Source organism: Oncorhynchus kisutch, unplaced genomic scaffold (assembly GCF_002021735.2).
Source record: "Oncorhynchus kisutch isolate 150728-3 unplaced genomic scaffold, Okis_V2 scaffold3402, whole genome shotgun sequence".
Classification (NCBI taxonomy): domain Eukaryota; kingdom Metazoa; phylum Chordata; class Actinopteri; order Salmoniformes; family Salmonidae; genus Oncorhynchus; species Oncorhynchus kisutch.
This window is the reverse complement of record NW_022265347.1, coordinates 45,481-189,659: the sequence shown is the minus strand read 5'-3', so window position 1 is coordinate 189,659 and position 144,179 is coordinate 45,481. Positions and strand designations below refer to the sequence as shown.

At 43.4% G+C, this 144,179-nt stretch overlaps 6 protein-coding genes across 13 annotated transcripts; 3 read left to right on the top strand and 3 right to left on the bottom strand.

Moving 5' to 3' along the window:
* Nucleotides 1-14,663: 14,663 nt before the first annotated feature.
* LOC116371600 (uncharacterized) lies at nt 14,664-31,507 on the bottom strand. Its single transcript, XM_031820463.1, has 13 exons — nt 31,324-31,507; nt 26,983-27,200; nt 26,017-26,160; nt 25,618-25,732; nt 24,034-24,235; nt 22,096-22,237; nt 21,683-21,838; nt 21,546-21,601; nt 21,244-21,419; nt 20,590-20,990; nt 19,733-19,829; nt 19,238-19,454; nt 14,664-16,449 (listed from the first exon to the last, which is right to left on the bottom strand). Exons 1-13 carry the CDS (start codon nt 31,456-31,458, stop codon nt 16,283-16,285), a joined length of 2,226 nt encoding a protein of 741 aa, XP_031676323.1. The 5' UTR covers nt 31,459-31,507; the 3' UTR covers nt 14,664-16,282.
* Nucleotides 31,508-33,702: 2,195 nt separating this feature from the next.
* On the top strand, nt 33,703-65,166 carry LOC116371599 (ADP-ribosylation factor GTPase-activating protein 2-like). Of its 2 annotated transcripts, XM_031820458.1 has the most exons (16): nt 33,703-33,829; nt 36,338-36,456; nt 36,616-36,688; nt 36,805-36,936; nt 38,666-38,749; nt 38,888-38,996; nt 39,181-39,243; nt 39,593-39,637; nt 50,002-50,054; nt 50,923-51,059; nt 51,591-51,722; nt 52,841-52,969; nt 53,680-53,956; nt 59,912-60,002; nt 60,628-60,749; nt 63,158-65,166. In XM_031820458.1, the coding sequence occupies exons 1-16, from the start codon at nt 33,758-33,760 to the stop codon at nt 63,176-63,178; spliced, it is 1,659 nt and encodes a 552-aa protein (XP_031676318.1). In that variant the 5' UTR covers nt 33,703-33,757; the 3' UTR covers nt 63,179-65,166. The 2 variants fall into 2 exon arrangements, with proteins under 2 accessions (XP_031676318.1, XP_031676319.1); XM_031820459.1 differs by lacking the exon at nt 39,593-39,637.
* A 2,333-nt stretch (nt 65,167-67,499) lies between these two features.
* Nucleotides 67,500-77,805, bottom strand: LOC109881813 (peroxisomal membrane protein PEX16). 3 transcript variants are annotated; one of them, XM_031820462.1, is made up of 12 exons: nt 77,274-77,453; nt 76,718-76,945; nt 76,568-76,603; nt 76,374-76,450; nt 72,048-72,181; nt 71,333-71,430; nt 70,930-71,010; nt 70,615-70,761; nt 70,208-70,280; nt 69,381-69,500; nt 69,052-69,116; nt 67,500-68,868 (listed from the first exon to the last, which is right to left on the bottom strand). In XM_031820462.1, the coding sequence occupies exons 2-12, from the start codon at nt 76,722-76,724 to the stop codon at nt 68,810-68,812; spliced, it is 897 nt and encodes a 298-aa protein (XP_031676322.1). In that variant the 5' UTR covers nt 76,725-76,945; nt 77,274-77,453; the 3' UTR covers nt 67,500-68,809. The 3 variants fall into 3 exon arrangements, with proteins under 3 accessions (XP_031676322.1, XP_031676320.1, XP_031676321.1); XM_031820460.1 differs by lacking the exon at nt 76,718-76,945 and having other exon boundaries at nt 77,274-77,805; XM_031820461.1 differs by having other exon boundaries at nt 76,568-76,945; nt 77,274-77,472.
* A 7,805-nt stretch (nt 77,806-85,610) lies between these two features.
* On the top strand, nt 85,611-95,038 carry LOC109881814 (solute carrier family 22 member 18). The gene is made up of 11 exons (XM_031820457.1): nt 85,611-85,880; nt 85,981-86,190; nt 88,312-88,409; nt 88,699-88,844; nt 89,951-90,083; nt 90,203-90,315; nt 90,529-90,639; nt 91,189-91,289; nt 92,053-92,154; nt 93,148-93,268; nt 93,504-95,038. The coding sequence occupies exons 2-11, from the start codon at nt 86,050-86,052 to the stop codon at nt 93,689-93,691; spliced, it is 1,254 nt and encodes a 417-aa protein (XP_031676317.1). The 5' UTR covers nt 85,611-85,880; nt 85,981-86,049; the 3' UTR covers nt 93,692-95,038.
* Nucleotides 95,039-95,040: 2 nt separating this feature from the next.
* On the bottom strand, nt 95,041-112,191 carry LOC109881820 (cysteine--tRNA ligase, cytoplasmic). Of its 2 annotated transcripts, XM_031820454.1 has the most exons (21): nt 112,025-112,138; nt 109,479-109,709; nt 107,081-107,172; nt 106,708-106,796; nt 104,785-104,881; nt 104,588-104,686; nt 104,184-104,333; nt 103,688-103,828; nt 103,093-103,181; nt 102,852-102,973; nt 102,521-102,762; nt 102,157-102,286; nt 101,876-101,979; nt 100,261-100,358; nt 99,509-99,698; nt 99,014-99,082; nt 98,036-98,117; nt 97,600-97,680; nt 97,378-97,505; nt 96,940-97,023; nt 95,041-96,838 (listed from the first exon to the last, which is right to left on the bottom strand). In XM_031820454.1, the coding sequence occupies exons 1-21, from the start codon at nt 112,044-112,046 to the stop codon at nt 96,710-96,712; spliced, it is 2,469 nt and encodes an 822-aa protein (XP_031676314.1). In that variant the 5' UTR covers nt 112,047-112,138; the 3' UTR covers nt 95,041-96,709. The 2 variants fall into 2 exon arrangements, with proteins under 2 accessions (XP_031676314.1, XP_031676316.1); XM_031820456.1 differs by lacking the exon at nt 109,479-109,709 and having other exon boundaries at nt 112,025-112,191.
* Nucleotides 112,192-115,317: 3,126 nt separating this feature from the next.
* On the top strand, nt 115,318-141,639 carry LOC116371602 (carnitine O-palmitoyltransferase 1, liver isoform-like). Of its 4 annotated transcripts, none has more exons than XM_031820498.1 (20): nt 115,318-115,591; nt 125,295-125,514; nt 127,754-127,898; nt 128,062-128,204; nt 128,333-128,504; nt 128,731-128,835; nt 129,017-129,154; nt 129,276-129,353; nt 132,178-132,285; nt 133,016-133,100; nt 133,837-134,032; nt 134,599-134,787; nt 135,115-135,220; nt 135,357-135,473; nt 135,912-136,076; nt 138,005-138,136; nt 138,492-138,644; nt 138,791-138,904; nt 139,838-139,930; nt 140,388-141,639. In XM_031820498.1, exons 3-20 carry the CDS (start codon nt 127,758-127,760, stop codon nt 140,472-140,474), a joined length of 2,322 nt encoding a protein of 773 aa, XP_031676358.1. In that variant the 5' UTR covers nt 115,318-115,591; nt 125,295-125,514; nt 127,754-127,757; the 3' UTR covers nt 140,475-141,639. The 4 variants fall into 4 exon arrangements, with proteins under 4 accessions (XP_031676358.1, XP_031676356.1, XP_031676355.1 ...); XM_031820496.1 differs by lacking the exon at nt 133,016-133,100 and adding an exon at nt 132,437-132,524 and having other exon boundaries at nt 115,471-115,591; XM_031820495.1 differs by lacking the exons at nt 115,318-115,591; nt 125,295-125,514; nt 133,016-133,100 and adding exons at nt 126,613-127,077; nt 132,437-132,524.
* Nucleotides 141,640-144,179: the final 2,540 nt, after the last annotated feature.

Sequence of the window (144,179 nt, the reverse complement as noted above, 5' to 3'; positions counted from 1 at the left end):
AGCGCCTCCTGGCATCAACTTAAAGCAGCCAAAGCCAAACTGAATTTGGACTATACTCGGGAGATTTTAAAAAACGTTCTCTTTACTAAACAGAAATACCATGAGTATAGCAATAGGCCCAGTAGATTGCTTGCTTACCAATGAAAAAAGGAGCAGTCAGAGCGTACAATCATGGCTATCCGAACAGCAAAGGACGAGGTCACGTATGACCCAAAAAAGATCAATTGAACTTTTCATGATTTTTACTGCAAACTATATACCTCTGAGAGAAAACACACAGAGGCAGAACTCCACTCTTTCCTAGGGGGAATCTCGCTACCTAAACTATCAGAGACCGACCAAGAAGATCTCAACTCCCCATTCACTCCTGAGGAGATCCTGGAGGCAATTACCTCCATGCCACCCAATAAGTCCCCAGGCCCAGATGGATTCTCCAGAGAGTTCTACAAAGCTTTTTGGCCCCAGCTCAGCCCTATCTTCATGCCAAAGCTGGAGCAAACGGACCAAACTGGATTTATTAGAGACAGATACTCTTCTGATAACATTCGCCGTCTTTTTGATATTATTGATCAAGTAAACGCACAGAAGACCCCTGTTCTGCTGGCTTCACTGGATGCTGAGAAGACGTTTGACAGGATGGAGGGGAGCTTTCTGTTTTCAGTCTTAGAAAAGTTCAATATGGGCCCAAATGTTATTAAATGGATCAAATCACTATACTCACATCCAAATCCCATGGTGACTACTAATGGACTGAACTCTGACAGATTCCCTCTGGAACGGGGCACAAGACAAGGGTGCTCGCTGTCCCCACTGCTCTACTTGTTGGGGGCGGAGCCTCTGGCAGAGCTGATAAGGAGCAATCCAAGTATTATGGGTGGTTCTGCAGGCCTGCAGCACAGGATTTCGCTTTACGCAGATGATGTCTTGCTCTACATATCCAACCCTGAGAAATCCCACCCTCATTTTAGACACAATTGCTCAGTATGGCAAGTTTTCAGGTTATAAGATCAATTTTCACAAATCTACTGTCTGCCCTCTCAATATTACACTCACCAACTCTATGAAGACACTATGTCCTTTCCAATGGAAAACACAGGGGTTTCAATACCTCGGGATCTTCATAACACCAGATCTGAATAGCCTTTTCAAGGAAAATTATCTTCCACTCCTGGATCGAATCAAGAATGATCTCCAAACCTGGATCTCCCTCCCAATTAGCTTAGTATGAAGAATTAATGTAATCCGTATGAACGTCCTCCCTAGACTGAACTATTTATTTCAGATGCTCCCATGCTATCTCCCAGTTGCCTTTTTCAAAACAACTAACCAAAGCATCACCAAATGTATATGGGGCAATAAAAAACCTAGGATCAAGTTTTCCACTCTATCCAAACCTGAATCTAAATGTGGACTTGCCCTTCCCTCCCTTCAATTGTACTACTGGTCTGCCCAAATCCGCAGCATGCTAACATGGATCACAAACATACAAGAGTCAACGTGGACTCAGATAGAAGCCCAATCCTGTGGTTCATTGCCCTTAAGCTCAATTATATTCATTAACAACTTTAGTGAAGTGGGCAACATAGCCAAAACCTTTGTGATTTACAGCACCCTACTAGCGTGGAGGGACTGTCAGAAATACCTGGGCATTTCCTCCCAAATATGTTCTCACTCACCTATAGTTGGCAACCCAGACTTGCCAAAAGCCCTGAGGGATGCCAACTTGAATCTTTGGCATACTCTAGGTATCAGGACCTTTTCAGACCTATTTCATCAGAAAACCACTACACTGAAATCCCTTCAAGAGCTCTGCAGTGAATTCAATGTGCCAAGATCCCTTTGTTTTATATATATCTTCAAATTAGACATGTCATTTCCTCATTTACTTCCAAGAGGAGGTTTAGAACTCAGTTGAATGAAGTTGAAACCCTTCTTGTCACAGCACAATCCATTAAAGCAAAATATATTTCTGAGAAAGGAGGCTCCTCCTTTACGCCTTTGAAAATAATCTGGGAAAAGGACCTTGGTCTGACTATCAGTGATGAGCTATGGGCCGAGGTTTGCAACAGGGTATACTACACCTCTACTAATGTAAAAATGAAAGAATCTAATTACACATTTTTGTATAAATGTTGTTACACTCCTTTGAGACTCCATAGAATGAAAACAGATATGTCTCCTAACTGTAAAAGATGTACCTCTGAAAGTGGAACCTATATGCATGTATTTTGGAGCTGTAGAGAGATTGCCAGATTCTGTACATACTGCTGCACAGAAAATACTAGATGTACAGTTTGATATGACCCCGTGCATCTATCTTCTTAATGCCCAGCAGGACTTTGTTCTTGATCCTGACAGAGAAAATTTGCTTATGACTATTACATACTTTGCTAAGAAATGTATTCTTCTATTGTCGGCCTCTAATACCTCTCCCTCATTTAAAATGTGGATTGACCAGATTGTTGTCTTTCTCCCTCTTGAAAAGCTCACTTATGACCTCCACAAGAGACAGGCCAAGTTTGATAGACTCTTTATTGTCATGCAATAAAATGCAAATGAATTACTTAAAAATCATACAATGTGATTTTCTGGATTTTTGTTTTAGATTCCGTCTCTCACAGTTGAAGTGTACCTATGATAAAATGCTTTGTAAGTAGGAAAACCTGCAAAATCAGCAGTGGATCAAATACCCACTGTATATGTACATTTTGTAACGGTTTTCTAGTGGTGATGAAGGAGAGTCTGACCAAACTGCAGCGTGTCGATTGCGATCCATATTTAATGAAACAAAATAACACGAACTTACACGAACAAAACAATAAACGTAATGAAAACCGAAACAGCCTATCTAGTGCAAACTAACAGAGAGTACAAGTAAGACACTAAGGACAATCACCCACGACAAACTCAAAGAATATGGCTGCCTAAATATGGTTCCCAATCAGAGACAACGATAAGCACCTGCCTCTGATTGAGAATCACTCCAGACAGCCATAGACTTTGCTAGAAAACCCCACTAGCTACAATCCCAAATATATACACACCAAAACCCCAAGACAAAACACACCACAATACAAAAAACTCCATGCCACACCCTGGCCTGACCCAATACATGAAGAAAAAACACAAAATACTTAGACCAGGGCGTGACACATTTGATATTCATCAATGACTGTTATATTATATATCCAATTGTAACGCTTCCAGTTCGGATTTTTATTGCAATCTTCATAAAAATACAGTCTTAAACCTCAAACAGTCTCATCCAACATGGGCTCCTGGTAGATAAAAAAGACGGACCCATCTCCTAGGCCTGGAGGCCCGTATTCGTCAACACACAGGCCGGAGCTCGAAATGGTTCCGTACCTCACCATCTGTTGCTTCATCAACCTCTCCAGAGTCCTGATAAGCAAAACTTTCACACACGGGACCAAACAACATCCGCACAGAACCAAAACACTCATACAGGTGAAAGTTGCCCACAACACAGTGATTATGACATTCTTTCATTTCCCAAACACACTATCAAACCAATTTGTTAGAGCATCATCCACCCCAGAGTTCTCTGCCAATTCCTGAGCTAATGTAGTTAAACCAGCCAGGGCCTTGGTCACTGATCCGTCTGAAGCTGTGTTATCGGGGATGAAGGTACAACATTCTGCTCCGAATATCACACACACCCCACTCTTTTCAGCCAGTAACATATCCAATACGATTCTATTCTGCCACACCATTAGACTCGTAGCCGCGGTTTGCTTTGCTAAACCTTTTATCCCTAGTATAGTTGACGAAACGCTGTCAGGTTATAGTAGATATAATTCATCCAATCCACATTTTTATCGAGAGTCGACCACCAGAAGATGCTTGATTCCAAGCCCATATCTGATTCCTATCTTTGAACTCATCAGGTAACCCCCTGGGAACTCCAATGTTATCAATGTAAACTCTATTGTCAAAAGATCCTGACGGAGCACTCCTTCTCTCTCGTCTACCTGGCTCCAGGTCCTTGTGTTTGATAAGGGTGAAGGGCATGCCTAACTGCACTAGTGCACAACTACTGGTCCAATTGGTAGACAGGTTGGGCCACAGCTTCATACCTCCACACAACCACCAGACATCCGCTCTAGGCCTTTTTATCTTTCCAAAGTCCTCGGAACTCAACCATCCAATCTTGTCAGTTGTTACCTTCTCTGTCCTATTGCATGTTCTTACTTCCCCTACGTCCCATCCATGTGTGATGTATCGAGCCATGCAATAATAATGTCCTCCTGTAACTGTGAAAGGGGGAAGTCTGGATGTAATGGGCACATGGGGATACAGATAATGCAGGTCAATGCAACTGTCATTGTCTGGCTTCCCTGCTTTCATGAACAGCTTTACCATACAGACCATTCCCCTGGGTGTATCAATTCCATCAAATGGGAAGGGAATGGTTGTCAACTGATGTTTTGCTGTGGCGCAGGCATAACATTCTTCTTTCGCTACTGCTCTGGCTGTACACTGAATCCATTCTAACCATAGGTTTCCACCTCAATCACTTCCTTAAGATATATCGTCTGAACTATCCACACCGGCCCTTGGCTCTTGACGACTCCACTGTCGGTATCTGTTTTGTCAGGGTCTCGGCTTGTATTCTGGCCGACTGTAGAGCTATCACCTGCCCTAACCTCTTCTACCCGGAATGGCACTAAGGTATTAACTGAAACCTGATCAAATCCAACATACCATAACCCGAGATCCTCTTCCTTTATGTTTTTAATGGTAATGCGTACCTTTACGCAATATTTCCCCTGCTCAGGATAACAGTCAAAAACCCTCACCTTAACTACACTCCATCTTCTTCCATACTGGGTATGTGGATTTATGTAGCCCTCTCACATGATGTGAGCTATGACCTGTTTCCATGAACTACACGGGGACCTGCACAGATATCTTCTATAATGGCTCATAGTCCTAGACTGCCAAGGAGTCAGAGACCCCATTTTGTCTACATAGAACTCCACTGAGACATCCTTCCCAATCTCCACTCTCACTTCCTGTTTACCCAGATCAAGTGTTCTCTCATGCTTGGTTAATACAAAATCCTCATCGTCTAACCTAAGGGTTAAGTTACCACCTTCTCGGATGGGTCGTGGTGTATTAAGAAGATCGCTCCCACAATAAGACAGCTCAGACCCACCCTTTCCTGGAGAACATATCATTAGCTAGAGGCCAGCCCATACTTTCACTTCTATGAACGCACACAGTGAGGCGGGGTCAGGGAATCTTCGTTAGAGAGGTAACCCCCGAACCCTATTGCATTTGATTCTTCTCCTAACTCTGTGATTGTTCGACAGTGTCAGTGTGTCTTACCCGCCTGCAATGTGTGATATGACCAGGTAGCTCTTTCAGCTCACCGCGAAGGCTGTCACCAGGAGCACCTGGTATGGCCCCTCCCAACGGGGCTGCTTCCCGTCTATTCTCATCAGGGACTGGATTGAGTGAATCACCTTCTCCTGTAATTCACCTGTAGAGCATAAAATCTTGGACATACAGGTTTGGTTCACAAACAGTCTTCTCATTTGTTCTGCTAGTATATCTTCAACTTCTATGCTTGTTAGCTAGAATGTCATCCACTATTTAAAGAAATAGATCCTAGTAAACCAACTCTATCTTGACCTAATATTTTAGCTTATCTATTACAACATTTAATTTTTTGAGTGGTTTATTATCCAATAGGCCACAAAGTGTCCTATCCTAGGCCCCCCTAGGCCCTGTCCTATCCTAGGCCACAACTACCTATCCCCCCTTTGATACCTGGCTCCGCCTAGGTGTTAACATTGCCGCATATCTAAACAATGACTTAGGTAAGATTAGTAAATTCTCCTTATGTCTGCCATTATCTTGTAGGAGCGCCCCTTTCATTCTCTACATGCCCAATTCTCCCCGGGGCGTTCCGTCATGGACCTCATGTAACCATTCTCTGTCAAGTGTCTTATCTACTGTAAGAGTTATCTGTGCAGTTTTTTATGGTCTCAGATGTCTATGTGCTTGTCTATGTAAACAGTAACCTTTCTCTCCTTTCTTATTTCACAGGCACTAGTCAATGCTACTCTACCCATTCTGTTTCACTCCTATCTTGCTGATTTCCCGGCCCCCCTTCCCCACCTTCTCCTCTCTGTTCTCAAACCTTCAAGGTCTCAGCAGTTCGGGGAGGGCTCTGTCTTGTCTTCTATCTGTCTGTCGCTCTTTCTCATAACAGTCAGTATCAAATATGGGTTGTTTGCAAATCTCAACTAAGTGTCTCACTGTTTGGCATTATCTGAACTCATGGATTTGAGAAAAAACATGTCTATGGTGGCAATCTCTAACGGAATCACCACAGGGTCATATATCCCTGTCCTGTTTGGCCTGGATTAGGTTCTAAATACTTAACATAAGTCTAGCATTAATCTAAAGCTATGCCATTTCTTTCTTCTCAGTGGTTGAAATTACAACTATGTCAAAGAACTATAAACTCGTTCATAATTATCAATTACTCAATTTACCTTAAAATCAGAATCACAAATGACCTCAAATTCATCATTCAAATTGCCCTCACATGAGGCTGATCAGACCACAACGGAAAGCCATGAGAGAGGTCAAAGGTCATACCTCCCTTTTACAGTCTTGTTCCATACTATATTAGACAAATTAAAGAAAAACCATCAAACATTTTCTACATGTTGTATCCCTCAAACCTCCTCAAATTCAAAGGCTAAAAACAACCCAAACCTTTCCAGGCCTCTTCAATTTTGGCATAAACATGCCTCTAGCTTCCTCGCTCCCTTCAAGATTACAGCCCCGGAAAACGTTTCCACAGAAATACAAGGAAGCATCTCTTTTCCCAAAAACAACACTTTTCAACATTGAAATTCCATTGTACTCCATCCAATCATTAGTTTTACATTTCCTCAATGGTTCATTATGCTTAATTGAACGTGCGCTCCAAGCTTGCTTTGTCATGGTGCCTCACAATCCCAAGCAAAGTGACCTGGCTCGTTAAAATTATAACATTTCTCATAATCTCGATCTCTGTCCTTCATGGTTCCACATAATGGAAACAGATTATAATGTTAGTATACCTTAACTTCCTGTTCAATTGCACTGTTGTTACCTAAACAATCAAACCAAAAATCAATAACCAGGAACTATTACAAAACTTTTACGATTAAACTATTCAGACCTCCCTCTCTTACAGCCAAATATAGCCCAGTGAGTGCTACCAACTGTCCTCTTCTTACAGCCAAATATAGCCCAGTGAGTGCTACCAACTGTCCTCTTCTTACAGCCAAATATAGCCCAGTGAGTGCTACCAACTGTCCTCTTCTTACAGCCAAATATAGCCCAGTGAGTGCTACCAACTGTCCTCTTCTTACAGCCAAATATAGCCCAGTGAGTGCTACCAACTGTCCTCTTCTTACCAGCCAAATATAGCCCAGTGAGTGCTACCAACTGTCCTCTTCTTACCAGCCAAATATAGCCCAGTGAGTGCTACCAACTGTCCTCTTCTTACCAGCCAAATATAGCCCAGTGAGTGCTACCAACTGTCCTCTTCTTACAGCCAAATATAGCCCAGTGAGTGCTACCAACTGTCCTCTTCTTACCAGCCAAATATAGCCCAGTGAGTGCTACCAACTGTCCTCTACTTACCAGCCAAATATAGCCCAGTGAGTGCTACCAACTGTCCTCTTCTTACCAGCCAAATATAGCCCAGTGAGTGCTACCAACTGTCCTCTTCTTACAGCCAAATATAGCCCAGTGAGTGCTACCAACTGTCCTCTTCTTACCAGCCAAATATAGCCCAGTGAGTGCTACCAACTGTCCTCTTCTTACAGCCAAATATAGCCCAGTGAGTGCTACCAACTGTCCTCTTCTTACCAGTTGACAGAAATATAACCTCTCCTCCAACAACGTTCTGCCTTACGATTAAAACCAAACTTTACAACTGTCCCGTCTATCGGCTTCAACCTTATGAATTGTTCCAGCCTTAAAAGTAATGTGTAAATCGCCAGGAATGTCTTTCCTTCTTAATGCATTTGAGCCAATCAGTTGTGTTGTGACAATGTAGGGGTGGTATACAGAAGATAGGACTATTTGGTAAAAGACCAAGTCCAAGAACAAGAACAGTTCAAATAAGCAAAGAGAAACAACAGTCCATCATTACTTTAAGACATATGAAGGTCAGTCAAGAACTTTGAAACTTTCTTCAAGTTCAGTTGCAAAAACCAGCTATGATGAAACTGGCTCTCACGAGGACTGGCATAGGAAAGGAAGACCCAGACTTACCTCTGCTGCAGAGGATAAGTTCATTAGAATTACCTGCCTCAGAATTTGCAGCCCAAATAAATGCTTCACAGAGTTCAAGTAACAGACACATCTCAACATCAAATGTTCAGAGGAGACTGCATGAATCAGGCCTTCATGGTTGAATTGCTGCAAAAAAAAACACTACTAAATGACACCATTAAGAAGAGACTTGCTTGGGCCAAGAAACACGAGCCATGGACATTAGACCGGTGGTAATCTGTCATTTGGTCTGTCCTGAAATCTGTCCAAATATATGATTTTTGGTTCCAACTGCCATGTCTTTGTGAGACGCAGTGTACTGTAGGTGAACGGATGATCTCTGCATGCGTGGTTCCCACCGTGAAGCATGGAGGAGGAGTTGTCATGGTGTGGGGGTGCTTTGTTGGTGACACTGTCTGTGATTTATTTAGAATTCAAGGCACACGTAAACAGCACGGCTACCACAGCATTCTGCAGCGAGACGCCATCCCATCTAGTTTGTGTTAGTGGGACTCTCGTTTGTTTTACAACAGGGCAATGAACAAAACACACCTCCAGGCTGTGTAAGGGCTATTTGTTGGAAAAGCATTCCAGCTGAATCTGGTTGAGAGAATGCCAAGAGTGTGCAAAGCTGTCATTGTAAGAATATTGGGGCAATATGGGGCAATCACACATCAGCTGATGCAATCCATACATGATGATGTGAAAAACATTTGTTTCCACAAATGCTGATTTGGGAGAGACAAAACTACGGCAACATCATCGACAGGTTGTCACGACTGATCAGGGACATCAATCAACATAATAAACCGACTGTCATCAGTTTTGTGCAGGTTCCGAGCGAAACATTATTCGACCAACAGAGGAGAAACCTGGTGTATGTCATTATTGCGGGATTTCTGATTACTGGCAACGAGAATGTCGGAAAAGAAAACGTGTTCTTACGAGGAATGGCCAGGAGAAGCAGGGTCCGTCTGAGGGAAAATGGAATCAACAAAATAGCCCCAACGACACAATGCTGATGCAGAAATTTAAGAAGCTCTTAAATGATTCGTGTTAATATTTTTTTATACTGTCTATTTCCCCGCCAGTGCATTTTTCAGAACAAATTGGATAAAAATGATTGAAATTTGTCATGCAATATGTAAGAATATTGTGTGAAAAATCACAAAGAATGAGACGAAATCCTGGAGGGATTTACTTGTCATGACAAACATGTATGGTATGGCAAGGAGTGGCAAGGAGTGGAATGTTAGCACAAACAGACTGGACTTTCCAGGATGAAATGTTCTGTTTCAGTGTGAATTGTTGCATGTTATGTTGTCAAGCAACTGATTGTAAAGCATTTAATTGAGTCAACAATACCTGTTCCAGTAAACGCTGTCGAAATACCTTTTCCCGTAAACGATGTCAATAGACTGACATGATGGACAACGCTTACCTGAAAATGGATTTTGACACCTCACTGCAACAGGAACTTCCTTGTGCATCCATGAAGAGAAAAGGTTGTGGATTGTGAATTATTGCGGTCAAGCTATTGGCTATGAGCCGATCGAATCGGAAAAGGACTTTTCAATGAAAGAATCACTCATATGTCTGGAATTTGTAGGCCTACCTGTGTCTAGTTCGTTAGGACACACCACATCTGTCCGTCTCTCTCTGTACCTCTCTCTCTCTGTCCGTCTCTCTCTCTCTCTCTGTCCGTCTCTCTGTCTCTGTCCATCTCTATCTCTCTCTGTCCGTCTCTCTCTCTCTCTCTCTCTCTCTGTCCGTCTCTCTCTTTCTCTGTCCGTCTCTCTCTCTCTGTCCGTCTCTATCTCTCTCTGTCCGTCTTTCTCTCTCTCTCTGTCCGTCTCTCTCTCTCTCTCTCTCTGTCCGTCTCTCTCTCTCTGTCCCTCACTCTCTCTCTGTCCCTCACTCTCTCTCTGTCCCTCACTCTCTCACTCTCTCACTCTCTCTCTCTGTCCCTCACTCTCTCGCTGTCCCTCACTCTCTCGCTGTCCCTCACTCTCTCTGTCTCTCTCTCTCTCTGTCCGTCTCTCTCTTTCTCTGTCTGTCTCTCTCTCTCTCTGTCCCTCACTCTCTCTCTGTCCCTCACTCTCTCTCTGTCCCTCACTCTCTCACTCTCTCGCTGTCCCTCACTCTCTCGCTGTCCCTCACTCTCTCTCTCTGTCCCTCACTCTCTCGCTGTCCCTCACTCTCTCTGTCTCTCACTCTCTCGCTGTCCCTCACTCTCTCACTCTCTCACTCTCTCTCTCTGTCACTCACTCTCTCTCTGTCCCTCACTCTCTCGCTGTCCCTCACTCTCTCGCTGTCCCTCAATCTCTCGCTGTCCCTCACTCTCTCTGTCTCTCTAAAACACTGGTGTTGTTTACCAAAACGATCTTGAATGTTCCTGAGTGGCCTAGGGACAGTCTAAAGTGGCTTGAAAATGTCTGTCTAGCAATGATTAATAACCAACTTGACCCAGCTTCAATCATTTTTTATTGAATAATGTGCAAATATTGTGCAATCCTAGTGTGCAAAGCTCTTAGAGATTTACCCAGAAATACTGTAATCGCTGCCAAAGGTAATTCCAACATGTATTGACTCAGGGGTGTGAATACTTATGTAAATTAGATATTTCTGTATTTCATTTTCTATACTTTAGCAAAGCTTTTCTAAAAACATGTCACTTTGTCATTATGGGGGTATTGTGTGTAAATGGGTGAGAGTGAGAGAAGTATTGAATCCATTTTGAATTCAGGCTGTAATGTGGAATAAGTCAAGGGGTATTGTGATGGACATATTTATGTGTGTGCTTTTCTAATAACCAATTTATGTGTTCATGCAAGTGACTGATTAAACGTGCCTGGGAGAAATCCGCACTGTGATAATTGCAATTTGGCAGTATCCCCAGACCCTTGTTTTGAGAACAATATCTCAGTTTCAAGATCTTCGCTTGGAGAGAAGAAGCCTCGTGAGGTATTGGTCGGTCATATAATTCCGCTAAATCATGCAAATATTACTTCTGTGTAAGTATATAAGAGAACTGCTTATGGTAATGTGTACTTAATGCATTGAGTTGGTTGGAACCTCTCGATCGCACTGATCATAAAGGACGATGCATTTAAATCATGACTTTGAGTGTCCCTGTGTAGAATTGCCACGACAGTATGAATACTTGCTGAAGGCACGGATACTTTCAACAGTCAAGTGGAAGCATTTAAAGTATGCTGTCCTTTTCCTATCTGCCTGCATGTTGTCCTCCTACGATGGTCCATCCTCTAGAGTGAAGGGTAAAATTCCTCTTCAGATCTATTCTAGCATCAAAACTCCCCCCTCAAGGGCTCACATTACTGCAGGTGTCGCTTAACTATGTATTCATGTATCAATTTTTTTTTTACAGTTTTGGTGAATTTGTGTTTATTCCAGTGGCACTTTTAACGTAGTCATTTGAATTAGAATATGTACAGTATTAGCAGACTAGTGGTGGAAAAAAGTACACAACAGTTATACTTGAGTAAAAGTAAAGAAACCTTGAGAAAACGACTCAAGTAAAAGTGAAAGTCACCCAGTAAAATACTATTTGAGTAAAAGTCTAAAAGTATTTGGTTTTAAATCAACTTAAGTATCAAAAAAGTAAATGTAATTGCTCAAATATACATTAAGTATCAAAAGTTACAAAAATAAAAATCTAATTCCTTACATTAAGCGAACAACACAGCACAATTTTCTAGGTTTTATTTATTTCACTGATACCAATTTTCCTGTCCTGCGAAGCATTCAAAATGTAACACGTCTTTTGGGTGTCAGGGGGGAAATGATGGAGTAAAAAGTACATTATTTTCTTTAGGAATGTAGTGAAGTAAAAGTAAACATTGTTAAAAATATGAATAGTGAAGTCAAGTACAGATACCCCCCCCCCCCCCAAAACTACATCAGTTGTACGTTTAAGTATGTTTTACTTCCAATAGAGAGAGTGGCAGGAAGTAGAGGTCATGACCTAAACTAACCAATAGAGAGAGTGGCAGGTAGTAGAGGTCATGACCTAAACAAACCAATAGAGAGAGTGGCAGGTAGTAGAGGTCATGACATAAACTAACCAATAGAGAGAGTGGCAGGTAGTAGAGGTCATGACATAAACTAACCAATAGAGAGAGTGGCAGGTAGTAGAGGTCATGACATAAACTAACCAATAGAGAGAGTGGCAGGTAGTAGAGGTCATGACATAAACTAACCAATAGAGAGAGTGGCAGGTAGTAGAGGTCATGACATAAACTAACCAATAGAGAGAGTTGCAGGTAGTAGAGGTCATGACATAAACTAACCAATAGAGAGAGTGGCAGGTAGTAGAGGTCATGACATAAACTAACCAATAGAGAGAGTGGCAGGTAGTAGAGGTCATGACATAAACTAACCAATAGAGAGAGTGGCAGGTAGTAGAGGTCATGACCTAAACTAACCAATAGAGAGAGTGGCAGGTAGTAGAGGTCATGACATAAACTAACCAATAGAGAGAGTGGCAGGTAGTAGAGGTCATGACATAAACTAACCAATAGAGAGAGTGGCAGGTAGTAGAGGTCATGACATAAACTAACCAATAGAGAGAGTGGCAGGTAGTAGAGGTCATGACCTAAACTAACCAATAGAGAGAGTGGCAGGTAGTAGAGGTCATGACATAAACTAACCAATAGAGAGAGTGGCAGGTAGTAGAGGTCATGACATAAACTAACCAATAGAGAGAGTGGCAGGTAGTAGAGGTCATGACATAAACTAACCAATAGAGAGAGTGGCAGGTAGTAGAGGTCATGACATAAACTAACCAATAGAGAGAGTGGCAGGTAGTAGAGGTCATGACATAAACAAACCAATAGAGAGAGTGGCAGGTAGTAGAGGTCATGACATAAACTAACCAATAGAGAGAGTGGCAGGTAGTAGAGGTCATGACATAAACTAACCAATGGAGAGAGTGGCAGGTAGTAGAGGTCATGACATAAACTAACCAATAGAGAGAGTGGCAGGTAGTAGAGGTCATGACATAAACTAACCAATAGAGAGAGTGGCAGGTAGTAGAGGTCATGACATAAACTAACCAATGGAGAGAGTGGCAGGTAGTAGAGGTCATGACATAAACTAACCAATAGAGAGAGTGGCAGGTAGTAGAGGTCATGACATAAACTAACCAATGGAGAGAGTGGCAGGTAGTAGAGGTCATGACATAAACTAACCAATAGAGAGAGTGGCAGGTAGTAGAGGTCATGACATAAACTAACCAATAGAGAGAGTGGCAGGTAGTAGAGGTCATGACATAAACTAACCAATAGAGAGAGTGGCAGGTAGTAGAGGTCATGACATAAACAAACCAATAGAGAGAGTGGCAGGTAGTAGAGGTCATGACATAAACTAACCAATAGAGAGAGTGGCAGGTAGTAGAGGTCATGACATAAACTAACCAATGGAGAGAGTGGCAGGTAGTAGAGGTCATGACATAAACTAACCAATGGAGAGAGTGGCAGGTAGTAGAGGTCATGACATAAACTAACCAATAGAGAGAGTGGCAGGTAGTAGAGGTCATGACATAAACTAACCAATAGAGAGAGTGGCAGGTAGTAGAGGTCATGACATAAACTAACCAATAGAGAGAGTGGCAGGTAGTAGAGGTCATGACATAAACAAACCAATAGAGAGAGTGGCAGGTAGTAGAGGTCATGACATAAACTAACCAATAGAGAGAGTGGCAGGTAGTAGAGGTCATGACATAAACTAACCAATAGAGAGAGTGGCAGGTAGTAGAGGTCATGACATAAACAAACCAATAGAGAGAGTGGCAGGTAGTAGAGGTCATGACATAAACTAACCAATAGAGAGAGTGGCAGGTAGTAGAGGTCATGACATAAACAAACCAATAGAGAGAGTGGCAGGTAGTAGAGGTCATGACATAAACTAACCAATAGAGAGAGTGGCAGGTAGTAGAGGTCATGACATAAACTAACCAATAGAGAGAGTGGCAGGTAGTAGAGGTCATGACATAAACAAACCAATGGAGAGAGTGGCAGGTAGTAGAGGTCATGACATAAACTAACCAATAGAGAGAGTGGCAGGTAGTAGAGGTCATGACCTAAACAAACACATTTAGAGTTTGGGACCAAAAGGTTCTGTCTGCATAAAGAAGATTCTGAGATAATTGGCTTTACATTTTCCTCATTGATTTGAACGGTGTCAGCTATTTTTATCTTGTATTCTTCTGAACTTAACCTGAATTGGGGTATTTAGAGTAATATATATATATATATAGGTAGAGAACATTGAACAGAACAAGGCTAAATGTCAATAACTCAATTTGGACAAAAATACAGATAGACGCTTAACAAACATTGAAGTAAAACAAGCATATATTTTGGGTTCTGATGGGGGTACAACACTTGAACTAAACTCATGAGGAATTTATAAATATTCAAGAATCAACAAATATCATACATTTATTAGTCATAAAATGATTGCCCCTTTAAAGCAATAAATCATGTTTGAATGAGTGGTGAGGCAGAGAACAGTATAAAAGAGTACTTTTGCCTAAAATGTATTTAATCAATACAGACTTATTTGCATAACAGGATTCTCAACAACAACCCATTTCTTCCACTTTCTTGAGTCAGGAGTATCAAACAGTTGATCCAAATGTCTATATCACAGAAAAGTGAATAAGAATGAACCAACTACATTTGTGTAGTAATGTTACCGTATTCAGTATGTAAACTAGTGTTAATTTGTGTAGTTAATGTTACCGTATTCAGTATGTAAACTAGTGTTCATTTGTGTAGTAATGTTACCGTATTCAGTATGTAAACTAGTGTTAATTTGTGTAGTAATGTTACTGTATTCAGTATGTAAACTAGTGTTAATTTGTGTAGTTAATGTTACTGTATTCAGTATGTAAACTAGTGTTAATTTGTGTAGTTAATGTTAACGTATTCAGTATGTAAACTAGTGTTAATTTGTGTAGTAATGTTACCGTATTCAGTATGTAAACTAGTGTTAATTTGTGTAGTTAATGTTACCGTATTCAGTATGTAAACTAGTGTTAATTTGTGTAGTAATGTTACCGTATTCAGTATGTAAACTAGTGTTAATTTGTGTAGTAATGTTACCGTATTCAGTATGTAAACTAGTGTTAATTTGTGTAGTAATGTTACTGTATTCAGTATGTAAACTAGTGTTAATTTGTGTAGTAATGTTACTGTATTCAGTATGTAAACTAGTGTTAATTTGTGTAGTTAATGTTACCGTATTCAGTATGTAAACTAGTGTTAATTTGTGTAGTAATGTTACCGTATTCAGTATGTAAACTAGTGTTAATTTGTGTAGTAATGTTACTGTATTCAGTATGTAAACTAGTGTTCATTTGTGTAGTTAATGTTACCGTATTCAGTATGTAAACTAGTGTTAATTTGTGTAGTAATGTTACTGTATTCAGTATGTAAACTAGTGTTCATTTGTGTAGTTAATGTTACCGTATTCAGTATGTAAACTAGTGTTAATTTGTGTAGTAATGTTACTGTATTCAGTATGTAAACTAGTGTTCATTTGTGTAGTTAATGTTACCGTATTCAGTATGTAAACTAGTGTTAATTTGTGTAGTTAATGTTACCGTATTCAGTATGTAAACTAGTGTTAATTTGTGTAGTTAATGTTACCGTATTCAGTATGTAAACTAGTGTTAATTTGTGTAGTAATGTTACCGTATTCAGTATGTAAACTAGTGTTAATTTGTGTAGTTAATGTTACTGTATTCAGTATGTAAACTAGTGTTAATTTGTGTAGTTAATGTTACCGTATTCAGTATGTAAACTAGTGTTAATTTGTGTAGTTAATGTTACCGTATTCAGTATGTAAACTAGTGTTAATTTGTTGTTTAAAGTAAAACTAAAAGAAAGGTGTGCTTTACTTTGGGAAACCAGAAGTGACCCTGGTCAGGCACAAATCCAGTTACATTTCTCTAATCATATGCAATGAGAGCCTCGTGTTCTTCAGCTCTGCTCTTCTTCAGAAAATAGACCACGACCACTGTCAGCAGAATCAAGGTCATGATGAACAGCCCGGCGAAGACTATGGTTCCCATGTCCGATCTGAGAAAATATGTAGCTTCCACATCTACAACAGGAGCTGTAATCAACACGGCAGAGTAACCTAGTGGTTAGAGTGTTGGACTAGTAACCGAAAGGTTGCAAGTTCAAATCCCCGAGCTGACAAGGTACAAATCTGTTGTTCTTCCCCTGAACAGGCAGTTAACCCACTGTTCCTAGGCCGTCATTGAAAATAAGAATTTGTTCTTAACTGACTTGCCTGGTTAGATAAAAAAACAGCAAAAACAACCAAGCAATGGAAGTTTATATTTGTTCATTTAGGAAAAAGCAGGCAAGGAAAAGCAGTCATGAAAAAGTCAGTCAGCATGTTCAGGGTTCTGGGTTATGTTTTAGGTCTGGTTAACCCTATAACCTAATCCTAAATGCTTCAACATAATTGTCTGGGACATACTGATGTTTTTCTGGTCTAATCCTGATCAGAATGAATCCTTTACTAAGAGGGTGAACGTTATTTATAATCGCGGTTACATGGAGAAAATCAGACCTCTGAAAGGAAAATGGATGGCCCTGCCTTCAGCAACAGATACACTATGAGGGCAAAAGTATGTGGACACCTGCTCATCGAACATCTCATTCCAAAATCATGGGCATTAATATGGAGTTGGTCCCCCCATTTGCAGCGATAACTGCCTCCACTCTTCTGGGAAGGATTTCCACTAGATGTTGGATCATTGCTGCGGGGACTTACTTTCATTCAGCCACAAGAGCATTAATGAGGTCGGGCACTGATGTTGGGCGATTAGGCCTGGCTCGCAGTCGGCATTCCAATTCATCCCAAAGGTGTTCGATGAGGTTGAGGTCAGGGCTCTGTGCAGGCCAGTCAAGTTTTTCAACACCAATCTTGACAAATAATTTCTGTATGGACCTCACTTCATCATTGTCGTGATGAAACAGGAAAGAGCCTTCCCCAAACTGTGCCACAAAATTGGAAGCACAGAATCGTCTAGAATGTCATTGTATTCTGTAGCGTTAAGATTTCCCTTCACTGGAACTAAGGGGCCAAACCATGAAACCCAGACCATTATTTCTCCTACACCAAACTTTACGCATTCAGGCAGGTAGCGCTCTTCTGGCATTCGCCAAACTCAGAATCAACCGTCGGACTGCCAGATGGTGAAGCGTAATTCATCGCTCCAGAGAACGCGTTTCCACTGTTCCAATGGCGGCGAGCTTTACACCACTGCAGCCGACACTTGGTATTGCACATGGTGATCTTGGGCTTGTATGCGGCTGCTCGGCCATGGAAACACATTTCATGAAGCTCCCAAAAAACAGTTCTTATGCTGACGTTGCTTCCAGAGGCAGTTTGGATCTCGGTTGTGAGTGTTGCAACTGAGGAGAGACGATTTTTACGCATTTCAGCACTCGCTGGTCCGTTCTGTGAGCTTGTTTGGCCTTCCACTTCCCGGCTGAGCCGTTGTTGCTCCTAGGTGTTTCCACTTCACAATAACAGCACCTATAGTTGACCTTTAGCAATGCAGTAACTTGACGGACTGACTTGTTGGAAAGGTGGCGTCCTATGACGGTGCCTCTTCAGTAAGGCCATTCTACTGCCAATGTTTGTCTATGGAGATTGCATGGCTGTGTGCTCAATTGTATACACCTGTCAGCACAGGTGTGTCTGAAATAGCCAAATCCACTCATTTGAAGGGGTGTCCACATACTTTTGAATATATAGTGTATTTTCAACGATTTCAGTCAACTCAGTTTTACCGAGTTACAGTAAATCAGTAAATTTAAATAAATTCATTTCCTCCCTAATCTATGGATTTCACGACTGGACAAGGGCAGAATCTCCTTCTCAAGCTGAACAGAACAGAACATAGGCTTTAGGCTAGTCTGACCGCAAGTTGGTGCATTTGTTGGACTAGGCCTAATCTAACAAAACATTTCAGAGGAAGCCTTTGACTCTCTCCCTGAACTGCCACCATAGGCCTACAGAGCACAGCCATTGGTTAGGATGGGCCTACAGAGCACAGCCATTGGTTAGGCAGAACACCGTTTTTTGGGGGGAAGGGATGGTCAACAAGAACAGAGCAGGCCGGGGCTCAGGGTTGGAATATCCATTGCAGTGTGTAATGCAGCCTAGTTTGATTTACACACTCCCATCAGCGATCTTAGAAATATAACTTTGCTCTGTGCTTCTCCCAGCATGCACTTCGTAGCCTATAGGCTATGGATCATTTGATTGAGACCACTCTAAACAGCCTATAGGCTATGGATCATTTGATTGAGACCACTCTTAACAGCCTATAGGCTATGGGTCATTTGATTGAGACCACTCTTAACAGCCTATAGGCTATGGATCATTTGATTGAGACCACTCTAAACAGCCTATAGGCTATGGATCATTTGATTGAGACCACTCTAAACAGCCTATAGGCTATGGATCATTTGATTGAGACCACTCTTAACAGCCTATAGGCTATGGATCATTTGATTGAGACCACTCTAAACAGCCTATAGGCTATGGATCATTTGATTGAGACCACTCTAAACAGCCTATAGGCTATGGATCATTTGATTGAGACCACTCTTAACAGCCTATAGGCTCACTTGATATTGCGTGTCCAGTGGAGAATCAGAGATGAGGGGTGGCATCGGGCACACATTGATATATAGCCTAATAAGAAACTAATTCAAAAACACTGAGAAATATTTACATTTCATCAATTACATGACCCTCCCCTGGACTAGACCTCAAAAACCTTCCCCTTGACTGAAATAGAAAAAGCATAACCCTCCCCCTTTTCCTGTAGGTACCAATTCTGTAAATTTTGATCCATCCCTAAGAGTGGGGTAATTACCTGCACCGGTCTTTTCACCTGCACCTGTCTTCTGGTCTGCACTGGGCTGGGTCTCTCTGACCACACGGAAAGGACCCTGGGTAATGTAGTGCCTGTCTGTCTCTCCGTTGGGGAGATCTCGCCTGCGCCTCCGCGAGGCTTTGTTCAGGCAGCCCTGGTCACACCTAGAGTTGGGGTTTCCTACCTCACACAGGATGACGGTACAGGTGAGGAACACCTGGAGGAGGGTCATGGGATGTGAAAGGGGAGGTGATCATCCAAGAAGGTGTTCCTAATACTGGATCAACATCCACAATCAACCAGTTGGATTGATATTTGTGGAATAAACATTTAGGTTGAAATCTATGTCTGAATAAGACCAAACCTGTGCGATCTTGATGTCGTCAGGTAAATTCCACATTGATGCAACATGATTATGCCCTAATAAAGTCAGTAAATATAAGAAAGAAAGAAAGAAAGAATGTGAAGTCAAGTCAGTTTGATGTTGGGTTTTACCTGGTCGTAGCTCCCAGTGAATTTGAAGGCCTGGACCTCAAAGTAGAATTGGGTTCGGTTCCCGGGATAAACCTTGACTGTCTCGTCCTTTAGACACCTTCATTGTAAAAGAAAGAAAGAAAGTACATTTTTACTGAGACAGGATGGAGACAAATTCATTCATGATTACGTATGTGTATTCTCTCAGTCCCATTTGAAGCTTGCCAATAGCATTATGTGCTTCTCTTAGTCAATAAAGACTGGTAGACAAATAGCAACTGTGGAAAACAAACAAAATAATTAGGGAAAACAAAACAACATTGTTTACCATTTAGGAATACAACATTATGTTGACTGTTACCTGTTGTTTATCATTTAGGAAGGTGACATTATGTTGACTGTTACCTGTTGTTTATCATTTAGGAATACAACATTATGTTGACTGTTACCTGTTGTTTACCATTTAGGAAGGTGACATTATGTTGACTGTTACCTGTTGTTTATCATTTAGGAAGGTGACATTATGTTGACTGTTACCTGTTGTTTATCATTTAGGAATAGAACATTATGTTGACTGTTACCTGTGGTTCACACATTCTTTACTCTTGCAGGTAAACAAAATAAGATTTGCATTTCAGGCCACATAATGCAACAGGGGTGGTAAACAAGGAAAAATGTTGTGTATTTCCTCTGCTGCCTTGAGTGTGTAATAGTTTGTCATGCAGGGCTCCCTTGTAAAGGAGACCTTGGCCTCACCGGGACTCCACCCTGCCTAAATAAAGGTTCAACATGTCAGAAATACAGCACGATGGCAGATTCCTGCATTTCCACTTTCACAGCTTCAAGCCCACAGCCCTTCTGTGGGACCCCTTCCTCACCCGTCTTCGATGAGGTCGTAGAAGAGACTGCTGCTGGCGCTGTCATCCGGAGTGGCTTTGCAAGACTCCACCAATAGCTGTACCTTGGGCAGATCGGCCTGGGCCTGGATGCCCATGTACAGCCTGTCCATTAGCTTCACCTTCACTGGGTAAGCACTGGGATCCACCTTCTGGGTGAACTTACTGTCCTTGAAGACCTCAAAGGTGTAGCCGAAGCTACCAAAGTTGGACTCTGTGAACATGTAGTTGGAGCTGTGGATCTGGTAATAGTTGGAAATGCTGACGGTCTTGGGATACCGGCAGGAGAAGCCGATGTTGATCCGGTTACGTCGCGTGATGGTCGCGTTGACCGCGTCGAAGGAGTTTATTTCGTTTTTGAACACCATGAAGTCACCTGCATCCTAGATAGAAGCGGAGAGAGAAACCAGATTTAGGAAGATAAGAAACAAAACACAAGAAAGGAGAAAGAGATGGCACACCTCCAAGTATGTGTGTGTGTGTGTGTGTGTGTGTGTGTGTGTGTGTGTGTGTGTGTGTGTGTGTGTGTGTGTGTGTGTGTGTGTGTGTGTGTGTGTGTGTGTGTGTGTGTGTGTGTGTGTGTGTGTGTGTGTGTGTGTGTGTGTGTGTGTGTGTGTGTTCGATTATTTCTCATACCTCCATCTTTGTGCCACAGGTTTTGAGTGACATGGTGCCCATGATGTGTGTTTGGTTGGAGGTTAGGGAGCAGGATGAGTCGGCTAGCCGCAGCCACTTCATGTCCACCCCAGGCAGATAGGCCTTGCTCACGGCGATGCTGATCCTATTCTCTGTGCATGAAACATTCGCCTCACCTGTACACAGAGGATATGACGTGTTATGTGTGTGTCATCACGTTAGGATTGGATCTTACCCTATAACATACATGGAAGTCTATCTAGCAACAGTGCAACGATTGAAGGGGGTGAAAATCAACTAACCTGTAAGTGCGAGGGCTTTGGCCACCACCACAACCACACATCTCATCTCTGACTGGCTGAAATGAAGAACAAATGAGAACAACAATGACCACAGAACGACAACAACAACAATTACTGTAAATGTCCCTTCAACGAACCTCTCCTTTGTCTCGGCAGTGAAACAGATGGGAATGTTTTGTCTCAGGTGTCTTTCCTGCGGGATCCAACCCAGGAAGAGCCTCGTGACCCCAAAGCCCTCATCCCTGATCTTCTTGGTCATGTTGGAAGGACCGCTGACCTGGAAGTCAAATGTCCTTTGAGGAAGCAGAAAGACAGAGAAGTTACAACCCCTTGGACAAGTGCGAGGATGCCAAGGAGTATTTTGGTTATATCAAACTCTATTCATCTCATTCATTTTCAGTTTTCATGTGCTGTTTTCAAGCTGGTTTAAAAAAATGAGCATTGCTAAGTGTTGTGGTCTCTGCAGTCAGTCAGTCCAGAGGTAAAACAACGGGGGAAGTCGATGGAGTTTTGGACAGTAAGGTGATGTAGGTGAGAGAGGTACTCTTACTTGGCATGGGCGGTTTTTACTCGGGCTTCGAGTTGGTACAGGTGACCCACAGCGGCATGATGGACATCCCCATGTGAAGGTGTTGGAGTGAAGAACTGTGGTCGTATGTAGCCAGGGAGACAGTTGGATAGAGCTGGCTGGACTAAAACCACAGAAAGGACAGGTTTTAGATACAGTACCAGTCAAACATTTAGACACACCTACTCATTCAAGGGTTACTTATTTTTACTATTTTCTAAATTGTAGAATAATAGTGAAGACATCAAAACTATGAAATGACACATATGGAATCATGTAGTAACCAAAAAAAAGTGTTAAACAAATCGAAATATATTTTATATTTGAGATTCTTCAAAGTAGCCACCCTTTGCCTTGATGACAGCTTTGCACACTCTTGGCATTCTCTATGTAGCCAGGGAGACAGTTGGACAGAGTTGGCTGGACTAAAACCACAGAAAGGACAGGTTTTAGACATCTAGTGGGTGTGTTAATAAAGGGGCATTCTGGGATTGCTACATCCATTATTATACTATTAAATTCATGATATATAGACATTGATTCTTCAAGACTATAACTTATAGAAATGCCTCAGGAGCTTAGTTCAACTGTCTTAATAAATCACTAGCTAAAATACAAGCTTGTTTTATTTAATCTAATGTTTGTATAGCTTTATAGCATGGTTAAAGCTATCATTTTGATCTGATGGAGAGTCCGTCCTTGTATCCATAGCTATCATTTTGATCTCATGGATGGTTAGTCCTTGTATCCATAGCTATCATTTTGATCTGATGGAGAGTCAGTCCTTGTATCCATAGCTATCATTTTGATCTCATGGATGGTCAGTCCTTGCATCCATAGCTATCATTTTGATCTCATGGATGGTTAGTCCTTGTATCCATAGCTATCATTTTGATCTCATGGATGGTCAGTCCTTGTATCCATAGCTATCATTTTGATCTGATGGATAGTCAGTCCTTGTATCCATTGCTATCATTTAGATTTCATGGATGGTCAGTCCTTGTATCCATAGCTATCATTTTGATCTCATGGATAGTCAGTCCTTGTATCCATAGCTATTATTTTGATCTCATGGATGGTCAGTCCTTGTATCCATAGCTATCATTTTGATCTCATGGATGGTCAGTCCTTGTATCCATAGCTATCATTTTGATCTCATGGATAGTCAGTCCTTGTATGCATAGCCCCATCTATACATTTGAGAGTGGTTGCATTTCTCCAGAATCATCCCTCAGCTGTTTACCAAAAAAAGTGGAATGGTGTCTGCTTTGTCATTGTTGGAATCCCAGATTACCCCTTTAGAGGATCCACAGCGACATACATGTCTGTAAGCAATGACTGACAATGCTTCGGACTAAATTGTTGTCTGATTATTTTATCAGGGGCAGTAGGGTGTTTGTTTTTAGCTAGATTGATAGCATTTTGTGCTGCTCTCAGTAAATAAAGGTAATTAGTAATGTAATTAGGGAGATTAAAACCATTTAGGTTGCCATTTTGTACTGCTCTCAGTAAATAAAGGTAATTAGTCATGTAATTAGGGAGATTAAAACCATTCAGGTTGCCATTTTGTGCTGCTCTCAGTAAATAAAGGTAATTAGTCATGTAATTAGGGAGATTAAAACCATGCAGGTTGCCATTTTGGAACGCACCATCATCTTTACTGTCATTCCACCAGGTGAACATAACATAATTTGCATAAACAAACTACGAGTTCAATTTTGAAACCTACACCACTTTTACCAAAATAAAACTCAAATTCTGTTTTATTTTTTGACAAATGACTATGCGTCACTGATCTATACATATTATACGACTAGACAAAACACTAGACAAATCACTAGACAAATCACATTGAATTACATTGATTGGTTGGTTCACTATGCCAAAAGGAAGCTTTCAACTGTGAGACATGCTACTTACTCTCCACGGCAAACTGCAAGGGCACGCGGCTGAACGGGGTCGGAGTCGGGTTACTGGCATAGGACTCGTTCAGGGCCTTTCTGGTATAATTAGATTTATATCCCGTCATGTTGACGTCTATAGTGGGGTGGTCCTGCAGCAGCACCTCAAATACATGCAGCCCTACAGCCAACAGGCCCGTGGCATGCAGAGTGCACTGGACCTGGAGGGATGAGATGATAGTGAATTAACTGCTGATCTAGGAACAGTTTCTCCCTGTCCACGGAATCCTATTCATTATGATCTGAAAAGGAAAAGCTGATCCCAGATCAGTGGATGTTAATTGTGCTCAATTGGATTGAATGTTTATAATAAATAATAATAAACAAGGGTCTTTCACACTAGACCAGGGATCTTCAACATTATCTTACCCAGGGACCCGTCCCAGGCAAACCAGCAACCCAGGGACCCGTCCCAGGCAAACCAGCAACCCAGGGACCCGTCCCAGGCAAACCAGCAACCCAGGGACCCGTCCCAGGCAAACCAGCAACCCAGGGACCCGTCCCAGGCAAACCAGCAAAAACGTTTTTTTCCTTCACATCAGGTAAATGATAATGGAAAGGAGAAGTAATCAACATTTTAAAATGAAAGTATTTCGTAGATCATTTTCATTATTTTGATCTCCCCACATTATAATAGGAAGAGGAAGTGTAAACTCTAACATATCCTATTAGCTAGAAAGGTCATTACAAACACATTGTTGCTAAGAGCAACTGTTTATCTGGTTAAACAAAGATCAGCCATGTGTTGGCAAAGCATTATGTCCAAGTCAAGAAAGCTTACCAGCAGCCAGTGGCACTGGTAGCCTGTGCCGCATTCACATGCTATCAGAGTTATCGGAAGTGGGAACGACCTTCTAAGTCGGAGTTACAAGTGGGAAGCTTGTTGTTTCCCGAATTGCCATGTAGCGACGTTTCACCACTGACATTTCAGCTTTTCAACCCAAAAATTACAACAAATCCCTTTTTGACAATTACAACATTATCAATGAGGATAATGTAGCTAGTTTGACCATATCGTCAAAGTTAAGCAAGCTAATTTTATAATTAGTAACGTTAGCTAGCTTATCAAGCTAGCTAAAATCGTATTTGTTAAAGAATCGATCTAATTTCAAAGGCATTTGAACACATTCATGTCGGACTTACGACTTCCCACTTCCCAGTTTCCCATTTCCCACGAGCACATGAAGCCACCCCTATTCGTGTGTGCTTTTGAAAATCCTAAATCAGATACTCCAGTGAGTGTCATTGGATACCATGAGTGTAATTTGCTCAATATTCAGAGTTGAGAAATAAAGTTGACATCGTTAGAAATAAGATATTCTCCTCTTGTCTACTGTGGGTATGTAATAATAAATGTGTTTATTCTGTTGTTGCTAGCGATATTCATAAAAACATTGAGAGGGGGAATCCTCTGCAGTACCTCCGCAGGAATTGTTCAAGTGCCTTTGAAGTCGTAATAATACCCCACGCACTAAACCGTTAATAAACGGGCTTGATTTCATCTACATCAATCTGCAGGGAGGGATATTGTTCATTTTATTACCCTGTCAAGTGTAATGTTGGGGTGTGCGACGTTCACAGGGAAGTGGCACCTCACGTCATCTCCATCCGGGTCATAGGCCAAGAGAGGAAGAGTGGAAAAGCAGTTCTGAGGAACTCTACTCATGACATCACAGAGAGAAACCAAAAAAACACTTTCATTAGTAGATAATAATCCCAGATAACAGCGACGCTGTAGTGTTATGTAGATGTAGAATGAAACAGAATTTATTATTTAACCCTTTAGACCACAATAGAATTCTAGAATGCTGCTGTAGATGACTGAGACGGCCCCTATGGGTTCTAAAGGGCTCAGGTTGAAATATGCCACAAAGTTTAGTGTGTGGTTATTTGGCAGAAACTCTTTTTTGGTACATTCAGTTTGCTTCCCTCGTGGTCGTACCGCAGGGTTGGGACAGTTGCTGTGACAGGAGGTGTGTTTTGGGTTGGAGGCCCCGGGCTGACCCGTAACCCCAAATCCACCTCGGTGTGTATTGTCCAGTTGGTCTTTCCATTGACATTGGAGCCCCAACAGCAACCTGAGTCACTACAATGAGAGGTTGAATCAGTGCATTGAAGTGGTAGATCAACAGACACAGCAACAACAGACACAGCAACAGTAACTATACAGGGGGGGTGGGGTGGGGGGGCGGAGCACAACAGACACAGCAACAGTAACTATACAGGGAGGGTGGGGTGGGGGGGGCGGAGCACAACAGACACAGCAACAGTAACTATACAGGGGGGGTGGGGTGGGGGGGGGCGGAGCACAACAGACACAGCAACAGTAACTATACAGGGGGGGTGGGGTGGGGGGGGCGGAGCACAACAGACACAGCAACAGTAACTATACAGGGGGGGTGGGGTGGGGGGGGGCGGAGCACAACAGACACAGCAACAGTAACTATACAGGGGGGGTGGGGTGGGGGGGTGGAGCACAACAGACACAGCAACAGTAACTATACAGGGGGGGGGGGTGTGGGGTGGGGGGGGCGGAGCACAACAGACACAGGAACAGTAACTATACAGGGGGGGTGGGGTGGGGGGGCGGAGCACAACAGACACAGCAACAGTAACTATACAGGGGGGGGGGGGGGGGGGGCGGAGCACAACAGACACAGCAACAGTAACTATACAGGGGGGGTGGGGTGGGGGGGGGCAGAGCACAACAGACACAGCAACAGTAACTATACAGTGTTTGTGTGTGTGTCGGGGGGAGGAGGGGGGGGGGGGGTGTCAAGATGCCTGGATGATGTGCTTATTACTCATCAAAACAGCATTCAACAGATGACTTCCTGTCTCTAACACCCAGAGGCTGACGTCAACCCCCCGCCCCTTCCTCCACCACACCCAGAAAATAGAAGTTTACCTCAGGGTGTAGGATTGGGTTTTCTGGTCCCTAGTGAAGTTTCTAGTGAAGTGTCCCTCCGACTGGCACCAGAGGTTTTGGCCGGACTGGTCCTTGTCGGTGGTCTGCACGACAGGTCCTTGTCGGTTGGCACTGCCATTACAGTAGCCGCTGGTGCACTCCCAGGAGAACTGCTGTTCACACCTGTCCCGGCCATTCTCACGGTAGTGGAATTGTACCTGACAGCACACAGGTTAGGACCCATACTCACAGACAGCCTCAGAGTAGGAGCGCTGATACAGGATCAGTTGTGCCTTTTAGATCATAATGAATAAGAGTATATGGACAGGGGGACCCTGATCCTAGATCAGCACTACCACTCGGAGAAGCTTTTTGAATGTAGGACCCTGCTAGGGGAGATAGGTCGGGTTGCATTAAGAATGTTTAGAAATGGTTGCATCAAGACAGAATGAATAATGGTTACATCAAGATATAAATAATGGTTACATCAAGATAGAAAGAATGGTTACATCAAGATAGAAAGAATGGTTACATCAAGATAGAAAGAATGGTTACATCAAGATAGAAATAAGGGTTACATCAAGATAGAAAGAATGGTTACATCAAGATAGAAAGAATGGTTACATCAAGATAGAAAGAATGGTTACGTCAAGATAGAAAGAATGGTTACATCAAGATAGAAATAAGGGTTACATCAAGATAGAAAGAATGGATGCATCAAGACAGAACTAAAAACGGTTGCACCAAGATAGAACAAATAAGTAATACATGTTTGATATAATATATTAGTTAATAGTGTTGAATAGTTATCAAGAGTGTATTAGATGGTAAATATACTGTAATATTGTCCCATGACTCAAGCTATTTCTCAACTTGAAGATCTTTCCCCCAAATTCTTCCACAGAGTTTACGTAAAGAAACTGCTAAATCAATTTCCTCCATCGCCTAGTTTATGTAGAAAAGCTGCTAAATCAATGTCTTTCTTTCATTGGATGTGGAATTGAGCGTTGTTTTCATTTTTTATAAATTACACTTAAGATTTTCCATTTGCAAATCTACTAACAGGAAATTACTTGGAATTGACCACAAACTACACTGTAAAACACAAGGCATTTTAACTCAAATACTACTAGTAAGTTGAACTCAATGAAAAGTCCTTAGTGCTTTAAATGTTTATGTAGTACTGACTCAAAACTAAATGATAAGTCACATCAACTCCATTTAAAAAAAAAAAAATCTGGGAATTTGGGGAAAGTTACCGGAATTTTGCAAATCTACTCGCAGGCCTTATGTGGCCTGTAAACCATGAGTTTCATGCTAATGTATTAGAGTAAAGCCAGGATTCATAATAAGGCTTTATGAGATATGTAATGTATTGTCATAATGAGTTTTATTATAATGATAACATTCACCTAGAAACTCACTTGGTGAAGGCCACAGGACTGAAAATGAACGAATTCAACAACCATGTCTCTGTCACTAACAAGTACTCTTCACTCTGAAAGGCAAGGTATGCTGGTAAATTATATTGGAGGCGTGGCTTAGTGGGGGCATTAGTCTAAATGTTCAAGTTGATACAACTCAAATCTGGATACAACTCAAATCTATTGTCACAGTGACAATATCACTTTAAGTAACTGTACTGAGATACAGTGGTGTAAAAGGTACTAAATTGTCATACTTAAGTACAAGATACCTTAATAGAAAAGTAATAGTCACCCAGTAAAATAATACTTGTGTAAAAATCTACAAGTATTTGGTTTTAAAAATACTTAAGTAAATGGAATTGCTAAAATGTACTTAAGTATCAAAAGTAAAAGTATAAATCATTTCAAATTCCTTATATTAATCAAACCAGATGACACAATTCTCTTTTCGTTTATAAATGTATGTATAGCCAGGGGGCACACTACAACACTCAGACATCATTAACAAATGAAGCAGTTGTGTTTAGTGAGTCCGCCAGATCAGAGGGAAAAGGGGATGACCAGAGATGTTCTTTTGACAAGTGTGTGAATTGGACAATTCTCCTGTCAAAATTTTATTTCGGAATGTAGTGAAGTAAAAGTAAAAGTTGCCAAAAATATAAATAGTAAAGTAAAGTACAGATACCCCAAAAACTACTTAAGTAGTACTTTAAAGTATTGTTTACTTAAGTACTTTACACCACTGCTCAGATATATTATTAAGCGCAATGAGTTTCCTCACAAGTTTTGAGTAATGACAGCACATCTGGATTTACATTGTACTGTTATCAACCCTAGCTTTATCTCCTTTCTCTATTCATCTTCCCCCCTATCTTATTTTCTCTCTTCCTCCCCCTCTATCTTCCTTTCTCTCTTCCTCCCCCTCTATCTTCCTTTCTCTCTTTCTCCCCCTCTATCTTCCTTTCTCTCTTTCTCCCCCTCTATCTTCCTTTCTCTCTTTCTCCCCCTCTATCTTCCTTTCTCTCTTTCTCCCCCTCCATTTTCCTTTCTCTCTTTCTCCCCCTCCATCTTTCTTTTCCCCCCCTCTATCTTCCTTTCTCTCTTCCTCCCCCTCTATCTTCCTTTCTCTCTTCCTCCCCCTTCTATCTTCCTTTCTCTCTTCCTCCCCCTTCTATCTTCCTTTCTCTCTTCCTCCACCTTCTATCTTCCTTTCTCTCTTCCTCCCCCTTCTATCTTCCTTTCTCTCTTCCTCCCCCTTCTATCTTCCTTTCTCTCTTCCTCCCCCTTCTATCTTCCTTTCTCTCTTCCTCCTCCTCTATCTTCCTTTCTCTCTTCCTCCCCCTTCTATCTTCCTTTCTATCTTCCTCCCCCTTCTATCTTCCTTTCTCTCTTCCTCCCCCTTCGATCTTCCTTTCTTTCTTCCTCCTCCTATATCTTCCTTTCTCTCTTCCTCCTCCTATATCTTCCTTTCTCTCTTCCTCCCCCTCTATCTTCCTTTCTCTCTTCCATCCTCCTTTCTCTCTTCCTCCCCCTTCTATCTTCCTTTCTCTCTTCCTCCCCTTTCTCTCTTCCTCCCCCTTCTATCTTCCTTTCTCTCATCCTCCCCCTTCTCTCCTCCTTTCTCTCTTCCTCCCCCTTCTATCTTCCTTTCTCTCTTCCTCTCCCTTCTATCTTCCTTTCTCTCTTCCTCTCCCTTCTATCTTCCTTTCTCTCTTCCTCCCCCTTCTATCTTCCTTTCTCTCTTCCTCCCCCTTCTATCTTCCTTTCTCTCTTCCTTTCTCTCTTCCTCCTCCTATATCTTTCTTCCTTTATTCTTTTACCTGATACTCCATCAATCGATAAAGATTGGTCAGACATCTGTTTTACATGTCTGAACAGTTTTCTTTAACAGTTGCTAAAGAAAAGGCATGGATGAACACCTTCTGTGTCTTTCAGAATCAGAGCTCGTTTATAGATCAGTGTATTTCTTGGATGTGCATGTCAAACCTGTATGATCACATGATCTCCTGACATTCATTTTCATTTCCATATAAAAAAAATATTTTAAAAATCTTCCCCAAAAGTGATAAATTAGGCTACATCATTTCAACAGTTTTATTCCCGAACATAGAAGCAAGACAGAAATGGTGTGTTTCTTTCACTGCCAGAAATGGTAAATGTACCTTGTGAAATTGGTTATGAGCAGTGGTGTAAAGTAACTAAGCAAAAACAATGTTTTGGTTAAAGGGCAGACAGTCAGCTTGAGTCAGAAAGATGCACAAATATCATGATTCATTCAGGATTATCCGTAATCATGGTAGCATCCACAATAATGTGTTTAGAAACATGTTATATTCTTATTTCAATAAAAGTGACTCCAAAATGACACAATACATTTTTTCCCATTTCCCCTGTAAAAAAAATATGTACATTTTACTCTCTTACATTTTCCTTGACACCCAAAAGCACTCATTTCGAATGCTTTTAGCAGGACAGGAAAAGGGTCGGATCGGGAACAAGCGGTCTTCACTACTGCCTCTGATCAGACGGACTCCCTAGACGCAAATGCTTCGTTTGTAAATGATGTCTGACTGTTGGAGTGTGGCTATGGCTATTCATAAGTTAAACAAAAAATTGTGCTGTGTGGTTTAAAAAGGAATTTGAAATGATACATTGCATTTACTTGTACTTTTGATACTTCAGTATATTTAAAACCACTCCTTTTAGGACTTTTACTGAAGTAGTATTTTACTGGATTACTTCACTTGAGTCGTTTTCTATGTTTACTTTTACTTTAGTACGACACTTGGGTACTTTTCCCACCACTGGTTATGAGTGTTATAGTATTAAAGGCACTGGCAGGTTTGGCATGTACTTTGTAGACTATTTATTGACTATTTATTGCAAATCAAGTTATGCACTCATAGGAACCTACCTCCCCTGTCCATTTCGAGTCTGGGGGCATGTATCCCGGTACTGTACAGCGCACAGTCCCGCCATAATACGTCGACTCCGCGCTGTGGCAGACCGCACTGCTGAGTACCAGCAGGAGCAGCATACCAAGGTCCATGATGTCTTTCTCTTAGCCTATCTGTCTGTCTGTCTGTCTAATCATCTCCTTCAAGTTCCTCGTTCCTATTCATTTATATGTTGGAGGCGTGGAGTAATTCAATGACTGGAATAACCGGGTTTGTGATGCACTTCAAAGTATTTGGAGAAAAAATTATCGCATTGTTTGATCCTGTGTTGCCTCACTTCATAATTAGATTGCTATAATCATTATATATATATATGTTTTTTCCTTTGCAATGAAAGGATTCCAATGAGACTGTAATCTTATTGGTGATTTTGGTAGTTGTTGTTGCAGTGACCTATGAGCTTAGCAGCTACTCTTCCTGACTCACGTGTTTAGACCGGCTGCAAGGCTGGGCTGGTTAGACCAAACCTACACATTTGAAAAGTATCACCATGCATGTTTTTTAAACGCTAAAGACTTGTTTTTAAAATTGTAATTATGGTGAATAATGGCTATGGATATATGATTCGGCTATTGGTATATAGCCTGTACATATGCCTATTCTTGTGACAATTATTATTTCGGCTTGTACATATATTTGATTTGAAGAATTATAAATATGGTCCAATTCTTGAAAAAAAAAACGTACTGCACAAACGCACTCTCTCACCCCAGCCGTTTTCAAAACGAATGCAATCAAGTTTAACCCAGACTAAACTCCTCTCACAGGGTGAACCGGGCGAGCTAAAATGCAACTTCCTCTGAGTTGACTCGTCGTTCAATACGGCGCTGTTGCTCGGTGTCATGATTGGGCCTTCTGTCGCATTTAAGTACTAGTCGGAACTAGGAAACTCGGAACTTTCCGATTTGCTAACTGGTTGTAGTTGCCGCGATCAACCAATTAACAAGTCGGACATGTCCGGGTTTCCTAGCATGTGAAAACGGCTTTAAATTGAAGAGCGGAGTACTCAGTGTTTTCACATTCAAAAGTTTTTGCTCTTATATAAACTTATATAGGCCTATCCCAAGGAAAACTACTTTGAAAATTGTAACATGTGTCACTAATGTTTCTGAATGATTTATCATGCTGTTTTGTTGACATTATGGCCCGGTGATGCTCGATTTGAACTGGGCTTACCTTCCTCACCGCTTTTGCCCGGTGAAGTAACAGGCCAACGCCCGATTGAAACGCTATTAGCGCGCCCACCGCTAACTAGCTAGCCATTTCACATCTGTTACATGAGCTGACAAGTAAAAAATCTGTTGTTCTGCCCCAGAATAAAGCAGTCAAAGAACCCTTTGGGTTTCATTTTTTAACTACACTCCATTTTAATAATATAATGCCTAACAATAACAACAATATTTTAGTTGTCAGTGCTTATTATGATTTTAGTGGCAAAGCAGAATATATATATATTTTTAAATGAGGTAAACTCCCAGCAGAGTCAAGTCTGGGAATTTGTTCTTAAATGACTTGCCTAGTTACATAACATGTAAAAAAAATATTCACCACATAAACCAAGGTATGAATAGTGTCATGTGGATGCTGTACAATTACTCTTTTTGGGATATAACAGGAAACCTGTTCAATCACCATGTACTGCAAAATCATTCTGGCTATGGATACAAAGAACATCAACACATGTACATCAACACACCATTGGACTTGGACTTGACTCTGCTGGGAGTTTACCTCATATTTAGAAAAAATATATATTCTGCTTTGCCACTAAAATCATAAGAAACACTGACAACTAAAATATTGTTATTGTTATTCATTTGATTATTAATAATAACAGGGGAGGGGGGGTGTAGTTAGAAATGAATCCCAAAAGGTTCTTTGAGGGGCTCCCGAGTGGCGCAGCGGTCTAAGGCACTGCGTCTAAGGCACTGTTCGATTCTAGGCTGTATCACAACTGGCCATGAATGGGAGTCCCATAGGGTGGCGCACAAGTGGCCCAGCGGCGTCTGGGTTAGGGTTTGGCTGGGATAGGCCGTCATTGTAAATAAGAATTGTTCTTAACTGACTTGTCTAATTAAATAAAAACATATATTTTTAAATAAATTAAAGGGGTTCTTCAACAGTTTCAATTTGAAGAACCCCTAAGGATAGTCCAAGAACCTTTTCTTTTTAGAGTGCACCAAACATGCCAAAATGCGTCGCCAGTGTGTTGAACTGCGGCCAGGCAAATAGGCATACAAAAAAACTTTAAACAATCAAAGCTCTTACAAAACTGTTTGTTTCCGACTTTACGAGGTGCATATGAACGCAGCATCACCTCTGTTCGAACTTCGCGAACAACCCAGCATTTTTGATCCCCACTGGCACCCGTACCTCTAGAAAGGTAGCAAGATGGCTGCGGAGCCGAACAAGACAGAAATTCTGACCATTTTTAAAAGACTACGGTCTATTCCAACTAACAAGGTAACACGAATAAGTGCTTAGTGTCTATTCACTCGTTTATTGATCCGTTATTGGAGGTGGAACGTAGACCAGAAAAATGATCAGTTCCATCCGTCTACGGTAGCAAGCTGGTCTCTGCCTGGGCCTTACGACGGCCAGCAAGAAGCTGACGTTAGCTCACTAGGCTAGCAGAGCAGCTAACTTTCTTATCTAAATCGGCCACGTATACTATGCTATGTATCGTCAACGCACCCTGCTTTTCTAACCTAGTTAACCAGTCTGGTGACTTGTTTATTTGAGCCAGAACGAGTAGGGACGGGGCCAATGTCTGAGAGAGATTGTCTAACGTTAGCACCAAAGCCAACGCAATTGGATTCCTAACAAACGTTAGCTAGCCATTATGTTATTTTTCTTTCAATCCAGATGTCCAGCTAATAAACTATTACCAAAATGCAAAGTTGCCTAGCTTAAACGTACCAAGCTAAATTCCCGGGGTCGACTAACGTTGCCTCATCCATAGTCGAGAACTACCTTTTGCGACTGATGTTATCTTCTTCCCAGGGGAACTTTAAGAGCCCGGACGCTCCGTATGAACTTGAACACGCATCACTTGCGCTACGGTTTTCGAAATAAGGAACCTATCTTTCATATCAGCGAGAAATAATTTTCAAAAAGGTAAAGTACTATACACCTTTTTATATTCGTCTCCCCACACGGCCATATCTCCATGTTACAGCGTGTGTTGACGGCCTCAACTGCAGACCACCTGTAACCATGCCAGCCCAGGACCTCCACATCTGGCTTCTTCACCTGTGGAGGGAGGTGTTGGGTGCTGAGAAGTATTTCTGTCTGTAATAAAGCCCTTTTGGGTTGGAAAAACTCATTCTGATTGGTTGGGCCGGGCTGCCAAGTTGGTTGGCCTATGCCCTCCCAGGCCCACCCATGGCGGCACCCCTGCCCAGTCGTGAAATACATTGATTAGGGCCTAATGAATTTATTTAAATTGACTGATTTCCTTAAATGAACTGTAACTCAGTAAAATCTTTGAAATTGTGTTTATATTTTTGTTCAGTATATAAGGTCACTCATTGGACCTTAAGGACTAACGGTAGGCTTGCCTACATTCCTTAAGAGTACATTCTTGGGTCGACTGGACCAGAATTGGGCCTTACAGGAGACGTTGATATGGCAAATCTCCTTTAAGCCCAGGAAGCAGGCATTCAGCTTGCCATTATTGACTATTACAACTCCCATATAGCGGCTACCAGAGGTTACAGACATTACCCTGGTTCTATGAGTGAAGCGCAATTTTGTTGTTTCTCTCGTGACCCCATTTTTCAAATCAAGCAACCCCTAGTTTGGGAAACGCTGCATTATGTTGACCAGATGGTCGAGTGGTCGCTCTGTCAGTGGAAATACAGTCGTGAGGAGGTGCGATGAGGTGGGACCATTCTAGCCAATGGGGGTGGCAGGGTAGCCTAGTGGTTGCGAGTTCGAATCCCCAAGCTGACAAGGTCGTTCTGCCCCTGAACAAGGTAGTTAACCCACTAGGCCATCATTGAAAATAAGAATTTGTTCTTAACTGACTTGCCTAGTTAAATAAAGGTAAAAAATAAAATATGAGAGAGGGCAGATGGTCTTTGCTATCTGGGATCATTGGGACTCTGACGTTACTCCATTGAAGTTGACATGAAATAAGGTTAGGGTTTAGGCAGGGATGTCTGGATAGCACTAAACCAAGCAGAACTCCAATATGAAGTGTTTTTTTCCCCTCAAATTTGGCCCGGATGTCACGTGTCAGGTACTTATATCAGTAGCAAGTTAAATATTACAAAACGTCAATTAGATCAATTACGGCTCATGTAGCAAATAAGCCATTACATTTTTTGTTGACCAAATTCAACTCTCATTGACCTTCGACTCTCAACGCCTCGCTTGGTGGGCAAGTTTTTTGTTGAAAATTGCCACCTGATGGAGGAGACAGATTTTTTTTTTGCAGTTTCCCCTCTCGCATCGCCTCTTCCTCTGATGGGTTGCATCTCAATAGTCTAAAATATGTTACTTTTCCTCTCGCGTTGCCTCGTCCTCTGATGGGTTGTATCTCAATAGTCTAAAATATGTTACTTTTCTGTGTAATCTTCCTTAATTAAAACAGCTGATTTAAATAGGATGGAACACTATCAGTCGGACTTCCTCAGCAGTAGAAAGAACAACTTATTGAGATGAACTCACGGCCATTTTTATCTCAGCTATACATTCACTGATAGCCAAGTTTAAAAAGCAGGAAAGCTATTGGACATCCAATCCTTGAGGCGCCGATAATATGTAGGACCTGAGATCTTGTGTAAATAACTCTTGAGTTTAGTCATTGACAATGAACAGGGCTTTATGGTTAATGTACGAGTGTGTCCCATGTCTGTAACTACACAGCTTGTTCTCTTCCCTGTTTAAGACCACATCCAGACATGTCTGCTGTAGGTATGTAGCTAGCTAACTAGGCAGTGTATTGTGTGTTTGTTTCTGTGCAAGGCGTGCTTTGACTGTGCTGCCAAGAACCCCAGCTGGGCCAGTATACCATATGGAGTGTTTCTGTGCATCGACTGCTCTGGCATTCATCGCTCTCTAGGAGTGCACCTCAGCTTTATCAGGTAGCCTGTCTGTCTGTCTCTCTGTCTCTGTCTCTCTGTCTGTCTGTCTGTCTGTCTCTCTCACACACACCATGGCTCGACAATCACAAGTTTTACTGTCATACACTGTCAAGGAGAACATTTGATACAATCCCCATGTTGTTTTGTTCTTCATCTCAGATCCACTGAGCTCGACTCCAACTGGAACTGGTTTCAGCTGAGATGTATGCAGGTCGGAGGCAACGCCAACGCGGTACGTCAACACGATAACATTCCATTATATATAGACGTTGAACAACACACAACTTTAAACGGGGACCTGCTCTGGATCTGACTCTCTCCCTTCTTGTCTGTGTCCTCCTGGTGAAGACGGCCTTCTTCCGCCAGCATGGCTGCTCCACCAACGACACTACCGCCAAGTACAACAGCCGCGCGGCACAGATGTACCGAGAGAAGATCCGACAGCAAGCCAACGCGGCGCTGTCCAAATATGGGTCTGAGGTGAGTGTGGGCTCAGCTTCAACGGTCACCCAAACGTACCATACCTTATGTAGCATGTATGCATGTAACAACTCACCCTTAACCCAGCATTTTAAACCAGGCTCACAGTGATACATCCCTACTCCCAAGTTGTGGTTGTAACCACTATACCACTGAACATTGAGCTTTTGGAATTACACCATGTTTGTTTAAATTCCTACTGATATTATTATGTCTTATGGTTATCTATATAGATCTATATTATTATGTCTTATGGTTACCTATATATTATTATGTCTTATGGTTATCTATATAGGTCTATATATTATTATGTCTTATGGTTACCTATATAGATCTATATATTATTATGTCTTATGGTTATCTATATATTATTATGTCTTATGGTTATCTATATAGATCTATATATTATTATGTCTTATGGTTACCTATATAGATCTATATATTATTATGTCTTATGGTTACCTATATAGATCTATATATTATTATGTCTTATGGTTATCTATATATTATTATGTCTTATGGTTATCTATATAGATCTATATATTATTATGTCTTATGGTTACCTATATAGATCTATATATTATTATGTCTTATGGTTATCTATATATTATTATGTCTTATGGTTATCTATATATTATTATGTCTTATGGTTATCTATATATTATTATGTCTTATGGTTATCTATATAGATCTATATATGATTATTGTTATGTCTTATGGTTATCTATATATTATTATGTCTTATGGTTATCTAAATAGATCTATATATTATTATGTCTTATGGTTATCTATATAGGTCTATATATTCCTACGGTGATATTATTCCTCCACTGAGAAGGCAACGAACTCCCCCTCTCTCGTCCCTCTCACAGCCACCCATATCAGCTACACATGGGCCTGTTGAGTCACCAGCGAGTGGGCAAACTCCACGTGTGATGTCACCGGCAGCATTAATTAATGTCTTGTGGATAGACCACACGATACATAATTACCCACAAACACCATATCTGTTCTTATTGGTGCAGCTGCATGCAGATGCACTTCCAGGTCCTCACAAGGCTTTTGCAGATACCAAATCAGATTTGAATGTGCTGTGAGTGTGTAGAGGTGTTTCATATTTTAACTCGCTAGTTTCAGAATCATCAACTATGGTTTTCGGTTTGGGCCAAACTGTTTAAGCAGGTGTGATAGGGCTGAGCTGTATTTAAAATGGGAAATCAATACGGTCCCTATGACCAGCATATTCCTTTCCCAAATCTAGTGGGTGTAGACTCATGAAGTCTATATCTATAGAGGACAGGGGTTGATTTGGCTCTGGGCCATCTAAATCACATGTATTTATAAAGCCCTTCTTACATCATCAGATGTCATAAAGTGCTATACAGAAACCCAGACTAAAACCCCAAACAGCAAGCAATGCAGATGTAGAAGCACGGTGGCTAGGAAAAACTCCCTAGAAATGCAGGAACCTAGGAAGAAACCTAGAGAGGAACCAGGCTCTGAGGGGAGGCAGGCCAGTCCTCTTCTGGCTGTGCCGGGTGGAGACTATAAGAGTAAATGGCCATTAAGGCCAGATGGTTCTTCAAGATGTTAAAATGTTCATAGATGACCAGCAGGGTCAAATAATAATCACAGTGGTTTCTGGGGGTGCAGCAGGTCAGCACCTCAGGAGTAAATGTCAGTTGTCGGTGTGAATGGCGTCCGTTAACCCTTCCTCTTTCTCTCTCAGCTGTGGATCGACCAATCCAGTGTGAGCAGCCAGCCTGCCGCCCCAGAGAAGAGACAGGCAGACTTCTTTACTGAGCATACTCAGGTAGGCCTGAGGGCTACTGTTCAAATCACACCAATCACACCAGTGTTTTGTGCTTCTGTGTTCATTCTGTGGGTGCAGTAGTGTTGGTTCTGTGTGTATGTGTTGTTATTTGATGTGACTGAATTGGTGTGTTTGCAGCCTTCAAACAGCTGGGACGTGACGGCTCCTTCCCTGACAGAACACAATGGAACCCTCACTCCTCAACTATTGGAGGACACACCCAAAGCCCCCCACACCGCCAGCACTCGTGAGTCTCTCTCTCACACACACACACACACACACACACACACACACACACACACACACACACACACACACACACACACACACACACACAGTCCCCCCTCTCCTATCCTTTTGTCTGGAGCTTTCCCATATGTTTCTGAGGTTGAATTAGACAGTTGATGTGTGATTGTATTTGCCATTCTCAGAGCTGGAGGAAGGACCAAGCATTGAGGGACTGAGCACTGAGCAATCTCCCAAAGTCACTATGGGTAAGTCATCAGCCAACATCCTGTTCCTCCTCTGCCTCCTTTCACATGACAACAGCTCCTCCCCTCACCTCTCAATGATCTTTGCTGACCTTAAAAACAAGGAATAGGTGATGGTTACAACCATTTACAGACCTCAATATCCACAGTAACCCCCCCCCCCCCCCTAATATTCTTGCAAGGATGCTCTTGTTGGCTCTTCCCAGAATTGGAGACCCCCCTTAGACGTTTGGACCAGGCACCAAATTGTCCCGACCCCTCCCATACATAGCCCACCCTGTAATACAGTCACTGGAGGTTTTCCATATGACCGTGGAGCCCTCAGTAACACCTGTGTCTGCTTTGTCCGTAGAGGACTCCATGCGTTTGTCGTCAGATCAACCACAGCTACCCAAAGGTGATTGGAACGCCTTTTTAAAAGCTGCCGTTAGCCCATTGGCTGGCCAGATTTTCAGGAAGCATGGTTGGTTCTGTGCTTGACTGACACCTCACCTGATTGTGACACGCAGGCTTAAGCCCATCCCTCGCAGCTCTGACTAAAATGTACGACTGCCAAGGCTTTCTTCTTTCTTCCAGTCTCCTAACATTAATACAACAGTCAGACAACCCCTATTCAACATGTAGCCTCGGTCACAGACCTAGCAGACTTACAGTGCCTTTCATTCAACATGTTGCCTCGGTCACAGACCTAGCAGGCTTACAGTGCCTTTCATTCAACACGTAGCCTCGGTCACAGACCTAGCAGACTTACAGTGCCTTTCAGTCAACATGTAGCCTCGGTCACAGACCTAGCAGACTTACAGTGCCTTTCATTCAACATGTAGCCTCGGTCACAGACCTAGCAGACTTACAGTGCCTTTCAGTCAACATGTGGCCTCGGTCACAGACCTAGCAGACTTACAGTGCCTTTCATTCAACATGTAGCCTCGGTCACAGACCTAGCAGACTTACAGTGCCTTTCAGTTAACATGTAGCCTCGGTCACAGACCTAGCAGACTTACAGTGCCTTTCAGTCAACATGTAGCCTCGGTCACAGACCTAGCAGACTTACAGTGCCTTTCAGTCAACATGTAGCCTCGGTCACAGACCTAGCAGACTTTGTGTCTTTCAGTCAACATGTAGCCTCGGTCACAGACCTAGCAGACTTACAGTGCCTTTCAGTCAACATGTAGCCTCGGTCACAGACCTAGCAGACTTAGTGTCTTTCAGTCAACATGTAGCCTCGGTCACAGACCTAGCAGACTTAGTGTCTTTCAGTCAACATGTAGCCTCGGTCACAGACCTAGCAGACTTACAGTGCCTTTCAGTCAACATGTAGCCTCGGTCACAGACCTAGCAGACTTACAGTGCCTTTCAGTCAACATGTAGCCTCGGTCACAGACCTAGCAGACTTAGTGTCTTTCAGTCAACATGTAGCCTCGGTCACAGACCTAGCAGACTTACAGTGCCTTTCAGTCAACATGTAGCCTCGGTCACAGACCTAGCAGACTTAGTGTCTTTCAGTCAACATGTAGCCTCGGTCACAGACCTAGCAGACTTAGTGTCTATCAGTCAACATGTAGCCTCGGTCACAGACCTAGCAGACTTACAGTGCCTTTCAGTCAACATGTAGCCTCGGTCACAGACCTAGCAGACTTACAGTGCCTTTCATTCAACATGTAGCCTCGGTCACAGACCTAGCAGACTTACAGTGCCTTTCAGTTAACATGTAGCCTCGGTCACAGACCTAGCAGACTTACAGTGCCTTTCAGTCAACATGTAGCCTCGGTCACAGACCTAGCAGACTTAGTGTCTTTCAGTCAACATGTAGCCTCGGTCACAGACCTAGCAGACTTAGTGTCTATCAGTCAACATGTAGCCTCGGTCACAGACCTAGCAGACTTACAGTGTCTATCAGTCAACATGTAGCCTCGGTCACAGACCCAGCAGACTTAGTGTCTATCAGTCAACATATAGCCTCGGTCACAGACCTAGCAGACTTAGTGTCTATCAGTCAACATGTAGCCTCGGTCACAGACCTAGCAGACTTAGTGTCTATCAGTCAACATGTAGCCTCGGTCACAGACCTAGCAGACTTAGTGTCTATCAGTCAACATGTAGCCTCGGTCACAGACCTAGCAGACTTGGTGTCTATCAGTCAACATGTAGCCTCGGTCACAGACCTTGCAGACTTACAGTGCCTTTCAGTTAACATGTAGCCTCGGTCACAGACCTAACAGACTTACAGTGCCTTTCATTCAACATGTAGCCTCGGTCACAGACCTAGCAGACTTAGTGTCTATCAGTCAACATGTAGCCTCGGTCACAGACCCAGCAGACTTAGTGTCTATCAGTCAACATGTAGCCTCGGTCACAGACCCAGCAGACTTAGTGTCTATCAGTCAACATGTAGCCTCGGTCACAGACCCAGCAGACTTAGTGTCTATCAGTCAACATGTAGCCTCGGTCACAGACCTAGCAGACTTACAGTGCCCCTCAGTCAACATGTAGCCTCGGTCACAGACCTAGCAGACTTAGTGTCTATCAGTCAACATGTAGCCTCGGTCACAGACCTAGCAGACTTACAGTGCCTTTCAGTCAACATGTAGCCTCGGTCACAGACCTAGCAGACTTAGTGTCTTTCAGTCAACATGTAGCCTCGGTCACAGACCTAGCAGACTTACAGTGCCTTTCAGTCAACATGTAGCCTCGGTCACAGACCTAGCAGACTTAGTGTCTTTCAGTCAACATGTAGCCTCGGTCACAGACCTAGCAGACTTAGTGTCTTTCAGTCAACATGTAGCCTCGGTCACAGACCTAGCAGACTTACAGTGCCTTTCAGTCAACATGTAGCCTCGGTCACAGACCTAGCAGACTTAGTGTCTTTCAGTCAACATGTAGCCTCGGTCACAGACCTAGCAGACTTACAGTGCCTTTCAGTCAACATGTAGCCTCGGTCACAGACCTAGCAGACTTAGTGTCTTTCAGTCAACATGTAGCCTCGGTCACAGACCTAGCAGACTTACAGTGCCTTTCAGTCAACATGTAGCCTCGGTCACAGACCTAGCAGACTTAGTGTCTTTCAGTCAACATGTAGCCTCGGTCACAGACCTAGCAGACTTAGTGTCTTTCAGTCAACATGTAGTCTCGGTCACAGACCTAGCAGACTTACAGTGCCTTTCAGTCAACATGTAGCCTCGGTCACAGACCTAGCAGACTTACAGTGCCTTTCAGTCAACATGTAGCCTCGGTCACAGACCCAGCAGACTTAGTGTCTATCAGTCAACATGTAGCCTCGGTCACAGACCTAGCAGACTTAGTGTCTATCAGTCAACATGTAGCCTCGGTCACAGACCTAGCAGACTTGGTGTCTATCAGTCAACATGTAGCCTCGGTCACAGACCTAGCAGACTTAGTGTCTATCAGTCAACATGTAGCCTCGGTCACAGACCCAGCAGACTTAGTGTCTATCAGTCAACATGTAGCCTCGGTCACAGACCTAGCAGACTTAGTGTCTTTCAGTCAACATGTAGCCTCGGTCACAGACCTAGCAGACTTACAGTGCCTTTCAGTCAACATGTAGCCTCGGTCACAGACCTAGCAGACTTAGTGTCTTTCAGTCAACATGTAGCCTCGGTCACAGACCTAGCAGACTTACAGTGCCTTTCAGTCAACATGTAGCCTCGGTCACAGACCTAGCAGACTTAGTGTCTTTCAGTCAACATGTAGCCTCGGTCACAGACCTAGCAGACTTAGTGTTTTTCAGTCAACATGTAGTCTCGGTCACAGACCTAGCAGACTTACAGTGCCTTTCAGTCAACATGTAGCCTCGGTCACAGACCTAGCAGACTTACAGTGCCTTTCAGTCAACATGTAGCCTCGGTCACAGACCTAGCAGACTTAGTGTCTCTCAGTCAACATGTAGCCTCGGTCACAGACCTAGCAGACTTACAGTGCCTTTCAGTCAACATGTAGCCTCGGTCACAGACCTAGCAGACTTACAGTGCCTTTCATTCAACATGTAGCCTCGGTCACAGACCTAGCAGACTTACAGTGCCTTTCAGTCAACATGTAGTCTCGGTCACAGACCTAGCAGACTTACAGTGCCTTTCAGTCAACATGTAGCCTCGGTCACAGACCTAGCAGACTTAGTGTCTATCAGTCAACATGTAGCCTCGGTCACAGACCCAGCAGACTTAGTGTCTATCAGTCAACATGTAGCCTCGGTCACAGACTTAGCAGACTTACAGTGTCTATCAGTCAACATGTAGCCTCGGTCACAGACCCAGCAGACTTAGTGTCTATCAGTCAACATATAGCCTCGGTCACAGACCTAGCAGACTTAGTGTCTATCAGTCAACATGTAGCCTCGGTCACAGACCTAGCAGACTTAGTGTCTATCAGTCAACATGTAGCCTCGGTCACAGACCTAGCAGACTTAGTGTCTATCAGTCAACATGTAGCCTCGGTCACAGACCCAGCAGACTTAGTGTCTATCAGTCAACATGTAGCCTCGGTCACAGACCCAGCAGACTTAGTGTCTATCAGTCAACATGTAGCCTCGGTCACAGACCTAGCAGACTTAGTGTCTATCAGTCAACATGTAGCCTCGGTCACAGACCTTGCAGACTTACAGTGCCTTTCAGTTAACATGTAGCCTCGGTCACAGACCTAGCAGACTTACAGTGCCTTTCAGTCAACATGTAGCCTCGGTCACAGACCTAGCAGACTTAGTGTCTTTCAGACAACATGTAGCCTCGGTCACAGACCTAGCAGACTTAGTGTCTCTCAGTCAACATGTAGCCTCGGTCACAGACCTAGCAGACTTACAGTGCCTTTCAGTCAACATGTAGCCTCGGTCACAGACCTAGCAGACTTAGTGTCTTTCAGTCAACATGTAGCCTCGGTCACAGACCCAGCAGACTTAGTGTCTATCAGTCAACATGTAGCCTCGGTCACAGACCCAGCAGACTTAGTGTCTATCAGTTAACATGTAGCCTCGGTCACAGACCCAGCAGACTTAGTGTCTATCAGTTAACATGTAGCCTCGGTCACAGACCCAGCAGACTTAGTGTCTATCAGTCAACATGTAGCCTCGGTCACAGACCCAGCAGACTTAGTGTCTATCAGTCAACATGTAGCCTCGGTCACAGACCTAGCAGACTTACAGTGCCTTTCAGTCAACATGTAGCCTCGGTCACAGACCTAGCAGACTTAGTGTCTTTCAGTCAACATGTAGCCTCGGTCACAGACCCAGCAGACTTAGTGTCTATCAGTCAACATGTAGCCTCGGTCACAGACCCAGCAGACTTAGTGTCTATCAGTTAACATGTAGCCTCGGTCACAGACCCAGCAGACTTAGTGTCTATCAGTTAACATGTAGCCTCGGTCACAGACCCAGCAGACTTAGTGTCTATCAGTCAACATGTAGCCTCGGTCACAGACCTTGCAGACTTACAGTGCCTTTCAGTTAACATGTAGCCTCGGTCACAGACCTAGCAGACTTACAGTGCCTTTCAGTCAACATGTAGCCTCGGTCACAGACCTAGCAGACTTAGTGTCTTTCAGTCAACATGTAGCCTCGGTCACAGACCTAGCAGACTTAGTGTCTCTCAGTCAACATGTAGCCTCGGTCACAGACCTAGCAGACTTACAGTGCCTTTCAGTCAACATGTAGCCTCGGTCACAGACCTAGCAGACTTAGTGTCTATCAGTCAACATGTAGCCTCGGTCACAGACCCAGCAGACTTAGTGTCTATCAGTTAACATGTAGCCTCGGTCACAGACCCAGCAGACTTAGTGTCTATCAGTTAACATGTAGCCTCGGTCACAGACCCAGCAGACTTAGTGTCTATCAGTCAACATGTAGCCTCGGTCACAGACCTAGCAGACTTAGTGTCTATCAGTCAACATGTAGCCTCGGTCACAGACCCAGCAGACTTAGTGTCTATCAGTCAACATGTAGCCTCGGTCACAGACATAGCAGACTTACAGTGCCATTCAGTCAACATGTAGCCTCGGTCACAGACCTAGCAGACTTACAGTGCCTTTCAGTCAACATGTAGCCTCGGTCACAGACCTAGCAGACTTAGTGTCTATCAGTCAACATGTAGCCTCGGTCACAGACCCAGCAGACTTAGTGTCTATCAGTCAACATGTAGCCTCGGTCACAGACCTAGCAGACTTAGTGTCTATCAGTCAACATGTAGCCTCGGTCACAGACCTAGCAGACTTACAGTGCCTTTCAGTCAACATGTAGCCTCGGTCACAGACCTAGCAGACTTAGTGTCTATCAGTCAACATGTAGCCTCGGTCACAGACCTAGCAGACTTAGTGTCTATCAGTCAACATGTAGCCTCGGTCACAGACCTTGCAGACTTACAGTGCCTTTCAGTTAACATGTAGCCTCGGTCACAGACCTAGCAGACTTACAGTGCCTTTCATTCAACATGTAGCCTCGGTCACAGACCTAGCAGACTTAGTGTCTATCAGTCAACATGTAGCCTCGGTCACAGACCCAGCAGACTTAGTGTCTATCAGTCAACATGTAGCCTCGGTCACAGACCCAGCAGACTTAGTGTCTATCAGTCAACATGTAGCCTCGGTCACAGACCCAGCAGACTTAGTGTCTATCAGTCAACATGTAGCCTCGGTCACAGACCTAGCAGACTTACAGTGTCTATCAGTCAACATGTAGCCTCGGTCACAGACCCAGCAGACTTAGTGTCTATCAGTCAACATATAGCCTCGGTCACAGACCTAGCAGACTTAGTGTCTATCAGTCAACATGTAGCCTCGGTCACAGACCTAGCAGACTTAGTGTCTATCAGTCAACATGTAGCCTCGGTCACAGACCTAGCAGACTTACAGTGCCTTTCAGTCAACATGTAGCCTCGGTCACAGACCTAGCAGACTTAGTGTCTTTCAGTCAACATGTAGCCTCGGTCACAGACCTAGCAGACTTACAGTGCCTTTCAGTCAACATGTAGCCTCGGTCACAGACCTAGCAGACTTAGTGTCTTTCAGTCAACATGTAGCCTCGGTCACAGACCTAGCAGACTTACAGTGCCTTTCAGTCAACATGTAGCCTCGGTCACAGACCTAGCAGACTTAGTGTCTTTCAGTCAACATGTAGCCTCGGTCACAGACCTAGCAGACTTAGTGTTTTTCAGTCAACATGTAGTCTCGGTCACAGACCTAGCAGACTTACAGTGCCTTTCAGTCAACATGTAGCCTCGGTCACAGACCTAGCAGACTTACAGTGCCTTTCAGTCAACATGTAGCCTCGGTCACAGACCTAGCAGACTTAGTGTCTTTCAGTCAACATGTAGCCTCGGTCACAGACCTAGCAGACTTACAGTGCCTTTCAGTCAACATGTAGCCTCGGTCACAGACCTAGCAGACTTACAGTGCCTTTCATTCAACATGTAGCCTCGGTCACAGACCTAGCAGACTTACAGTGCCTTTCAGTCAACATGTAGCCTCGGTCACAGACCTAGCAGACTTACAGTGCCTTTCAGTCAACATGTAGCCTCGGTCACAGACCTAGCAGACTTAGTGTCTATCAGTCAACATGTAGCCTCGGTCACAGACCCAGCAGACTTAGTGTCTATCAGTCAACATGTAGCCTCGGTCACAGACCTAGCAGACTTACAGTGTCTATCAGTCAACATGTAGCCTCGGTCACAGACCCAGCAGACTTAGTGTCTATCAGTCAACATATAGCCTCGGTCACAGACCTAGCAGACTTAGTGTCTATCAGTCAACATGTAGCCTCGGTCACAGACCTAGCAGACTTAGTGTCTATCAGTCAACATGTAGCCTCGGTCACAGACCTAGCAGACTTAGTGTCTATCAGTCAACATGTAGCCTCGGTCACAGACCCAGCAGACTTAGTGTCTATCAGTCAACATGTAGCCTCGGTCACAGACCCAGCAGACTTAGTGTCTATCAGTCAACATGTAGCCTCGGTCACAGACCTAGCAGACTTAGTGTCTATCAGTCAACATGTAGCCTCGGTCACAGACCTTGCAGACTTACAGTGCCTTTCAGTTAACATGTAGCCTCGGTCACAGACCTAGCAGACTTACAGTGCCTTTCAGTCAACATGTAGCCTCGGTCACAGACCTAGCAGACTTAGTGTCTTTCAGTCAACATGTAGCCTCGGTCACAGACCTAGCAGACTTAGTGTCTCTCAGTCAACATGTAGCCTCGGTCACAGACCTAGCAGACTTACAGTGCCTTTCAGTCAACATGTAGCCTCGGTCACAGACCTAGCAGACTTAGTGTCTTTCAGTCAACATGTAGCCTCGGTCACAGACCCAGCAGACTTAGTGTCTATCAGTCAACATGTAGCCTCGGTCACAGACCCAGCAGACTTAGTGTCTATCAGTTAACATGTAGCCTCGGTCACAGACCCAGCAGACTTAGTGTCTATCAGTCAACATGTAGCCTCGGTCACAGACCTAGCAGACTTAGTGTCTATCAGTCAACATGTAGCCTCGGTCACAGACATAGCAGACTTACAGTGCCTTTCAGTCAACATGTAGCCTCGGTCACAGACCTAGCAGACTTACAGTGCCTTTCAGTCAACATGTAGCCTCGGTCACAGACCTAGCAGACTTAGTGTCTATCAGTCAACATGTAGCCTCGGTCACAGACCCAGCAGACTTAGTGTCTATCAGTCAACATGTAGCCTCGGTCACAGACCTAGCAGACTTAGTGTCTATCAGTCAATATGTAGCCTCGGTCACAGACCTAGCAGACTTAGTGTCTATCAGTCAACATGTAGCCTCGGTCACAGACCTAGCAGACTTAGTGTCTATCAGTCAACATGTAGCCTCGGTCACAGACCTAGCAGACTTAGTGTCTATCAGTCAACATGTAGCCTCGGTCACAGACCCAGCAGACTTAGTGTCTATCAGTCAACATGTAGCCTCGGTCACAGACCTAGCAGACTTAGTGTCTATCAGTCAACATGTAGCCTCGGTCACAGACCCAGCAGACTTAGTGTCTATCAGTCAACATGTAGCCTCGGTCACAGACCCAGCAGACTTAGTGTCTATCAGTCAACATGTAGCCTCGGTCACAGACCTAGCAGACTTAGTGTCTATCAGTCAACATGTAGCCTCGGTCACAGACCTTGCAGACTTACAGTGCCTTTCAGTTAACATGTAGCCTCGGTCACAGACCTAGCAGACTTACAGTGCCTTTCATTCAACATGTAGCCTCGGTCACAGACCTAGCAGACTTAGTGTCTATCAGTCAACATGTAGCCTCGGTCACAGACCCAGCAGACTTAGTGTCTATCAGTCAACATGTAGCCTCGGTCACAGACCCAGCAGACTTAGTTTCTATCAGTCAACATGTAGCCTCGGTCACAGACCCAGCAGACTTAGTGTCTATCAGTCAACATGTAGCCTCGGTCACAGACCTAGCAGACTTAGTGTCTTTCAGTCAACATGTAGCCTCGGTCACAGACCTAGCAGACTTAGTGTCTATCAGTCAACATGTAGCCTCGGTCACAGACCTAGCAGACTTAGTGTCTATCAGTCAACATGTAGCCTCGGTCACAGACCTAGCAGACTTAGTGTCTATCAGTCAACATGTAGCCTCGGTCACAGACCTAGCAGACTTAGTGTCTATCATAGGTTTTCACTCCCGTTGGACTTCTTCATGTTTTATTGTGTTACAAATTGGGGTTAAAATGTATTTAAATGTAATTTTTTCATTGCTGATCTACACAAAATAGTCTCATGTCAAAGTGAGGGATAAAATACTGTACAGACTTCCTTCTTTTGACTGTCATTTAGATCAGTATTGTGGAGTGACTACAATGTGGTTGAGCCATCCTTAGTTATGTCCCATCATCGCCGTTAAACCCTGGAGCTGTTTTAAAGTCACAGTAGGACTCATGATGACATCACTGCACGGTTTCCTTCCCGTCCGGCAGCTCAGTTAGGAAGGACGTCTGTATCTTTGTGTATCTAGTCAGTTGTACAACTGAAATGTGTCTGACCTTACAGAGGTTGAATGTTTGTGGTACCAAGAAAGGGTCATTCAACTCATGTTGACCCCTATTATTTCACACACGGAGGCCATGCAACTTATTGTGTGATTTGCTACACACATGTTTTCTGCTCAACTCATTTAGGCTTGCCTATATCTATACAATGAAGATATTTGAGATATTCATTATTCTTCATTTGTGAACATATAGATCATTTTATTTTCAGTTTGACATGGAGTATTTGGTATGGATCAATGATTTGGTGCTTATCATTTCAGTTCTACTTCGTATCAAAATGTGAAAGTCCAATGGGGTGAATACTTATTATAGTAACTGTGTGTCCCATAACTTTAGAATAACGTAAACTAATGAAACTATTTCTGTCAGGTGTATGACAATGGTGCTGTCCCTCAGCTGCAGTGATATAACACTGCTGGCTGTAGCACATGGCTTGTCTTCAAACGGCTCTGACTGGATAAAAGGACCGTTGGGATGCTATTTCTCAATCTGACTGTGTTGACGTGTTCTTCGTGTCGCGTCTGCTAAGGATACTGAATGTTTGCACCTTTTAACAAGTGGGGAACGTACAGCGGTTTGTGCGTTCACATGTATGGGGGGGTCACGTCTATGCATTTGTAGGGGTAAACATTGGTGTGTGTGTGTGTGTGTAGAACTCGCATTCCTTTTTCAAAGTTATGCAGAGCGATTACAACTCGGGAGTCCCTGGCCTGTCGCTGTCCACCAGTGTTCTAATGATGAGCTTTGTGTTACAGATGTGAAGCAATCCATCATTGGGAAAAAGAAGCCCAGCACTACTAAGAAAGGGGTAGGTTACACCCCCTTCAGCACTCAGACAGGGGGCTCTGCGTGAGGAGCAGGGTTTTGGCTGGTCACGTGATCTGATTAGGAAACACATGGAGCACTAGATCTGGCATGTAGTTAGGGCTCGGTGGTGTTCCTGGATAAGTCACGTTGACCACAAAAACAAATGTCCCAAATCAGAATCACCAAACCTGGCTAATGAATCACCAAACCTGGCTAATGAATCACCAAACCTGGCTAATGAATCACCAAACCTGGCTAATGAATCACCAAACCTGGCTAATGAATCACCAAACCTGGCTAATGAATCACCAAACCTGGCTAATGAATCACCAAACCTGGCTAATGAATCACCAAACCTGGCTAATGAATCACCAAACCTGGCTAATGAATCACCAAACCTGGCTAATGAATCACCAAACCTGGCTAATGAATCACCAAACCTGGCTAATGAATCACCAAACCTGGCTAATGAATCACCAAACCTGGCTAATGAATCACCAAACCTGGCTAATGAATCACCAAACCTGGCTAATGAATCACCAAACCTGGCTAATGAATCACCAAACCTGGCTAATGAATCACCAAACCTGGCTAATGAATCACCAAACCTGGCTAATGAATCACCAAACCTGGCTAATGAATCACCAAACCTGGCTAATGAATCACCAAACCTGGCTAATGAATCACCAAACCTGGCTAATGAATCACCAAACCTGGCTAATGAATCACCAAACCTGGCTAATGAATCAAGAGTGCGTTGATCAAACCATGAATGTAATACTACAACTTGTCCACTGGGGGGCAGTCATTTCCTCTATCTGTCCACAGCTGTGTGTAACCATCTCCTCTGTGCTCCTCTCTCCCTCCAGCTGGGTGCTAAGAAGGGCCTGGGGGCCCAGAAGGTGAGCAGTAAGAGCTTCTCGGAGGTGGAGAAACAGGCCCAGGTAGCCGAGAAGCAGAGAGAGGAGCAAGCAGCTGATGCTAAGAAACAGGCAGAGGAGTCCATGTGAGTGAACCACACAGTTTGACAGTCAGAGAGCATGGAAACGCCTCCGCACCAGATTCTGCTCTTCCTGCTGTTTGTGTTTACACTAAATTAATATTTGCTGTCTTCTCATGGCCAGACTGTTCAGAGGTTGGATAAATAATGCAGCCTACTTCTGCGTACAGAAAGTGAATGGAAGGAATCCTTTAGGACAGCAAGTAGTGACATCCGCTGGCTCAATAATCATATTATCGTGTAACTGACAATTATGGACCATAACCGTGGGGAAAAAGGATCATTATTGTCTTAATACATTTTACACACCGTGTGGAGTCCACGGCCTGACGAATTGAGGCTGTTCTAAGGACAAAGGGGATTGCAACTCGATATTAGATGGTGTTCCTAATGTTTTGTACACTCGGTGCCAAAGAATTATTAATGTTATAATCATTTTACGAGGAGAACAACATGGTCGGGAGGAGAATTTCCTAAAATTCAAAAATTGTTGCAAATGAATGTAGAACAATTGACAAATGTGTCTCTTTTTTGCAGTGTGGCCTCCATGCGCCTGGCCTACAAGGAGCTGGAGATTGACAGGAAGATGGACAACAAGAAGATGCAGAACATGGAGGGTAAGAAGAGAGAGCAGGCTGAGAGACTGGGCATGGGCTTCGGCAACCGCAGGTAATCAAGTTATCAGTGTTCAAACCATGTTTTCAAAGAACAGTAATGTTTCTCTCATGGAATAAGCGTTCCTTGAGCACTACAAATAGCAAATGAGTGCTGCCTGTTAGCATGTGCTACTGTAGGCTATAGCATTCCTGCTTAAACAATACTTTGGGATTTTGACAATGAGGCCCTTTTATCTACTTCCCCAGTCGTCAGATCAACACCTTTATCTACTTCCCCAGAGTCAGATGGACTCGTGGACACCATTTTTATAGTCCGAGTCAAGTTTGAAGGAAGTTAGAGAGAGTTTTGTGAGGCAATGCTAACTAGCGTTAGCGCAATGACTGGAAGTGTATGGGTATCTGCTAGCAGAGGTGTCAAACTGCACGCAGAGACATAAAAATGGTATCCAGGGGTTGATCTGACTCTGGGGAAGTAGATAAAGGTGTTGATCTGACTCTGGGGAAGTAGATAAAGGTGTTGATCTGACTCTGGGCAAGTAGATAAAGGTGTTGTTCTGACTCTGGGCAAGTAGAGAAAGGTGTTGTTCTGACTCTGGGCAAGTAGATAAAGGAGTTGATCTGACGACTCTGGGCAAGTAGATAAAAGAGTTGATCTGACGACTCTGGGGAAGTAGATAAAGGAGTTGATCTGACGACTCTGGGGAAGTAGATACAGGTGTTGATCCGACGACTCTGGGGAAGTAGATAAAGGAGTTGATCTGACGACTCTGGGGAAGTAGATAAAGGAGTTGATCTGACGACTCTGGGGAAGTAGATAAAGGAGTTGATCTGACGACTCTGGGGAAGTAGATAAAGGAGTTGATCTGACGACTCTTGGGAAGTAGATACAGGTGTTGATTTGACTCTGGGGTAGTAGATCAAGGAGTTGATCTGACGACTCTGGGGTAGTAGATCAAGGAGTTGATCTGACGACTCTGGGGAAGTAGATCAAGGAGTTGATCTGACGACTCTGGGGAAGTAGATACAGGTGTTGATCAGACTCTGGGGAAGTATGGCTTTAACTTCAGTGGTGTTTATGTGTTTACGGTGTCTGTGTGTGTGTAGATTGTGTTGCAGTACATTATTGTGTGCGGACATGACTTAAGTGTGTGTGTATTCTGCGTATTCCAGCACCATATCTCACTCCGTGATGTCAGAGATGCAGGTGATTGAGCAGGAGACGCCCTTGGGGGCCAAGTCCTCGCCTCGCTCCAAACTGGACATGTTGGATGAACCGGGCTTCTCCTCCGGACCCCCTAAGTACGTCACACCCCAAACAGATCGGAATGTCTTCTCCTATGGAGTAGTAGTGAAAAAATGTGTTTCTGTCCAATTCCAAATGGACTTCCAACCCCAAGCTAGCTACCGCCCAGGCACGGGGTTGTTGTATACAGCTGAAAGGATTGGATTGGTATTAACAATATGGTAATGGATCCAACTTGCCTTCTGATAGGCTTGATATACCTGTCTTCATCTTGCTAAGACACCTATCCAATCCTTTCATAATTATCTAAGAGCCTTGGGTCTATGGGTTAGGGGTAGAGCCTTGGGTCTGTGGGTTAGGGGTAGAGCCTTGGGTCTATGGGTTAGGGTTAGAGCCTTGGGTCTATGGGTTAGGGGTAGAGCCTTGGGTCTGTGGGTTAGGGGTAGAGCCTTGGTTCTATGGGTTAGGGGTAGAGCCTTGGTTCTATGGGTTAGGGGTAGAGCCTTGGTTCTATGGGTTAGGGGTAGAGCCTTGGTTCTATGGGTTAGGGGTAGAGCCTTGGGTCTATGGGTTAGGGGTAGAGCCTTGGGTCTATGGGTTAGGGGTAGAGCCTTGGTTCTATGGGTTAGGGGTAGAGCCTTGGGTCTGTGTAATATATCCCTTCATCTACCTCTGTTTCCTCAGATCTAATCCATTATGAATGTGTCCTTGTATCCCTACCTGACCAACATCTATCCCTGCCTCTGTGTGTGTTTTGTTGGGACAGGTACAAGGACAACCCGTTCACGGCGGGCGACGGCTTCGGGTCGCGGTGGGACTCTGATGGGGGAGTGGCCTCCTTCACCTCCTCCTGGGCCCTGGAGAATGAGGAGCCTAAAGAGGAGGTGACAATCTCCAGCATCCAGCCTATCGGAGAACGGCCCAGTCGGCGGAAGGCGGAGACGGCGGCGCCCCTGTCCGAGTCGAGCGAGGCCCGGCAGAAGTTTGCCAACGCCAAGGCCATCTCTTCCGACATGTTCTTTGGCCGCGAGAGCTATGCCGAGGTAAAGTTACACCACTGTATTACCAACAAATACCAAGCCACCTGTCAACTGAACGGAAACTTAAAAAGCAAAGCGTGCCGCATTTAAATTAGCTGGCTATTAAAGCCAGACGGCTAACGTTAGCAAGCTGACATTACAACATCAGGTGAGCTAACATTAGTAACCTAACCAATTCGCTATAGTACTTCTTCAGGCTAGGGTCCTTTTTTCTCAATTTCCGCCTGACTGACGTGCCCAAAGTAAACTGCCTGTTGCTCAGGCCCTGAAGCCAGGAGATGCATATAATTGGTACCATTGGAAAGAAAACACTTTGAAGTTTGTAGAAATGTTAAAATAATGTATGAGACTATAACACAATAGACATGGTAGGAGAAAATCCAAAGAAAAACCAACCAGATTTTTTTTTGAGAGCCCGTGCTGTTACAATGGAAAGTATAGGGGCATACTAAATTTCAGCTCCCATATTGCAATTCCTGTGGCTTCCACTGGGTGTCAGTAGTCTTTGTTCAAGGTTTCAGGCTTATTTCTTCCAAAACGAGTAAGAATAATGAGTTTTTACTACAGGGACACAGACTTGGAAATTCGTGTATATGCGCGCGATGAAAAGGACACGCACTTGCAAATATCATTTTTCTATTGAACATACTTCTTTCTGTATGAAATATTATAGTTTAATTACATTTTAGGGAATCTGAGGATTAAAATGAAACGTATTTTGACTTGTTGAAACAAAGTTTAGGGGTAGATTTTCAGATTCCCATCTTGGCATGTTGAACGAGTGGATTACTCAAATCGATGGCGCCAACTAAACTGACCTTTTGGGATATAAAGAAGGATTTTATCTAACAAAACTACACCGCATGTTATAGCTGGGACCCTTTGGATGATAAATCAGAGGAAAAAGTTCAAAAAGTAAGTGAATATTTAATCGCTATTTGTGAATTTATGAAACCTGTGCCGGTGTAAAAATATTTTGATGTGGGGTGCCGTCCTCAAACAATCGCATGGCATGCGTTCGCTGTAAAGCCTACTGTAAATCGGACAGTGCCGTTTAGATGAACAAGAATTTAAGCTTTCAACCGATATAAGACACTTGTATGGACCTCAATGTTTAATATCCGATATAAGACACTTGTATGAACCTAAATGTTTAATATCCGATATAAGACACTTGTATGGACCTAAATGTTTAATATCCATCATTTTTATGATGATTTATTTGAATTACGCGCCCTCCAGTTTCACCGGAAGTTGTGCCGTTCCTCAAGTTATAACACTTTCGTTGCTTACTGGACTCTGGCAATCTGTGTGAAATGTTTTTTATTACATTTTTTTATTTTACCTTTTATTTAACTAGGCAAGTCAGTTAAGAACAAATTCTTATTTTCAATGACGGCCTAGGAACAGTGGGTTAACTGCCTGTTCAGGGGCAGAACGACAGATTTGTCAGCTCGGGGATTCGAACTTGCAACCTTTCGGTTACTAGTCCAACACTCTAACCACTAGCCGCCCCGGCAGCTAACGAACTAACTGCTAATGTTTTCCCTCTACAATATGTGGTTCATTTTAATTTTCAATTAGGTGACAATTAGGCGTTGCTTGTTAAACAAGTGTATTCAGGGATCAAGTGTAGCTGGAGCTGGGCCTGGTTTAAGCTGGATGCCACTATAGAGGTGAAAGGAACACACCCCCCCCCTTCTCACTTTTTCAATACAGTTGATATAAAGGGGTAGGCCAGGTGTTCTCTCTGCCTGAAAGAGATCAATTATGCCAACAAAGGGTCTCATGCTCTGCTGGAACATTGTAGAACAGATATCCACAGGCAGATAGTGTACAATGCAGTAATGTGTAGCCCACAGATATGGCTAGGTTGTGTTGAACTTGACAGTAACACTTGTGTGTGAATGAGGGGAAATTATTATATTTTTTTACTCGGTGAATGTTAGTTTTGCACACATGTAGCCTTGTGCACTTGATCGATTTCTACTATAGTGGCCACTATAATAGCGCAAAAATATAATGCCTGTTTGTTTCATTCTATTTCTACTTTTAAGACGAGATGGTGTTGTTGTTGTGTCTTTGGCATTATTAAAACTGAAGACCTATTTATCAAATAACTCTCTAATTATTATTACGTGATTAAACTGATTAGTCATGTAACTGTAATTAACTAGGAAGTCGGGGCACCAAGGAAAATATTCAGATTACAAAGTTATAATTTTCCTAATATAACTTTTCAGATATTTTCATATCTGATCAATAGTCTTCTGATTAATGAATTCTTCTTTACCTCGTTAGTCTCATTCCAAACGTCGTAAATTGTTGGTTATCTGCACAAACCCAGTCTTCACTATGAGTCATCCATACATCAATTGTCTTAAAATCATTTATTTACTAACTAAGTAATTCACAGAAATGCATAAACAAACAGTAGATAGTTACAAGGAAATGATAGTAGAGTTTCCCTAGTGGGATAAACCGGCATCGCTGCTTGGTGTACAAAAGGGAAGTGGGGGTCAACTGAGATGAGACACTACAAAGTTGATAATTATAACAATTGAAATGCTAATCCTTTGCACATGAATGCTCACTCATTCGGGAACAATTGCAATCAATCAATATATTTACGCTCAGTGTGTTGTCGGGATCTCTGTTGAAAAGTTTGTTTCTGTTGGAGTGGGTCTTCTCTCTCTCTATCATGGTTAGAATAGATAGTTCCGAGTGACATTCATTCATGTCTTTGTAGAATAGATGTTTCAGCGGTTGTCGGTATTTGCGTTCAATGATACCGAATTCCTAGCTGCAGACTAGTAATTAATATCAAAGACTTGTTCTTATTCTGTCGGTATCGATAGTCTAAGAGTTTAACCACATGGTATGGTTAAAAGATTCAGTAGTCTGGTCTCAAACCTTGGCCCTCTCGTTATCGAGGTAAGCTGGTCTGCAACCTTTGTCCTCTCGTAATTGAGAGAAACATGGTCCGTTGAGAAATTCTCACGGTGGGGGTTTTATTCGGAAGAGCAGAAAAGGGCTGTCTCATGACGCCAAGTAATTTGCATACCGCCCAAACAGATCCACAGATGATGCAATCTCCATTGCACTCCACACTGCCCTTTCCCACCTGGACAAAAGGAACACCTATGTGAGAATGCTATTCATTGACTACAGCTCAGCGTTCACCATAGTACCATCAAAGCTAAGGAACCTGGGACTAAACACCTCCCTTTGCAACTGGATCCTGGACTTCCTGACGGGCTGCCCCCAGGTGGTGAGGGTAGGTAGCAACACATCTACCACGCTGATCCTCAACACTGGAGCTCCCCAAGGGTGTTGTGCTCAGTCCCCTCCTGTACTCCCTGTTCACCCACGACTGCATGGCGAGGCACGACTCCAACACCATCATTAAGTTTGCTGACAACACAACATTGGTAGGCCTGATCACCGACAACGATGGGAAAGCCTTTAGGGAGGAGGTCAGAGACCTGGTCGGATGGTGCCAGAATAACAACCTATCCCTCAACGTAACCAAGACCAAGGAAATTATTGTGGACTACAGGAAAAGGAGCACCTAGCACTTCCCCATTCTCATCGACGGGGCTGTAGTGGAGCAGGTTGAGAGCTTCAAATTCCTTGGTGTCCACATCAACAACAAACTAGAATGGTCCAAACACACCAAGACAGTCATTAAGAGGGCACGACAAAGCCTATTCCCCCTCAGGAAAAAAGAAAAAATCTAAAAAGATTTGGCATGGGTCCTGAGATCCTCAAAAGGTTCCACAGCTGCAACATCTGACCGGTTGCATCACTGCCTGGTACAGCATTTGTTTGGCCTCCGACCGCAAGGCACTTCAGAGGGTAGTGCGTACGGCCCAGTACATCACTGGGGCAAAGCTGCCTGCCGTCCAGGACCTCTACACCAGGCAGTGTCAGAGGAAGGCCCTGAAAATTGTCAAAGACCCTAGCCACCCCAGTCATAGACTGTTCTCTCTACTACTGCATGGCAAGCGGTACCGGAGTGCCAAGTCTAGGACAAAAAGGCTTCTCAACAGTTTTTACCCCCAAGCCATAAGACTCCTGAACAGGTGTTGACTAGTCTAATGAGATGGTGTTGTCTAGTCTAATGAGATGGTGTTGTTGGTGTTGACTAGTCTAGCTAATGTAGGGCTGTCCCTGTAAAATAAATACAAATATTGGTCAACCGAGAGTATTCTGTTCTTTCTACCAAAATATATATTTTTTTAAATGTAGGGGATCAGGAAACCAGTCTGTATCTGGTGTGACCACCATTTGCCTCATGCACCTTCACATAGAGTTTATCAGGCTGTTGATTGTGGCCTGTGGGATATTGTCCCACTTCTCTTCAACGGTTGTCATTGTTGCTGGATATTGGCGGGAACTGGAACACGCTGCCGTACACGTCGATCCATAGCATCCCAAACATGCTCAATAGGAAACATGGAATAAGTGGGACATTTTCAGCTTCCAGGCATTATGTACAGATCCTTGCGACATGGGGCCGAGGTGATGGTGGCGGATGAATGGCACAACACCAATATGCTGGGTCTCATCACGGTGTCTCTGTGCAGTCAAAATGCCATTGATAAAATGCAATTGTGTTCGTTGTCCGTAGCTTATGCCTGCCCATACCACCCCCACCCCCCCATACCATCCCCCCACTACATGTGTGGGGCACTCTGTCAACGTTGAGAACATCAGTAAACCGCTCGCCCACAAGACGCCAAACACGTGGTCTGTGGTTGTGAGGCAGGATGGACGTACTGACAAATTCTCTAAAACGATGTTGGAGGCGACTTATGGTAGAAAAATTAACATTAAATTATCTGGCAACAGCTCTGGTGGACTTTCCTGCAGCTAGTATGCCAATTGCACGCTCCCTCATCTTGAGACATCTGTGGCATTGTGTTGAGTGACAACTGCACATTTTAGAGTGTCCTTTTTATTGTCCCTAGCACAAGGTGCACCTGTGTAATGAATCATGCTGTTTAATCAGCCTCTTGATATGCCACACCTGTCAGGTGGATGGATTATCTTGGCGAAGGAGAAATGCTCACTAACAGGGATGTAAACAATTTTGTGCACACAATTTGAGAGAAGTAAGGTTGCGTATGAAACATTTCTGGGGCCTTTTTTTGTCCAGTGTAATACCAGAGCCTCATCTAATGAAACACATTCTAAATCCTTTGTTAAAACATAGCAAATATTTATTTATTGCCTAATTTGTGAAATTGCTGTATCCGGCATTTTGTGACTAGACAATTTAGGCAAGGGCTGTTTCCTCGTCTCCTCACTCCACTGCTGTCTCCGTCGCATTGTTCTCAACACCAATATGCTGGTTAATTAACTCTGCTATTATCCACATAGCAACATGGTCCAGGAAAAGGCACCAATTCAACAGCGCACTGATGTTTCAGAACCGCGGACAGCGACCGCTATCCAAGCGTATTTGTTATAAAATAATATTTTTATTAGTGTTGCACCATTGTTCTTATGTAATGTAACCATATAGAATTTCAGTAGCACATGTCTTAGTGATGGACTGTTCCATCCCCCACGGCCTCTCAACAATGGATCAGTCCAATCAGACATGTCTTAGTGATGGACTGTTCCATCCCCCACGGCCTCTCCACAATGGATCAGTCCAATCAGACATGTCTTAGTGATGGACTGTTCCACGGCCACCACAATGGATCAGTCCAATCAGACAGGCGCCAATCAGAAAGGTGTCTTGTGCACAATTAAAAAAATATATATAATATTGCGACTGACTGCTCAACTAAAGAAATATTGGTCGACCAGCAGCATATTGACCAAACAATCGACCAGTCTAAATGGGATCAGCCCTAAACTAATGAGATTGTGTCGTTGGTGTTTACTAGTCAAGCGAATGCGATGGAGATGTCTAGTCTAATGAGATGGTGTTCTGTCATTCCCCAGTATGAGGCCAAGACACGTCTGGAGGGCCTGTCTGGCAACACATCCATCAGCTCTGCTGACCTGTTTGGGGACGGGAGTGACCGTGACACAGGTAAGGGTTAATGTTGTGTTTGTGATAAAATAATTTAGATGTTTATAGATAATGATGAAATATTTCTACCCTGAAACGTAACCATTAGAGAGTATAGTTTATGTAGAATGGATAAGGAATAATTAAAGTATTACACATAAGTCCAACTAGGTTGAACTGGGAGGGAGAGAAATGTGTGTGTATGTGTGTATGTATGTGTGTATGTACCTAAGAAAATACAGAGAACAATTAAACTGTGTTTGAACAGACCTGGCTAGAACTCTGAGGAACTTATGAGGACAGGGAGTACTTCTCAAGGTCTCCCTAATCTGGAGGGAATGGAACTGTCGGCTGGGTAGTGATACACAGTGGTGAGAACTACGGAGAAGGATAAAACTCACCTACTGTTTGTGTGTATGTATGTGCGTAGGATATCTACTGTTTGTGTGAAAGTATGTGCGTAAGTAAGGAGCAAGTATAAAATTGATGTTTTTGTATAACATTTTGACTATTGTAAGCTGGGACTCTTGTCTGTTTCATTCAACCAGAATCTTACAAACTCTGGGTTGCAGACTGAGTAGATTAATTGAAGTTTATGAACATTGATAACAAAATTCTCATACCAGTTTGATCTCTGTCTCTGTAGGGGCAGCAGGTTATGAGAGTGTGCTGCCGACGGGGCCAGACATTGCTCAGTTCAAACAGGGGGTGAAGACTGTGGCGGGCAAGATGGCCGTGCTGGCCAACGGCGTCATGAACACCATACAGGTGACAGGACCAGAGACACCTCAACACAATACATTTACACATACAGAGAAACTCTACAGGACCAGAGACACCACAACACAATACATTTACACATACAGAGAAACTCTACAGGACCAGAGACACCTCAACACAATACATTTACACATACAGAGAAACTCTACAGGACCAGAGACACCTCAACACAATACATTTACACATACAGAGAAACTCTACAGGACCAGAGACACCAACACAATACATTTACACATACAGAGAAACTCTACAGGACCAGAGACACCAACACAATACATTTACACATACAGAGAAACTCTACAGGACCAGAGACACCTCAACACAATACAATTACACATACAGAGAAACTCTACAGGACCAGAGACACCTCAACACAATACAATTACACATACAGAGAAACTCTACAGGACCAGAGACACCTCAACACAATACATTTACACATACAGAGAAACTCTACAGGACCAGAGACACCTCAACACAATACATTTACACATACAGAGAAACTCTACAGGACTAGAGACACCTCAACACAATACAATTACACATACAGAGAAACTCTACAGGATTAGAGACACCTCAACACAATACATTTACACATACAGAGAAACTCTACAGGACCAGAGACACCTCACCACAATACAATTACACATACAGAGAAACTCTACAGGACCAGAGACACCACAACACAATACAATTACACATACAGAGAAACTCTACGGGACCAGAGACACCTCAACACAATACAATTACACATACAGAGAAACTCTACAGGACCAGAGACACCTCAACACAATACAATTACACATACAGAGAAACTCTACAGGACCAGAGACACCTCAACACAATACAATTACACATACAGAGAAACTCTACAGGACCAGAGACACCTCAACACAATACAATTACACATACAGAGAAACTCTACAGGACCAGAGACACCTCAACACAATACAATTACACATACAGAGAAACTCTACAGGACCAGAGACACCTCAACACAATACAATTACACATACAGAGAAACTCTACAGGACCAGAGACACCTCAACACAATACAATTACACATACAGAGAAACTCTACAGGACCAGAGACACCTCAACACAATACAATTACACATACAGAGAAACTCTACAGGACCAGAGACACCTCAACACAATACAATTACACATACAGAGAAACTCTACAGGACCAGAGACACCTCAACACAATACATTTACACATACAGAGAAACTCTACAGGACTAGAGACACCTCAACACAATACATTTACACATACAGAGAAACTCTACAGGATTAGAGACACCTCAACACAATACATTTACACATACAGAGAAACTCTACGGGACCAGAGACACCTCAACACAATACAATTACACATACAGAGAAACTCTACAGGACCAGAGACACCTCAACACAATACAATTACACATACAGAGAAACTCTACAGGACCAGAGACACCTCAACACAATACAATTACACATACAGAGAAACTCTACAGGACCAGAGACACCTCAACACAATACAATTACACATACAGAGAAACTCTACAGGACCAGAGACACCTCAACACAATACAATTACACATACAGAGAAACTCTACAGGACTAGAGACACCTCAACACAATACATTTACACATACAGAGAAACTCTACGGGACCAGAGACACCACAACACAATACAATTACACATACAGAGAAACTCTACAGGACCAGAGACACCACAACACAATATAATTACACATGCAGAGAAACTCTACAGGACCAGAGACACCACAACACAATATAATTACACATACAGAGAAACTCTACAGGACCAGAGACACCTCAACACAATACAATTACACATACAGAGAAACTCTACAGGACCAGAGACACCACAATACAATTACACATACAGAGAAACTCTACAGGACCAGAGACACCTCAACACAATACATTTACACATACAGAGAAACTCTACAGGACCAGAGACACCTCAACACAATACAATTACACATACAGAGAAACTCTACAGGACTAGAGACACCTCAACACAATACATTTACACATACAGAGAAACTCTACGGGACCAGAGACACCACAACACAATACAATTACACATACAGAGAAACTCTACAGGACCAGAGACACCACAACACAATATAATTACACATGCAGAGAAACTCTACAGGACCAGAGACACCACAACACAATACATTTACATATACAGAGAAACTCTATTGTCCTGTCTAGTAGGACACACAATGGAAAAGGGAAATTGATCATTTGTATTGAACAAGTCCAGGTGGTCTCTTCCTGTTTGTCAGTTTTCTTCAGTTTGGTTCTCCAGTATTGGTAGGAAAAAATCACTAGATGGATCTTAGTGTGCTGACCCAGCTTCATTGTGTTTGTGTTAGGATCGCTATGGCGCTTACTGAAGAGACCAGGACGACCAACACCCAGCTGCAGGGGGAGAGGGAGCCATGACGTCATACTGACAGAGAGTGGAGGGGAGGGGGGGGGGACAGAGCACATCACTACTGACTGGTATCTGTAGTGAGAGAAGGGAAGAGAGATTGCATGAATGGAGGGAGACCCTACACCGTTTCTGTCCATCCACCTTTTAGAGTGAGACAAAGTTTTATTTTCAGTGAAGAAAGCTCTGGAAGGTGTCAAATTAGTTTTCTTCTGTTCTAACTAGTCTTGTTTTCTATACTGTTTTGGTCTCTGATTTCAAACAAAATATGAATGATATAAAGTATTCTCTAAGAATGATATGATAACCAATCCTCTCTGTTTGAACTATGCTTTTTGACATGGTTTTTACTGTGTGTTTTCAACCGTCTCTCGCTGTTTTAACAGACGGAGCCGTTTAACCATTCAGCATTAACATCATCAAAGGGAAGCAGTTGTCCAGTACGGTTGATTATCTCTTTTCATTTGAGTTACCATGACAACGGATTACATTCTCTGGTCTGAATGGATTCGGGTTAATCACACAGTTCCATTGTAAGAATGTTTTAACTGAACTCCACACAGCATGACTCAAAACACAACACCTCCACTCGCTGACTGAGTGACGCAATCTACCAAGGTCAGGAGATGGACGGGGAACGGATATTTTAGAAACGTAATGACCTAGCCCATCTTGCAGTGCAATATGAGTTCTTCACCAGGGTCTGAAAGGTTTTCAGTCGGGTCAGAAGAAAGGTTGGCTTTCAGCCTTTTTCAATGGAAAGAGTTCGGTGTGTTTCTTAGGAATGATCGGGTGCTTTGACTGAATGGTCGATGCTGGTAAGAATGTGGCTGGTGGTCTCCTTCAGTCCATACTTGACCAGTCACTGGGTTTACAGAATCACACCACATAAACTTTGGGAAGCCATAGTAACCTCTAATGTTGAGAAACACACTTGTATAGAATACATGAAGACCTGGATCTGAGATCACACGGTCTTTTGTTTCTACCCTAAGATAAGTTACTTAGACATAGGAGGGAATGCAACTCAGCTGTGTTTCTGCATAATGCTCTTTTCTATTGAGTTTCTGTTCTAAATGGGAGTTTGATCCCTCATTCTGTTCTAAATGGGAGTTTGATCCCTCATTCTGTTCTAAATGGGAGTTTGATCCCTCATTCTGTTCTAAATGGGAGTTTGATCCCTCATTCTGTTCTAAATGGGAGTTTGATCCCTCATTCTGTTCTAAATGGGAGTTTGATCCCTCATTCTGTTCTAAATGGGAGTTTGATCCCTCATTCTGTTCTAAATGGGAGTTTGATCCCTCATTCTGTTCTAAATGGGAGTTTGATCCCTCATTCTGTTCTAAATGGGAGTTTGATCCCTCATTCTGTACTAAATGGGAGTTTGATCCCTCATTCTGTTCTAAATGGGAGTTTGAACCCTCATTCTGTACTAAATGGGAGTTTGATCCCTCATTCTGTACTAAATGGGAGTTTGATCCCTCATTCTGTTCTAAATGGGAGTTTGATCCCTCATTCTGTTCTAAATGGGAGTTTGATCCCTCATTCTGTTCTAAATGGGAGTTTGATCCCTCATTCTGTTCTAAATGGGAGTTTGATCCCATCCATTCTGTACCGTCTTGTTGAATGGCAGAAGCAATGACTAATGGAAGACGTGCTCATCAGATTGTTGTAAAACCTGTGACTGGACAGAGCCTGGCTGTCACTCGGTCCCTCGTCGTTTGATGTTTATTTCTGGTGACCTGCCTATGAAAATGAGAGACAGGGTAAGAGGAGCCTACCACCGTTGGTCAAATGAGATGTAACGTCAAGAACAGGGCCACCTCAGTACTATTTGAGATGGTCCGGTCACGAATGTCTTATGTGGCAAAGAAAATATATGAATGGATGTCACAGGTAGAAATGCTATATAATACACATAGAGGTGATGTGATTACCTCTTGTTCCTGACTGGTGTATGTTCTACACAATACATTTCTATCTGATATCTCATCACGAACAGACAGGGTGTCTGGTATCACAGAGCCTGGAAGGTGGAATTGCATTATAACAACGGTTGGTGTTCCAGGTTGTCTCTTTTGCAGTTGCACTGTGTATCTCAGAAGATTGATATATATAGATTGACAATTGTTCTGCAACTACAAAAAAAAGATGACCTTGAATGTCACCATTGGCAGTAGTAGCGGGGGTTGATCTAGCACCTTCCATAGCTCTAGATATGCACTTGGTTCAAAGTCATTTAACACAATTGTCTGTTTTGTATGTAGGTCCCTTTCCATTTCATGGTTTCTGTCTATTTTATTGGTGCTTTGCTGAGATGAGGCTCTCATTCCCGGGCTGCATCGCAGCAGTAATGGACTGGAGAAGGTTACTCCCTCGTGGACAGTCCCCTTAGTTGTATATACACCACAGGAGGTTGGTGGCACCTTAATCGGGGAGGACAGGCTTGTGGTAATAGACTGGAGGGCATGAAACATGTTTTCCAGGTGGTTGATGCCATTCCATTCGCTCTGACCATTATGAGCCGTCCTCTCAGCAGCCTCCACTGATGGACATGTTAGATGGTTGTTTATTGACGGGGAAAGGATTCTCAAAAGGCACCTCCTGTTTCTCTAACAGCCGTGTGTTAGTTGGGGTCAGTGTTTTACGCTACACAGCTGATTTAAAAATATTCAAAGCTTGACGAGTGTTTTTATTTATTTTTAATCAGCTGTGTAGTGCAAGGGCAGGACTGAGTTTGGGTTTGAGTGTGTTCACCCATGGCTGTAACCATGGGGATGGGTTTGAGTGTGTTCACCCATGACTGTCACCATGGGATGGGTTTGAGTGTGTTCACCCATGGCTGTCACCATGGGGATGGGTTTGAGTGTGTTCACCCATGACTGTCACCATGGGGATGGGTTTGAGTGTGTTCACCCATGACTGTCACCATGGGGATGGGTTTGAGTGTGTTCACCCATGACTGTCACCATGGGGATGGGTTTGAGTGTGTTCACCCATGACTGTCACCATGGGGATGGGTTTGAGTGTGTGCCATCATGTGGCCTGGTCTGTCCCCCTGGATGTCCCACTAGTGATGAAGAATGGCTATCCCAATGACCCATCAAAACAAGTTATTTATTGTAGGCTACAAAAAGAGTTAAGATTTGTGTCAATAAAGATTGAAATCCATCACCGTGGTTGCTGACTTAAGTTAATGGGCTGTGTTTACAAATGCTGCCCAATTCTTATCTTTATTTTCAAATCACAGATCTTTTGCAGAGCTGATCTCATTGGTCAAAAACAAATCAGATTTGTACTGTGTTTGTAAACACAGCCGTAGTAGCACATTACATAACAGCAAATGAATGGTAGTTATGAAAACCTACCTAAGATAAACGATTTATTAAACACATTTGTAGGATTCATAAATAAATTTAAAAAAATTCGCACAATTTCCAATAAGTATATTAGACCTTTCCTTTTTCCTCTGGTAAGTGAACTTTTGAAAGGCACTCAGAGCCACAACATTCCACTTCCCCCAATCATCTTCAACTATTTTTTTCACACAGGGAAAACTACCTGGTTTCAATGTATTTCCAGATGGTTGTTCTCAAGTACTCTGGATAAACTACAAAAATCGATTCTTAATTCTCAACCCCAATTAAGTAACAATTAGATGGGATGGCAGGTCGTCTAGTGGTTAGAGCGTTGGGCCAGTAACCAGCAGGTCGTCTAGTGGTTAGAGAGTTGGGCCAGTAACCAGCAGGTCGTCTAGTGGTTAGAGCGTTGGGCCAGTAACCAGCAGGTCGTCTAGTGGTTAGAGCGTTGGGCCAGTAACCAGCAGGTCGTCTAGTGGTTAGAGCGTTGGGCCAGTAACCAGCAGGTCGTCTAGTGGTTGGAGTGTTGGGCCAGTAACCAGCAGGTCGTCTAGTGGTTAGAGCGTTGGGCCAGTAACCAGCAGGTCGTCTAGTGGTTGGAGCGTTGGGCCAGTAACCAGCAGGTCGTCTAGTGGTTGGAGCGTTGGGCCAGTAACCAGCAGGTCGTCTAGTGGTTAGAGCGTTGGACTAGTAACCAGCAGGTCGTCTAGTGGTTAGAGCGTTGGGCCAGTAACCGAGAGGTTGCTGGATCTAATCCCCGAGCTGACAAGGTAAAAATATGTTGTTCTGCCCCTGAACAAGGCAGTTAATCCACTGTTCCCTGGTAGGCCGTCATTGTAAATAAGAATTTGTTCTTAACCGACTTACCAGTTTTTTAAAAAAGTACATCTATTAGGAACACAATTAATCAGTTAATATCAATAATTTAGAATACAGCATATTTAATATACAAAGGTTAGATTTCGTATCATGGTCACATTGGCACAGTGGGAAGAAAAACAAATGAACAATCTTACAAACAGAAAGGCCCAATTCTCTCCTTCCTCCAATTAACGAGTCGAAAGGAAGTGACTAGCATACGAAATATGGTGGAAACTCCCACGAGCCCATGCCAATCTGCGAAGGAGTGAACAAGGGTACACTTTGGGAGAAGGAGATATTAGGACAGCCCCATAAAGAGAACTTCAACTAGCCTCAAAGTCAAATCGCTGTAATGCTGTAGGACCAACTGCACAGAACCCATCAGGGCTGGCTGTAGTGGGTTGTTTAACTGGAGACATTTAGGAGGGATTGTTCCCAGTGACAGACGGCAAAACTGACTGACAAGATGGTGATCATCCTCAGCGGTGCCACAGATATCTCCTACCACTCGGTCAATAACACCACTGGGTAATGTACAGTTTACAAAGGAGAAAACTAAATCGCACAATCAGCATCAATTCATCATAATCACTGGTTCAAGATCAGTCTGATGGAAGATATGACGGAAATCACTCAAATTATAAAAATAAAGAACAAGGTGGGAATGCAAAAGGCAAGGATCCGTAAGGTACTCTGGAATGCCCTAGCAACAGAACGAAAGGATCCGTAAGGTACTCTGGCATGCCCTAGCAACAGAACGGAAGGATCCGTAAGGTACTCTGGCATGCCCTAGCAACAGAACGGAAGGATCCGTAAGGTACTCTGGCATGCCCTAGCAACAGAACAGAAGGATCCGTAAGGTACTCTGGCATGCCCTAGCAACAGAACGGAAGGATCCGTAAGGTACTCTGGCATGCCCTAGCAACAGAACAGAAGGATCCGTAAGGTACTCTGGCATGCCCTAGCAACAGAACGGAAGGATCCGTAAGGTACTCTGGCATGCCCTAGCAACAGAACGGAATGATCCGTAAGGTACTCTGGCATGCCCTAGCAACAGAACGGAATGATCCGTAAGGTACTCTGGCATGCCCTAGCAACAGAACGGAAGGATCCGTAAGGTACTCTGGCATGCCCTAGCAACAGAACGGAAGGATCCGTAAGGTACTCTGGCATGCCCTAGCAACAGAACAGCATGTTGGATCCGATTTGAGGGTCCCCAGTTGAAATACAGCAGATTAACCAGCACAGGTTTCCAGTGAGTCTGTGGGGGACTTGAGTCCCTGTGTGTCTCTGGCTCTGTATTTGACTGAGTCTCCCTCTTTAGTGTCGATCCCTATCCAGCTGGCCAGGAGACCTTCAACCACCTCTTGCCCTCAGCCCCAGTTATAAAAGTAGATCTTCTGCCAGACAGGTAGGTAATCCATTAGAGGGCCTGGAAGGACAAGTGGAGGATAAGGTTAAGCCAATCAGGACAATGAACACATTGACTGGCAGAATTTGGATGCCACAGTGCATGTCAGCAGACAGTGGACCACCAACAAAAAGGTAAACAACGGAACAAATACATCCCATGCCATTTTCAGACACTTGGTTTCTATAAAAAGTAAACACTTACGAGCAACCAGTCCGACGCCGGGAACATTGTCTGCCAGAAATCGGAGTAGGAACAGGATCTTTGTCCTACGTGAAACAAAATCAAAAGGTTTAAAAAGCAGCACACATGAGAGAAAATATGCCATGTTTCAATGGTCATTATGGTAATGAATTTCTCTAGACAGAGAATCTATTGTAGATCTGATTCTATTCACTCAGAGAATCTGTTGTAGTTCTGATTCTACTCACTCAGAGAATCTGTTGTAGTTCTGATTCTACTCACTCAGAGAATCTGTTGTAGTTCTGATTCTACTCACTCAGAGAATCTGTTGTAGTTCTGATTCTACTCACTCAGAGAATCTGTTGTAGAAAGGGGAGCGGAGCAGGTAGTACAGAAGCAGAAAGGCTCTCCTCCTCACCTCCGCCCTCTCCCGCCGGTTCAGAGATTTAGTGTCACTCAGCAAACCAAAACTGTGGAGAGAACAGACCAGGGGAGAAAACAGACCGGGGTTAAGAGAACAGACCGGGGGTGAGAGAACAGACCGGGGGTGAGAGAACAGACCGGGGGTGAGAGAACAGACCGGGGGTGAGAGAACAGACCGGGGGTGAGAGAACAGACCGGGGGTGAGAGAACAGACCGGGGGTGAGAGAACAGACCGGGGGTGAGAGAACAGACCGGGGGTGAGAGAACAGACCGGGGGTGAGAGAACAGACCGGGGGTGAGAGAACAGACCGGGGGTGAGAGAACAGACCGGGGGTGAGAGAACAGACCGGGGGTGAGAGAACAGACCGGGGGTGAGAGAACAGACCGGGGGTGAGAGAACAGACCGGGGGTGAGAGAACAGACCGGGGGTGAGAGAACAGACCGGGGGTGAGAGAACAGACCGGGGGGGAGAGAACAGACCGGGGGGGAGAGAACAGACCAGGGGGGAAAGAACAGACCAGGGGTAAGAGAACAGACCAAGGGGGAGAGAACAGACTAGTGGATACCTCTTTATCCCACTCATGTTTCAGTGCCTCCTTCATGACACTGCTTTTAAATGGCCTGTATAGAAGAGTATGTCTGTGGCTATTTAGTTTTAATAGTGGAACACATATCATGTGTCCAGTCAGTGTGTGTATTTATTTTGTGATTCCTCTTAGCATGTGTCAGTGTAAAGAGAAGAAAGCATGGTTACCTGGTCATTTCCATGGCTCCAGACACGAGCCATGGTTTCCAGGAGCCTCTCCCACACATTCCCAGGCAGAGCACTGTGTTTAGGAGCAGCGTTGAGGAAAACACACACACACACCCACACCCTCTGTGTGAGAAATCCTTGAGGTTTCATTTACCAGGTCTAATACTAGTATACTGTATATACAGTGCAGTGATGTATTCCACTAGTAAGGGACGTGCTGTTGAGATGAACAGAATGCTTCCAGGCCATACAGAGGTATGATATGGAATCATGCAACCATTTCAGCCAATGTACTTTATAGCTGCCGTACCAGACCACAATCTATAGAGGCAGTAATCATGTGATGACATTGTGCACGTTTAACTCTCTAGTGTCCCTGTGGCAGAGTCCCAGAGTAGGAAGGATACAGTGTACCAGCGGGCGTCCGATGTACATGGACTCTGCTATGGTCTCCTGGACCCCCAGGGCAGTGGGACAAGAGGTCAGATCCTCCTCCACAGCACACCTCTTCTCCCTACTGGGGGCTGCCCACAGACGGGCCTGCACAGAGGGAGCTGAGAGGAGACAGAGATGGAGAGAGGAGAGAGAGACAAAGAGAGACAGAGAGAGAGAGAGAGAGACAGACAGACCGAGAGAGGTAAGGGACAGCTAGTACATTCCTGATAAATAGTATTGGCACGGTCCTGAATACAAACATTGTACTGGAACATGTCTAGTCTTACCATTGCCCAACGGCCTCATCACCCTCCCTGACCGCTGGCCCACAAAGGAGCTGTCATCCTGGTGGTCATCGTGGTCCTCATCTGTAAGGAGGGAGAGGTACAGAAATATATTCATGTCCAAGTAGTAGTTCCAGGTTGTCTGGATTGTAAACTCTGAAGTATATGGTCCGGTCCTGGTGCGACCCAGGACATTGGCACATTGTTTATAGCCAATGAGGTAACAGAACAAGAAGCGGACACAGAACTGCCCCAAAGTTGTTTTGAATCAAATGAACAAAGAGAGTCATGTTTAAGTCCTATTGTTTGGATATAGATGTATCTGACAGACACCCTGCATTTTAAACCAAAAAAAATGAGTTCAACATAAAATATGTCTGACGTGCAAACTCTTGACTTGTGTTACCGTTGCCGAGCTGTGCCTCCCTGTCCAGGGGGGTAATAGGAGGGGAAGTCTGCATGCCAGATTTGTACCAGAAGAGCAGTAGGAAGCGCAAGACGGCTCTGGAGAAATGTTGGACAGAGAGAAAAAGAACAGAGAGGGGAGTGAGGTGGAAGGAGAAATGGAATGTAACACCATGCAACATAACATCCCAGTAACCATGACATTTTTCAACAATCAGAGACAATCTAAAGAAAAGCACAGGTTATAATATTAGACCTACAGGCTGACATTGTCTTTACTAATCCATGTATCACTACATATCTCATTGTCTTTACTAATCCACGTATCACTTCATATCTCATTGTCTTTACTAATCAATGTATCACTACATATCTCATTGTCTTTACTAATCAATGTATCACTACATATCTCATTGTCTTTACTAATCCACGTATCACTTCATATCTCATTGTCTTTACTAATCCATGTATCCCTGCATATCTCATTGTCTTTACTAATCCACGTATCCCTGTATATCTCATTGTCTTTACTAATCAATGTATCACTACATATCTCATTGTCTTTACTAATCCATGTATCCCTGCATATCTCATTGTCTTTACTAATCCATGTATCCCTGTATATACACTATACAGCATGTTGTAGATGGATCAAAAGGGATGAAGTTAAAGCGTTGGTTAGATATCGCTCCACGAGGGGCTCCTTCGTTCCTTACTTAGTGATCTGGATGAGCACTATGACCAGCCAGCGACCTCCATCCCCCCACAGCTTGGTGGCCCCCATCTCCAGGAACACCTCCATGTACTCCACCACTGACAGCCAGGTGAGAAGCCTCTGCTGAGAGAGAGACTGAACAAACAACCGCACACACGGTCAGGGATTTGCACAGTCAGTTCCGAAAGCACAGTCAGTTCCGAAAGCACAGTCAGTTCCGATAGCACAGTCAGTTCCGATAGCACAGTCAGTTCCGAAAGCACAGTCAGTTCCGATAGCACAGTCAGTTCCGAAAGCACAGTCAGTTCCGAAAGCACAGTCAGTTCCGAAAGCACAGTCAGTTCCGATAGCACAGTCAGTTCCGATAGCACAGTCAGTTCCGATAGCACAGTCAGTTCCGAAAGCACAGTCAGTTCCGAAAGCACAGTCAGTTCCGAAAGCACTTCCCTGTTTCTGAGAGTTTTCTTCCATGTTGTGCCTAATGAACACAACCCAGCACATATTTAGACTAATGTGATTGACCAGGTGGAGGTGGACCTCACCATGGGTAGGTAGGACTAATGTGGACCTCACCATGGGTAGGTAGGACTAATGTGATCGACCAGGTGGAGGTGGTCCTCACCATGGGTAGGTAGGACTAATGTGGACCTCACCATGGGTAAGGTTAGACTAATGTGATTGACCAGGTGGAGGTGGACCTCACCATGGGTAGGTGGGACTAATGTGGACCTCACCATGGGTAGGTAGGACTAATGTGGACCTCACCATGGGTAGGTAGGACTAATGTGGACCTCACCATGGGTAGGTCGGACTAATGTGATTGACCAGGTGGAGGTGGACCTCACCATGGGTAGGTAGGACTAATGTGGACCTCACCATGCGTAGGTAGGACTAATGTGGACCTCACCATGGGTAGGTAGGACTAATGTGGACCTCACCATGGGTAGAGTTAGACGAATGTGATTGACCAGGTGGAGGAGGACCTCACCATGGGTAGGTAGGACTAATGTGGACCTCACCATGGGTAGGTAGGACTAATGTGATCGACCAGGTGGAGGTGGACCTCACCATGGGTAGGTCGGACTAATGTGGACCTCACCATGGGTAAGGTTAGACTAATGTGATTGACCAGGTGGAGGTGGACCTCACCATGGGTAGGTGGGACTAATGTGGACCTCACCATGGGTAGGTAGGACTAATGTGGACCTCACCATGGGTAGGTAGGACTAATGTGATTGACCAGGTGGAGGTGGACCTCACCATGGGTAGGTAGGACTAATGTGGACCTCACCATGCGTAGGTAGGACTAATGTGGACCTCACCATGGGTAGGTAGGACTAATGTGGACCTCACCATGGGTAGAGTTAGACTAATGTGATTGACCAGGTGGAGGAGGACCTCACCATGGGTAGGTAGGACTAATGTGGACCTCACCGTGTGTAGGTTAGACTAATGTGGACCACACCATGGGTAGGTAAGACTAATGTGGACCTCACCATGGGTAGGTAGGACTAATGTGGACCTCACCATGGGTAGGTAGGACTAATGTGGACCTCACCATGGGTAGGTAAGACTAATGTGATCGACCAGGTGGAGGAGGACCTCACCATGGGTAGGTAGGACTAATGTGGACCTCACCATGGGTAAGGTTAGACTAATGTGGACCTCACCATGGGTAAGGTTAGACTAATGTGATTGACCAGGTGGAGGTGGACCTCACCATGGGTAAGGTTAGACTAATGTGGACCTCACCATGGGTAAGGTTAGACTAATGTGGACCTCACCATGGGTAGAGTTAGACTAATGTGATTGACCAGGTGGAGGAGGACCTCACCATGGGTAGGTAGGACTAATGTGGACCTCACCATGGGTAGGTAGGACTAATGTGATCGACCAGGTGGAGGTGGACCTCACCATGGGTAGGTAGGACTAATGTGGACCTCACCATGGGTAAGGTTAGACTAATGTGATTGACCAGGTGGAGGTGGACCTCACCATGGGTAGGTGGGACTAATGTGGACCTCACCATGGGTAGGTAGGACTAATGTGGACCTCACCATGGGTAGGTAGGACTAATGTGATTGACCAGGTGGAGGTGGACCTCACCATGGGTAGGTAGGACTAATGTGGACCTCACCATGCGTAGGTAGGACTAATGTGGACCTCACCATGGGTAGGTTAGACTAATGTGGACCTCACCATGGGTAGAGTTAGACTAATGTGATTGACCAGGTGGAGGAGGACCTCACCATGGGTAGGTAGGACTAATGTGGACCTCACCATGTGTAGGTTAGACTAATGTGGACCACACCATGGGTAGGTAAGACTAATGTGGACCTCACCATGGGTAGGTAAGACTAATGTGGACCTCACCATGGGTAGGTAGGACTAATGTGGACCTCACCATGGGTAGAGTTAGACTAATGTGGACCTCACCATGGGTAGGTAAGACTAATGTGATCGACCAGGTGGAGGAGGACCTCACCATGGGTAGGTAGGACTAATGTGGACCTCACCATGGGTAAGGTTAGACTAATGTGGACCTCACCATGGGTAAGGTTAGACTAATGTGATTGACCAGGTGGAGGTGGACCTCACCATGGGTAAGGTTAGACTAATGTGGACCTCACCATGGGTAAGGTTAGACTAATGTGGACCTCACCATGGGTAGAGTTAGACTAATGTGGACCTCACCATGGGTAGGTAAGACTAATGTGATCGACCAGGTGGAGGAGGACCTCACCATGGGTAAGGTTAGACTAATGTGATCGACCAGGTGGAGGAGGACCTCACCATGGGTAGAGTTAGACTAATGTGATTGACCAGGTGGAGGAGGACCTCACCATGGGTAGGTAGGACTAATGTGGACCTCACCATGGGTAGGTAGGACTAATGTGATCGACCAGGTGGAGGTGGACCTCACCATGGGTAGGTAGGACTAATGTGGACCTCACCATGGGTAAGGTTAGACTAATGTGATTGACCAGGTGGAGGTGGACCTCACCATGGGTAGGTGGGACTAATGTGGACCTCACCATGGGTAGGTAGGACTAATGTGATTGACCAGGTGGAGGTGGACCTCACCATGGGTAGGTAGGACTAATGTGGACCTCACCATGCGTAGGTAGGACTAATGTGGACCTCACCATGGGTAGGTAGGACTAATGTGGACCTCACCATGGGTAGAGTTAGACTAATGTGATTGACCAGGTGGAGGAGGACCTCACCATGGGTAGGTAGGACTAATGTGGACCTCACCATGTGTAGGTTAGACTAATGTGGACCACACCATGGGTAGGTAAGACTAATGTGGACCTCACCATGGGTAGGTAAGACTAATGTGGACCTCACCATGGGTAGGTAGGACTAATGTGGACCTCACCATGGGTAGAGTTAGACTAATGTGGACCTCACCATGGGTAGGTAAGACTAATGTGATCGACCAGGTGGAGGAGGACCTCACCATGGGTAGGTAGGACTAATGTGGACCTCACCATGGGTAAGGTTAGACTAATGTGGACCTCACCATGGGTAAGGTTAGACTAATGTGATTGACCAGGTGGAGGTGGACCTCACCATGGGTAAGGTTAGACTAATGTGGACCTCACCATGGGTAAGGTTAGACTAATGTGGACCTCACCATGGGTAAGGTTAGACTAATGTGGACCTCACCATGGGTAGAGTTAGACTAATGTGGACCTCACCATGGGTAGGTAAGACTAATGTGATCGACCAGGTGGAGGAGGACCTCACCATGGGTAAGGTTAGACTAATGTGATCGACCAGGTGGAGGAGGACCTCACCATGGGTAGGTAAGACTAATGTGATCGACCAGGTGGAGGAGGACCTCACCATGGGTAGGTAAGACTAATGTGGACCTCACCATGGGTAAGGTTAGAATAATGTGGACCTCACCATGGGTAAAGTAAGACTATTGTGATTGACCAGGTGGAGGAGGACCTCACCGTGGGTAAGGTTAGACTAATGTGGACCTCACCATGGGTAGGTAGGACTAATGTGAACCTCACCATGGGTAGAGTTAGACTAATGTGGACCTCACCATGGGTAGGTAAGACTAATGTGAATGACCAGGTGGAGGTGGACCTCACCATGGGTAAGGTTAGACTAATGTGATTGACCAGGTGGAGGAGGACCTCACCATGGGTAAGGTTAGACTAATGTGATTGACCAGGTGGAGGAGGACCTCACCATGGGTAGGTAAGACTAATGTGATTGACCAGGTGGAGGTGGAACTCACCATGGGTAGGTGAGACTATTGTGATTGACCTCACCACGGGTAAGGTTAGACTAATGTGATTGACCTCACCATGGGTATGGTTCGACACAGCCCTTTGCGCAGAATGCCATCATTAAGCAGCACCAGCAGGTTGGAGGCAGAGTACACTGCAAAAACACACACAACAACAAACTGATCCAACAGTTGAGGTTCCTGAATGCTTCTGGTTCATGGTTCTACTGCTGTCAATAAAACATTAACTGTGAGGTGAGGTGCTAACCTACCCAATTCAGAGATTTCATGGGAGTCAGTGAAACGCCCTGTGAAATAGACACAAAAACACTTGAGGACTGATGGTATGTCAAACTGTTGTAATGTTGTTTCAACAGAGAACCAATCAAAGAACTTGGCTAGATATTTCAGATAATAATTACATTTCATAAGGTAGAGTTACATGCCATGGGCCATGCCAGACTCTACACAGGACTACTGACAACACTATGTGACAAATAGTTATATTTAAAGTTTGCACTCTGAATCATGCATCAGATGCTTGGCTGTGACTGTTTTTCATATGCTGAATTAGAGAATAACATTCCTTTGTTTTCATGATCAAACACGAGATTGTAGTGTTGAGAGGCACATCAGGCGATGCATGGGCACTGTTTTGGGAAGAGGTGTAGGCAATTAGCTTGGCAACTTGGATACACTTTATGCTGCGCTTAGAACAGATGGGAACTCAGAAATCTCCCACTTCGACTTCAGTGCGTTCAAAAACAAATGGGACCTCGGGAGAAAGAAAAAAAACTTCCGACTTGAAAAACATTTTTGAACGGTCATCCAAACCGGGGAAATCAGGCCTCTTTCTGTAGCTCCGACTTTCCGACAAAAGTATCACTGACGTCATGATTTGACCTCGTATTTTTCCGAGTTCCCAGATGTTTCTGAACGCAGCAAGCCACTCGCTCTGGCTCTCACTTTTAAACTCACCTGAAATGAGGTACGACAGCGTTCTTACGGTGCTCTCCAGTTGTCCAGTCGCTGCAGGGTTCTTCGTAACGTACTCCCGATACCGCTCGTAGAGCCGGGTCAGTTTCTCGGTGTACAGTTTAGACATTGCACTAAACTACTAAATCAAAACATGTACTGAAACGATCACCTATACATTATACTTCCGCAACTGAAGTCTGCTTCCTGTGACGAAAAACACCGGAAGTAACTTTTTCGTATTATGTTAGAATAAACGTAGCAGGTTATTGAGACAATGGTTAATGTTTGGAAAACGGTTAGGGCACATATCTGAATAAGATTGTTATATCTGTGGTTAGGGTTGGCGAAAATAGTCTAATAACCTGCTACGATAATCACTTCCGGTCGTAGCTTTATCGAAGGAGCGTGAAAATAGTATGTCCCTTCTTGTGACAAGGAGAAAACTGACTGCACAGGGCGCCGAAGGCAAAGGTTTTGAGTGTGTTCGAGCAGTAAGCAAGGCGAAGTCGACTAAAGTCGGCGAGTGAGGTCAGGGAGGTGCATCTCCGACAGCCAACAGTGGTTTTCCAACAGCAGGGCTCAGATCAACATGGTAGTGTCAACATAGCTACTATTGTTTATAACCGTTTGGTTAGAGAGAAGTCTCAAATATAACTTTCTTTTCTATTCCCTGTAGCTTTAGAATCGCAATAAAGATTGTTCCTGTTTCTTTCAAGTCTTTGGCAAAGTCGCGTGGGTCAAACAAAACACAAAATTATTGGTTTGCACATAGTGCCTCCCACAATGCAGGTGACTGCATGGTGCAGTTGTTGAGAAGCGACTTAATAAATAAAAACGGCATGACCATTGATCACATGATTTTTGTAAAGTTAATGCAGTCCACATGTAGTTGCAATTTGGTCAAATTTTGGCCCCAAAAAAGTGGGATGCATACCTCCAAAGCCACTACACAACACAATACTAAACAATACATGAATTGCACTATAACGGTGGCAAACGGTGCCCACAAACTGTTAGGGTCTGCATAAATCTCTCCCAACAGCAGTCCCAACACCTTACCACTGCTACAACTGGCTATCAGCAGAGCCTTGTCTGGCAGCGAAACAGTTCATTCAGTCTTTAAAGAAAACAGCTGATATGGCGGACTTGCTTTAACAAATGTGGTTTCTACTGACATTTGAGATGTACAAACTATGTCATAAAGGAACGACAAGCGGATAAGAGGCAATCCGTAATTTAGAATAGGACATTAATGAGCGAGCTAGGACGGACGTAGTCAATATAACAATTTGTTTAGGACTTTTGAAATGTACAGCAACAGAATTCAGAACATGGGCCATTCTTACAGTGTTCTCCCTGCACACCAAGTCAGAATCGTATGATAAATAAAGGGGGCATATAAGCAGACAATGAAAGCTCTTACAATATTCAATGATTACAGTTCTAAAAAACAGGTTATAGGCTACATGTGCACCACCAAGTCAGAACAGTAGGAGAAATTAAGAGGTGAAAATAGACCAAATTATTAGGGTGAGGCACATAGGCTACTAACAGCTTACTACACAACATACATCACATGCTGACATAATGATTATATCTGAATCCTGGCTGTGTGTCTCTGTTCCAGACTCAGATGTTCTGTTAGCTGGGTATAATGTCTACACAGCAGGCAGAGTGGGTAGAGGAGGAGGTATTGCCATATATGTTAAATGCAACCTAGATGTCACTGTGTCCATTTCAACTTCTGTTCCGATATAGTATGAATGCTTAGTTCTAAATGTGGTCCTTGGCCATAATGCACTATTAACGCTAGCGGGAGTTTATCGCCCACCCTCAGATCCGGTATCTGCACTAAGCAAATTGTTTGAGTTAATGTCTAATTATGTCAACTCTGAATTATTGATTATCGGAGATCTCAATCTGGACTGGCTGATGCCAGCATCGTTTAAATTAAAAGATATTTGTAACAAACTAAATCTTACTCAACTAATAACTATACCTACCCGTCCTAATCCAAAAGACCCCCAAAAATCTACATTAATAGACCTTATCTTAACAAATACACCTCACAAATATATAGCTAGTGGGTTATTTGCTAATGACATCAGTGACCACCGCCCTATTGCATGAGATACTAGGCTAAAAAACCCTGACCCACGTATCATTATAAAGAGAAATTATAAACACTTCTCAGAGCAAGCCTTTATCCATGCCCTTTATTATTCTGAGCTTTTATCCGTAAACTGCATAATGGACCCAGTTTTAGCGATCTCTTTCTTTTCATACATTTTTACCTTCATGGCTGAGTTAGGGTAAAAAAAATCAAACTAATCCTTGGTTCTCCTTGGTGATTTGAAAATCCTTTTTCTGCAAAAGAATCAAGCATGGGCCTTGGTGAGGAAAACTGGTGAAACAGCTGATTGGATGGTTTTTAGGCAATTGAGAAATAAATGGACCGGAGGAATAAAAAAGGCTAAATCTAGGTATTTTCTTGATGCTCTGACAGAGTCTGGTGATCCCGCTAAATTCTGGAAAACTGTCAACTCACTTAAACCAGGAAACTCCTTGACATCCCTGCCGAAGCAAATTACATCGGAATCTGGGATCATCAGTGACCGAACTGAAATTTGTGATGTTTTTAATAAGCATTTTTATTTCTGCTGGTTTTCTTTTTGAAAGAAAAAATGTCCAACATGATCCTGACCGGTCTATTGTTTCAGTCCCTCGACCTTTAGCTGATGTGGAGAACAGTAAGTCGGTTTTTCATTTTCAAAAAGTCACAGAAGATGAGGTCTTATCTGCACTATCTGCTATAGATTCTAAGAAACCATTAGGCGCTGACAATCTGGATCCATATTTACTCAAGTGTGCGGAACCTATTATTGCTGGTGTAGTGACGCATATTTTTAATCAAACATTTGTCGTAGGAAAGATGCCTAAATCTTGGAAAACGGCTTTTGTTTTACCACTCCTCAAGGGAGGTGATGGTAGTGAGTTGGATAATTATCGGTCCATCTCTAAGCTCTCCTGTTTGGCAAAATGTCTAGAGTCATTGGTGAATAGGCAACTACAATCTTTTTTAACTGTTAACAATACTCTTTCTAGTAAATCAATCTGGCTTTAGACCTAAACACAGTACTATTACAGCCACTGTACATGTTGTAAATTATATTATTAATGCCCTAGATAATAGAAAGTACTGTGCCGCCTTGTTCATAGATTTATCTAAAGCTTTTGACACTGTAGACCATGCGATACTTTTGGGTATGCTGTCGTCAATAGGACTGGGACTGGATGCCTGTCGTTGGTTTCATGACTATCTAAAGGATAGAAGTCAGGCTGTTAGAGTCGACGGCATCCAGTCAAAGCCATTGGAGTTGGTTAAAGGGGTCCCACAAGGTTCTATACTTGGTCCATTACTGTTCGCTCTCTACATAAACAATATCGGTGATGAGATAAGAAAGTGTCAAATTCATTTATATGCTGATGACACTGTCATGTACTCTATCGCTTCAACGGCTGACCAAGCATTATCACTATTGGAGACAGATTTTTAAGATATTACAAGGGTCTTTTATACAGCTGAAACTTGCTTTAAATGCAAAGACAACACATTTGATGATTTTTAATAGGTTCAAAAAGTTGGTTGAAAATACACTTGCACTTACAAGCTTAGATGGTTCTCGAATTAATCAGGTCTCTGCATATAAATACTTAGGGATATGGTTGGATGATAAACTGTCTTTTAAATTGCACATTGATGAACTTTGTAAATTGCTAAAAATCAAGCTAGGCTTCCTCTATAGAAACAGGACATGCTTGTCCTCTACAAATAGGAGACAAGTTGTGCAAGCTACTTTTGTCTGTTCTAGATTATGGGGATATTATTTACATGCATGCTACGGCATCAACACTTAAATCGCTGGATGCTACTTATCACTGCACACTTAGGTTTATTACAGGTGCTAGCTACAGAACTCACCACTGTGTTGTATATCAAAATGTGGGTTGGACTTCGCTGTCTGTGAGACGAGAACAACATGCTCTCGTGTTTGTCTATAAAGCACTTCTGAATGAGCTACCTTCTTATTTATCATCACTCATCAATATTAGAATTATAATTCCTAAAACCAGTTCTCAAGCATGGATTACACTTGAGGCCCATGTGATTTCCACAGAGTTGGGTATGGCTGCCTTTTCCTTTTCCTGTTACACTCCTTGCCTATGGAATAGCCTGCAGACTAAACTTAAACATGAGACTCTTGTCCCCTTGTTGCTCATTTAAAAAATGTATTGGAGCATTTTTATTTGTGTATAGCTTGTAACTGTTTTTTAAACCATTGAACTTAAACTGTATGTGTAAACATGTATACACAGGTGTTACGTACGTTGTTGGAATGAGACCAAGGCGCAGCGTGGTGAGCGTACATCTTTCTTTATTTGGATGAACAACAAAAAACAACAAAAGATAAATGAACGTTCTGCGGGCTACACAGTAACTGTACAAAAACAAGATCCCACAAACTAAGGTGAGGAAAAAGGCTGCCTAAGTATGATCCCCAATCAGAGATCAACTATAGACAACTGCCTCTGATTGGGAACCATACCCGGGCCAACAAAGAAATAGACAAACTAGAATGCCCACTCAAATCACACCCTGACCTAACCAAATATAGAAATAAAAAGGCTCTCTAAGGTCAGGGTGTGACAGCAGGGCCCAGCTGTAAAAGAGACCTTGGTCTCAGTCTGTGTTCCTTGTGGATATAAAGGTAGAATAATACACTTAGTATTACATTCTTAGCTACAGTATACATACAGTTGAAGTCGGAGGTTACATACACCTTAGCCAAATACATTTTAACTCCGTTTTTCACAATTCCTGACATTTAATCCTATTAAAAATTCCCTGTTATAGGTCAGTTAGGATCACCACTTCATTTTAAGAATGTGAAATGTCAGAATAATAGTAGAGAGAATGATTTATTTAATCTTTTATTTCTTTCATCACATTCCCAGTGGGTCAGAAGTTTACATACACTCAATTAGTATTTGGTAGCATTGCCTTTAAATTGTTTAACTTGGGTCAAATGTTTTGGGTAGCCTTCCACAAGCTTCCCACAATAAGTTGTGTGAATTTTGGCCTATTCCTCCTGACAGAGCTGGTGTAACTGAATCAGGTTTTTAGGCCTCCTTGCTCGCACACAGTTTCTCAGTTCTGTCCACAAATTTTCTATAGGATTGAGGTCAGGGCTTTGTGATGGCCACTCCAATAACTTGACTTTGTTGTACTTAAGCCATTTTGCCACAACTTTGGAAGCATGCTTGGGGTCATTGTCCATTTGGAAGACCCAATTGCAACCAAGCTTTAACTTCCTGACTAATGTCTTGAGATGTTGCTTCAATATATCCACGGAATTTTCCTGCCTCATGGTGCCATCTATTTTGTGAAGTGCACCAGTCCCTCCTGCAGCAAAGCACCCACACAACATGATGCTGCCACCCCTGTGCTTCATGGTCAGGATGGTGTTGTTCAGCTTGCAAGCCTCCCCCTTTTTCCTCCAAACATAACAATGGTCATTATGGCCAAACAGTTCTATTTTTGTTTCATCAGACCAGAGGAAATTTCTCCAAAAAGTACAATCTTTGTCCCCATGTGCAGTTGCAAAACGTAGTCTGGCTTCTTTATGGTGGTTTTGGAGCAGCAGCTTCTTCCTTGCTGAGCAGCCTTTCAGGTTATGTTGATATAGGACTAATTTTACTGTGGATATAGATACTTTTGTACCTGTTTCCTCCAGCATCTTCACAAGGTCCTTTGCTGTTGTTCTGGGATTGATTTGCACTTTTCGCACCAAAGTACGTTCATCTCAAGGAGACAGAACGCTTCTAGTTCCTGAGCGTTAATGACGGCTGCGTGGTCCCATGGTGTTTATACTTGCGTACTATTGTTTGTACAGATGAACATGGTACCTTCAGGCGTTTGGAAATAGCTCCCAAGGATGAATCAGACTTGTGGAGGTCTACAATCTTTTTTTCTGAGGTCTTGGCTGATTTCTTTTTGATTTTCCCATGATGTCAAGCAAAGAGGCACTGAGTTTGAAGGTAGGCCTTGAAATACATCAATAGGCACACCTCCAATTGACTCAAATTATGTCAATTAGCCTATCAGAAGCTTCTAAAGCCATGACATCATTTTCTGGAACAGTCAACTTAGTGTATGTAAACTTCTGACCCACTGGAATTGTGATACAGTGAATTATAAGTGAAATAATCTGTCTGGAAAAATGACTTGTCATGCACACAGATGTCCTAACCGACTTGCCAAAACAATAGTTTGTTAACAAGACATTTGTGGGGTGGTTGAAAAACAAGTTTTAATGACTCCAACCGGAGTATATGTAAACCTCCGACTTCAACTGTATCTCCCTGTCACTTGAACAGGAAGGTGGCACGGCTGTCCTCTGAGGGCACATTTTGTCTTCAAACTTTGTCAGCAAAGTCTGGCATTCTCTGGATTTATGGTGCTTTCAAAACAACTGGAAACTCAAGAAATGATCAGTGATCTGCTGGTCGTAGCTCTAGAAAGAGGCCCGAGTTCCCAATTTACAATTCCGAGTTGGATGAAAGTTCGAAACGTATTTTCCCAGTCGTAGCTCGTTTACCCGAGGTCCCAGTTGTCTTGAACTCACTAAAGACAGTTGTTTTGAGCATGACACAAATAATACTTAATTGACAGCATGGCCAATGTTGAATGTTAATCATTTTAAACTAGGAAAATAGACTCTTAATATTAGACTTGGGACCACACAGCCACTCCACTGAATAGCAGGCTAATGATTGCTTTGCAATGCTTGCAGTTAGCCACTGATCCCTTCCAAATAACTCATTGTTGAATTTGCGATTTCCAACTTGCTGTGTAATGTTTATGTCCAATGGCCGATGAGCACCGATATGTTTTATCTAGAATTTCTCTTCATTATTTCTCTTCATATGACAAGGATTAAAAATGATTTGCCAGTAGATTGTCAACTTGATTCATGATGTCATCATCAAGCCAAGATTTTGACATTATGATGTTGACATCAATCGAATCAAAGCTACTGTAGATATAATGTAATTTGACATTTTATCTGTGGCCAATGACCTTGAGGCTTCTTGGACGGGCACTTCTAATGTAACTCTATGGCAGCACCCAAGGGGCTTGAATTTCTGAGCTCTACCCTTAGACTTGGTGGTGGTGACGTATTGTCCCCATGGGTGACAGAGCACTGAGCCAATCACGGTGCAACACCAGCTATTTTCCGCTGGCTTGCACCACCACCACAGAAAGCACTGAGCTAGGCAGAAACACCTGCATTTTGGCACTCCCTTACTCAAGAAAACTAAAAAGAGACTGTTTGTATGCGTCTTTATTAACTCAATGATATATATATTAAATTCACGTTGTTTTCAAACTGATATGTGCCACGTATTAATGCTAAAATAACATAACAATAACGATATATATTTTTTGCTGAAAATGTGGGGCTCAAAACAGGAAAGGCTCTGCCCCACCTGTCCTGAATGACGAGTCGTCATTGAATATTAACATAGTCATTCTCAACAATGATGAACTTTAACCAACTCAACACTTGTCACATGTAAGCCTATGTATGTAGGCCTACGCCCTAATAGGAAACTGAAATCTGGTAGTCACGCCACTTGTGGTTGTGTAAAGTGGGAGGACTCTCATGTGGAGTTAGCTGTGTTTCGCCAATGAACTTCTGGTTGAGAAGTCAGAACAAAAGTCCACTACTGAAACTAGCGGAAAATTTACAAATTAATAAAAAATAAAGAGCGAGGTCCCCAACTGAAAAAATGTGTTATTAGATTTTTTTTATTAAGAATTTCATATATTTGAACAATATGGCAATCAATTCAACTACAATGAGTTCATCATGAATAGGAAGGTCTATTATCCTATATCCTGACCCCCTCTCACTCACACACACACACACACACACACACACACACACACACACACACACACACACATCAACAACAGTCACCCACGAAGCATCGTTACCCATCGCTCCACAAAAGCCGCGGCCCCTTGCAGAGCAAGGGGAACTACTACTTCAAGGTCTCAGAGCAAGTGACGTCACCGATTGAAAAGCTATTTAGCGCGGACCACCGCTAACTAGCTAGCCATTTCACATCCGTTACACACACACACACACGGAGTTTGGAGGAATAGCACGGAGTCAGCGCCCCTGGAGCATTTAAGAGGTTAAGTGCCTTGCTCAAGGGCACAACAGCATGAGTTCATGAGAGCTTTTATTTTGAAGCCTGAAAACAGGAAGTTCCGTTTTTGTGCTGCCGGCAAACATACTACACCCTCTAAAGATCAAAGTACAAGAACATAGGGAAATATTATGCGTGAGAAATCATTCCTAAAATGTATCCTTACGAATTGCTTTATTGAATGAAGGATTATGTTTGAGCGTCACCTTTCTTTTCCGGTGGGGCGCTCATAGTGTGAAATCAACATCTGCATCGGTAGTAACGGCAGGAACACTTTTGACGGATGTATTATGCATTTTTAAGAACTCCGTCTTCAGATAAACTAAGGTAAGTGTATTTAATCTCAATACTTGACAGCCACAGTGTCGGCACTATATTGTCTTATGCCGTTGATTGTTATTTCATCATTTATTTATCCTTGTTCAAGGTTTTCCAGGAGGCTACTGTATGCAAGAGGGTGGACCGAATTGGGTTTAGGCTTAACGTTACAGTAAGAATGTCACGAGTTAAATCAGAGTCACCGACCGCCGTTACCGATGTACGTACAGGCTCAAAGATGCAGAGAGTAATTTACGTTACTTACCTCATAGCTGTCCTGGATATCACATGGATGTTTTTACAGTTTTCCATCACTCCTGTAAGTATTTGTGTTTTAATGTCAATTCTATTACCCACGTTACAAAAGTGGTTGTTTTTGTTGTTGTATGATTAGCCTATATGGATAGAGATGAGAAAGAAACAATGCAGTTTATTTAAATATTTCGATATCAGAATGGCTACAAGAGTTGGCTACCTGTGCTATGCATTCATTTGCTGTTATTCAACTGTATTGTACATATTTGCCATTTGCTAGTAGGTTTGAACAGTTATAAATGGCCTTGGGATTGTTGACATATTTGACATAAAAATATATAGAAAAATGGCCTTACCTGGGCCTTCTTGAGGGCACCATCGTTTTTGATAGAGGATTGTGACTATGCGCATTGTAAGCAGTATATCCATGACAATCTAATATGAATTAATTACAGTGGCCATTTTAGCATGTAAATCTTGGTGGGGCAAAAAAAGAAAGAATGTGGTTTGCATTCCAGCAAAGCCACTACACAACACTAAACAATACATCAATTACACTATAAGGTGACAAACGATGCCCACAAACTGTTAGGGTTTACATATAGCTGTCCCAACAGCAGAGTCCCAGCACATTACCACTGCTACACCTGGCTATCAGCGGAGCCTTGTCTGGCAGCAAAACAGTTCATTCAGCCTCATTAAATGCCTTTAAAAAAACATAGCTGATGTCTCCCTGGAAAAGCCAGGATGACTTACTGACAATTGAGATGTACAAACTATGTCATAAGGGGACGACCAGCGAATAAGAGGCAATCCGTAATTTCGATTAAGACATTAATGAGCGAGCTAGGACGGACGTAGTCAATATAACTATTTGTTCAGCACTTTTGAAATGTACAATGACAGAATTCAGAACATTGGCCGTTCTTACAGTGTTCTCTCTGTACACCAAGTCAGAACCGTAGGATAAATAAAGGGGGCACATAATCAGACAATGAAAGCTCTTACAATGTTCGATGATTACATTTCTCAAAAACAGGTCATAGGCTACGTGTGCACCACCAAGTCAGAACAGTAGGAGAAATTAAGAGGTGAAAATAGACCAAATTATTAGGGTGAGGCACATGGGCTACTAACAGCTTACAACACAACATACACTTAGTATTATTTTCTTAGCTACAGTATACATATCTCCCTGGCATATTACATCATTTATGCAGCAGCATATAAGACATTTTTGGAATCACCTAGTTGTGCTGTGCTCACTTGAACAGGAAGGTGGCGCGGCGGTCCTTCGTGGGAAAATTTTGTCATCAAAGTCTGGCATTTTCTGGATTTATGGTGCTTTCAAGACAACTGGGAACTCAAGAAAAAAAAGTTTGAATCATGATGACGTCAGTGATCTTCAGGTCGTAGCTCTAGAAAGAGTCCCGAGTTGGATGAAAGTTCAAAACGTATTTTCCCAGTCAGACCCTTTTTTATCCTCAGTTCCCAGTTGTCTTGAACTCACTGAAGTCAGATTTTGCAGTTCCGAGTTAACAGTTGTTTTGAGCGTGGCACAAATCATGCTTCATTGACAGCATGGCCAATGTTGAATGTTTATCATTTTAAACTAGGAAAAGAGACCTTTAATCTTAGACTTGAGACCACACAGCCACGCCACTGAATAGCAGGCTAATGATTGCTTTGCAATGCTTGCAGTTAGCCACTGATTGCTTCCAAACAAGTCATTGTTGAGTTTGCGGTAATCCCAGCTCAACGCTCTGTATTTTCCGCTGGCTTGCCCCACCACCACCACAGAAAGCACTGAGCTAGCTGCCCCACCACCTCAGAAAGCACTGAGCTAGCTGCCCCACCACCTCAGAAAGCACTGAGCTAGGCTGAAACATCTGCATTTTGGAGCTGCCTTACTCAAGAAAACAAAAAAAGAGACCATGTTAGTATGCGGCTTTATTAACTCAATAATATATATATTTTTTTTTACATTGTTTGCAAACTGATATGTTACACATATTAATGTCACAATAACATGCAAAACAGGCAAGGCCCAAAAAAAAAAAATTATTATTATATTTTGCAAAAAATGTGGGGCTCAAAACAGTCCTGAATGACAGGTCACCACTGATTAATTATTATTATAATAAAACATTGTATATGTATTTAAGTTTGACCTCTCACCATTCAGTATTTGGCGAAGAAGCTGGGATTTGACACCCTATGGATTGGCTATTTGCAAACCATGGTTGGTGTCGTCCAATTGTTGGGAGGCCCGATATTTGGCAGGTGAGCAAAACTCTGTTGAATGAAAAGCATAATCTGTTACATAACCACAGTCTGTATCTTTAATCTCCAACCCTGGTCAAAGACGCACAATTTGCTGCTGGCAAATTGAGCTTTAAAGTGCTGTCACTTAAATCTAATTGAGTTATGGTTCAATGACTTGGGGCAACGAACCATACACAGAGGGCTTATCAGACCTGAATCCAGACACAAGATCGCAGCTGTTATGTGTTGGTGGCCATATGTTGGCAGGTGTCAATATAGATCAGTGTTATTTTTCTGTTGTTGGTAGGTTTGCAGACCTTTTTGGTGCCAGAGCAGCAATGTGTCTATCCTGCACTGCCTCTGTAGTCTACTATGGGTTACTAGCGATAGCTGACAGTCCTCTCATGCTCTTCGTCCACAAACTCCCCGCTGTCTTGATGCATGGCTTGCCTGGTAAGTGCTACACTGCCTGTTGTTTATCTAACCTTTATTTTAACAGGGAGTCTCATTGAGACCAAGGTCTCTTTTTCAAGGGAGCCCTGCATGACATGATCAGCAGCAATTACACAATCACAGTTCGAGACAAATATACTAACTGTTGTTCCCTTCATACTCAAACTCCCAGATAAGTCCCCAGCGTATGTACCGTGCCTAGGATCTACTGTACTAGACAGCTCTCTAACAGATCCTATAGAACCTACTGTACTGGACAGCTCTCTAACAGATCCTATAGGACCTACTGTACTAGACAACCCTTTAACAGATCCTATATGATCTACTGTACTAGACAGCTCTCTAACAGATCCTATATGATCTACTGTACTAGACAGCTCTCTAACAGATCCTTTAGGATCTATTGTATTAGACAGCCATTTAACAGATCCTATATGATCTACTGTACTAGACAGCCTTCTAACAGATCCTTTAGGATCTATTGTATTAGACAGCCCTTTAACAGATCCTATATGATCTACTGTACTAGACAGCCCTCTAACAGATCCTATAGGAAATACTGTACTAGACAGCCCTCTAACAGATCCTATAGGACCTACTGTACTAGACAGCCCTCTAACAGATCCTATAGGACCTACTGTACTAGACAGCCCTCTAACAGATCCTATAGGACCTACTGTATTAGACAGCCCTCTAACAGATCCTATAGGACCTACTGTACTAGACAGCCCTCTAACAGATCCTATAGGACCTAATGTACTAGACAGCCCTCTAACAGATCCTATAGGACCTACTGTACTAGACAGCCCTCTAACAGATCCTATAGGACCTACTGTACTAGACAGCCCTCTAACAGATCCTATAAGACCTACTGTACTAGACAGCCCTCTAACAGATCCTATAGGACCTACTGTACTAGACAGCCCTCTAACAGATCCTATAGGACCTACTGTACTAGACAGCCCTCTAACAGATCCTATAGGACCTACTGTACTAGACAGCCCTTTAACAGATCCATATATGTCTGTTTATACCCCATATGTTCCAGCGCTACTAATGTGTGTATAAGTCTGACTTGTTGTGCTCCTCTCTCTGCCTCTCACCAGGAGCCCAGATGGTAGTGACTGACCTGACAGAACCTGACAAGCGGGCAGAGGCCCTTGGCAAGCTGGGCCTATGTTTTGGCATTGGCATGGTTGCCGGCTCCACCTTGGGCGGTACACTCAGCACACACTATGGGTGAGTGAAGCACCTCAATGCTCACCGATTCTAGTCCAATCCAAGAGCTGGAATCCGATTCTAGTCCAATCGGAGAGCTGTAATTTAGCCGTGTGACATCCCTGCTCTGGCTTTTCCAGGGAGACATTTGCTGCTTGTGTAGCTGCTGGAGGGAGCTTCATCAGCTTCCTGTTGGTTTGGACGTTTATCCCTAAACACACTAAGATACAAGCTCCACAGGACAACACAGACAGTAAGACTCTACACCTACCTCACAACACACTACTCACTCTAAAGGGTTTGTGTGTGTGGGTGTGTGTGTGTGTGTGGGGTGCAAAAAAATCTAATTTCTGCTTTGTCTGACACTCATTGTGGCCTGTGTGACGTGGGGACATCCATAATGTGTGGTATTTGACACGTGACTTCATATGCGAGTTGCTTGTGACATATTTTCCTGGTCCTGCAGAGAAGAGCAATGCCAAGTCAGTCTTTGACCTGGGTGAGATCACCAGACTGATGAAGTACCCTGGTGTGGCCAAAACCTTCATGGTCAAGATCATCTCAGGTCTGCCATCAGGTGGGTGTCCTTCACTGTTACCTATAAGAGTTGTTTATTCTCCACCTGTGAGGATGTCTTAGTTTAGACTTATCTGAGGGAGAACTAGTCACTTAGCAGGAATGTGTTGCTGTAGAGCTGGAACCAGTGATGTAGTGAAAGGGTAAAAGCAGGTAACACAGTTCACCTACAGACTTTATTTGGAGAAAAGCATTTAATGCAAATCAATGTTCAGCGTTTAATAAAAACTACAACACCCATCTCAACCAATGTTCAGCGTTTAATAAAAACTACAACACCCCATCTCAACCAATGTTCAGTGTTTAATAAAAACTACAACACCCCATCTCAACCAATGTTCAGTGTTTAATAAAAACTACAACACCCCATCTCAACCAATGTTCAGTGTTTAATAAAAACTACAACACCCCATCTCAACCAATGTTCAGTGTTTAATGACCTTATATATATATATATATATATCTTTTTTTACACGTTATTGTCTTTTTAGTGTGTCTGTCTGTGTTTGCATGGAGTCCTTTTTAACAACCTCAAGGGATTCTGTCTCAGGTATCTTTCAGGTCATGTTCTCTGTTATCGCCATGAACTTCTTCCAGCTGGCGCCAGAGCAGAATGGCTACCTTATGGCCTACTTTGGGATCGTGTCAATGGTATGGAGCAAGGATGCTCACGACATATACATTTAGTCATTTAGCAGAGACTCTTATCCAGAGACACATTATATTTAGTCATTTAGCAGACACTCTTATCCAGAGACACTTCCATTATATTTAGTCATTTAGCAGACACTCTTATCCAGAGACACTTCCATTACATTTAGTCATTTAGCAGACACTCTTATCCAGAGACACATTATATTTAGTCATTGAACAGACACTCTTATCCAGAGACACTTCCATTACATTTAGAAGACACTGTTATCCAGACACTTCAATTTAGTCATTTAGCAGAGACTGTTATCCAGAGACACTTCCATTTTGTCATTTAGCAGATCCTGTTATCTAGAGTGACTTACAGTTAGTGCAGTCATCTTAATATATATATATGTGTGGTTGTCCCACCTAGCTCAGTCATAGTAGGTACATTTTTCCTCAGTGAAGTAGTTAATCAGCCAAGTCAGTGTTAGTAGGAAAAGTGTTAGTTTGTTTATTTTATACTCTCATTGTGGCCCTAGCCTCTTTTTATTTCGTGGTGTTTTGCACCTGTGCTGCTAAATTAGCGATGACGTTGTTTGCGCGTCAGCTCGACTGGCGTACCTGGTTAGGACAACACTATGTATTTACAGTAATTACAAGTTTAGATGGCTAAATTCTCCTGAAATCTCCAGGACATCAAATCCCCTCCCTTGTGGGAACAGGATTTAATAGAGCAACTCTGGTGAGAAATAAACTTTTTTTGGTCCAATTTTTCCAGGTAATCCAAGGAGGAGTGATTGGCCGGCTGACCTCAAAGTACTCTGAGAACTCACTGCTTCTCCTCTCCATCGGCATGTCAAGTCTGGTGGGCCTGGCTCAGGTACAGAGGATTCATTTCATCTTGTGATGAATGCAGGGTTGTATATATTCCCCGTAGCAACAAAAAAAAGGGGGTGGGGTGGGAGTTTCACAGTCTCTCCCCGTTTCAGTCGTTTTATTTCCGTTTGGTTCCTAATGAATATGACTCTTTTGTAAAACCTTTGATCTTAAAAGGTTAACGTTTCGTTCTCTCCTTGGCAGGTCTTCATGGCTAATGTTTGGTTCTCTCCTTGGCAGGTCTTCATGGCTAATGTTTGGTTCTCTCCTTGGCAGGTCTTCATGGCTAACGTTTGGTTCTCTCCTTGGCAGGTCTTCATGGCTAACGTTTGGTTCTCTCCTTGGCAGGTCTTCATGGCTAACGTTTGGTTCTCTCCTTGGCAGGTCTTCATGGCTAACGTTTGGTTCTCTCCTTGGCATGTCTTCATGGCTAACGTTTGGTTCTCTCCTTGGCAGGTCTTCATGGCTAACGTTTGGTTCTCTCCTTGGCAGGTCTTCATGGCTTACGTTTCGTTTTCTCCTTGGCAGGTCTTCATGGCTAACGTTTGGTTCTCTCCTTGGCAGGTCTTCATGGCTAACGTTTGGTTCTCTCCTTGGCAGGTCTTCATGGCTAACGTTTCGTTTTCTCCTTGGCAGGTCTTCATGGCTAACGTTTGGTTCTCTCCTTGGCAGGTCTTCATGGCTAACGTTTGGTTCTCTCCTTGGCAGGTCTTCATGGCTAACGTTTGGTTCTCTCCTTGGCAGGTCTTCATGGCTAACGTTTGGTTCTCTCCTTGGCAGGTCTTCATGGCTAACGTTTGGTTCTCTCCTTGGCAGGTCTTCATGGCTAACGTTTTGGTTCTCTCCTTGGCAGGTCTTCATGGCTAACATTTGGTTCTCTCCTTGGCAGGTCTTCATGGCTAACGTTTGGTTCTCTCCTTGGCAGGTCTTCATGGCTAACGTTTGGTTCTCTCCTTGGCAGGTCTTCATGGCTAACGTTTGATTCTCTCCTTGGCAGGTCTTCATGGCCAACGTGTTCCAGTTCTGCTTCATCGTCCTCCCCATGATGTTCTCTCTCAGCGTGTTCAACGTCATCACTGACAGCATGCTGACAAAGACTGTGCCTTCCTCCGATACCGGTGAGACATTCAAACACACATGTTGAGAAATGTGAAGGGGGCATCAGTTAAACAGTAAATCATTGGCTAACCTAACAACAACAACAACAAAGAACATTTAAAAAAAAATGCCTACAGAGAAAGAATCACACTTGGTGTCGTAACATTCTGAAAGAAACAGTTGAGCATTGAAGTGCAACTTCTGTCTGTTTTGCTCTGGACATTTTTCTAATTGGTTCCATTCACTCTTCTGCAGGCACGATGCTGGGCCTGTGTGCCTCTGTGCAGTCTCTGCTCCGCACCATCGGCCCCACTATTGGAGGCTTCTTGTATCACAACTACGGAGTGGCCTCTTTTGGGTTCATCCAGTTTGCCGTGAACATGGTCGTGTTTATGTTTATGCTTAGAAATATGGTCAACACCAAAGACGAGCACAGAGAATGACATTCCACACGACTTAAATACATAGGGCATTTTAAAAGTGACCTAAATATAATTTTATATTATCAGAGAATGTAATTATATTTCTATAATGGACAAAAATATAAAAATGCAACATACAACAATTTCCTAGATTTTACTGAGTTACAGTTCATATGAGGAAACCAGTTGATTTAAATATATTCATTAGGTCCTAATCAATGGATTTCACATGACTGGGAATACAGATATGCATCTCTTGTTCAAAGATGCCTTAGAAAAAAGGTAGGGACGTGGATCAGAACATCAGTCAGTATCTGGTGTGACCACCATTTGCCTCATGTTGATTCTGGCCTGTGGAATTTTGTCCCACTCCTCTTCAATGGCTGTGTGAAGTTGCTGGATATTGGCTGAGAACTGGAACACGCTGTCGTACACGTCGATCCAGAGCATCCCAAACATGCTCAATGGGTGACATGTCTGGTGAGTATGGAGGCCATGGAAGAACTGGGACAATTTCAGCTTCCAGGAATTGTGTACAGATCCTTGCAACATGGGGCCGTGCATGAATCATGAGGTGAAGGCGGTGAATGAATGGCACGACAATGTGCCTCAGGATCTCGCTACAGGGATCTTTGTGCATTCAAATTGCCATCGATAAAATGCAATTGTGTTTTGTCCGTAACTTATGCCTGCCCATACCATAACACCACCGGGGCACTCTGTTCACGTCAGCAAACCGCTCGCACACACGCGGTCTGCGGTTGTGAGGGCGGTTGGATGTACTATCAAATTCTCTAAAACGATATTGAGGCGGCTCATGGTAGAGAAATAAACATTCAATTCTCTGGCAACAGCTCTGGTGGACATTCCTGCAGTCACATGCCAATTGCACACTTGATATCTGTAGTATTTTTCATATGAAAAAAAAAACCTGCACATTTGACTGGCCTTTTATTCTCCTTTGTAATGATCATGCCGTTTAAATCAGCTTCATGATATGCCACACCTGTCAGGTGGATGGATTATCTTGGCAAAGGAGAAATGACAGGGACGTAAACACATCTGTGCACAACGTTTGAGAAACAAGCTCTTTGTGCGAATGGAACATCTCTGGGATCAGGAACGTTCAGAAGACCAGTTGTTTACTGGTGATGCCACTTACATATACAATCCTTTGTTGATTCTGCAGATGTGATTTTTGTGTTTCTGTCAAACAGAAGGTGGTGTGTGTGTGTGTGGTGGGGGGGGGGGGCAATAAACCCAATCTATTAGTAACTAGTAGATGGTCACTGCTGTAGTTGTGTTAGCTCTACAGAATCTCAATTTAGCATTTGCTCAACCATTTCAAAAACTGAAGAAACAAAATAATGTTTGGTTAAAAATCTTTATTTTAAAATGTTTATTTCAACGTCTCACAAATTGCATATTCCTATAAAAGATTTCTCATCCCTCTGCCATCGTTGCAACAAGCCTAACACCTGCTCAAAGCATGTTATTTTGTCATGTGAAAGACCAAAACCCCCAAGGAAAGCCTCTGGAACAAATGTTTCTGTGATCATCTCTGCATTGCAATCGTGCATTAATTCAACTTCACTGTGTATCAACCTCACTGTCCTCTCAGTCATAATATCAGAATTTAAAAAAAAAGGAATGATATGCAGTCATGGTGGAGAGAGAGAGGGAAATGAAACCTCACTGGACGGTTGTAGGACACGCTGCCAACCAATAACAGCACTGAATAGCAGTTTGCAGTGGAGAGCTAAAACGATGACTGTGTGACGAGTTAATCTACAGCACATGGAAGCCTGGGCCAACAACGGGTTTCAGAGGACTCATTTTCCCTTTCAACAGACAAACTGTTGTCTACAGGGATAGTTCACCTGAATGTCATCATTTCTTCAGCTTGCAAGGTTGTCGTTCGGGCCAGGGAATGTCTACAACTACAAATAGTAGGTTATTATTACTTTGCTAAAGCAACCACAGACACACTTTAGAGTCACTATCGACTACCCTCAGGCGTGGTTTTACGCAGAGTTCATTTTGGCACGCAATTTAGTTAAAGCTAAAACAAGTGAAACTGAGGTTATCAATACCAATCTTAGCCGGTGGTAGCTGTAGGAAAGTAACTGAATCCGAACTGTAGTTGCAGTCAATCACAAAAACAAAACAAAAAATGTGTAAATTACTGATTTTGATTGAACCAACCCTTTAAAAGTGACCCCATGGAGTGCAGTGCAAAGGAGCCCAGGTTGTGTCTCAAGGTCTTAAAAACACTGGGAGAGTGGATGCACCTCAATAGTCGAATGCGGTTTCATCTCACCTTTCACCTGCTCTAATGTAAAAGAGGTGGAGAGGAGATCATTCTTTAGACTATTGAAACACACCCAGGGTCTCTCTGGCCTCAGCATCACCAATAGTCAGGCCCTCCAGGAATTCAGCGATTTTTTTTTGTTGTGGAATTTTCAGAGAAAAAAAACAAGCTTTATTTTGCCACTGCAATTCTGCATGGCGATATACGATGATTTTGTCCAATTGGTCTGGAAAATACACTGATGAGGGAAAAGTTTTGTCGTGTGGCTTGAATGAACTATATTACGTGGTAAATGTGAGGTGATTGGTTGAAATTGCAAGCTCTCTTTTTGTACTGCGGTGATGGGTACATTTTATGCGATAATATTGCGACGATTTGACTGCTTTATTCGGAGAGAGTGCGGTGATTGGTCAAATTTGCAAGCCCTCACATAATATGCAGGGAATTGTTGATTTAGCAAAAAAAAAATGATTGGAGGAACTGTATAACGACAAATGAGGACAGAACTATTGCTATGGGCGGAGCAAAGGGAGGGGGCGGAGCAGCATCCTCCAGGGGGCGTGTTCAGCAGGACGCAACGTTTCGGGAACGTTCAGATAGAAATATGCCATGTAGAACAAACATGCTTCTCTCTGACATGTAGATTCAGGAATCATGTCGACTACAATAGTGGCGTAACCATCTGCAACATTCGAGAACGTTTGACAACTGAACGAGGCCCAGGACTCTCAGCAGCCATTTTGATTGGTCTGGAGATACTCTTGGTGCAGTTTCTCCTGGGCCTCGTGGAGTTTCCGCAGCTTCTTGGTCTGTCCCTTACTGAGATCCTTCCCCTCCACGTCATGCGTGGGGAAACCCTGTTGGAGGAGCAGTATGTGTCTGTTAAACCACACAATGTTTAATAAAGCCTTGTATCCACTCCAGATATCAAGGAGGTTTACAGTTGTTGGATATTTACCGTCTCATCAAAGCTGGAATACTTGTCGGTTTCAGAGCGGAACATATCGCACGGGGAGATTTTCATCTTCGCAAGTTTGGCCAACTGTGATGAAACAACCATGAACAGAGACACATCAATATGCTTGCATCTAGACATGAGGCTGGTAACATTATTATTACTGCTCTCAGATCAGTTAGCAGAGGATTCACATCAATATACCTACATCTAGACATGAGGCTGGTAACATTATTATTACTGCTCTCAGATCAGTTAGCAGAGGATTCACATCAATATACCTGCATCTAGGACAGGAGGCTGGTAACATTATTACTGCTCTCAGATCAGTTAGTGGAGGACTCGGAAGACAGTGGTCCTGCCATAGATAAAGGACTCTCCCATTGAGGGACTTCCACCAGAGATGAGTCCTCCTCTATCCATCTCTATGGTCCAACTAACCTCCTGCTCCTGCTTCTTCTTGGCAGCCTCCTCTTTCTTGTTCTTCTTCTCGTCCTCCATCTTCTTTTTCTCATTCCTCTCCCTCAGCAGGGTCTCTTTGTCCACCAGCTTCACCACAGTGGGAAGTCCTGACAATGACAAGTCATCACTGTGGCTGCTAATAGTTTTCGCTGATCTATAGTGTGTGTGTGTGTGTGTACATATTGTGGTCAGTGCATTTACCTTCATGGTCTTCTAGACGCACCCCCAGCTCAGGTAAGGTGTCATTACGGACCACGTCACACAGCTGTAGCACCTCTGTCACTGAGAACACAGACAGAGGGAGAACACAGACAGTCAGAACACAGACAACACAGAGTCAGAACACAGACAGTCAGAACACAGACAGAGAGAACACAGACAGAGAGAACACAGAGTCAGAACACAGACAGTCAGAACACAGACAGAGAGAACACAGAGTCAGAACACAGACAGAGAGAACACAGACAGAGAGAACACAGACAGAGAGAACACAGACAGAGAGAACACAGAGTCAGAACACAGACAGAGAGAACACAGACAGTCACCACATCTACAAGCCTCACATTTCTAGCAGCAGGCAACTGTGTTCAATTATTAGTATTTTTGTTGAATAACTTGGGAGGGAGGAAGTATTTACCATTCTGTTCTCTGGCAATTTTGCGAACAGATTCTCTGAAGTCTGACAGCACCTTCAGATAGGGCATCACTGTGGTCTCCATCTGCAAGCAGCCTCAGTTAGCTTGACTAGAAACGTCCACAGAATCACAACGTCTACGAGAACACGGATATAATGATAACAATATGATTCATTTTCAAATCCAAAGTGACTTAGTCATACATACATGCATATGGGTGATCCCGGGAATCAAACCCTCTATCCTGGCATTGCAAACACCATACACTACCAACTGAGCAACAGAGGACCACTACCAACTGAGCAACAGAGGACCACTACCAACTGAGGAGAGATGGTGGTGGCCAATCCCAACAGTAGATCATGTTGAAAGCACCTCGACTGCAGAGAAGCAGCCTGGTATCTCCAAGGCAATACTTACATCCACATGGTGACCATCTCCTCCTACTGGGAATCCAATAGCAGCCTAGTATCTACAGGGCAATACTTACATCCACATGGTGACCATCTCCTCCTACTGGGAATCCAATAGCAGCCTAGTATCTACAGGGCAATACTTACATCCACATGGGGACCATCTCCTCCTACTGGGAATCCAATAGCAGCCTAGTATCTACAGGGCAATACTTACATCCACATGGGGACCATCTCCTCCTACTGGGAATCCAATAGCAGCCTGGTATCTCCAGGGCAATACTTACATCCACATGGTGACCATCTCCTCCCACTGGGAATCCAATAGCAGCCTAGTATCTACAGGGCAATACTTACATCCACATGGGGACCATCTCCTCCTACTGGGAATCCAATAGCAGCCTAGTATCTACAGGGCAATACTTACATCCACATGGGGACCATCTCCTCCTACTGGGAATCCAATAGCAGCCTAGTATCTACAGGGCAATACTTACATCCACATGGGGACCATCTCCTCCTACTGGGAATCCAATAGCAGCCTGGTATCTCCAGGGCAATACTTACATCCACATGGTGACCATCTCCTCCCACTGGGAATCCAATAGGCTCGGTCCCTTCAATGGCCCCGAAGGTCTACAGCACAGACAGGGTTAGAGAACTTCATCAGAACAAAAGGGATATGGTCTCCTGATAAGTAAAAGGACTGAATAGGTTTCTATCTTAGCTATAGTGGTGTAAATATCACGTGACCCGGTTTTCACTTTCCACATCGCCGCTTCTCGTTTTTAATACTGAATGTGTTCACGAGATTTATGTGATTGACCGTTGTTTAGTCATGCCCTTCAAAATGGATTTATCTGGAACAGCCGACTTCAGCTCTGGTCTTGTGAGTGTAATACTGGGGTGTATTCACTAGGAACCAAATGGAACCAAACGGAACGAAACAGGGAGGAACTGAATTTGTCCAATAGTAACTCATTTTGGTGGCAACAACATTTTGCAACAGTGTGCGATGAATGAATACACCCCCTGGTATGCTGCACAAGCTCTCTCACTCACCTTGAGCATGTCAGTCAGGTAGAGAGCGATGCTCTTCATCAGCATGCGGTTGGGCTGCAGCTTGGAGCTCTTCCTACTGGCTATGTAGGTGTTGCTCTGGGTTACCAGCGCCCTCATCTCCTCCATGGTGCTGCGCGTGTCCACGTTGTCACACAGCGCCGCGTGGACTGCTGCCTTCCTCTCATAGAAACTACAGACAGGGACAATGGAGGAGTGGGCGGGGTTTACTCTCATAGAAGCTAGACAGACAGGGACAATGGAGGAGTGGGCGGGGTTTACTCTCATAGAAGCTAGACAGACAGGGACAATGGAGGAGTGGGCGGGGTTTACTCTCATAGAAGCTAGACAGACAGGGACAATGGAGGAGTGGGCGGGGTTTACTCTCATAGAAGCTAGACAGACAGGGACAATGGAGGAGTGGGCGGGGTTTACTCTCATAGAAGCTAGACAGGGACAATGGAGGAGTGGGCGGGGTTTCCTCACTAGTCTACACATGGAGCTGCCACCAGGGGGCAGTCATTCAGAACAGATGATTAAGTGGTACATTGTTTGAGTACTCCCTCACACCTGCAACACGGGGTTTGTCATAAAACATGACATTACATGGAATGACTAATGACTACTAAGGTCATATCAGAACTCTTTACCAAAATCCTGTTATGAAGCTTGAAACACTGAAACCTTATTGAAGCCTTCAGATGTTTCGAAACAAAGTCGTATCGATTATTAACACCAGGCTTGTGACCTCTCACCTCTCGTTGAGCTCCATCTCTGCTGCCTCCCACTTCTCAAACTGTCCGGTGACGTCACAGGGAGCTCGCAGAATGTCTTTGACGTTGAGGAAAAACTCCTGTTGAGGAAAGGAAGAGGACTAAATGAAAAAGAAAGTCCCCTTGTGGTCAGCGGACTCGAACAGGTGCACTTTGAGTCCTCCGATTTAGAGAGTAGAAGAAAAACTAAAACAATTTCATGAATATAAACACTCCTACGCTAACACGCTAACACGCTAACACGCTAGCTGCTCTTGTACACTTCCAGTCTGCAGACAGGGACAATGGAGGAGTTGGCGATGGCCCGATCAGAGCCGGCGCCAGAATGAATCAGTTGGACAGGCATTTGGAGGAGTTGGCGATGGCCCTATCAGGACCGGTGCCAGAATGAATCAGTTGGACAGGCATTTGGAGGAGTTGGCGATGGCCCGATCAGAGCCGGCGCCAGAATGAATCAGTTGGACAGGCATTTGGAGGAGTTGGCGATGGCCCTATCAGAGCCGGCACCAGAATGAATCAGTTGGACAGGCATTTGGAGGAGTTGGCGATGGCCCTATCAGAGCCGGCACCAGAGTGAATCAGTTGGACAGGCATTTGGAGGAGTTGGCGATGGCCCTATCAGAGCCGGCACCAGAATGAATCAGTTGGACAGGCATTTGGAGGAGTTGGCGATGGCCCTATCAGAGCCGGCGCCAGAATGAATCAGTTGGACAGGCATTTGACTTTCACAATTGACAAGAGACGCGCTCCAACAAGCAGCGAGACAGCGCCCCTCTGTCTCAGTATGTTAAACCCATGTATCTGATGCTATCTGGCCAAAAAGAGTATTGCATGTCATACTTTTATTTGATGGGTTTTATAGTATAGTAGTAAATGTGGCATGAATTCAACCAGTCATGATGTTTTCATCCAATTGTTAAACAAATCACTTGGAAAAAAGTAGGTTACCTTTGTACATTTGTCCCAAATAATTATTCGGGACGGCAGGGTAGCCTAGTGGTTAGAGTGGAGGGGCGGCAGGGCAGCCTAGTGGTTAGAGTGGAGGGGCGGCAGAGTAGCCTAGTGGTTAGAGTGGAGGGGCGGCAGGGTAGCCTAGTGGTTAGAGTGGAGGGGCGGCAGGGTAGCCTAGTGGTTAGAGTGGAGGGGCGGCAGGGTAGCCTAGTGGTTAGAGTGGAGGGGCGGCAGGGCAGCCTAGTGGTTAGAGCGTTGGACTAGTAACCGGAAGGTTGCAAGTTCAAACCCCTGAGCTGACAAGGTACAAATCTGTCGTTCTGCAGCTCCTTATCATATGTAGCCCAGGTATCTGATGCAGTCTGTCCCCAAAAAAATGCCACACATACTGAGACAGAGGGCCGCTGTTTTGCTCAGACGCTCGTTAGCGCCCGTCACTCAAATAAATAATTAACATTTAAATATTTTATTTAGACGGGCAAGGAGGTACGGTAGTGTGGGCCAAGCCCCCTAAGACCTGCCCATAACGCAGGCCCTGGGCTCCAGAAACTACACACAGATACATAAAAGGACTTAGATGCCAAAATGTTGACCTACCCGTTTAAGAATATATAGAGAAGTACCTCTAGGCTATATTATCACTTACATTCAGGAATTTCTCGTAGTGGACAGCCGACTCCATGGTGTTGGAGGAGTAATCCAGGGTGTCCTTCCAGGAATGCATCAGGAAGGCTAGACGGAGCTGCCGAGCTGAGGGGAACACGCAGAGAACAGCTGTTAGCTTGCACGCAGACGCCACACGCACGCATGCACACACACACATGCGCGCACACACACACACACACACACACACGCACACACACACACTCCCGACACCCACATTAACATAATGCTGTTGTTTTAATGGCTACTGAGAAGTTTCTTCACCGGTGTTCTGCGCCAGGGCATCCTTGATGGTGATGAAGTTCTTGAGAGATTTGGACATCTTGCAGCCTGCGATGGTCAGGTGACCAGTGTGCAGGAAGTAGCGAACCCAGTGGTCGTTCTCAAAGTAAGCCTGCGTGGACAGGTATCCTGCTTGTTATTCAACTTGAATACTACGGTTACATTCCAATTCCCTACCCTTCTCCCCTGAAGTGTACACTCCTTCACTCGCCCTTGTGGACTTTGCAGCTACTATAGGCCAATGCTTTCAAATCCTAGAGGGGGAGTGAACAAGTGCACACTTAGAGTGCACAAACAGACCACTGTCCATGTCATAGAAACAGATTACTCGAGACGAAATCCTTACCTCGGACTGAGCCAACTCATTATCGTGATGGGGGAATCGGAGGTCAAACCCTCCCCCGTGGATGTCCATGGACTCTCCCAAGATGGAACCAGCCATAGCGGAACATTCGATATGCCAGCCAGGCCGACCCTTTCCCCAGGGTGAGTCCCAGGACGGCTCCCCCGGCTTAGAGGCCTTCCACAGGGCAAAGTCATTCTGCGACCTCTTCTCACTGAGCTGGTCTGCTGAGACACTCAGATCTCCTGCAGGACACAGAGGACGACCAATAACTCACATACATTGTAGCACTTTGTTTTTTTAAAAGCTCTTTATAAATGATTCATATTATTACCCTCTCCCTCCTGCAGAGCTTTCATGTCACCGACCGCCTCAGGTACCAGCTTGCCGTACGCGTGCTTCTGGCTGGTGGCAAACTTGGCTGTGTCAAAATAAACTGAACCGTTGGACTCGTACCTGCCGACGGGGGAAAATCAAAAGAACCCGCCAGAGATAGAAGGATGAACTGAGAGATGTTTTACAACTCATTAGAGGACAGGGGGCCTGAATGATAACAGAGACCATCTCTCCCTTACCCAAAGCCATTGTCGAGGATCTTCTTCACAAAGTCCACGATCTCTGGGCAGTACTCGCTGACGCGGGTGAGTACGTCTGGGGGAAGGACCTGGGGGGGTGTTGCACACAGAAGAGGTGGGGGAATCAGTCATTTTAATCATCAGATTGGCACTAGAAATGTAGTCATTTTAATAGTAAAATAGGATTAACAATTAGAAATATTAATGTTATATTACTGCTAAAATACTGTATGGTTTATGTGATAATGCAAAAACACAGGGCCCTATCGTGTGACATAAGATTTGATCCTGTGTTTGAACTCTTATCCAGAAATGAGAAGACATTATCTGAGGATGGTGCTGAACCACCTGACATAAAAACAAGAGGACAGTCTGATAAAAACACCTTCAATAAAATAAAAAGGTTAAAAATTCAGGTCATGTGACATAATAGTGTGACATAATAGTTATGTGCTTCCACCTACATTCATGATGACTCATCTGATAATGAGCATTGACATCAGAAAAGTTCATAGTAAAAATACAATTAACAATTTATTATAAATATAAATGCTATATGAATGATAAAATATGGGTTGTTTGTGCTTCCACCTACATTCAAGGCATCCATGTCGTTGTGGTACTCCCCTTCCCAGAACTTTGGAAGAAGAGAGAAGATGGAGTTCTCGGTCACCTGACTGCCAAATTGAGCATCCAACCAATCAGAGAGCAGGTCTTTGGCCTTCTCCAGTAACACCTTCAAAAAGAACCAAAAGAACACATTTGACTTCGGTTGTCTCTGGTGTTCTTTTTCATAAAGTGCGTCGCACGGGAGGTTGGTGTCACCTTAATCAGGGAGGACAGGCTCGTGGTAATGACTGGAGCGGAATCAGTGGAATGGTATCAAATACACCCAACACATGGTTTCCAGGTGTTTGATGCCATTCCATGTGCTCCGTTCCGGGCCATTATCATGAGCCTGTCCTCCCCTTGACTGTGTCGAGACAATCAAATGTGACTTGACTAGGCATCTCAGTCCAAACCTCTGGAAGTGTATTAGACTTGTCAGGAACCGTAGAGAGCCATGTTGTACAGCAGGGAGAAGATCTTACCTGAGCCAGGCGTTGTATGTCAGCCTCCCCAGCCTTGCTCTCCACCGCCCCCTGCAGGGGTCCCAGAGCAGCAGCGACGGCAGAGTCCAGCCTCTCCAGCATCTGTTTCTTGTCTGGGTCTGTGGTCTCGGCCAGCTTGGCCTGGAAGGGCTGCCAATGATATGGAGTGAATGGGATGTTAGAGGTGGTAATGTGGCATCCAGCGCCCAAGTTCACCACTCTCTCTATTATATGGGATGGTTCATTCTCACCCCCCCATTACAGGGGTGAACTTTAGAACCTGAGAGTATGCCCAGGACATGCCACTGTTCCACAGATGACCAATCACGTAGCCACACCTGTAAATAATGACAGATTCATATGTCATGAACTTTCTAGACACTATAAAGAGTTTGATGTCTTACCCCTCTGGCACTAAGGACATCCTGCAGTACCTGGGCAGCCGCTGGTTTCTTCTCTCTGTACTGTTCCAGAAGGTAGTTCTGTCTGGCCCGCCTGATGATCTGACACACAGACAAAATGATCTCTAACCATTCAGCCAAACGGTTCAGTTTTCACAACAGAAGAGCGAGACATGTTGATTTGTACCACTGCTGGTTACCTTGTCATCTATGTCCGTAATGTTCATGCAGTAGAACACGTCATATTTGAAATAGTTCATCAGAATCCTTCGGAGGATATCAAAAGATATGTAAGATCTGAAAAACAAAAAGGGATGTGAAATCATTTGATTTGGACACACATCTTAACATCCAAACACTGAAACTGATTTAAAAAGGTTCTACAGCAGGAAATAGTCTTAGTTCTACACTATTATTATCCAGAACCAGTTATGAGTCAGGAAAGTATGACCTTTGTTCCATCAAAATGTCATTATCAAAATGTAATCGTTTAAAGATGCACGATGCAGAAATCACTCCCCCCATTTACTGGTTGCTAAAATTCAAATAGCTTTTGCCTAATTTCAGTTTCTGTGACAAAACAAACAAGTGTGGTGTAGAGACTCATCGTACCATCTAAACCACTGAAATATATTTCCCATAACCACAAACGGTTGTATTTTCAGCTGTTTGAAGCTGCTGTACAAAACCCAAAGTAAAAGATGCAAAACCAAAACTTAACAACGGGAAGCATAGAAATACCAGACGTAGAACAGATCTACAGCTTCTTAGACAATTTTTCTATGTGAATTTGGTCGGGTCGGTCAGGTACATACTGCACCTTTAAAATCATTTTAAATGCCAGTTAGGTGAGTTGTGAGCCCTTATCAGGTTTGCCACCTCACCTGCATTTTCATGACATATTTCTGGTTTCTTCTTCTATTTGTGACTACTGGACTAAACCTATTGGACTATAGACAAAACCTATTGGACTATAGACTAAACCTATTGGACTATAGACTAAACCTATTGGACTATAGACTAAACCTATTGGACTATAGACTATACCTATTGGACTATAGCCAGAAGCCTGAATCTAATGTGACCAGCTAGTACCATTTATGGTTATACAACCGTATTCCTGGAAAAGGTTGACTTGCGCTTTCGCTTTCACAATGAATGTCCCCTTTCACTGTACCCATCCGGTGTATGTGACAATACATCTGTCATTATTATAATCTTCAGGACATGAGTCATGACAAGCGATGGAGACAGTAGCTAGGAGTATTCTGTGAAAATAGTAATTACCGTGTTGTACCGAGCATCACGAAGCCAAGGGCAACGGTCAGGAATATTTTCTATTGGACAATAGACTAAACCTATTGGACTATACCTATTGGACTATAGATTATACCTATTGGACTATAGATTATACCTATTGGACTATAGATTATACCTATTGGACTATAGATTATACCTATTGGACTATAGATTATACCTATTGGACTATACCTATTGGACTAAACCTATTGGACTAGACTATACCTATTGGACTAAACCTATTGGACTATAGACTATACCTATTGGACTATAGATTACACCTATTGGACTAAACCTATTGGACTAAACCTATTGGACTATAGACTATACCTATTGGACTATAGATTACACCTATTGGACTAAACCTATTGGACTATAGACTAAACCTATTGGACTAAAGACTAAACATATTGGACTATAGACTAAACCTATTGGACTATACCTATTGGACTATACACTATACCTATTGGACTATACCTATTGGACTACAGACGATACCTATTGGACAATAGACTAAACCTATTGGACAATAGACTAAACCTATTGGACTATAGACTAAACCAATTGGACTATAGATTACACCTATTGGACTAAACCTATTGGACTATAGACTACACCCGTTGGACTATAGACTATACCTATTGGACTATAGACTACACCTATTGGACTATGGACTATACCTATTGGACTATAGACTATACCTATTGGACTATAGACTATACCTATTGGACTATAGACTATACCTATTGGAGTAAACAGCTCTTTGCTGCGAGGTGTGGCTGTCACAAACTGCTCGTCTTGTTATTTCCTGAAGTGAACTTTACCTGGCATGTCCCATGTGAGAGGCATCATAGACAGTGGGTCCGCAGCAGTACCATGACACCTTGTTTCCATTCTGGGGAACAAACAGCTCCTGCAATAATAACAGTCTGATATTAATCATAGTACATTTAGCAGACACTTTTAATCAAAGCGACAGTCATGCATACATTCTATGTATGGTCTTTGGAATCGAACCCACTACCCTGGCGTCACAAGTGCCATACTCTACCAACTGAGCTACAGAGATGGGATCTAAATGTAAACCTTTATGTTGTACATTGACATCCAGTGTCCTTCTTTCCTATTTGATCATAAGGATTCAGCCATCCAAAATGGCTCTCAAACGAGTGAAACAAAAGAAGGTCAACATGTCACCTTGGTGCGTGTGAGGCTGTTGTAGAGTCGCAGCTTTGGCAGGTTGGACCCGGCTGGGGCAGACCAGGGGTGCTGGACCCTCTTTCCCTTTACTAAGAAAAACAGAGGACATATTTAATAAGAACATTAGGCAAACCTTTCTCTGAAGAGGGCATGCTGTTAAATGGTGTCTCATTGAAGGTCAGGCAAATTATGGAATTGAATTCCCTCAAATCTCTGGATTAATTTTTGTGATTTGAGCAGGCAACTGTCTGAGTGTATGCAAGCCACCACTCTATTCTGATGGCAACCACCCCTGGTCTCCAGAGCACAGGAACACCATGCAGTCTGACGGCAACCACCCTGGTCTCCAGAGCACAGGAACACCATGCAGTCTGATGGCAACCACCCTGGTCTCCAGAGCACAGGAACACAATGCAGTCTGATGACAACCACCCCTGGTCTCCAGAGCACAGGAACACCATGCAGTCTGATGACAACCACCCCTGGTCTCCAGAGCACAGGAACACCATGCAGTCTGACGACAACCACCCCTGGTCTCCAGAGCACAGGAACACCATGCAGTCTGATGACAACCACCCCTAGTCTCCAGAGCACAGGAATACCATGCAGTCTGATGACAACCACCCCTAGTTTCCAGAGCACAGGAACACAATGCAGTCTGATGACAATCACCCCTGGTCTCCAGAGCACAGGAACACCATGCAGTCTGATGACAATCACCCCTGGTCTCCAGAGCACAGGAACACAATGCAGTCTGATGACAATCACCCCTGGTCTCCAGAGCACAGGAACACAATGCAGTCTGATGACAATCACCCCTGGTCTCCAGAGCACAGGAACACCATGCAGTCTGATGACAATCACCCCTGGTCTCCAGAGCACAGGAACACAATGCAGTCTGATGACAATCACCCCTGGTCTCCAGAGCACAGGAACACCATGCATTCTGTGGGCCTTCATCAAAGATACAGGCCTGCTACCAGTATACTTAGTTTGCGTGGGGTGAGGTCTGGAAAGCAACACACTAGCTAGCCCTCAAAGTGTGTGTCAAAAACAAACACAAAACCCACAGAGGAAGGAACACAAGTGTGATGAAAAAATAAAACGATTCAGGGATGGGAAAGAGTCCAATGAAATAACCAAACGGTGGTCTTCCTGCCACTAGCCGTTAACACTGTTGACAAATCAATACAGGACTAAAAGACAGTTAGACTTCAATGATTGCAAAATGCTAATCATGCAAATGTTATTATGGGTCCATATTGAACAGGGGCTTGGGCTATATCTGACACTATGAGTCCATATTGAACAGGGGCTTGGGCTATATCTGACACTATGAGTCCATTTTTAACAGGGGATTGGACAATATCTGACACTATGAGTCCATTTTTAACAGGGGATTGGACAATATCAGACACTATGAGTCCATATTGAACAGGGGCTTGGGAAATATCTGACACTATGAGTCCATATTGAACAGGGGCTTGGGAAATATCTGACACTATGAGTCCATTTTTAACAGGGGATTGGACAATATCTGACACTATGAGTCCATATTGAACAGGGGCTTGGGAAATATCTGACACTATTAAGCTTCTATGAAGCTCTTGCCCAATGTACTGCTCCTGAAATAATGAAGGATAGGCCCACCAGCTTTAAATGTAGCATCTCATTTTAGAGGGTCTGTCAGCAGAACACAAGGGTATTGCCAGAAGCCTGAATCTAATGTGACCAGTAAGTACCATTTATGGTTATACAACCATATTACTGGAAAAGGTTGAATTGCGCTTTCGCTTTCACAATGAATGTCCCCTTTCACTGTACCCATCCGGTGTATTTGACAATAAAACATTTTTTAAACAAGTGCTGGAGACCGTAGCTATGAGTATTCTGTGAAAATAGTTGTGACTGGTATACCGAGCATCACGAAGCAAACAGTACAACGGTCAGGACTACTCTCACAGAATACTCTTAGCTACAGTCACCGTCTCCAGGACTTGTCATAACTCATGTTCTGGAAAAAAATAACAAATGTTGTATTGTCACATACACCAGATAGGTGCAGTGAAAGTTGACATTCATTGTGAAAGCGAAATTCAACCTTTACCCGCAAACCACTCCAGCCCGATGATGAGATCTGTTTTTGTGTGGCCACCACCCCCTCAAAGGTGCCCATCCCTGATTTAAATACATTCAGGATGCCTGATCATAGGTAGAAGAATGCCATTCATTTAATTGACTATTTAAATAGCTAACCTTACCGACATTCCAAAGTGACCATGCACTATCGGTCTAGTCTAGGGGGGGGGCCCCATGACTGCCCTTATGCAGTGGGCTACTCTATAGTCTAAGGGGAGCATCCCTATCCTGTCCACGGGCCCTGGACTCTACTCACTGCTGCTATCTGGACTGGGGGTCCCCCGCTGCAGGGCTGCTATGTGCCTGTACCAGCGCAGAGCGTGCACGTGCTGCGGGGCCGGGGGCCTGTGCAGGAGCTCAAAGACCTCCTGGTCCACCCGAGAGGGGCTGAACCCAGCCAGGTAGCTGCGGGAGCTCAGGTACTCATTCAGAGCCACGGTGGCTGTGGCCTCCTCACTTGTGTGCAGCAAGAAGCCATAATCAAAGGCTGTGGAAAACAAGACGGCACACATTCACCCACAGACAAGACACCAATGAAAAACCAAAACTAATTTCGGAATGGTTTCGTCTCTAGACAAGGCAAAGAATTGATGCCCAAGAACGTTGTGCTGCTGTATATGTTAATCAACCCTCTTGCTGATCAATGCAATCTGAAAGTAGACAACTGGCTCAGAGCTTTGACTATTTCAGCTGATTTGGTGTATTAACTTAAAGGCCCAAGCTATCATTTCAACAACCTGACCCTGCCCACTTTGTTTGGTGAACTGGGGGATGAGAGTCTAACCTGTTCAATTCATAAACAGAGTTACAGGATGCAATGAGATGTGCCTTATGTACACAGTATATTCATGGTTTATTTACAAATACTCAAATGACAATATAAACAATGCTGCATTAACCTTCCATGTTGGTGTTTTGACCAGATCATTGGTTATGTTAGGACACAGCTGTACTATGATCATAACAGCGCTGGAGGAAATCTGAACGTATCCCGTTAACCCTCCTGTTGTTGTTCCTTTCATGTTATAATTCATTCTGTGTTCCCGGTCCAAAATGACCACCCCCATTATAGCTGATTATGAGTCCATAATAATACATATTATCACCTAATATTGTGTTACATCTTTTCATCAAGTTCTTGTGAACATTACAAGTGTTGAACTTCTTTCTATTAGCTATTTATGGCCTGTAGGCCTCATTGACCTGAGCTCATACAACTCGTTTTTGAGTTTAAAATAATAATAATGTATGGATTATTTTGACTATAACAAATATTCAGATGAAACATATTGTGCTATTTATCACAGACTACTTTGTGTCAAAGTTTAACAAGGACTCTCTCCTCCTCACCAGTGTCATGATCAAATATATGATCAAGAGCCTCACATACAGTATATCGTTTGGTCATTGTGCTGCCACAGAATGAATTGTGAGCAAGGCCTCAGTAAAGCTTTATATACCAGTGCTGCAAGAAAAGCTCTATATATTATTGAAACAATATTGCAATTGTTTGTGAAAATGCCAACAGGTGTGGATCCCTTGGGGGAAAGATTCTATTGGGGAAAGGTTCCCGTGGGGGCTGCCATGGAAACCAAGAAGGGGTGTGTGTGTGTGTGTATGTGTGTGCGCGCACACACGTGTTCGAATACACATGGATGCGGGGGTCTGGGAGATGGAAGTGTGTCCATCTGAGGAATGGACATGTGCCTGAACAAAATTTGATACACTAATTGTAGTCTCACCCATTAATGTCTAATGACCAGTTATTTTTGACCAGGAACACCACAGGTGTACAAAAGTGAAATAAAACACCCAAAATGTAATGAAAATCATCTAAATGTATTTGGTGTGTTCAGATGCCCTGTGTGGACAAAGTTATGGAACCTTATGACAATCAGATTAAATTAACTACATTTTTCAGAGAAACAAAACCTTGTAAATCGGTCCAATTCCACCAGAACACAACAGGAAGGTTACCAATGGAGAGATCCCTATGTCGAGAGACTGTTTGTAGACCACTAGCTAGTAGTAGCATCAGATATTTTCACAAGCCATCTAGCTAGCTTGTACAATTGATTGTTATTCGACAGATTTCCTGGAAAAGGTTGAATTGAATTTTCGCTTTCAAAATGAATGTCACTTTTCACTGTACCTATCCGGTGTATGTGACAATACAGAACATTTTCTTCCCAGCACACGACCAACGTCAAGCGCTGGAGACAGTGACAGTAAGCTACGAGTAACGTTATTCTACTAAAATAGTCGTGACCGGTGTACCGAGCATCACGCAGCCACCAGTACACCGGTCACGACTATTTTCACAGAATACCCAGATCTACCGTCACTCTCATGACTCATGTTCTGGACATTCACTGTGAAAGCGAAAGCTTGATTCAGCCCTTTCCAGTAATACGGTAATATAACCATCAATAGTACTACTAGCTGGACGGCACTTTGATTGAAATACATTCGTGACGCTTCATCACACAGACAGTGTCCACCAGATTGGCTGTTGCATCACGTATGCATCAAATTGGATGCGTAGACGGCTTGACAGAAATGGTAGCAGAAGGTGAATGTTTAACTTTTGTTGCACACATCTCCAGATGATGCTGCGTACCATTTTGCACAATTACGCTATAGATGTGTAGAATGGCATTCATTTCATTGACTATATACATAGCTAGCCTTACCGTAGCCAACATCCTGCAATAATTTATATTCTGAGAACACGCATTTGCCTTGAAGAGACGCTGCTGACATTTGGAAACATGAAAAACATGCATCGATGTCAGTACTTACCTAACTCTCCCGAGCTGGACATGTCAACAGTCTGCAATTTCTGATGCAACAATAACGTGCCCGGACGTACACTCTCTCTCTATAGTCTAGTCTAGACCAATGGCTGTATTCTCTGGACACCCGCGTTGCCTCCCGTTTTCTATGGTCGTCACTAGTTACCACAGTCACAACCAATCATTTGAGGGAGTGTGATTACGAGTATGCCGGCTAAGAAGACTCGCTTACCCGACCAATCAGATAAGGGAGTGTGATGACGCGTATTCCGGTTCACGGGAACCGCCTCGTTTTCGAAATGGAATATATTGTGTTCAAGTTTGAATCAAATTACTAAAAGACATTCGGCAACACGAATTGGCAATGTCACTAAAATGCATAACATTGAGAAAGGATAAAAGTTTTGTGCAAATGGGTAGGTATGTTGCACAAAGATGTATGAATGCCACCAGGAGAAAGACAAAAGCCAAAGAGACGTATGTTGCTGAAATGAACAAGGCAGTAAGTTCAAAGACAGAGCACTAATTTATACCATACACTTTTACAACATTCATTTCATTTTAATAACGTTGAAATACTACACTAACAATGGAATGTTCCTCAATAAAACTGAAGATGAGACTTTGAAACGGGTGTTCCAACTCTGTGGTCACTAAAGACCCCGTGGCCCTTATTGAAGATGAGACTTAGAAACAGGTGTTCTAACTCTGTGGTCACTAAGACCCGTGGCCCGTATTGAAGATGAGACTTAGAAACGGGTGTTCCAACTCTGTGGTCACTAAGACCCGTGGCCCTTATTGAAGATGAGACTTAGAAACAGGTGTTCCAACTCTGTGGTCACTAAGACCCGTGGCCCTTATTGAAAATGAGACTTAGAAACAGGTGTTCCAACTCTGTGGTCACTAAAGACCCCCGTGGCCCGTATTGAAGATGAGACTTAGAAACGGGTGTTCCAACTCTGTGGTCACTAAAGACCCCGTGGCCCGTATTGAAGATGAGACTTAGAAACAGGTGTTCCAACTCTGTGGTCACTAAAGACCCCGTGGCCCGTATTGCAAGAGTATGTCATGATGAGTATCATTTAATGTGTAGATCAAACTTGTATTCCTATCATGTAATACTGTCTATACAAGTACCGTGTATGAATAATGTATTTGTAGCAATTTCTGTAAAAACAAACATTTCAAACAAAGTTACTTTTGTCCTCTGAAGAGGGGGGTGGATGGGCCAATACTGGATGGGCCAATACTGGATGGGCCAATAATTGTATATTTTTTAAATAGTATATAAGTGGGGTTAGGGTGGTGAGTTTTCCCTTACACTATAAAGACCTTTGAGGGTCTAGAAAAGTGCCATTTAAATCCAATCCATTATTAAATGTTTTGCAAACTTAATCATATGTTTGACATCGTAAATGATCGTGCCCCAGGTTATATGAAAAACCACATTGATATGGTCTATAACCACCACAGTTACAATACCAGAGCTAGTGTTATGTCTTGTAAAATCCCAAGAGTAAACAGTACTGCGAGGAGCACGTATCTCTATACAGACATTTGTCTATGGAATAGCCTTTAGCAGTTACACTGGCGGCCCCGGTGGCAATAAATTAATAAAACCAAAAGCTTACCTTGACTTGGAAAGGTTCCGGTGTTGGATAGCCATAGCCAGCTAGCTATCATATCATCCCTCTCTGTTTGAGTAGGCTAAACTAGCTAGCTGCATTCGCTAGCTTAGTGAAAGTGAAAAGAATACAACTAAATATAGCTAGCTCTCTTCCTCTCGCTTCTACTTCATTTTTAAATAAATGAGTTCAAAACTGTTCAACTATTGTCTTTCTCTCTCTTTGAGTCAACTATTCACCACATTTTATGCATTGTAGTGCTAGCTAGCTGTAGCTTATGCTTTCAGTACTAGATTCTCTGATCCTTTGATTGGGTGAACAGCATGTCAGTTCATGCAGTAAAAGCTGTGATAGGTTGGAGGACATCCTCCGGAAGTTGTCATAATTACTGTGTAAGTCTATGGAAGGCGGTGAAAACGATGAGCCTCCTAGGTTTTGTATTGAAGTCAATGTACCCAGAGGAGGACGGAAAAACTAGCTGTCCTCCGGCTACACCCCGGTAATACCCAACAGAGTGCTGTTTAGGCTACTGTAGATCTTCATTGCAAAACAGTGTGTATTAATCAATTATTTAGTGACGTGAATATATTCAGTATAGTTTTATGTAAAAAGGATAACTTTTTTTAATGTTTCACTATGGATAGGTATTTTAAGTATCTCTCTCACACACACACACACACACACACACTTGTACCTTGTCAGCTCGGGGGTTTGAACTTGCAACCTTCCGGTTACTAGTCCAACACTCTAACCACTAGGCTACCCTGCCGCCCCAATGAACATTGAGAGGGAATTGACATTGATTAAAGAAAAGAAGAAGAAACAAATTGGGACTAGAATTTTGTAAAATAATAATGTAAAGGTTAAATATGTTAAATGTTAGAAAACATGGGGAAATATACAGTAGGAGATATTAAAGGGTGATTAGTGAATATACAGTAGGAGATATTAAAGGGTGATTAGTAAATATACAGTAGGAGATAGTAAAGGGTGATTAGGAAATATACAGTAGGAGATATTAAAGGGTGATTAGTAAATATACAGTAGGAGATAGTAAAGGGTGATTAGGAAATATACAGTAGGAGATATTAAAGGGTGATTAGGAAATATACAGTAGAGGATATTAAAGGGTGATTAGTAAATATACAGTAGGAGATATTAAAGGGTGATTAGTGAATATACAGTAGGAGATATTAAAGGGTGATTAAAGTAATGCAGTAAAATGGTAAAGAATGTTATAATGACGTTTGCTTTTAGGGTACAATGTACATTAGACTATGTTAGATGGGCCTAGAGGACAAGGCCTTAGGGCCTGTAGGAGGTTGGCAATGAGATGTTGTAATGATGAAATGTTATAATGTTGAAATGTTTAAAATATTAGATGTTTAGGATGTAAGGGGGGGTAATGAGTTAGGGAGGAGTTAATAAATTAGGTTGGAGTGAGATTATAATTGAGTGGAGTAAGGAAGGTTGTTTAAAAATGTATGTTTTAAAAGTTAAAGTTAATGAAGTATATAAAAGTCAGAACAGCCAGGAGGTTGAAGTGTACGTCCTGCTTAGGTGAGAAAAGGGCGGGTGTTAGGGGGTGCTGAAAAAAACAACCCTTTGAGCAATACCCGCTTTGGGTGTGACCCACTGAGTGCGTCATTTGAGCATGTGTTAGCCACAAAGAGTTAGCAGAAAGGAAGATGGAGGGTAGCAGACGTTGATTTTAGAGAAGGGGAGGACACCCTTTGAGCTTGCTAGAAGAACCGGTCACCTGCAGGAAGAAGATTTTTATTGTATTCATATTTGTAATTGTACTTAAGGATTCCTCCTATAATTTTACTTTAAGGTTACCTCATTGATAGAAGTGTGTTAAAGTAGTTGTTAGAGATTTTTTTTACACCATCTGAGGGACTGATCTTCCTGAGGCGGGAGACAAAAAACTGTTTATCAAGTTGTAGAAGGTAAAAAAAAACGTTTTTCTTGTTATTGAGTGTTGTGCTAAAATTGTAATAGACCACAAAAAAATTGGGTTTAGTTAACGGGATTGCAGCCCTAAGAGTTAACGGGATTGATATGACAACAGCCAGTGAAAGTGAGGAGCGCCAAATTCAAACAACATAAATCTCATAATTAAACTTCCTTTAACATACATGTATCTTATACCATTTTACAGGTAATCTTGCTGTTAATTTACAGCGAAAGCACCACAATCGATTATGTTAGGTCACCGCCAAGTCACAGAAAAATTCTGCCATTTTTCCAGCCAGAGAGGAGTCACAAAAAGCACAAATAGAGATAAAATGAATCACTAACCTTTGATGATCTTCATCAGATGACACTCATAGGACTTCATGTATTTATATTTAAAAAATCTCAGTTTACATTGGCGCGTTACGTTCAGTAGTTCCAAAAACATCCAGTGATATTTTTTTTTATTTAATTTTTTTATTTCACCTTTATTTAACCAGGTAGGCTAGTTGAGAACAAGTTCTCATTTGCAACTGCGACCTGGCCAAGATAAAGCATAGCAGTGTGAGCATACAACAAAGAGTTACACATGGAGTAAACAATTAACAAGTCAATAACACAGTAGAAAACGAAGGGGGGGGTCTATATACAATGTGTGCAAAAGGCATGAGGAGGTAGGCAAATAATTACAATTTTGCAGATTAACACTGGAGTGATAAAAGATCAGATGGTCATGTACAGGTAGAGATATTGGTGTGCAGAAGAGCAGAAAAGTAAATAAATAAAAACAGTACGGGGATGAGGTAGGTGAAAAGGGTGGGCTATTTACCAATAGACTATGTACAGCTGCAGCGATCGGTTAGCTGCTCAGATAGCTGATGTTTGAAGTTGGTGAGGGAGATGAAAGTCTCCAACTTCAGCGATTTTTGCAATTCGTTCCAGTCACAGGCAGCAGAGTACTGGAACGAAAGGCGGCCAAATGAGGTGTTGGCTTTAGGGATGATCAGTGAGATACACCTGCTGGAGCGCGTGCTACGGATGGGTGTTGCCATCGTGACCAGTGAGCTGAGATAAGGCGGAGCTTTACCTAGCATAGACTTGTAGATGACCTGGAGCCAGTGGGTCTGGCGACGAATATGTAGCGAGGGCCAGCCGACTAGAGCATACAAGTCGCAGTGGTGGGTAGTATAAGGTGCTTTAGTGACAAAACGGATGGCACTGTGATAGACTGCATCCAGTTTGCTGAGTAGAGTGTTGGAAGCCATTTTGTAGATGACATCGCCGAAGTCGAGGATCGGTAGGATAGTCAGTTTTACTAGGGTAAGCTTGGCGGCTTGAGTGAAGGAGGCTTTGTTGCGGAATAGAAAGCCGACTCTTGATTTGATTTTCGATTGGAGATGTTTGATATGAGTCTGGAAGGAGAGTTTGCAGTCTAGCCAGACACCTAGGTACTTATAGACGTCCACATATTCTAGGTCGGAACCATCCAGGGTGGTGATGCTAGTCGGGCATGCAGGTGCAGGCAGCGACCGGTTGAAAAGCATGCATTTGGTTTTACTAGCGTTTAAGAGCAGTTGGAGGCCACGGAAGGAGTGTTGTATGGCATTGAAGCTTGTTTGGAGGTTAGATAGCACAGTGTCCAAAGACGGGCCGAAAGTATATAGAATGGTGTCGTCTGCGTAGAGGTGGATCAGGGAATCGCCCGCAGCAAGAGCAACATCATTGATATACACAGAGAAAAGAGTCGGCCCGAGAATTGAACCCTGTGGCACCCCCATAGAGACTGCCAGAGGACCGGACAGCATGCCCTCCGATTTGACACACTAAACTCTGTCTGCAAAGTAATTGGTGAACCAGGCAAGGCAGTCATCCGAAAAACCGAGGCTACTGAGTCTGCCGATAAGAATATGGTGATTGACAGAGTCGAAAGCCTTGGCGAGGTCGATGAAGACGGCTGCACAGTACTGTCTTTTATCGATGGCGGTTATGATGTCGTTTAGTACCTTGAGTGTGGCTGAGGTGCACCCATGACCGGCTCGGAAACCAGATTGCACAGCGGAGAAGGTACGGTGGGATTCGAGATGGTCAGTGACCTGTTTGTTGACTTGGCTTTCGAAGACCTTAGATAGGCAGGGCAGGATGGATATAGGTCTGTAACAGTTTGGGTCCAGGGTGTCTCCCCCTTTGAAGAGGGGGATGACTGCGGCAGCTTTCCAATCCTTGGGGATCTCAGACGAGATGAAAGAGAGGTTGAACAGGCTGGTAATAGGGGTTGCGACAATGGTGGCAGATAGTTTCAGAAATAGAGGGTCCAGATTGTCAAGCCCAGCTGATTTGTACGGGTCCAGGTTTTGCAGCTCTTTCAGAACATCTGCTATCTGGATTTGGGTAAAGGAGAACCTGGAGAGGCTTGGGCGAGGAGCTGCGGGGGGGGCGGAGCTGTTGGCCGAGGTTGAAGTAGCCAGGCGGAAGGCATGGCCAGCCGTTGAGAAATGCTTATTGAAGTTTTCGATAATCATGGATTTATCAGTGGTGACCGTGTTACCTAGCCTCAGTGCAGTGGGCAGCTGGGAGGAGGTGCTCTTGTTCTCCATGGACTTCACAGTGTCCCAGAACTTTTTGGAGTTGGAGCTACAGGATGCAAACTTCTGCCTGAAGAAGCTGGCCTTAGCTTTCCTGACTGACTGCGTGTATTGGTTCCGGACTTCCCTGAACAGTTGCATATCACGGGGACTATTCGATGCTATTGCAGTCCGCCACAGGATGTTTTTGTGCTGGTCGAGGGCAGTCAGGTCTGGGGTGAACCAAGGGCTGTATCTGTTCTTAGTTCTGCATTTTTTGAACGGAGCATGCTTATCTAAAATGGTGAGGAAGTTACTTTTAAAGAATGACCAGGCATCCTCAACTGACGGGATGAGGTCAATGTCCTTCCAGGATACCCGGGCCAGGTCGATTAGAAAGGCCTGCTCACAGAAGTGTTTTAGGGAGCGTTTGACAGTGATGAGGGGTGGTCGTTTGACTGCGGCTCCGTAGCGGATACAGGCAATGAGGCAGTGATCGCTGAGATCCTGGTTGAAGACAGCGGAGGTGTATTTGGAGGGCCAGTTGGTCAGGATGACGTCTATGAGGGTGCCCTTGTTTACAGAGTTAGGGTTGTACCTGGTGGGTTCCTTGATGATTTGTGTGAGATTGAGGGCATCTAGCTTAGATTGTAGGACTGGCGGGGTGTTAAGCATATCCCAGTTTAGGTCACCTAACAGAACAAACTCTGAAGCTAGATGGGGGGCGATCAATTCACAAATGGTGTCCAGGGCACAGCTGGGAGCTGAGGGGGGTCGGTAGCAGGCGGCAACCGTGAGAGACTTATTTCTGGAGAGAGTCATTTTCAAAATTAGTAGTTCGAACTGTTTGGGTATGGACCTGGAAAGTATGACATTACTTTGCAGGCCATCTCTGCAGTAAACTGCAACTCCTCCCCCTTTGGCAGTTCTATCTTGACGGAAGATGTTATAGTTGGGTATGGAAATCTCTGAATTTTTGGTGGCCTTCCTGAGCCAGGATTCAGACACAGCAAGGACATCAGGGTTAGCAGAGTGTGCTAAAGCAGTGAGTAAGACAAACTTAGGGAGGAGGCTTCTGATGTTGACATGCATGAAACCAAGGCTTTTTCGAACACAGAAGTCAACAAATGAGGGTGCCTGGGGACATGCAGGGCCTGGGTTTACCTCCACATCACCCGCGGAACAGAGAAGGAGTAGTATGAGGGTGCGGCTAAAGGCTATCAAAACTGGTCGCCTAGAGCGTTGGGGACAGAGAATAAGAGGAGCAGGTTTCTGGGCATGGTAGAATATATTCAGGGCATAATGCGCAGACAGGGGTATGGTGGGGTGCGGGTACAGCGGAGGTAAGCCCAGGCACTGGGTGATGATGAGAGAGGTTGTATCTCTGGACATGCTGGTAGTAATGGGTGAGGTCACCGCATGTGTGGGAGGTGGGACAAAGGAGTTATCAGGGGTATGAAGAGTGGAACTAGGGGCTCCATTGTGAACTAAAACAATGATAACTAACCTGAACAACAGTATACAAGGCATATTGACATTTGAGAGAGACATACAGCGAGGCATACAGTAATCACAGGTGTTGAATTGGGAAAGCTAGCTAAAACAGTAGGTGAGACAACAGCTAATCAGCTAGCACAACAACAGCAGGTAAAATGGCGTAGACTAGGCAACGGGGCCAACAGATAAAACAAACAAGCAGAATGGAGTACCGTGATTTATGGACAGTCCAGCGTGCATCAGCTATGTAGCCAAGAGATCAGTGTCCAGGGGGCAGCGGTGGATGGGGAAGGGAAGCTGGACTGGCGAGTGTTATCCAGGTTAAAAAAACGAACAATGACTAAATAGCTTGTAGCTAGTTAGCTGGTTAGCTTCTGGAGGTTCTTGAGTGTGTTCTAAAAATAAATAAAAAATAATAGCGATTCCGTATCACATTGGGTGAGGCAGGTTTCCGGAAGGTATAAACAAATTAAAAGTCAAAAGAGATAGAAAGTAAATATGGGTCCGGTGGGCGTTTGGTACGCGGCGATTCAGGCGGTTAGCAGGCCTGTGCTAACAAGCTAACAGTTTGTAGGCCCGGGCTAGACAAGGTAGCAGTTAGCGGACCGGAGCTGGACAAGCTAGCAGTTAGCAGGCCGAATTAGCAAGCAGGGAGATAGCGAGGGCTAGAGAGTTAGCCTTTGGGGGACGTCGCGATGGGGTGAGTCTGTTTATTCCTCTTCATGCGGTGACATCGATAGACCGGTCGTGGGCCCGGGTATTGTAGCTCAGGAGTATGCTACGGTGGTAGCGCAGGCCGGGCTAGCTTCAAGCTAAGTGGGTGGAAACGCTAGCCAGGGGTAATCATCCAGGGTTGCAGTTTAGCTAGATAGCTAGTTGTGAAGATCCAGCGTATTTGGAAGCTTAGGTTTAGCAAAATGTTTTTAAAGGGATAGCTATGTAAAAAAACGAAAAATAAACAAAATATAAACAAAATATACAGGGACACGACACGACAGGACGACTTACTGCTACGCCATCTTGGAATGATATTGCAGAGAGCCACATCTATTTACAGAAATACTCATTATAAATGTCCATGAAAATACAATTGTTAGACATGGAAATATAGATACACTCCTTAATGCAACCACTGTGTCAGATTTCAAAAAAGCTTTACGGAAAAAGCAAACCAAAGTAAACCATGCAATAATCTGAATACAGCTTTCAGACAACAAAGCAGCTGTAACATCAGGAGAGTGATGGGTGTGGAGTCAGGCGCAGAGAGCAGAAGTTTCACGGGGAAAAAATGCTTTAATGTCCACAGTAAACAGAAACAGGTACAAAAATGGGTGAAGCCAAAACACAGGCGCAACACAACCCAAAGACCACTGTTACATAAACCGGACAGCTAAAACCCTAAATTAACAATACACCTCCAACGTACAATGACAACAAGCCCGCACAAACACAAGCGGGCTAAACAAACTTAAATAATACCCACCCCAAAACCCCAACAAGGAACAGGTGAAAACAATTAGACCAAAACAAACGAAAAGGAAAAAGGGATCGGTGACAGCTAGTAGACCGGCGACGACGACCGCCGAGCGCCACCCGAACAGGAAAGGGAGCCACCTTCGGTGATATTTGTGACAGCCGCCAAAAAGATATCCGCCATATTGGGTAGTCAACATTAGTCATAAATAGCATTATAAATATTCACTTACCTTTGATGATCTTCATCAGAATGCACTCAGAGGAATCCCAGTTCCACATTAAATGTTTGATTTGTCAAATGTCAAAAAGTTCCGTTACTGTCCGTAGAAACATGTCAAACGATGTATGGAATCAATCTTTAGGATGTTTTTAACATAAAACTTCAATAATATTCCAACCGGATAATTATTATGTCTGTAGAAAAGCAATGGAATGAGAGCTAAGTCTCTCGTGACCGCGCCTCAGAGCCTGTGGCACTCTGCCAGACATCTGGCTCAAACAGCCCTTATGAGCCCCCTCTTCACAGTAGAATCCTCAAACAAGTTTCTAAGGATGGTTGACATCTAGTGGAAGCCTTAGGAAGTGCAACAAAAACCAATATCCCACTGTGTATTCAATAGGGGCTGGGTTGAAAATCAACCAACCTCAGATTTCCCACTTCCTGTTTGGATTTCTTCTCAGGTTTTTGCCTGCCATATGAGTTCTGTTATACTCACAGACATCATTCAAACAGTTTTAGAAACTTCAGAGTGTTTTCTATCCAATACTAACAATAATATGCATATATTAGCAACTGGGACTAAGGAGCAGGCCGTTTACTCTGGGCACCTTTCATCCAAGCTTTTAAGGGCACTGAAGGTGTCTATCAATTTAATTCACTGTTGAGTTTCTGAAACCTTGTGTCATCAGAGTCTCACTAAATACTCACTAAACCTCAACTAAATGTTGTAATAAATAATGTGGAAATTGAGGAAATTGATATGACCAAACTGCTTGGAGTAACCCTAGATTGTAAGCTGTCATGGTCAAAACATATTGATGCAGTAGTAGCTAGGATGAGGAGAAGTCTGTCTATAATAAAGTGATGCTCTGCAGCACTATCAATAAGGCAGGTCCTACAGGCCCTAGTTTTGTCGCACCTTGACTACTGTTCAGTTGTGTGGTCAGTTGCCACAAAAAAAGGACTCAGGAAAATTTAAATTGGCTCAGAACAAGGCAGCACGGCTGGCCCTTGGATGTACACAGAGAGCTAATATTAATAATATGCATGTCAATCTCTCCTGGCTGAAAGTGGAGGAGAGATTAACTTCATCACTACTTTTATTTATGAGAGGTATTGACATGTTGAATGCACCGAGCTGTCTGTCTAAACTACTGGCACACAGCTCGGACACTAGAGGTTGACTGATTAATTAGGGCCGATTTCAAGTTATCATAACATTCGGAAATCTGTATTTTTGGACACCGATTTGGCCTTTTTTTTTACACCTTTATTTAACTAGGCAAGTTAGTTAAGAACACATTCTTATTTTAAATGGCGGCCTAGGAATGGTGGGTTAACTGCCTTGTTCAGGGGCAGAACGACAGATTTTTACCTTGTCAGCTCGAGGACTCAATCTTGCAACCTTACGGTTAACTAGTCCAACGCTCTAACCACCTGCTTTACAATACACTCCATGAGGAGCCTGCCTGTTACGCGGAATGCAGTAAGATAAGTTGCTAGCTAGCATTATACTTATCTTATATAAAACAATCAATCAATCATAATCACTAGTTAACTACACATGGTTGATGATATTACTAGTTTATCTAGCGTGTCCTGCGTTGCATATAATCGATGCGGTGCGCATTCGCGAAATAGGACTGTCGTTGCTCCAATGTGTACCTAACCATAAACACCAATGCCTTTCTTAAAATCATTACACAAGTATATATTTCTAAACTTGCATATTTAGTTAATATTGCCTGCTAACATGAATTTCTTTTAACTAGGTAAAATGTGTCACTTCTCTTGCAACAGAGTCAGGGTATATGCAGCAGTTTGGGCCACCTGGCTCGTTGCAAACTGTGTGAAGACTATTTCTTCCTAACAAAGACAGCCAACTTCACCAATTGGGGGATGATTTAACAAAAGGGCATTTGCGGAAAAAAAAAGCACAATCGTTGCACGACTGTACCTAACCATAAACATCAATGCCTTTCTTAAAATCAATACACAGACGTATATATTTTAAACCTGCATATTTAGCTAAAATAAATCCAGGTTAGCAGGCCATATTAACCAGGTGAAATTGAATCACTTCTCTTACATTCATTGCACGCAGAGTCAGGGTATATGCAACAGTTTGGGCCGCCTGGCTCGTTGCGAACTAATTTTCCAGAATTTTACGTAATTATGACATAACATTGAAGGTTGTGCAATGTAACAGGAATATTTAGACTTATGGATGCCACCCGTCAGATAAAATATGCGTTTCACTGAAAGAATAAACGTTTTGTTTTCGAGATGATAGTTTCTGGATTCGACCATATTAATGACCTGAGGCTCGTATTTCTGTGTGTTATTATGTTATAATTAAGTCTATGATTTGATAGAGCAGTCTGACTGAGCGATGGTAGGCACGTGCAGGCTCGTAAGCATTCATTCAAACAGTACTTTTGTGCGTTTTGCCAGCAGCTCTTCGCAATGCTTCAAGCATTGCACTGTTTATGACTTCAAGCCTATCAACTCCAGAGATGAGGCTGGTGTAACCGATGTGAAATGGATAGCTAGTTAGAGGGGTGCGAGCTAATAGCGTTTCAAACGTCACTTGCTCTGAGACTTGGAGTAGTTGTTCCCCTTGCTCTGCAAGGGCCGCAGATTTTGTGGAGCGATGGGTAACGCTGCTTCGAGCGTGGTTGTTGTTGATGTGTTCCTGGTTCGAGCCCAGGTAGGAGCCTAAAGTGCCTATTAGAACATACAATAGTCAAAGGTATATGAAATACAAATCGTATAGAGAGAAATAGTCCTATAAGTCCTATAATAACTACAACCTAAAACTTCTTACCTGGGAATATTGAAGACTCATGTTAAAAGGAAACACCAGCTTTCATATGTTCTCAAGGAACTTAAACGTTAGCTTTCTTACATGGCACATATTGCACTTTTACTTTCTTCTACAAAACTTTGTTTTTGCATTATTTAAACCAAATTGAACATGTTTCATTATTTATTTGTGGCTAAATTGATTTTATTGATGTATTATATTAAGTTACAATAAGTGTTCATTCAGTATTGTTGTAATTGTCATTATTAAAACAACAAAAGAATTGTCAGATTAATCGGTAGCTGCTTTTTTTGGGTCCTCCAATAATCGGTACCGGTATCGGCATTGAAAAATCATAATCGGTTGACCTCTATCGGACACCCATGCATACCCCACAAGACATGCCACAAGAGGTCTCTTCACAGTCCGCAGGTCCAGAACAGACTATGGGAGGCACACTGTACTACACTGAGCCATGACTACACGGATCTCTATTCCACATCAAGTAACTGATGCAAGCAGTTGTGTTAGATTTTTAAAAAACAGATGAAAAAAACACCTTATGGAACAGCGGAGACTGCGAAACACAAACATTGGCACAGACACACACACACTATTCATACACATGGATTTAGTACTGTAGCTATGTGGTATTGGTGGAGTAGGGGCCTAAGGGCACACAGTGTGTTGTGAAAATGGAATAAACTGCCTTAATGTTGCTGGACCCCAGGAAGAGTAGTTGTTTCTTTGGCAGCAGCTAATGGGGATCCATCATAAATACAAATACAAGTGCATGGCGTTTTACTCTAGGTTTCTGAAATAGACTTGATTAATTTAGGATTTTTAGCATCTGGTTAATTAGTCTATCGGGAACCCGAGTGGCTGGTATAAAGTAACCTAACCGGAGACCCAACTATAGGTACTAAGTGCATTGGTAGGAGTCATCGGGAAGGGTGTCTCAGGGCTAAAATGTATAAAAACCTGTTTTTGCATTTCATTATGGGGTATTGTGTGTAGATTGATGAGGGGGGGAAAAAAACAATTTAATCCATTTTTAGAATAAGGCTGTAATGTAACAAAATGTAGAAAAAGTCAAGGGGTCTTAATACTTTCCAAATGCACTGTACTTTGTCAAGGTGTACGGCCTGTCGGTCGACCTGGCCAATCAACTGTGGATAGTGCTGCAGCATGCCATGGGCACGGCTGGAGGCCACAGTGACGCTGGTGCAGTGCATCCCAACACCTTGGCAGGTTCTTCAAGCTCTACCACAACACGGTGTCCGTGAGGGTGCAGGAACTGGCTACAGACAAGACTGTGTCCCTCCTCACCTGGTTCCTCAATTAATACCTACAGAAGTAAGTCTATACTACCCTCTCTGGGACTCCTACAGACAATTGTAAATAGTTTAGATTTTACAGTAATCGAAGGGCGGTACAGAATAAAGCCAATGTGAAAGCCAAATAAATTATTTTCTACCTTCAGTCGTGCTTCTACTAAAACTCCAGATCTAACTGATTAAATCATGGGATTTATGTCTGTTACTTGGTCTTAGCAGGTGAATGATTTATTTTCAAATGATTATACTCGTTAGCTAGCTATGGCTCCATACAGAATTAAGCTAGCGTTTTGATAAAAAAAATTAAATAGCTTGCAAAATAACTTAATCGATTTTGGTAGCTAGTATCAGACTACAACGTTAGTTACAAATCCTTAATAACAATAACTTGCACAATAACTTGTCTAGTTAAATAATGTTAAAAACATTTGCTTCCAAAATGTATTTTGGACAACATTGCCAATATATGCACAACATTGCCAATATACCACGTCTAAGGGCTGTATCCAGGCAATCTGCGTTGCGCGCAAGAACAGCCTTTAGCCTTGGTATATCGGCAATATACCGCATCCCCTCATGCCATATTGTTTAAACATAGTGTAACCGATTTGAAATGGCTAGCTAGTTAGCGGTGTTGTGCGCTAATAGCGTTTCAATCGGTGACTTCACTCGCTCTGAGACCTTGAAGTAGTTGTTCGCGGCTTTTTTGGAGCGATGGGTAACGACGATTCGAGGGTGGCTGTTCTCGATGTGTGCAGAGCCCAGGTTCGAGCCCAGGTAGGGGCAAGGAGAGTGACGGAAAGCTATACTGTTACAATGGCATGAGGCTGGTAGCATAGCATGTCTCTTAATTGAATAGAGGCAGTTGTTTTCAACAACCCTCATCAAATATTTAAAAAATAATTACACTAATGAGATGTATCCACCAATCCAAAGAAAGGATAGGCAGGTACTGGACAACCCGCCGTGCCGCAAACAGCGACTACGTCATCCAAAAACATGTCAGACGTTGGATGTTTAATATCTTTGGCGGTGAGTGATACATTTTTTAAATCTGCATCAGCGACAATTATTTGAAAAATTCAATGGATGTTTTGTTCACAAAGCTGATGACTAAAGTGGAGTGCTTGACTTGGACTGAAATAGGTTCTGGTACAAACTTTAGGTGCACGAGCTCCACAATACTTTTTGAGCTAACATTCTACAAGACGAACAGTAGAACATGTGAGGTGCTGGTACTCATCTCTGGTGAGCTCCTGCCCATAGTGTCTTTATTATGCATTTTCAAATCTGACTTCACTATGTGATCGTGTATGGAAATTCGCTTTCTGGGACGGGTGTCAGTTAAACTGCAGTACCGAAGCCAAACTGTAGGAGCAGTCGAAACCGTGATTCTAGACCGGAACCGTGGCCCCTTGGGATAGACAGTCAGCCTTGAATATGCCCCCTGGAACGTGCCAGAGCCTCCGACGTAGCCCACTACCCAGCGTGTAGTAGCTAGCTTACTTGGTGTCGTTGAAATCGCTGCTGAAATGATTTTGAACTAAAACATATTTGAAAAGGAGCTATTTGAAGATACTACGTGAGTTTGATTGTTGATTTCACCTGCTATCAAACTATTTAGCTAGCTAGCTGTCTGACTAACGTTATCTAGCTAGCTAACGTTAACATAGCTAACTAGCCAGCGCTTCCCACAATTTGTTGCTAGCTAGTTAGCTAATGGCAGTATAAGCGGACAGTTAGTAAACGGATGAATGTCACAACTAGCTATATTAACCAAACAAGGCAACTGGCTAGTATCTTTCTGCCTTGGAATTCACAAAGTTGATCCGGCATTAACGTTAGCTAGCTAACGTTAGCTGACATCAAAGATATTTATAACTAACCCCTTCTATCTGTGCTGATATCTTGCTTGGAGACCATGATTCAGGTTGGTTGCGTTTCATGCTGTGTTTTATGCAGTCGTGCTGCGCATCTGTCATTGGCCAAACTCAAATAGCACTGCTTTATCACACCATCACGTTACTAGATTTTTGCTCACTGAATGGAACAAATGTTTCCCACCCACTTGTCACATATGTTTGAGTAGAAGGTTCTTTCTAAGTAGCTCATGAGAGTGGGTGGGTCCTTTCTACCTCAGTAGCTTACGAGGGAAGGTCATTTTTATTCTAGTTGCCTGTGTTCTTCAGTTTTTATCATGTGATGATGTTTTGGTGATGTTTTGTCATGTGTTTTCGACTGTATAATACCTCTGGCAGAGTCATGGCAGAAGCTCATCAGGCTGTGGCGTTCCAGTTCACCGTCTCTCCAGATGGCATTGATCTGCAGTTGAGCCACGAGGCCCTGAGACAAATCTACCTGTCTGGCCTGCATTCCTGGAAGAAAAAGTTTATCCGCTTCAAGGTGCTCCAACACTTAAATTGTATTCAAACTTTGTCTGAAGGGAAATTTGCCATCAGCCATACCAATACCAAGTTATACAGACATTCAACAACATCAGATCACGTAAATACAAACAACAGTGACGTTGATGTGTCAAAACAGATGAATATAATTTCCTCCACAGAATGGGGTGATGACCGGGGTGTACCCTGGCAGTCCCACCGGCCTGATGTTAGTGGTGGGGCTGTACATGGGGAGGGCAAAGTATGTCCAAGCTGACCCTTCCTTGGCACTGTTCACCAAAGTGGGTGCTCACCTGCCTGTTAGGTAAAGTCTCAACTCGCTATCCCAATGATGCTGACTAAACTTTGTAAAAATATAGAATCACCATAGATAAAATGACAATTGCCTGATGTTTATGGCCAGTAAGTGATGCTATGCCTCTCTCCTTGCAGTCGCTACATGTCCTTTGAGAAACAACAGGTGGTTGGCGGCGTGCTAGTTGGCACAGGGCTCTGGGTGGCTATTTTCTTCACCATGCGAACTGCACTCAAGTGGCTGCTCTCCTGGCATGGATGGATGTACGCCCATCACGGCACAGTGTCATGGAGGACACGCATCTGGCTGGTGAGTCGACTGCAAACGACCATGTCAGTTGTTGCCTCGTGGGGAATCAATGCCGGGTAGAGGTGGGGGCTACAGAAATATTATACCTAGAAGGATCATATGTCAGAAATATTTCCCCCAGACCAAATAAACAGAAGACTGGTGGAAAGAAAAAAAATATATATTATCCTTTTTATTTGAAGGTAGACTTCTCCTTTAACAGATCAGCCCATAATTGTGAGTGCAGGTACTGGTGAAAATCTTCTCCGGGAGGCGGAATCCCCAGTTGTACAGCTTCCAGACATCGTTACCACATCTCCCTCTGCCCTCGGTGAAAGACACCATCAATAGAGTGAGTGACAGAAACAAAACACAGCTCCACTTAACCATCTTAAAAAAATAATATATATATATATATATATATATATAATAATTAAAACCATTTACTAGAGGGGTACAATGTGGCTATTTCATAGAACTCCTGAAGGTGTGCAATGTTAGATTATTCATGTCATACATGTTTCCTCTGCCAGTACCTTGAATCTGCCCATCCGCTCATGGACGACGAACAGTACTTGAGGATGGAGGGTCTTGCCAAGGATTTTGAGAAAGGCCTGGGTCCTAAACTTCAGTGGTACCTGAAACTCAAATCCTGGTGGGCTACAAACTATGTAAGTCACATTTAATTAAATATTGTTTTCATCAGATTTTCTTAGATAGCTTCATTAATTTTCCATAACTTTTCGTATGATTCCGACATGTCCATCTTCCTGCTTGTCTTGCTGTTCTCAGGTCAGTGACTGGTGGGAGGAGTACATCTACCTAAGAGGCCGTGGACCAATCATGGTCAACAGCAACTACTATGCAATGGTAAGAGTCAGAACTAGCATTATATATAATCAAGCTGCTAGGAATGTAATAATATCACAGACTTACTGAACCCAGGGGTGCAACATCACGAGACTTCCAGGAACGCTTGTGAAACCAGACAGACCAGGCTGGGGTTTGAGAAGTGAAAAATGATTCAAAAGATATTTATTTTCTCGAAATGTAAAGGCACAACCTAGATTGGAGCCAATGTCTTAAGTAGTTGAACATGTTATTACTCCAACCTCGTGAAACTGACACGTTTAAATTTTTGTCATAAAACATAAAAACATATAATCATATAATCATATAAACATATAATCATATAATCATATAATCATATAATCATATAATCATATAATCATATCATCATATCATCATATCATCATATAATCATATAATCATATCATCATATCATCATATCATCATATAATCATATAATCATATAATCAACCTGCAGCGAAGCTGCTTTAGCATAACAGTCATCTAAAAGACATCTTCAAGACTGATCTTGAACCAGCAACCTGTCGGCCACCGGCCCAAGCCCCCAACCACTAGGCCACCAAGATCCCCCCCCCCACAGTTCCTGAGAGCTGCCCCTCAACCATCCAAGACCCACCATAGTCCCCCCTCTGAAAAAAAACTCTCCCACAATTCCACACACACCTAAAAACCCTCCCGAGCCACCATCCCACAATGCCCAAACCAACACAAATACAAAAGAGAAAACCAAAGGAAAACAACAGACATCAAGGACAACAGTAATCTAAACAGCAAGGCCAACTGGATACATTTCGGTGCATGTGTGGCAATATTTACGTATGTATGTGTACAAGCACCTGCGCGGCATCAGCCTCAGGCAATATCATTTTTTACTTCAGTCTTTGACTGTCATTCTATCCCCCAGTCAGCAACTCCACTCCCACTTGTCTCCAGTTCCTCATCTTAACCCTCAGCTCCCCTCAGCCCATCCCACCTATCTCTGCTGGCCACCCTCTTCAGATTTCTATGCACCATATATCTTTCAACTATGTTGTGATGTCTAACACACTTTGAGTCTTATCTAATCGAATAGAATCCACAGATTGCGAGTTGAAGATTAGTAATTGACTGACCTGGTCTCTCCAGATCTCCCAACAATGCTATTTCTAGGGTAAATTTGAGATTAATGTTCTGATTTTTCAGCCATTCCTGAACCTGAGACCAGAAACAGGCTACCTGAGGGCAATACCAAAACAAATGGTCTATTGATTCTGTATCCTCATAACAATATCTGCAGAGTTGCGATGATTGTATGCCCCAAATATTCAACATTTTGTTGGTTGCAAGAATTCTGTACAATAGTCTTGAATCTTGCATTGTTTTATATACTCTGTGCCATGGAAGACTAGCGAGAGCGGTGATACTAGTGAGAGCAGTGATGCTAGCACACTGCTGGCGAGAGCAGTGATACTAGAGCAGTGATACTAGCGAGAGCGGTGACGGTAGAGAGAGCGGTGATGCTAGCACATTGGTAGCTAGAGCGGTGATACAAGAGTAGTGGTACTAGCGAGAGCGGTGACGGTAGAGAGAGAGGTGGTACCGGTGAGAGCGGCAATACCGGCGAGAGCGGTGACTGTAGAGAGAGAGGTGGTACCGGTGAGAGCGGCGAGAGCGGTGATACTAGTGAGTGCAGTTATACTAGCGAGAGCGGTGATACAAGAGTAGTGGTACTAGCGAGAGCGGTGATGGTAGAGAGAGAGGTGGTACCGGCGAGAGCGGGGGTACTAGTGAGTGCAGTTATACTAGCGAGAGCGGTGATACTAGTGAGTGCAGTTATACTAGCGAGAGCGGTGATACTAGTGAGTGCAGTTATACTAGCGAGAGCGGTGATACTAGTGAGTGCAGTTATACTAGCGAGAGCGGTGATACTAGTGAGTGCAGTTATACTAGCGAGAGCGGTGATGCTGGCGAGAGCAGTGATCCTGGCGAGCAATTTTCCCATAATTTGACAGGTATTTACCTCTCCATGTTTGCAGGATCTTGTCTGTTTTCTTTTGAAATTTATTGTGGAGAACTCATTTATATCTTTTGTGATATGAATACCAAGTATGTCTACTTCCCAGTTAGCCCATTTTATAGGTAAACTGCAATGTTAACGATCCAATACGAAATATGGTACACTTATCATAATTAGGATTTAGTCCAGAGAGAACAGAAAAGCTTTCTGGATCTTCGATGAGAGATTGCAGGGATCATATCGATGGCCGATACGTATAGCTTATTAAAGAGCCGTGATGCTAGCGAGAGCCGTGATGCTAGCGAGAGCCGTGACGCTAGCGAGAGCCGTGACGCTAGCGAGAGCCGTGACGCTAGCGAGAGCCGTGTGCAGGTTTCTTCTTTTTTTCTCATCTTATTCAACTGTCACCATGCACCTGCAACAAAGACAGCTCAGATGTGCAAGTGTCGTTTTTTAAATGTTATATGGAAGGAGTACTTTTGAGAGGACAGCCTGCACATGCTCAGTTCGGCGCGAGACGACCGTTAGACCCGATGACGTGTTTCTACTCATGAGCTTAGCTAGCCAACGCCTCCATGACATCGCCTACAAGTTTGATCAGGGATTTCTATTGGAGAAGCACTTTTAGCCTATTTTCATACTGTACTGCCTTTGATAAGTTTGTTATCATTATGTTTATGGGTGTTTACAATTTGGCAATTTCATCAGACTCTTATTTGACCAGATTCTCTTGGCAATATTTCTCTTTATCCCTTGTAGATTTTTTTTTCTTTCTCATTCATTCAGTGATTTGTCATCTTTTTCTCCATTCTCACTCCTCTCTCTTAGGACTTCCTGTATGTGTTCCCCACCAGTCTGCAGGCTGCTCGGGCAGGCAATGCTATCCATGCCATCATGCTGTACAGGAGAATGCTGGACCGAGCGCAGATCAAACCGGTAAATACCCTTCACTTTTGGTCACTGCTTCTTATCTATTTGCTTTATGACCATAATGTGTGTTCCTCTTCCCTCTGTATTTAATACCAAATGACATAAATATGGTTGTTTCTGTTTCACACTTGCGGACGGGATGTTTTCTCTGGTGCAGCTCTTTGCACTGGATAAAAGAGTTCCTCTTTGCTCCGCCCAATGGGAGCGCTTGTTCAATACGTCCCGCCTCCCAGGCCTGGAACGGGGTAAGAGGAGGGAGCGTTATTGTCACAGACCAACTTTGGATCCAGCTCACCCCTTATCCCTCCCACCCATTCCTGTCCCCATGGAATTCCTGTTTCACCAGCATGTTCCATAAAAACAAACTCGTGTATCACCCATTTGGCCTGCATTCATAACTTATTGGAATGACTGTTTTTGCACCTAGTGTTATTGTCCAGAAATATAGTTTATTTTGACCCAGACAACCATATTTCTCAAGTCTGTAACATGCTGGTGAAATAGGATCAGCTATCTCAAACCCTTCCCCATCCCCTCCAATCATGCCCTTCAATTTTTTGTATTTTTTAAAATCCCCATCTGTCTTTCTTCTCTTCTCTTCTGTGGGAGAAATTGTCCCGTGAGCCGTTCTGGTTCCTCCACTACCCCCACCCCTGTAGCTCCCCTCCCGTCAGTTTCTAGGAGAGCAGGCTTTCGTGCTTTGGTCATTTTTCATTTTTTTCTTTTTGCCTTTCAGCTCATGCTTCAAAATACCATTCCAATGTGCTCAGCGCAATATGAGCGTATGTTCAACACCAGTCGTATCCCAGGCGTAGATACAGGTAGATGGCCACTTCTTCCTCCCCAGTCTCTCAATCACACAGACTAAAGCAGTTCTAACAACCAACCAAATTGGTGTAACCAATTTGCAGATTGAACAGATTATTTGATCATTTTATTATTTAGCAACGTGAACATTAAATGTACACAGTCTAGGCACAAATATTTCCAGGCAATGTGCACTTTCATACAGGCCAACTGGCATCACAGGATGGAGCTGTTTTCTCAATGCCAAGTTGACGTAACAGATTGGCTATTTAGGCCCTGGAATAAAAACAGGCTATTTTTTTTGTGACCGAGGCTACAAAGTATCCTGAATTAGACCCCCCCCTGTAGACTCCCATGATTCATTGCAATCCTTTTCATTATGTGTTTTTTAAAACTTTTGTTTCATGCCAAAGAATCCCACTGCAGTTCTGACTGCTGCTTGGAAATGACATCAACCATAGTTTGTGCTTTAGAGCCGCTCTCACAAGTCTTTCACTTGAAACAACAGTTCAAAGCACATTTAGTCTCTCCAAGGTATCTGCTTGATACTCTGTCTTAGTTGCTAGAAAACCCCTTTTTACACATGTTGTAGTACTGCAGTTTCCACCTGTTTGTTGTGCTAATTATGCAGTAGGTCCACATTGTGTCAATAGTTTATCAGAGTTCCTTTTAAGCCATAATCATATTCTTGTTTAGGTTTTAGTTGGAAGTTACACAAAGTTGTCCCTCTCTACCCTTGTGCTTGTCCAGACACCATCCAGCATATACAGGACAGCAGGCACATCGTGGTGTACCACCGGGGGCGCTACTTCAAGGTGCCCATGTTCTACGACGGTAAGGTGCTGTCGCCCAGGGCCGTAGAGCAACAGATGGAGCGTATCCTGGCTGACCCCTCTGAACCCCAGCCGGGGGAGGAGTGCCTGGCAGCCCTCACTGCTGGGGACAGGTACGCTAACGCTACACATGTAATGTATACCATTTAGCAGAGGCTTTTATCTAACGCGACGTGTCCGTTTTCCTGTGGGTATCCCAGCTGGAATGGAACTGCTCGTTACAAGAGCCATGCTCAACCAACTGAGAGACACCTTAACAAACACACACCATCTCAGATTGTTGTGAAATAGTTTCTGAGAAATTAACTTAAATGATTGCACCTGAATTGGCAATTTTTTTAAATTATAGGATTCATATAATATTCAATAAATATAGTACATTTGGATCCAACAATGAATAAGACATGAGGATTTCACAGAAATGTAAAAAAAAAAAATACGCCCCCCATAGCCCACGTCAATCCCATACCCCACAGCCCCCCCATACCCCCCCCCCCATACCCCACGTCAATCCCATACCCCACAGCCCCCCCATACCCCCCCCCCATACCCCACGTCAAATCCCAACCCCCAAACAGACCGAATTGGATCAACTATTGAAGGTGGTGTGAAAATCCACTGTGTAATAAATGATTTGATCAAACAGTTTCCTCAATGGTATGTTCACCCCGCCTGGCAGGGTGCCCTGGGCTGAGGCCCGCGAGGCCTACCTGAGACAGGGCAGGAACCAGCAGGCCCTGGACACTGTGGAGAAGGCTGCCTTCTTTGTGACCCTGGACGACACAGAGCAGCGTTACAAGGCTGAGGATCCTGTCCGATCCCTGGACAGCTACGCCAAGTCCCTGCTGCACGGCAAATGTTACGACAGGTGAGACCGAGGGCTCCAATCCTTCATGTTATGCACAGGGAGTGTGGGAAATGCGCTCTACAAATGAAATGTTATTATTATAATCTACCAGAGACCTCAGTTATTCTACAGATTACCCTTTACTAAAATGTTCAAGAATAAGCTGTTATAACTAATTATGAATGTTACTGAAGTTTATAAATTGTTAAGACATTTTCATAAATGTTATGAATGCTTATGAATTAAATCACTTTTAAATGCTTGTATAATGAATTCTATAATGAAATACTAGAGTTTGTCTCTTACTCCATCCTCAAGCACTGGTTTGTGTTTGTCTTTTTTCTGTAGGTGGTTTGACAAGTCCTTCAACCTCATCGTGTTCAGGAACGGGACCATGGGTCTGAACGCGGAGCACAGCTGGGCAGATGCCCCCATCATAGGGCACCTCTGGGAGGTAGCTAGCAGAGTAGAGCCCTTCTGCTTCTTTAGTTGTGTTCATGTTTACAGTGTGTCTGTATAGGTTATCAGGAATCGCTAGCTGGCAGAACAAATGGTGCATGTCTCTAAATGATGTTATTGACCAATTGTAGCATGTGCTGTCGATGGACCCTGTGAAGCTGGGTTACACAGAGGAAGGCCACTGCAAAGGAAACCCCCACCCCTCCCTCCCAGGCCCTCAGAGGCTGCAGTGGAACATCCCAGCTGAGGTAGCCTACCACAGGGGGTTTGGGTTAAACTACAATGTTGTAGGGATGTTCCCCTTTTCATACGTGATTTATTGTTTTCAGAATTGTCATCAATTAATGCACATCAGTAATGCACATCAGTAATGCACATCAGTAATGCACACACAGGCCTTTCCATTCTGTTTGATTGTTATAATGATCAAATCTAATCCCCAGTGATCCTGTCTGTTTGGTACAAGTGGGATAATAGATTAGACAGTAGAAATACCTTCAGATTTCACATCTTTAAACCACCTGAGCTCTAATCTTTCTGGGGGGACCCCCCCCCCCCCTTAAACTGTCTCATCTCAAATCTTCAAATGAAATCAAGAACTGAGGCTCTTTGATCAAACACATCAGAGACCCCAAGTGAAATGGGCTGATTCTCCGTGTCTTTGTTCCCCGTGTGCGGCGCCTCAGTGTCAGACGGCCATCGCCAGCTCTCTGATGGTGGCCAAGGCCCTGGCAGACGACGTCGACTCCCACATCATCCCCTTCAATTGCTTCGGGAAGGGCCTGATCAAAAAGTGTCGCACCAGCCCCGATGCCTTCATCCAGATCGCCCTGCAGCTGGCTCACTTCAGGGTAGGGTCCTTATCTCTGCCCCTGTTGACTGGCAACAGTAAAGAGGATCAGCTGATTGGATTAGACCTTTGGCTGATTAGCCAACTAGGCAGTTGGAAGGAAGGAGGGTAGGATTGATATAATAAAACCCAGGTTGGGAATGTAGCTTCTTTAGGACGTGTGAATGAATTGTTAAGAGATGATGCTGTAAGTAGCTGTCAACAATCTGTAGTTTGATGAGATAAAACTCCTCCTTAACAAGGACGATAGCTATAACAAACATACTTGTATTATTTATTAACCAAACATGACAAGACTCAAATGTGCCAGCAAGAAAAACTGAGTCTGTACTCTAGTTATAATATGTTATAACCACATTACAGGACTGTTAACGGAGTCTTTACTCTAGTTATAATATGTTATAACCACATTACAGGACTGTTAACTGAGTCTTTACTCTAGTTATAATATGTTATAACCACATTACAGAACTGTTAACTGAGTCTTTACTCTAGTTATAATATGTTATAACCACATTACAGGACTGTTAACTGAGTCTTTACTCTAGTTATAATATGTTATAACCACATTACAGGACTGTTAACGGAGTCTTTACTCTAGTTATAATATGTTATAACCACATTACAGGACTGTTAACTGAGTCTTTACTCTAGTTATAATATGTTATAACCACATTACAGGACTGTTAACTGAGTCTTTACTCTAGTTATAATATGTTATAACCACATTACAGGACTGTTAACTGAGGCTGTACTCTAGTTATAATATGTTATAACCACATTACAGGACTGTTAACTGAGTCTTTACTCTAGTTATAATATGTTATAACCACATTACAGGACTGTTAACTGAGTCTTTACTCTAGTTATAATATGTTATAACCACATTTACAGGACTGTTAACTGAGTCTTTACTCTAGTTATAACCACATTACAGGACTGTTAACTGAGTCTTTACTCTAGTTATAATATGTTATAACCACATTACAGGACTGTTAACTGAGTCTTTACTCTAGTTATAATATGTTATAACCACATTACAGGACTGTTAACGGAGTCTTTACTCTAGTTATAATATGTTATAACCACATTACAGGACTGTTAACTGAGTCTGTACTCTAGTTATAATATGTTATAACCACATTACAGGACTGTTAACTGAGTCTTTACTCTAGTTATAATATGTTATAACCACATTACAGGACTGTTAACTGAGTCTTTACTCTAGTTATAATATGTTATAACCACATTACAGGACTGTTAACTGAGTCTTTACTCTAGTTATAATATGTTATAACCACATTTACAGGACTGTTAACTGAGTCTTTACTCTAGTTATAATATGTTATAACCACATTTACAGGACTGTTAACTGAGTCTTTACTCTAGTTATAACCACATTACAGGACTGTTAACTGAGTCTTTACTCTAGTTATAATATGTTATAACCACATTACAGGACTGTTAACTGAGTCTTTACTCTAGTTATAATATGTTATAACCACATTACAGGACTGTTAACTGAGTCTATACTCTAGTTATAATATGTTATAACCACATTACAGGACTGTTAACTGAGTCTTTACTCTAGTTATAATATGTTATAACCACATTACAGGACTGTTAACTGAGTCTTTACTCTAGTTATAATATGTTATAACCACATTACAGGACTGTTAACTGAGTCTGTACTCTAGTTATAATATGTTATAACCACATTACAGGACTGTTAACTGAGTCTGTACTCTAGTTATAATATGTTATAACCACATTACAGGACTGTTAACTGAGTCTGTACTCTAGTTATAATATGTTATAACCACATTACAGGAGTCTTTACTCTTAAAATAATGTGACCTGACTTTCCTTATTCATCCCTGAGTGGATAAATGTTGTATTAAATTTGATTAAATAGAATTTGTCTTCCAGGACAAGGGGAGGTTCTGTCTAACGTACGAGGCGTCCATGACGCGCATGTTCCGAGAGGGTCGCACAGAGACGGTGCGTTCCTGCACCGTGGAGACCTGTGCCTTCGCCCGCTCCATGGTGGAAGACAACCCGGTAAGCATCTTGGTTCAACTGATCTGTGAGCGTTACAGGAACTGAAAAGTTGTGGGTCAGTCCTCATGAAATAGACATATTTTTGGGCATAAAAAAATCTGCATATATATATATATTTCCATATCTTTGCTCATGGGAGAAATGTAAACTATTTCCATATCTTTGCTCATGGGAGAAATGGTTAGATTGTGATATCTGGATGTGTTTGGCCAAAAGAGACAGATTCCACCTTTCCTTAGTACCCCTTTACCCCTCTGTTTCAGACACATTTAGGTTGAATGCATTCAGTTGTGTAACTGAATAGGTCTGCCCCTTTCCTTGTGTCTCCTCCTACACTTCCTTGTATTCTCTGTAGAGAGAGCTGCGACTGAAACTGTTGAAGGAAGCTGCGACGAGACACCAGCAGCTCTACCGGCTGGCCATGACTGGAGGAGGCATCGACCGCCACCTCTTCTGTCTCTACGTGGTCTCCAAGTACCTGGGGGAGGATTCGGCCTTCCTCAAAGAGGTCACATGCAGTATTTTTGACTTGTGGATGTTACTATTCGTCTTTAAAGTGGGAATGGAGGTCTTTGTGTGTTTTTGGTTTTTCTACAGTTAGTTTTCCTTTGAGAGGTTTTATGTTAACGCGTGTGTGTGTCTCCTCTCCCGTAGGTGCTGTCGGAGCCCTGGAGGCTGTCCACCAGTCAGACTCCTCTCCAGCAGGTGGAGTTGTTTGACCTGGCCAGACACCCGGAGTATGTGTCCAGTGGGGGAGGCTTTGGTCCGGTGAGTTCCCTGCCTGACCTCAAAAGGGCCCTCTACTCAAAATCAATTAGGCTTTTAAGTAGCATTAAAGATTGTCAGATGTTTTCAGACCAGATTCGGGAGTGATATGCCTTAAAACATAATCGCACAATCTTATTGTCTGTGTTCTTCATCCTGGTGCTCAAAAATCCTACGCAATACATTACGCAAAGCAGCCACAACTGTCAGTAAGCGTGTCCATGATTGAGTCTTTGAATGAAGAGATTGAGATAAAACTGTCCAGTTTGAGTGTTTGTTGCTGCTCGTTCTAACTGCAGCGAACTGAAAAGAGGAGCGACCCAGGGATGTGTGTGCTTTGGGGACCTTTAACAGAATGTGACTGGCAGAACGGGTGTTGTATGTGAAGGATGAGGGCTACAGTAGATATCTCAGATAGGGGGGAGTGAGACCTAAGAGGGTTTTATAAATAAGGAGTGATTTACGATAGAGGAATCCAAGTCTAGTTTTAACTTTAGCCTGCAGCTTGGATATGTGCTGAGAGAAGGACAGTATACCGTCTAGCCATTCTCCCCAGTACCTGTATGAGGTGACTACCTCAAGCTCTAAACCCTCAGAGGTAGTAATCACACCTGTAGGGTAAGGGGCATTCTTCTTACCAAACCACAACCATGTTTTTTAAGGCATCTTGACCAACAGATGCATATCTGTATTCCCAGTCATGTGAAATCCATAGATTAGGGGCCTAATTAATTCCAATTGTAACTCTGTAAAATCTGTGAAATAGTGGGGGAAGCCTGTAAAACAATTTTTTATTTCTTTTTTTTCTTCTTAAAGGGCCCAAGTTTTCTCTAATTTTAGCAATTGAAAATCCAGTAGGATATAGTGTGATTATCTCTGTGCTGCAGTGTAATCCTTTTCCACACGCTGATTGTGTTTTCTCTCTTTGTGTGTCAGGTGGCAGATGATGGATATGGTGTGTCCTACATCATCTTGGGAGAAAACCTCATTAACTTCCACATCTCCAGCAAGCACTCGAGTCCTGAGACGGTGAGTTGGCTGATCCACATGGCCTGTCTTCAATGTTGCTTTCAAATCAGCTGTCCTCACTTGAAACAAAGACATCGCTATCGCCTGGGTAACATACAGACCTGAATTTCATGGTAGACCAGCCACTATTGATACCAACTGCATATCCATATAGGTTATTTTGCATCAGTTTGCCTTAGAACGTGTCTGTTCTAAAGTGTTATTGTATCAGCTTGTTGTAGAACGTGTCTGTTCTAAAGTGTTATTGTATCAGCTTGTTCTAGAACGTGTCTGTTCTAAAGTGTTATTGTATCAGCTTGTTCTAGAACGTGTCTGTTCTAAAGTGTTATTGTATCCGCTTGTTCTAGAACGTGTCTGTTCTATCAGCTTGTTGTAGAACGTGTCTGTTCTAAAGTGTTATTGTATCAGCTTGTTATAGAACGTGTCTGTTCTAACTAGTTCCCTCTCTGTCCAATAGGACTCTCATCGTTTTGGAAACCTCATCAAACAGGCCATGCTCGACATCTTGGCCTTATTTCAGCTGGATGCAAATGCCTTCAAATGATCTTCTCCCCTCCCCCCTACCTGAAAGCCTCAACTTGAACTCTTCCATAGGCTTACTCAGACGAAATGCTGTGTTATGATTTTAGAATGTGTTTTAAGATCATATAATAACAAAATAAGAGTGTATAGGAATGATTTATAGGGGTGTTTTTTTTCTCCATTTTAAGTTGTGTATTGCATGCTAGCTCACAGACCCATGCTGCCATGTGTTGTCCTACGTTGAGGTTACGCTCAGCTCATTTCAAAGTGCTGGTGCCTTAATGCACTGTGGTAGTTGAAGTGAGATTTGGAGAGGTGAAGTGAACATTTCAGTCAGTGCTTACAGTACGCCCGCTGTCTTGCGTGCAGTTCTTTTGAGCTGTGCTAGCTGTGTATTTTGCACTGTGCAAAAGCATTTTGGTTTCTGGGTTTTAATATCAGTTGTTTTAACCGTTGCTCTGTGTACCACCAAGTAAAGGACTGTTGGCAGGGGTACAGTATCCATTCTAGTACAACTCCCATGGACAGGTGATGCTGTCCTAAAATGGACACCGTAACAGCCTTAGAGTCTGACACATTTCAATAGTATTGATTAGTGACAGTTGAAGGATCATACTTAAGGCCCGGTTGCCCAGACCCGGAAACAGGTCCTGGACTGAAGAGCACTTTATATGGATATTCTCCTTCCAATATGTTTGTCTGCCCAGGACTATGCTAAATCTGTGTCCAGGAAACTGGCCCTCTGTACTACAGTATAAATACAGTTGGTAAAGTCTTAAAGGGATAGTGCTACATTTTTGGCAATTAAGCCCTTTTTCTACTTACCCAGAGGCACATGAACTCATGGATACCGTTTTTATGTCTCTGCTAGCTGTACCTACAGACTACCACTTATTGCGCTAATGCTAGTTAGCAATGCCTCACCGAACTACCTTCAACTTCCTTCAAACTGCACCATGAGGCATTACACGTCATTTTGTTTGTTAGATGTAAAGTATAATTACAAATATTTAAACTTGATAATTTGAATTTCAAAAGTATTTGAAATATCGTATAGCAATATAAATGTCTGCTGTAGAAGGGATTCCTTTGTTGCTAAGGCGATAGCGTTACATGTTTCGTTATAAATATGTAAAACAGCTTATATATATATACCAAAATAAAAGTGTATGTTACCAGTGGATTAATAGTTGTATACTTGTTTGACATTTTTGCTGCACTGTCAGGAACTAGTAACACAAGCAATTCACTGCACCCGCTATTAAATCTGATAAACTGTGTACACTACCAATGCACTTTGATTTGATGTCAGCCCGACTACCATAGCTGTTCTAACCCAGAAGATGGATCTCTTTAATTGGAATACCAGTACCTTCACTTTGGCCTTTCTCCTTCGTCCTCTTCACCCCGAGACTGTAATCTACTAGAAGCCTGGTAGGTATGCCTTGACGGATGGATGTACAAGTCCTGTCATAGTCCACAGCTGAAAAGTACTGCACTACCACACTGCTAAGGTCCTGACACATATTTCCTGTTGTGGCTTTCCGCTTTGAAGACTGATGATACGTAGCCACGGGCTGAACTTAGAAGTCTCCCCGCAGCGCAACTCATATCTACTGTTACTGCCCTACTCAAGAGCTTTTGAAGTCATTATAAACACTGTCTAACTGCCTTTAGAAGTGTATATGAATATACACATTCATTATTAACAACAATGTTAAATGTGCATTCATGTATCCAGGCTTAAACCAGTCCCAAGGTGACACAATGACAAATATCTAATTTAGTTTGCTGTTTACCACACCGTTGTAGATGAAGTGAGCATTTTTATTTTAGATTTTTACTAATAAAACCAATATAATTTAATGCAAACATAGCAGAGTCTGTCTCCACCTGCTGCCTCATTTCTCTCCTCTTCTTTCTCAGTCGCTGCACTGTCTGACCTGATAGCTAATCAACATAATACTAATAACGCACACAAGGCGATGCGGATGAGTCATCAAAATGTCAAGAAGGAGTTGGCCATGTGCCATTGTCTGGATAGAGCAACAGGGATTACATTACCCACAGGAAATAAAAGGTATGAACTCTTGTTGTGTAAATATCCAGGGACAGGGATTACATTCTGCACGTCCTCCTCCAAGGCCAGCTGTCTGGACCTCATGGTTTTATCCAGCGTTAATGGTCAACATGCTGTCGTAGTGAGTTTGTGAAGTTGGTTTAAAAGTATCTTGGGACACAAACCTTTCATATAATTAAACATAAAAGTCACCATCATTAGGAAGCATGTAGAAAGACTCCATCCTACTCACGGGTTGGTGTGAGGTATACTGCCACGGGTTGGTGTGCCGTATACTGCCACGGGTTGGTGTGCCGTATACTGCCACGGGTAGGTGTGATGTATACTGCCACGGGTAGGTATGATGTATACTGCTACGGGTCGGTGTGCCGTATACTGCCACAGGTCGGTGTGCCGTATACTGCCACAGGTCGGTGTGCCGTATACTGCCACGGGTCAGTGTGATGTATACTGCCACGGGTCGGTGTGATGTATACTGCCACGGGTCGGTGTGCCGTATACTGCCACGGGATGGTGTGCCGTAGACTGCTACAGGTAGGTGTGAGGTATACTGCCACGGGTAGGTGTGATGTATACTGCCACGGGTCAGTGTGCCGTATACTGCCACAGGTCGGTGTGCCGTATACTGCCACAGGTCGGTGTGCCGTATACTGCCACGGGTCAGTGTGATGTATACTGCCACGGGTCGGTGTGCCGTATACTGCCACGGGTTGGTGTGAGGTATACTGCCACGGGTTGGTGTGTCGTACACTGCCACGGGTTGGTGTGACGTATACTGCCACGGGTTGCTGTGATGTATACTGCCACGGGTCGGTGTGCCGTATACTGCCACGGTCGGTGTGCCGTATACTGCCACGGGTAGGTGTGATGTATACTGCTACGGGTCGGTGTGCCGTATACTGCCACGGGTTGGTGTGAGGTATACTGCCACGGGTTGGTGTGAGGTATACTGCCACGGGTTGGTGTGCCGTATACTGCCACGGGTTGGTGTGCCGTATACTGCCACGGGTTGGTGTGCCGTATACTGCCACGGGTTGGTGTGCCGTATACTGCCACGGGTTGGTGTGCCGTATACTGCCACGGGTCGGTGTGATGTATACTGCCACGGGTCGGTGTGCCGTATACTGCCACGGGATGGCGTGCCGTAGACTGCTACGGGTCGGTGTGCCGTATACTGCCACGGGTCGGTGTGCCGTATACTGCCACGGGTCGGTTTGCCGTATACTGCCACGGGTCGGTGTGCCGTATACTGCCACGGGTCGGTGTGCCATATACTGCCACGGGTTTTTGTGCCGTATACTGCCACGGGTTGGTGTGCCGTATGCTGCCACGGGTTGGTGTGAGGTATACTGCCACGGGTCGGTGTGCCGTATACTGCCACGGGTCGGTGTGCCGTATACTGCCACGGGTCGGTGTGCCGTATACTGCCACGGGTCGGTGTGCCGTATACTGCCACGGGTTGGTGTACCGTATACTGCCACGGGTTGGTGTGCCGTATACTGCCACGGGTTGGTGTGCCGTATACTGCCACGGGTTGGTGTGAGGTATACTGCCACGGGTTGGTGTGAGGTATACTGCCACGGGTTGGTGTGCCGTATACTACCACGGGTTGGTGTGCCGTATACAGTCTCCACCTGGGGGTAAATG

Coding starts and splice junctions, on each gene's coding strand:
- LOC116371600 (XM_031820463.1), bottom strand. CDS start 31,458: ATGGACCTTGGTATGCTGCTCCTGCTGGTACTCAGCAGTGCGGTCTGC. Junction 21,839..22,095: donor GTAAAAACCGCCCATGCCAA/GTAAGAGTACCT, acceptor GCTTCCTCAAAG/GACATTTGACTTCCAGGTCA. Junction 21,602..21,682: donor ACTGCCGAGACAAAGGAGAG/GTTCGTTGAAGG, acceptor TCTTCATTTCAG/CCAGTCAGAGATGAGATGTG.
- LOC116371599 (XM_031820458.1), top strand. CDS start 33,758: ATGGCTGCGGAGCCGAACAAGACAGAAATTCTGACCATTTTTAAAAGA. Junction 33,830..36,337: donor GGTCTATTCCAACTAACAAG/GTAACACGAATA, acceptor TTTCTGTGCAAG/GCGTGCTTTGACTGTGCTGC. Junction 51,060..51,590: donor AAACAGGCAGAGGAGTCCAT/GTGAGTGAACCA, acceptor TCTTTTTTGCAG/TGTGGCCTCCATGCGCCTGG.
- LOC109881813 (XM_031820460.1), bottom strand. CDS start 77,400: ATGTCTAAACTGTACACCGAGAAACTGACCCGGCTCTACGAGCGGTAT. Junction 71,431..72,047: donor GTGCTCATCCAGATCACTAA/GTAAGGAACGAA, acceptor ACATTTCTCCAG/AGCCGTCTTGCGCTTCCTAC. Junction 69,117..69,380: donor TTCTACAACAGATTCTCTGA/GTGAGTAGAATC, acceptor TGTTTCACGTAG/GACAAAGATCCTGTTCCTAC.
- LOC109881814 (XM_031820457.1), top strand. CDS start 86,050: ATGTCACGAGTTAAATCAGAGTCACCGACCGCCGTTACCGATGTACGT. Junction 90,640..91,188: donor CATCTCAGGTCTGCCATCAG/GTGGGTGTCCTT, acceptor ATTCTGTCTCAG/GTATCTTTCAGGTCATGTTC. Junction 92,155..93,147: donor GTCTGGTGGGCCTGGCTCAG/GTACAGAGGATT, acceptor TCTCCTTGGCAG/GTCTTCATGGCCAACGTGTT.
- LOC109881820 (XM_031820454.1), bottom strand. CDS start 112,046: ATGTCCAGCTCGGGAGAGTTAG. Junction 102,974..103,092: donor ATCCTCGACAATGGCTTTGG/GTAAGGGAGAGA, acceptor CCCCGTCGGCAG/GTACGAGTCCAACGGTTCAG. Junction 102,287..102,520: donor ATGAGTTGGCTCAGTCCGAG/GTAAGGATTTCG, acceptor CTGTCCACGCAG/GCTTACTTTGAGAACGACCA.
- LOC116371602 (XM_031820496.1), top strand. CDS start 127,758: ATGGCAGAAGCTCATCAGGCTGTGGCGTTCCAGTTCACCGTCTCTCCA. Junction 128,836..129,016: donor TGAAAGACACCATCAATAGA/GTGAGTGACAGA, acceptor TTCCTCTGCCAG/TACCTTGAATCTGCCCATCC. Junction 135,221..135,356: donor TCATAGGGCACCTCTGGGAG/GTAGCTAGCAGA, acceptor GACCAATTGTAG/CATGTGCTGTCGATGGACCC.